The following is a 124,648-nucleotide window of genomic DNA, read 5'->3' on the forward strand; positions in this document are numbered from 1 at the left end:
AATCAATATATAATCCTCTTGTTTGAGTAAAATATTACTTGAAAACATGATTTTTATGAAATATAGCATTTCTTCTGCCATGTAGGTGATAAATACTTGACATAAAATAGCCTCTATACAAGCCCTAACTAAACTATATATATATATATATAGGGAATCTAACTTTCACAAGAGTGAGAATCATAAAATGCATGTTACTGTGATGTATGAGAAAAACTATTGTCTTAAACATGATATCTAATTAAATACATCACATATTGGAAATGAAGGTGCGTGGGCCTAATAGATGCTGTACTTTGAATTTCAAAGTGGCTGCCATTAGCTAAAAAAGTATTATGTACATTGTAACTAGGGACATATAAATACAGAATTTGGCTTTGCTTTACTATAAATATTGCATATAATTTTGATGTAAGAGTGAAATATTGTATAAAACCATGGTTTCTAACAAGATATATTATATCTTGTGTAATTAAGGTGATAAATGCTGTATTTTGAAACTGAAAATGGCTGCCATAGACCCTTATCGTATTATGGACAATTTGAATGGGGATAAGTTTCACAAAAGGGCATATGGCGGCCATTTTGAAATATAGCATTTATCTCCTAAATTACATAAGATATGATATATTTAGTTAGAAATAATGTTTTTAGACAATATTTCACTCATACAACACCATTTAGTCAGGCAAAGCCAAAATCTGTTAAAATCCTTTCCTCATTCACGTTGTACATAATAAGCAGGTAAGGGTTTGTAGCGGCCATTTTGACTTTCAAAATATAGTATTCATCACCTATAGAAGAAACGATATATCTTGTTAGAAATTATGCTATCAGACAATATTTTACTCACAGATCACAATTACGTGCATTTATGGTGCTCACTCCTGTGAAAATTGGTTTCCCAGTCCGCATTGTACATAATACAGTCAATGTCTATGGCGGCCATTTTGAATGTCAAAATACAGTATTTAACACAAACTTGAAACCTGAAAGATATATTTCGTTACAAATTATGTGGGTTTCTTTTTTTTAAACAGGATCCCATTTATTTATCACAAGTACATGTACATGCATTTTAGTGCTCACTCTTTTCTTTGGTCCTCTTTCTCATTGTATATAATACTGTTTGGGTCTTTGGTGACCATTTTGAATATTCAAATTCAGCATTTATCACAAAAATCGCATATTAGATAATATATTTTGTTAACAATTATGTTTGAGTCAGTATTCCACTCGTTTATCTTAATAATATGCATTTTAGTGCTCACTCTTGTGATTTTTTTTGCCCCCATTGCCATTGTACATCATACTGTTTGGGCCAATGGCGGCTATTTTGAATATCAAAATACAGCAATTTTCCCATACATGACATAATAAATTATATACGTTTGTAATGATGATTTTCATACTTTACTTCATTTATAGATCACAATTACTTGTAATTAAGTGCTCATAATTTTTTTGTGAAAAATCAGTTTTCCCTTTTGACATTGTACATAATAGAGTATACAGTGGTCTATGGCGGCCATTTTGAATATCAAGAAAATAAATATTTTGTCAAAAATCATTTTTTTTTCAGAGAGTATTTCAGTCCTGCCACACAATTTCATGCATTTTATATAGCCAATGTGATGGAAATCTGACATGTATGCTGAATATCATAAATTTAACCAAGATCACTTCCATTTTGTAGCGAAACCTTTTTTTTTTGCTTGTCAAATTTTATCCAGCACCTCCTGTGAAAGAAAAATCGTTTCCATGGCCCTCCATGGTACTGGCACTCTGTAACTCCTTTATATGTATTTTACTTTTTTGAATGTGTATTTAATTGCATGCATTTTATTTATAAAGTTACGACCTATTTTTTTTAAATATGAATATGGAAAATAAATGAAAAGAAACGAAACGTATTTCTTCGATGATGACCTCGGTAGCCGCATCCATACTTCTACATTAAAGCACCATTCAGCTCCGCCTATCCAATCTATACATATTTATTTTTACACTTCATAAACGTGACACCGATTTTTCTCTCTCCATGACTGCATCCAATCGAGCCCGAATCAAATTCTAATTTCGAAGCCGTGATGAATTTTGATTGCATGATGAGGACTAACCATTGGGAATTGGAAAGTAAAATGTAAGCAGAAGCAGTGATAACGACCGCGCCAAGAAGAAAAGGTTAAGTGGGGAGAAATTCGTCACCGAATTGAACTTCTAAGGTTTCATAGGCCGGAGATGGCACGTCTTGTTTTGAAACTTTGCAGGTGACAGTTTTCACAAAAAAATGTATTCATCCGGCGTGTCCAGTATAAACTTTATTTAATCTGTGATTATATCTGGAGGGCACCATAACACATAATGGACAATAACTAAAGGACAATTCAGTTGATCAAAACACCAATATGATCAGATTGTAATTCATAGGATGAAATCATCACGCGTAACATTCAAAATTCACTAAAATTCAATGAAAAATAAGAAAGAAACGGGCATTGATGATTGCCTATTTTAACAACATGGTGACACACCACTGGCGTAAATCTAGTCCGAGCAGTTGGGGGATGATAGCAAACCCGACAATTCCAAATTTTCGGGACACCCCCACACCAAGGGTTATGTATAAAGGGGTTTATAGTCGTGTACATAATACTACCATCTTACGGTTAAGGCCGATAACGATTTTTTAAATGGCAATATTGTAATGGATTTGTTGTGATATAAAGTATAATGAATTACAATTCACTTAAAATGCGAGCGAGCAAATTTCCAATAGTTGGAAGAAAGAATGATGACCAATATCTTCTTTCGATGGGTGTGTAATTATTGCAGAAATGCAGCGAGTGAGCCTTGAAAATGTTGCTTCAGTCGTTTAAATGATATGCATATATTACAGAGGATGAAAACGGTAAATTATCGGCAATTTAAACTATAAAAGATAAGGAAAATAAACGTAAAGAGCAAATAACCTGTTAAATGAAAACTCATTTTCTCACTGGTTAAAGATGAGATGAGAATATAAAAAATGAGATCATGGTTATCGGAATTAAGGGTGCTTTAGAAAATGATCATAGGCCATCACAGGGAACAATATAAACTTCCAAAAACGTGGAAATCACATATTGCAAAAAGGGAATATGTTGAATAATTTTCACATTATATTGGGAGATGATGCAAAATTGCAACATTTAAATTCTGAGCAAAATTTTTGTTGTTGAAATATTTATTAGATTGTTATCGAATAAATGTGATTTAAAATCTGCTGCAAACATATAAAATTGTAAAGTGTGTGGGAAATATTGCTATCCTCACTTGCCTATGTGTTTCATTAATGGCATTGATTTGGTCTATGTCATCAAATTCATCATACACTTAATTTGAACTACTTGTATGTTTTGTACAAAATTCCCCGCTTCCACAAAGATGCTAGGATATGACACCCCCCCCCCTTCACGCCAGTGTATTCAAAGGATGCTTTGATTGGTTCATGATCAAAGTTATAACAATTTTTTAAAGTTATTGGTATCATACAGTTCATAAATGGATGTATTATAAGCAGGCTCTAATGATGCAGCGGATATAAGCTTAACTTTCGGATTTCCCATGGACAGTTAAAATCTTGTGAGATAAAATTCAGCGCGGGAGCGGAGCGACCACGATAAATTTTGCATATTAAGAATGCAAAATTTGGTCAATTCAAGCACAGGAGTAGTAATCATTTGATAGTTAGAAAGGCATATCGGTTTTGTCATGAAAAGTGTGGGGGGGGGGGTGGATGATTGTACATGCCATCCCCCTCTCCAAAAAATGAAGGGGGGATAATATCCCCTCATCCCCCGGTATTGACGCCCGTGTAACACAATGACAAAGTGGTCGATATTAAAATGACAAAGCTTGCGATTTCACACATTAAACATTCTTCATCTATTTTTATGTCTTATTTCAAACGTTTTATTCTTTTATAATTTGAATAAAGAAGAAACTCTCAATTAAATCGCAATAAATCCCAATAATTATCACTTTCGTATCCCTTAAGGAGTATATACACCGTTTTGTCACATTATTGGAGCTAGAATTCGAATTATTTGAGCGTCTATGATAATTATAAAAATAAAAAATTAATAGTCATTAATCGGATAGATGGATAAATATAGACATGAAACAATAAACTGTTAAAAAGGAAGATTTTCTAACTAGAAATGTTGAGTCAGCATCTTTCCCTGAAAAAGCTTAATTTCAGTGAACATGTTTACAGGCCTGTACATTAATTTACTTCGGCAATACTTTGTTGATCCTTTGTAAGCATAATTATATTGGAGTTCATACATGAATATCCTAATGATAAGCTGAAGCAAGGCATGGTATTTATCCAAAATAAAATCCCTGACAAAAAAAATCCTTTTAAAACTGAATAGCCTCCAACAAAATCATGTATGATTTATGGTGGAAAGTGTGTCATCTTCCAGACCGTCGAGTTTGTGTGGTCGGTGTGCGTGACTCAAGCACACAATCGAAACCGACCGATGATATATATATATATATTTTTTTTTTTTGTTATAACAATTTCACACCTTGTTACCAATAATGCATATAGCATTTCCATTTATTTGAAAGCAGGATAAAAGAGCATTGTAGATGAAATGCCTTGCTCACGGGCATAGTTGCCGCGGCCGGGGATCGAACCCCGGACTTTTTCATGTATAGCCAGGCGCCTTTGACCACTCGGCCACGGCACCTCCACTATATGATAGCGTTGATGATATGATAGCGTTGATCGATTTAAAGCTGGTTTAGTCGGTGTGACTGTACCTGAGCTTGGGGAAGTCTTAATTCATGGGGGACCATCCCTACACGATGCTCTCTGTATGTCTATAATTCATATCTTGGGTAGTATGGAATAAATAAAATCAAATACGACGCTATAAATGTCACGCTGCTGTAAACAACTAGACAGTTGAGAGTCAGACCGTTTTACAGCGATTTTTTTTTTTTTTTAAACTGTATGCTGGTGTGTGTGCCCATAATACATCGTAAAGTTGTATATAACTTCCACAATAAGCCAACAAACCGTTTTGACAAGACAGTAACTTCATAAACTATAATTATGGCCAATGGCGTAGCCATTCCCTTTTTCGTAAAAAAATGGGAGGGGCGCATCTAACAGCTTAAGACCCCGTTTAAGACAGGGCGGAAAACTAAACGAATGAGGTATACTAGTGTCTTCTTTTTAGCCAATCCCTGCCAGCTTTTTCTGTTTTGGTATCAACCCATATCATTATATTTAGTAATTTGATGGGAGACGGCAGGCGTGCGTGTGAGAGGGTGAGGGTGGGTGTGGGTGTGTGTGCGAGGGGGGTGTGTCCGTGTGAAGGGGTAGTTATGCACTCCAAATACACTCTCAATTTGGTATCTTCCCCCAAATATTTGAGGCTCCGTCGTTGTTGTTATGGATTGATAACCTCGTAACTCTTGTTTTATGTTGTTGCCATAAATTAAAAATCTTTTGTCATCATAAAGTTTTGTCATCACGAGTTTCTGTGGAATCATTGGACATTTGACATGGTTTGTTGAGAAAAGCATATCCCCGCTATTCATGATAGTAATATCCCCTTTGGACGAATCATTTTTTTGTTGTTGCTATGTGAACTTAATTCCACATCACTCATTTACTAATTTATATGGAAATCCAAAAATTACATTAAGATGAATGGAATAATGTACATTTTATTTGCCTCCCTATACATTAAGTACAGGGCCCTGAGAACATTTTTAACAGGGGGTGCTGATTTGAATGTGACAGTAAAGAAAAGCTTCCACTGCAAAATGAAGGCCAGTTTGGTCAGAAGAAATTAGACAGCAAAAGAAAAGAGGGTTTCACTATATGAAATGAAGCTGATTTGTTAAAATTTCTGCATTTTAGAAAACCTACCAGATTTCCAGGGGGTGTTGCTTATATGTGAACTAATATACGCAGCACACTACAGCTAAATTGCACCCCAAGCACCTCCGCTTCCAAGAGCCATGATTAAACAGAGTTTATATGAATATCACTTCACACTTGGTATAAATAAGGAACGAGACCACTGTCAGATCAGTTCCCGATTTCTGCCTAGCCAAGTCTAATAAAAAAACAAAACAATTGTATGGCTAACAACAAATCCCAATGTTTTCAATGGCAAAATTACGGTTTTCTGAGGTTGGTATGGAAGGAAATCTAAAATTCTCTTGGCATCTTAATTGTCTCATTAGACAATACTCTCAAGTCATATAAATATAAATAAATGAATAAATAAATATATATATATATATATATACATATATATATATATACATATAATATATTTATATTCATATATTTATTTATATGAATTGAGAACATTAAAGATAGAGGGGGAGATAGGGCACCAGGCGCCCCTGCCTTAGGGTACAGCATGAACCTGATACAGCAACTGATATCGATGTGCTCTCTTCTCAAGCGAGGCAAATGGCGTCACAAGGCTAACAATTTTCCGCCCTTTGAGTTTTCGATGAATCCATTTCCCCATATTCGCGTTAGCCGGTATTTCATGCCACAGTACGCCAATTTTTGAATCCACCTACGTCTTGTACATGGGGCCCTTCTCAGAGCGAGATAAAAACAAAACTAATAAACTATTTCACGAGATAATTTAGATGCGATATTCGTTTTGTGTGCTCAGTCAATTGTGCTTGGACTAATTATGGGATAGGGAAAGGTATGTCTGGCACCACAGGAAAATAATTATTTCTGTCGCAACGTATTGGTGATCTCAATATGAAATGAATTTTGTCAAGACACATTATCTTAATTTATTTTCACCTTTTTTTTTAAAAGAAATATGTTAATATTCTTCACGCTTGTTATTATTTTAGGGTAGAAAAATACTAATGAAAAAACAAATGGATTTTAATCCCGCATGGTAGGCGTAATTAGTTTATAAATAGCTATTAATACGGTCGCACGAGAGGCCGATTATATTTTCGACTTTTTATGTTCTACTTAACATCAATAAGGACATGACAATTATATTAAAAGTAACAGAAAAAAGAGCACCGCCGTCTTTAACCTCTGCCGGAGTTGTATCATCACCGGATTTGGTGAATAAAACGTTATTCAAACTGGTTTTTCTAACAGCCTCTCATTTTTTCCCATGTTCCTGTTGAAATGTAAACAGTTGGGACTACCTCATCTTACACATTCATCTGAAGACTCCCAAGGATCGTATGAAGGGAATGTTTTTACAGCGTGGTCGATCTCGGCCAACCTTTTTACTTTCCCCTTCATTTCCCCGACGTACCGCATACATGCATTGCTCTAATTCTCCATCCCTTCCGCTGTATATCTTCTTCTACGTGAAAAGAAAGCTTGCCAAAAGCAATGTTTTCGGTCGTAGAGAAACACACTGTTTAAAGGTCACTTCGTTTTCCGACTGCATTATCATCATTTTAATTTCAAGAAAATAAAGATAATGTTTTACATCTATCGCAAATATTTGGACTGGTGCAAGTCGAGGGGTAGTATATCATCCATCAAACTGTTTAATGTAACAAGTGGAAATGGTAGATATGTGAAACTATAGATATACTGCTCTGTATAGCTCTTGGTCCTTGAAGTCATATTTCGCAGAATCGGTCTATTTCCTCACATAACTACCACCTAGAAAAATTATATCTAAAACTCTGTCAGGTATTTTGAATGAAAAAAAAATGGATTGGGAAATGGGTTTTAATTTACGAATTCTACATTAGCAAAAACCTTGTCCCCCCCCCCAAAAAAAAAAAAAAAAATGCAAAAAGTCAATTTTTTATCAATTCAACTCAGTTCAATTAAATTTTTCATTTCCTTTCTATTCAAACATAGTACAAAGTAATCTAAATAAGATACAAATTAATGGATTAATATTTCAATCCTTATTTAACTGGGGGTCAATTTGACCCCTCCCCCTCCTCGACAAATTTCGTCACTACGCCGTCGCGCGAAATATTTTGACCCCGCCCCTAGCCGACTGTTTACTTTCAAGTCTTGCGCAATTTGCGACGCCCAGGTACGCGGTTCCGAAATAACGCAACATTTTTTAAGTGCATGTCAGACCCCAAAGAGCTCAAAAACGTGATTCTTTGTACAAAGTCAATGCAAATTGTGTTTTTCAACCAAAAATCATAAGTGTATGATTATTTTTACTTTCGTTGTTTAAATGGATTTATTTTATGCTATTTATGATCGCAGAAGGGTCCCCAACAAAGTTCATCGAAAAAAAAAACAATAAAAAACAAAGGCTTGAAAATTATATTTTGGCAATTTTATTGAGATATTTGTTAGATATGTAAAAATTGATACTCTCACCAAAAAAGACATTCTACTAGCTATATAAAGTGAGTTAAAGGCAAAAAATACCCACACAAAATTAGGGCAAATTTCATACGCTCATTTGCATAATTAACAAATTATAAACAATTTTTTTAAAGTTTACTATATTCTTGTATAGTTTACATCCGGCTTTATACGCGCGTGCAAATTTTCGCGGCGATCGCGCAATCAGCGGCCGAGATCTGAAGGGGGGTGGGGGGGGGGGGGTCAAATTGACCCCCCGTATATCCTGGTCTGAAATAGCCCAGTCAAAATAGGGTTAAAGAAAAAAAGTTAAAAATAGAGCAATGCTTGTAAAGTATGGATCCCACTTTACAATGTAAGAATAAACAATTGGGTACTGTAATATTAAACACGCGTATATGTTTTTTAAAAAGACAAAAAGAAAAAAAAGAGGAAGAAACGACAAAGGTGGAAATTAACAGTATTTTGAATTACAGATTAGAATTATGTAAGTATGGCATCGTTGCATTGATACAATGTTACAATTTTATGAAATAACGTCATTTAATCGAATTTTCGAAAAACGGAGCGGACTCTTTCTAAGACTATATAGTAAATTGAAGTGGCGTGCAAGGAGAATACGTGATTCGCATTCAACAAAAATGACTATCGTAAAAACCATGACAGTAACACTCTGAAGTAAGAGAAACCATGTACTTCTGAAAACTTCACCTCGTGCTCTTCTTAAAAAAATCGAAACAACTGTCAAATAAGGGCATTCTTTGCCGGATATCTTGGTATTTTTGTATATATTATTATGGCGTCTAACCAAAGAAAGTACGATTTCGTATAGGAATTGTGATGCTTGTCTTTTTATTTCATTTTTAGCTGCTGGTTCATTATATATATCTATAGACATTTTAAGTTGGCACGATTGCCGTTCCAAACTTAAGACATATTCAAAACTATTGTGTAGCCGTCTAAATACGTCTGACGGAAAGCGTTCGACTGTTTTTGCAAAAAAATATATATATCATTTTGTTACGTTTGAATACCGGTATATGCAATAAGATATAAACGTTAAATGACTATCAAAAGATCAGTAATTATAAAACTGATCTTTAATATTATCCTGCTATGGCAATTTTAAAATGAAACATATCAATAAAATGAAATGATACATTCCATATATAGAATGAAATACTGAGTAGATTATGTTCTGTACACTGCAAAAACTCCGGTGTTGATTTAACACCAGCCCGGAACCTATGTCCACACCAGAGAAGTGTTAAACAACACCAGTTTCGTTTTGGTCTAACACCAGAGAGGTGTTTGTACAACACCAATTAGTATCAAAACAGCATCGATTTGATTCCAAACTGGTGTTCAATACTTCTCTGGTGTGGACATAATAGATTCCGAGCTGGTGTTAAATCAACACCGGAGTTTTTGCAGTGTAGTTTCCTAACTAATAATCCTGAGCATGCTGAGTGGTGTCATCTAACTTTTGATGTTATAATGTTTTCAGATGGGATGAATTCAATTAAGGATAATTGAAGAAGTAAATAAAAATGACCTTAAGTCTTCGATCAGGCATGCTAGCTAGACCCGATAGTAAAACGTATAAACGATACAGGTATTGGCCATGAGGCTGTGACCCCACCCCCGTAAATAAACTCTTCAAGTCGCATGATCTGATGATGTTGCATTAGCTGCAATCAATTCGGAAGACATTTTCCACCTGTGTAATCAGGTAAAACAAGCATATGATTGAAGGGTGCCTTACATAAATTTACATAAGATTTGAGACGTTAATCATGTGATTTATTTATTTATTTATTGGATATATGCACATAAAAATTGACCAAGTGATCGAGTGATTGGTTTCAATGAGTGATATTTTCGCAACAATTACTATCCTCCACCAGCCAGTAGAAACAGAAGAATTATATACTTAAATGTGATTTGTGTGTGTGTGTGTGGGGGGGGGGGAGGGTGTGTGTGTCAGGGCGTGTGTTACATATATTAACGAATGTGTGTCGATGACGTTGGGAGAGAGGAGAGGAGAATGAGAAGGAAGCACATGGAGATCAATTATTATCGAGACGATGTCAAACGTCTGTGGCTTTAAAAAATAAAACGTATAATTTTGTCACATTATATGTCAGAAAACACTTTAATTGTGAAGTACTTCCTATAAGGGTGCTCGCTCATTTTACAGGGAGTATTCAATATATGGGATTCATGTAAGAAGGTATTCAATCTGCTAGCCATATTATTCGATAAGAAGGAGAGCGATTTATACATGTAAGCAATCGTAACCTTTACTAATAAATTTACGAGTAATTAAGGTTATAAAAATTCGTATTAGAAAAATCGGACATGTAATGGTGAAACATTCAGGAGACCTCAACTGGCCACTATCCTCATGTGTAAAACATCTTACAGGAATTATGAACTTGTGAAGTAATATATTTAGTTTCTTATACTTTGTTACAATAATAAAATTTGAATTGACAGGTGCAATTACGAGAAATCAACGATTTGTTACGACTTATTGAACCAAAACTGTAAAACAAAGACACGATACCTTGACCAATCGACTGGGTATTTCTGGACTTGCTATCGAAAAGTATCCTTTTTCTTACGCGCGTGCACCTTTCTTGAGGGATTCCCAATAGATAACGTGTTCAAACAAGTTCACACCGTTTTCTCTATTTCCTCAAGGGTCATTTGCAAATCAATGCCTGCTTTCTCTGAAGATTGTAGTGACTCATCCAAACGCCTGACAAAAAATATATTCCCTCTTTTCCTTTCACTATCTTTTGAATGAAATAGAGGAATTTAATGGTGACAAGTCTGCTTTAATACATTACGTATTTGTTGCGATTTGTATGCAAGTATAGTAGGATGCCGGATGCTGCATCGGGCAATGTGGTAGGCTGCATCCTCGCGGGACGCGGGAGAGAACATCGGTAAGAGTATTTCTCCCTTCAAACCAGTCTCACCGTATAATGTTAGACTTGAGCAGCAGGGAATTGATACTTCTACTAGGTTAATGCAGTTTGATTCATCTCCATATGGAAGATAGCACGGAGGGGAAGAAAATCGCCCAGGACTGTTTAAAGTTGAGTGGATGTGTGGTCGTGCCTCTGTGATTCATCACATCACGGATATGATGACCAGGTAGAGAAAGAGAGAGAGAGGGGGGGGGGGGGTAGAGATAGAGAGAGAAAGAGGGGAACTAGATGAAGATATAGGTATGTTCAAATACTACAGGAAAGTTTATATAAATTGTATGGACAGAAATCACTTGAAAAAGAATGCAGGATCATGTATGATAAAAAGATATTTTGAGATTAAGAAAAAGGAATAAAACATATCTATACGATGCAATGTGAGAGTAATAAATAATAGAGTTGGTTTGAGTTTCAAAAATTGATTATTATATTTATCATGAGGGAAAGAATCCCTGTTTGGCATCATCAATAATTACCTATGGTAATATGTGCCATCGTTCTTCAGGGTGTCTATATTTCTATATTTTAGTTATATTAAAACTATATGGGAACAGTGCTAATTTCACCCCAACAAAAAATAATATAATGAAGGTAAAAAAAGGCCGAATGCATTATGTCACCCGCATGTAATGATTTTTCAATCTTTGCCTGGTAAGGCGTAATGAATTGGCTTGAAGGTGAGGGTAACATTTTTATTTTGATTTTCTTTCCCTTTCTCACTATATATACGCCAGTGAAAGTCGTTGATGAGACTCATCACCATTTACACAACAGCAAAGACAAATTACCAAATTATACTATCAATATAAAAGGCCCTGCAAATACGGAGATTAGGGAAATATCAACCGTTTTGGAACTTAAAAACATTTTTAAGATTTTGCTTGTTAATTCTAGGGAAGACAAATATACATGTAGATCGTTCTATCTCTTTGGTCGGCCGTTTTGTCGACAAGATCCATTTTTTTCAGAAAGCGATCTCCCATCGCACTTTAAAAAAGTTAATGCGGGAGTGCAATTTTACCGAGGTACGACCAATCACTTTTGTAAGGTGGTAAATTCTGATGGGTTCACTGTCTCTCTCAGCTCTCTTTAGGTTCATTACTTTTTGTCACTATCGAGAATTCTTAAAATGATAGGGTGTTGAAGGTGATACCAGGCTATTCATCTTTGTTTGTGACTCCCAAACAGCGAGTGATGTCAATAATTGATGCCTAAATCTCACTCAAAGAAGGACACCCTGAAGAACGATGGCACATATTACCTTAGGTGATGCCAAACAGGGATTCTTTCCCTCATGATAAATATAATACTTCTTGTGGTTGCACTGTGCTATGATTTTTTTTTTTTGAATAATATGATTTTCTTGCTATAATTACAACTATACACACACACACACACACACAAAATATTGCACCCTTCCACCAGTACCAACCTTTTTGGGTGTAATCTTGCACCCTAAGTGGAAAAGGAGCAAAAAATGTTTATACTTTTATTTCTGTTAAGTTTATCTCGTAAAAGGTGCAATTTTCACTTTTTAAGGTATATAACACTTGACGTTAAAAGGGTTCAATTATTATATGTACCCTTAATTACATGGTTCATCTCTGCACCATATAGATTGCCTAAAATAGCTGTAACTGCACCAAATGTGCACAGATGCGCATAATTTCACTCATTAGCACCACTTTGGGTGCTGCTATACCAACCCCTAGGGTTTAACCCCTATTTTTTTAGTGTGTACAATTTTTAAATTTCAAGATGCAAAAAGGTGCTGAATAACTGGCTATATCCTCATTTTTGAAAGTTTGTTCTTTACAACAAAAACGGATCCCGGTACCATTCCATGAGCAATCTCCTTGCCAGTAAGTTGCAATAGCTTTGAGTAGCTTAAAAACAATTTTCAGTGAGAATAAATGACATCTAGGGTTGTTTTACGAACCGATTCCATGAAATTAAATTGACAGTAATAAGCGGAAATCAAGTCCAGTGGTATCAGAATTAATTCGTAAGTGACATTTGCATGTGTTTTGGGGCCCGTGTTATATTAATTGAACTTAAACTATTATGAATACATCGATACATCTGTAATTGTGATTAAATTAGTACCTTTACTGTTTTGGATTCAATCGTTGTGATATGAATCACTCCGATTCTATTTATCACACGAATTGAATAGCATGAGACAATTAAGAAAAAAAAAAGATCCCCTAGTAAAATACATCAAATTAAAAATCGTGTATATTGTAAACATGTTCACTTCGGCACATTCACGAAATTTATGTAAATGCATTACAACCACACAAATCAAAAGAAATGAAAATTAAAACTCTTTAAATTCACAGAAGTACAGCAACCAGTAATAAAGAAAATATACGACCCCCCCCCCTTATCTACAACCTTTTGCGCGTGAGGGTGTGTGTGTGCGTGTGTGGTTGTGTGATTGCGGTTTTGAAATCGAGCCCACATGTCTCCTCATACATTATTAAATGATATTGCTATTTAGAAACTTTGGAGCATGCTTTTCATGTCCCCCCCCCCCAAACAAATATTGAAATAGAGCCAAATATTCATCAACGAATGCAATTTCTAGGATAACTGCTAGATAATGCGAAATAATTATTGAGGCAGGCATTTTGATGAACCTATTCAAGTATATAGACTTCATTTCCCACGCATAGTGTTCTCCACACAAAAGCATGGCAGCGGTGGGATCTATTCAAATCCTTGCTTGGAATCCTATAATAATATGATTTTTATGTAATGGAGATATTTTCAACCCGACTGCACAGGCTCCAAAACCCAGATGGGGACAAAATAGATGCCAGTAGAAGCCCTGTAGTTCTATCATACAATTATTATGTACCAAAGGAAATATGCCGCCCGAGCGAGCGTGAAATTCGTCTATGAGTCGAGGAAATAGAAGTGCAAGCTACCTCCAAAAAGCGATCGCTGCTCGCCAAACAATTCACTTGTTGGCTCGTCAAAATTGACCAGACGTATTTAATCCATTTTACATCTACTCTATTTTGAAAATGGGAAGCGAGGGGCAGCATGGCAACGGGATTGGGTATATACTGCTTTTTGCTTGTTTTTTGGTGTCTGAGAAATGAGAATGACTCATCTTATCACCATCCATTGTGACGTGATAGAACCATAATCACATCCATACTAGTCATTTCTTCATAATCATTACTATCATGGTGCAAGAGAGCAGAAGTATCATCATGATCATTAAAACAAGTTTAGTCATTTACGTTTGAAAAATCTAAACGTAATAATAATAATAATATTTATTTTTATTTACCCAGGGTAGCCACTTCAGTTATAGGAAACTGCTCTACCAGCGGGCCCTGCATAACATAATGTTATTATTACCCTTCTCCAATCTAAATGCTGAGCGCCTAGCAAGAAGGCAGAAGGTCCCATTTTTATAAGTCTTTGGTATGACTCGGCCGAGGATCGAACTCACGACCTCCCGTTCATGAGGCGGACGCTCTACCACTGAGCCACCATGCCCGGTATAACATGTAAATTCTAAATGTTTTCCATGACGATCAGATAGTTTATAGCATTAAAGCCAATGTAATTGTTGAAGCACATTCATTTTAGATGTGTATCGCTAAATCTTTATTTTCACAAGGGGTTTCTCTGAAACGAAAGAACCATGATGAGAGGAGGAGGGACATGAGAAGTGATAGAGGGAGGAGACATAACGAGAGAGAAGTAGGGAAAGAGAGGGGGACGTGGGTGGGTGGGGCGAAACATAACTCAACTGAAAAACAAAACAAAATTGGGAAAAAGGGATAAGGATGCAACCAATGATTATCATTTTCCCTTTATACGCTATGACATGATGACCATCATAAATTAAGAAAAACGTGACTTGGCATCATGGTGAAAAACAGGTATAACGCATGAAGAGCTCACATCTTATAGACTTCTTCAATTTCTCCATGGCATCATTAAGAGGTAAAAATATATAGAGTGAAACGGGTAGGGTGATGAAAAGTACTGGCAGGGGCAAGAAAATGGGTAAGACAGGGATAAGTGGATTTGAGATGGACAAGGAAATTGGTCTTCGGTAGGATTCCACCACCTGCTAATAGGTGCTAAGAAAGTGCATTCAAGCTTTCAACCTAAAGCTCTTCCTATTGAAAAGCCGAGTGTGATGACATACATGACATAAGGGAGCGTGATAAGTATATAGATTCATCACCACTTAAGTTATCATTTCATCGGATGCGAAATTTTCGATGAGTACTTTGTTTGACAGACAACATCATGTTTTAAATTGATATGTGAAGAAGATCGACGACTGACGAAAGTGGGGTAGAATGAACAGAAAAACAGAATGCCAACTTGAAAACTTTAACCGATCCCGCAGCTAGATAGCAGGAGTTTGAATTATTCTGACACATTTCCCTATATTTGTCTTTGAAGTTATTTATTACCCCCTTATACATCAAAGCTTCATCACGAAAGGAACATTTGAATGTAATAAAACTAAACAAGGGAGACGGTACTGAATTAGAAGTGGTACGCAAACAACAAACGTGCAAAAAACAATATGATTCATTTGTGTATTTAAAAAAAAACGGGTTCGTAGAAATTATTTAGTTGCATACAATGATCTTTTTCAGGATAACAAACATCGCCCAGAATGTTCAAATTTTAGGACAAAATACATAAAATAAAATAAAAATTAGCTCGCGCTTCGCATTATACAAATAAGGATTATGATATTAAATACTTATGTTGATTTAAAAGCTAGGAAGTGACTATTAGGACTACCCCTTCAAAGAAACAAACACGAATCATCTTCGAGCAGCCGATCGGCGAAACTATGGCTGAAAAAATTTCTGCCCCCCCCCCCTATTGGCGAAGGCTGGATCCGCCCCTGTTGGTCTATTTTTTTATAGTTATATCAGGTATACCAACCCATCCATGTAACTAGACAAAACACCAAATTGATTGTGTAATAATTCTTACTCTTGTATACATGTATTTTGAAAAATTGACTATATAAAAATCCTTTGGAGGACAAAAAGAAAAATCATACATCAAATGGTATATGTGTAACGTTTGATCTTACCTTTACAATGTTAGGGTGGCGAAGTTGGTGAAGAAGTGCAGTCTCTTTCAGGAGTTTGTAGTTGGCCAGTTGGATGCAGTCTCGTTTCGCCATCCCCCTATCCAAGCAAGCCGTAACATCATTGCCTTCCGTCCATACCGACTTAACGGCCACCCATCTACCATCCCTCAGCTCCACCCTCTCAACCCGTTTGGTGTAGCCTGATCCTACCAGCTCTCGGCTATTTATATGGGCTAAGTCCTCGCATCCGAGGTACGGCTCGTCCAAGTTCAAAGCCGCATTGGTCTCCGCCTCGATGGACGGCTGGTTGAGGGTGGTGGCCGCAGCAACAGGGTTGGTAGAAATTAAATCGGATACTGATAATCTTTTTTGTGAATTATCCCAAGATTGATCATGTTGATAACCTAGAACATTTTTCAAGTCACTCGATTTTTCAAAGTGTTTGTCTAGGCTTCCTTTGGTCTCATTTTTAGCTTTTTTAGACTTGTGGTGATGGCCTGGTGCTAAATGTTTTCTCATTGATAGGGTTGAAGCAGACTGATGAAAAATTATTTCTTTATTATCATCATCATGATACGACCTTTTCTTGTTTTCGTTGTGTGGTGTTCTAAGCAACGCCATGGCATCTGGCATATCTGCCCTTTTCATTGATCTACTTTTTGGTGTATTTCTTGAAATCGCTCTCGTCTTATTACTTTTACTGGCCTTGACATCAGGTATAGTTTGATCGTCTCGAGTTATAGCACCGCTGCTGCCGCTCTTGCTGTGTCCATGGTGTCTACCAGGTCCATGGCTGGTCCGAGCATCCATCAAACGGCGCTTGAGGCGGTGCTCATTGCCCTCCACTCTTCCCTCGTCAAGCAGATGCTGGTGGTGGTGGTGATGATGCCGAGAGTCCAGCTCACGTCCACCATCCATGCCCTTCTTTCTTGCATTCATTGTTTCTAATCTTACTTTAATTCGCTCCTGATGGTGTAAAAGTTCCATTTCCAGCTTCGCTGCCATTTCCAATAACTCTTCCTCTCGTGATCTCAATCCTTGTTTTTCCTCAAGGATTTCTCGATTTTGAATGACTGTAATATCGCGTCTATCATCGTCATCGTCGTCGTAAACCGCCACAATCATAAGAAAAAGGAATGTAAATATTAAAGGCATCCATAAATAATTAGGCATCGAGATGACAAAGCGATTCCGTTTCCTACGAATAAAGCAAAAATTCCTCATTTTGGAGCTTCTTTGTTGTACTCAATACTCGTAATGGATTCAGGCAATTTCAATTCTTTCCAAGCACCATTTGAAAATAAAATCAGTTATTTCATCCTCTGCAACAAACTATCGAATCCTTGTCAGTAACTCAATTATATCAATTCAAATTTCCTTTTCAGTTGAGAGGTTTTGAAGACTTATATATGATCCATTGGGCTGAAAAATATTTCCCGTCGACCCCACATCATTTAAGAGCGAAAAATTAAATCAGCGAGATTCGTGTCCGACATGATGCTTGGTGTGATTATTATTGAAATAAACTGTTCATCTTGAAATCACTCACTACACAGATCAAAGCCAATGCATGCAATTCAACATTCAAGCGAGGAAATATGATCTGATTTACCAACTTGAATGGGGATAAAGATTTGCGCAAATCCGAGCAGTTTTTCAGTTCTCACGTAGAGGTCATGTCGACAATTTAGAGTTAAGCAATATTTCTTTTTATAAAAACGCTTTTTGTTAATAAACAGGCCAGCCTAGGCTGTTGACCACGTAAAACCCAGGGTAATAAAACTGGTGTATGATGAGTTCCTTTGTCAAAATAGTGCTGATTAACTTTGACGACCTGGTATCCATCATTTAAAAAAATGCTACATCAGAGAAAAAAAATCAACATCCATTTAATTTTGTCTGTTCAATGAGGAAGACATTTATTACAATAGTCCTATTTCCACAAATTCGTCATGAATGTACAACGGAAAAACACCAACAGTTAAGATCAATTTTTGTTGTATTGCAATGACGAAATAATCGCCAAATTCCAAGCACTGCCACCAAAGTATCCTTTCCAAATTAATAATCACCAACTGTCCAGTTTAGTCGTTGCATTATGACAGAACATGAGAGGCGAGTCAACTAAATCATCCCTTCCATCTCAAGTTTAGAGAGCTGACAGTTTGGTGTAACATTATTTCCCCCACGGCATGAAAACGACTCCATCAAGTTGAGAAGACCAAACTATACGCTGTGTTCGCCGCCAGCTCAAGAAGTTAAATGAATTGTAAGAAAAATCGCACTCCTGACCCGACCGCCCAGACAAATGCTCGCATTTTGAGGTGAGCTCACTTTGCATCAGTGAGCGCATAAAAAAGAGTCGCATATTCAAAGAGAAGGATTTGAGAAAGCACTTATCATGTAGTGTGAATTCGCAGTTTTATTGCTTATTTTGTGTAATATTGATAATGTTCAAGCAGCAAAGCCGACCCTGTCACGTAATCAAATAATTTCTCATCAATATCCGTGATCTGTGCTTTCATGTTGTCACGATCTCCCTCCACTTCTAAATTATATTGTTGAAATATACCCACATTGAAGGCTTCGTTCGAAAGAAGAACACTGGAGCTGCCGAATATGAATTAAGCGCCTGATATAAATGGCGTTCCAATATCTTTTTTGGAGTTACACATACACGATTATGTTAATGATGATGTCGATCAGATGTTGACTCAATGAGGCCTGTAACAAATTTATTCCCATGTCTAAAAGGGAGCTTTACAGGGGTCTGGGAACGATTTTTTTTTTTGTGGGGGGTGCTGATGTAAGTTTGAAAAGCAAAAAATTAAGGTAATTTCTGTTGCACTGTTCCATTTTTTAATACAATTTCCAAAATACTGGAGGGTGCTGCCTATAGAGAATAATACACGCAGCACCCCCAAGGTAAATTTGGGGGGTGTTAGCAACACCCCCAGCACCCCCGCTTCCCAGCTGCCATGGAGCTTTATTCATCCTAATGATTGTTCATGTCTTTTTAGAAGTAAGAAAAACGATGAAATTGTAATTATCATAATAGTCATAACAAGAGCCAATCATGCAAAACTGGAAACGTTAGGCCTACTTTATGTCAAACAGATATTCAATCAAATTTTCATTTCCTATCTCACTACAAGTAACATAATTAATGGAAACCTGATGTTTGCCTACATTATTGGGCACTTTGTTGATAAATAGATAGAAGGGATTGCAATGAATATTGGTTCTGATAGTCAAAGACGAATTGCAGAACGTGACTCATCCCTGTAGGCTACACAGTCAGTAGGTTGGTATTGATAAGTCACGATATCACAGAAGTCTAAGTTTCGAGATCAAGGGATGCTGAACGGGAGAAATCCTACCTGTACGCATCACGTGACTTAACTTTGTGTACCGACATGGCGAGATGAAAAGGTAAAAGCAACTCTTCTACTTTCTACTCCTGACAGATAAGACGGCTAATTGATCCACCGACAATGGAAGGGGAACTGCTTGTGAAAAATCTGGGTGAGAGCTGCGAGCGGACAAACTGAACTCATTAGGGCCTGTTATATCGCTCTTTTGTGTATTCACTTGAGTTTAGCGCAAACAATTAAAGAATAGATAGACTAAACCTCCACCTTTCAAGGATTGACAGTGATTGAAAGCAAAGTATCTTTCTCAAAGAATTAAATAGAGGGATGGAAGAAAAGTGGTTACGACGGAAAACATTCACTTGAAAGCAAAGTATCTTTCTGAAGAAAATAAACAGGGAGTTGGAAGAAAAGTGGTTTTGATTGAGAAACATTCGCTTCGCTGATTTTCATTGCAAATGATAGGTATTTCGTTTCTATAATCACTCTTCAATAAGGCTATACATTCAAGATAAGACATTGCATGCTAAGCAGGAAGGGGGAGGGGGTAAACAGTGGCGGTTCCAGCCTTCGCCAATTGGTCTATTTTTCATAAATTTTATTGTTTTTCAGTCTCAAAACCTCTAAATTTTTAGTCGCTCGGATGATACCAAAGAAAATTTGAAATTCAAATGAAAACGTGAATAAAAGTGGCAAAGAAAATTACCTTTTTTAATCAAAAGAGATTGGATTCATTTTAGTTTGCTTGTAAAAGGGAATAAGTCCACAATGATAATTAAAAAAAAATATATAGAAAAAACTTGAAAATAGGTAGATTTCTTTATACCCAATGTTATGTGCACCTGATAGGGTAGTACATCATGACAATTTAGTTTCTCATAAGAATATTGCAATAAGTGAGAATAAAAAATATGTTTTTTCTCGGAATGGTCCAAAATGGACCTAACCCCTTCTGCAACCAAACTCTTCACTGATTATCCAAGCGTGGAGACATATACCACATACATTAAAATATGGTATCAAATTAATTTGGAGAAAATACTATTTCCAGCCATATATAATTATTATGCGTTCATTACATATTTTTTCCTAAAATTTGTTTTTTTGAGGTGTCAGTTTTTTTTTCTCACACGGTATTTTGTATCTGGATTTGATCAATTGAATTTATTATTAAAAAAACCCACTATATATTATACGCATGAAATAAGCTATGTCGATCATTAATAAAGTTTCCAGACTGACCTTGCCGTAAGCTATGAATAAGAGTGTTTATCTTAGCTAAAAATTAATCTTTACATTGAAAAAGGAAATCAAGCTGGGTCACATTATTCTTTTATAGTAAAAGATGTTGTGCTCATTTTAGATAATTTTGTTAGCAATATTCCTTAATAAAATATGTGTCCACAAAAATATACAGCTCCGATACCACAATAAATACTTAGCGATATTTACAATCGCAATAAACTTGCAAGCTATCCAATTCAGTATTGAATGAAATTTGAGTACTTTTGAGAGCAAGTTTCAACATTTTGTAAAGAATGACATATTTGTTACACAGTCTATTATTCAGATCGTACCGAGGAATCATATCAGAAAATTGAATCTCACCGCGAACTTTAACACGCTGAAAGGAAATGGGGCGGTGAATGATTATCATGATTATTGTTAATACCAAAAGTACAAAACGATAACATACCCTGATTATGAAAGGTGAATAATGTAGGTGGACATTGTGGAGGCAGTGAAGAGAATTTTATGATTATTAATATTTGGTAGTGACATATGTGAATCACCCGGGTGAATGATCAGTTTCAAGAGCAACTCTACTCTATTAAAGGGAAATCCAACCCAAATAAAAACTTGTTTATAGAGGAAAAAGAAAAATCAGATAAGTTGATAGGTGATGGTTTGAACAATATCGGACAAACTTGCTGGTAAACGCCAAGCTGGTATATAACCAATTACCTATAGGAATGACGTCTAAGTTAATCAGTCAGGCTGACCTTATAAACCACATAAACCACAGATATTAGTATTACTCTTGGGAGACAATGGCAGAGTGGGGATTCGAACTCACAACCTTGCGGTTATGAGTCCAATGTCGGACCACACGACCCTGACATCTGCTTTCTGTTCACTCCATTCTTTATAGAGGCTTCAAAGTAGAAAATGAATGGCAATTGTGTCGTCATTATCATCATCATCATTGTTATTATAATTTTTAGTTTATCATATTTTCATCATCATTATCATCTGTACTATTATTATGGTTATTTCATCAGTATATTAAGGATTGATTTTCATTATTATCATCGGAAAAACAAATATCATGTTGTTCATCAAATATCTTGATTTTAATTTTAAAATATTCTATCAGAATATGAAAAAAAATTGACTGATTGATTGATTAATTGATAACAAATTTATTTCATTTCAATTTTTTTTTACAAATTTACAAAGTAAAGCGAACAATAATACAACATAATGAAATGAATTGAATTGGGAACCTTCTGGCGCACAAACATAGCTTGTTAATGAAGGTTTCATTAAATAAATTAGTATAAGAATACAGTATCGATACAAAATTCAAAATATTTACAATATACAAATCATCATATCTTCCATAAATGCCTGTAAAATATTAATAAGGCTTTTTATCATATTCTCCCAAATAAAAGACAAACAAGGCTGCATAATATTAAGATATGACAAGAAAAGTGAAAGGGACACACCGGAAACAAAACTTTACAAGAACAGGACATAATTCTTAGCTTTATTCTAATTCTTATAAGGCCTTAATAAATAATGCGACCGTGAAGCGCGAACACGTTTTTTTTTCTTAATTTCATGTATAAACCCGGGCGCCGTTTCATAAAGCTGTTCGTAAGAGCGACTTTAAGGACGAACGGTGAACCTTTCTTGCGCGCTAAACCATCGCCAATGAATCTACCATTTACCACAAGAAAGGATCCCCAGTCGTTCTTAAAGTAGGGTGGTATTATCTGAGCAGTATCATGAACGAGATGCGTAGGCCTATACTTGTAATGCCAGCGAGAAGCACGAGCCGAAATTCTTAATATCACAGAAAAGTATTGTTTAGTCAAGAAGATAATTTTTGGAAATGTCATATGAAAAACACCAGACACTTTGAAAATGTTCTGAAACATATATTGTGCTTTCGATGATACCGTGAACAAATAAGAGTCGAGCAAAGTTATATATCTCGCTGAATTTCATAAGGAGTCCTGAACACAATAATTACATTCTTCCATTCATAAATTCATTTAATTTAATTCAATTTCATCCATCCATCCATCCATCCATTCATTCATTCATTCATTCATTCATTCATTCATTCATTCATTCATTCATTCATTCATCCATTCATTCATCCATTCATCCTTTCAATTCATCCCGGCATTCATCGGGGCATTCATCCATTATCTCTATGATATGACTTACAGCAGTATCTTTGCTTATTTTTACAGTACTCATGCCACTTGTGCGTCTTTCAAAGAGTTGCGATCCGAGTTTATTCAAAAAATTTTCTAGAAACGATGTATTCACACATTCTTTATTTCCTTTAAATAAATTTAGTGTGCTTCTTATTGTTCACAAAGTAAATTGTGCAAATTTCCTGTGGAAAAATTACCGAAAAATTATGACATTGATCAATCCATGGAGGTAGAAAAAACGGGGCACTGGATTTCCACTTAATACTTGTTCGCGTGCGCATGCGCCGCGCGGGTGTTTTGCATTGCATTTGAAGTCGAGTGTTGTCGACGGTTTACAGCGAGCCAGCAAGTGACTAGGGACAATTCCGTAAGTTGAAGAATGGATTATTAAGACAAAATCTTGAATTATTGAAGATGAATTGATAGTATGAATTCGTATTTCGTGCTAATTGAGCCGATATAACTCCTCAAAAAAAAGAAGAAGAAGAGATAACGTCAGCCTTACTCAGTAGTAGCCGTTTGTTTAGGGACCGGCGATTCCCATCCATTGCGTTTTGTGTGTGTGTGATGGTGTGGATGGATTGAACATAGTGATACTAGAGTCTAGAGAGAAGCGATGCCGATCACTCTAGGCGACACCCCAATACTTACCCGTGCTAATAAACTGGGACTCCACTCACGCGCATTTGGGCCGCCCTAGCTTAGAACTAAGCAATATTATCTAGAAATTGTTACATTTGTAGTCATTAAATATGTTCTATTAAATAAATTGATAATGTTTAATCGGTACTCACCGGTTCTTTTGTTGCATTTTCAGACCATTTCTCACAATTCTTCGTAAATATTTGCGGCAAATTTTGTCGCCATAGACAGCTTAGCATCCATCTTTATTGATAAATGGAGCGCCCTTTACGATAGTTGTTAATGCCGCGGAGAAATCGTTAGGCATTTTGGCCTGTGTTCAAGGCGTTCTTTCTGTTTTATTTTTTATATTGAAGATTGTGCATTTGTTGAATAGCGCCGTCTACGTCAGGTATGAGATCGAGTGTATAAATACACTCTTCCAAAATAATTATGATTCCGACCTGGCGCTGTTTAACTTCAATCTCTTTCACCTAAATTAGCGATGAATGCTAGCATTATAAAATATATATTATTAACGTCTGACGAAAAGAATAACCAACCGATCAGCTGACGAGAACGCGAATCACGTGATCTTCATATCAGCTTCGATCGCGAGTCAGAAGAGAAGAGCAGCTGCCCAGAAAATCAGGAAAAAGCCGTGAAAATGTAAGTTCCCCTTCATTTCTTTCATTTTTTTGTTGTTGCTAACGATGCATTTACACTATAAAATTATAATTTAAATAAGAGAAAGGAATATAGCTTGTACTTGTGATATAATATATAAATATCCTGTTCTCAGAGATTTCTAACCAAAAATACTACTGATGTCGCCTATGAGGTCCATACATGTAATGTTGGACCTCATTGGTACTAGGAGTGATGCCGATGCGGGCGCGGTCGGCCCTAACGTAACGACTCTAAAGTTTGACTTTCTTTAAATATGTTTTATTCATTTTCAAAGGGTTACAAACATCAAATCAGTATACATGTAGCAAAAGAAAAATAAGCAGCGAAAATAAATAACAATAGACTAGTAGTAGTAGTAATACTATAGAATTTAAAAGTGCCAAAGTGTCAGCCATGTCAGCCGTCTGTTTCGTCTTTCGAGGAGTTTTTTAAAATAACATTTTTATTTTTTTTTTATTTCTCGTCGTATTGTAGGGTCCTAAAGCTATGCACCACTCCATTGCGCATGCAATTCCATGGCAATGGCAAATTAAATGCGCACTCTAGCTTTTTTGTGGGTGTGTGAAGCTGTGACTGCACTGCAGACATGGCAGAGAGTGATGAACAATCCCTATTCAATTTTTCTAGAGAGGCTGCAATAAATCCTTGGATGCAGAGAAAACCAACAAATGATTGGAATTTTAGAGTTATATTCACTTTAATGTCATATTTTCCTATACTAATACGAACATATTTTAGAAATTGAGGCACAGAAATTACTAATTCATTTGCATGATAAATCGAGTGCGTATCTTTAGTTTAGGACCCCTTCTAATTCTATATCAGACGGCAAAATCAAGAGGCATTTGGAAAACACGGCGGGATTTTCGTATTAGTGAGTTTTGTGATATTTTCTTCTTGGTTAAGGATCTTAAAAATATTCATTACAAAATAGTGAAAGATAATTTCTTCAAATATTAAAATTTGCATAGTTTTTAACTTTGTTTCGTTTGAAAACAAAGTGCGTACATGTAGCTTTAGGTCCCCCCATCATACACAGACGGCTCGCTATCCTGCAGCCACCATTAGGGGGTTAACAATGCAAAATCCCCCTGACGGGGCTCATCGATTTTTTCTTTATTTCATAAAAATATTTAAAAAGATAAAGATTATTATTTCGTTTAGGCCTGAAATGCACCAAAACAGGAAAAAATAAACTTAAAAGGACAAAAAATAGTGACTTACTTCGGCTGGCGCATAATTCCACTTCCCTGGTTTTAATGTCATGTCATGTACATCCATATTGTAAACACTGCAATACAATAGGCTTGACCCTTGAACCCGCTTCGATATGACGTACACGTACGTAGCTTCGATGAGCTGTATTGCGAAGTGCTGTTTTGAAGAAAAAATCATGGATTAAAATTTTTTTATGAAATAAAATTTAAATATTGATTGTACATAATTATTACAATAATAATTATTATTAAAATTTGACAAGTTAAAAAAAAGATGGTCACTAAAAATGAAAGTCATTTTGGTCGTGTAACATTTGGCAAGCCCCCCCCCCCCAAAAAAAAAGGTTATCACTAAAAAAAATGAAGGTCATTTTGTCCCATGTAAAATTTGGCAACCCCCCAAAAAAAAAATGAAAATAGGTCTAACTATTAATGATCAACGGTTATTTTGTCTCGCGTAAAATTTGACAAATAATAATAAAGAAAGGTTGCAAGCCACTAAAAAAGAAGGTAATTTTGTCCTGCGTAATATTTGGCAAGCCCCCGACCCCCCCAAATAAAAAGGTTGTCACTAAAAATGATCGAAAGTCATTTTGTCCCCCGTAAAATTTGACAAGCAAAAAAAGGCCAAAAAGAGAAAAGAATATACATACTATGTGAGCAAAATATCCCCAAGTCCGAACAAAAAATACACATTTTCACCAAGTCCAAATGACATAGTATTTATGCAATTTTGGTGATATCTCTCTATTATTGGTTGGTTTTCTTCGATAAGTTGTTACAGCCGAAACAATTCTCTACAAATAACTTGGAATATTTTTCAATTTTGACAACAACATAGCGAAAATCCCACTGCTGTGAAAGTTATGGTGCCTTGCATTGTGCAATTTCCAGCCAATCATTTTGGGTAAAATTGTCTTCTTTTTCTGGAAATTTTCACAGTGTAGTATGTGCCTCATGTAAACATATTCATCATCATAATCATAATGATTATTAAATCACCATTTTAATGATCAGTTTTGTCAGGATCAAAATTTATTCCCATGATTTCTATGATAAATACGATCAAGATCATACAAAATCCATTTTATATTACATCCATCAACATTGAATGAAAAATTACGACAGACCAACTTATTCGTCCTCATCACAAATTAAAATTATTAATATCAAATTATCATTCAAATTATTGAATTTTAGTAATTCAGTGACATTGTCACTGTATACAGAAAAGGTGGTAATAATTTTCCTGAATGTAACACTGCCATCATGACTTCAGTCATGGCAAACAGATGTTAGGAAGATCGGTCTACATGACAATTGAATTTGAAACCATGCAGTGTTTTACATTTAGCATGTACTGCCACCGAGCGAGTCTTTGGAAATATTCAAAATTTTAGCACGCCTCAAATTTCTTGTTTTAACATGTTAGTCTGATTTTGACATTTTCAATATTAATGCTTTCTTATCAATATTTTTATTCACAGCACAATGGCTAGTAGGAAAAGGAAATCTCTGTCTTCTGTAAGTATCTATTGCCTTCCTTTTTAACAATAAATTTGGCCAATCATTTTTCTTAGAAAGTGTTTGGAAATGGATCTACTGGGGGGTGTTTCACAAAGATATAACTACATGTATGACTTAGAGTCACACTTAAATGTCTATTTGCATCCGTTTTATAAGTTAAAAAATAGCCATGGCCGCAATTGGTTAGATCATGCCAAGAGGATGCATACAGCTGCATATTTATCGATAAGATTTCTTGTTGCATATCATATATGCATCGGCATTTAAGAGTGATTTGAGTCGTACTTAAATCTTTGTGAAACACCCCCCTGTATGTCTACTTAGGTCAGATATAGTTTGTATAACCATGAACCAGCAAGGAATAGTGTTTACTTTCCACAAAGTGATCTTGAACAACATGGATCTGCTATTCTACTCTTATTAGGGTATGTAGATAGTAAAATATACTTGAGTTATGGTAAGTAATAATTTGTGTTGATATTTTTCCAACTTTTGCATGCAATAGAAAGTGATTACTCTCATTTTATTCTCTTTCCAAGTTTCCACACTTGATATTCAGGGCTTTTGAATAATCCAAGGCCACAGCTATGAATACCCTTTTGATTGGCCATGGAGACTTGCTGTGCCCCCTTTATTTCCCCCCAATTTTACTGAATGTGCCCAATAGAAAAGTGGCCATGCCCTAAATATAGAAAGTTGAGAAATGAAAATTTCTCATTAAAGTGATTAGACGATCCAGCTCCTTTTAGATAATCATCTACATGTCTCTCTGTTAACCCTTATGTAACTGGAGGGGGGGGGGCTCAATTTGCACAGAGTGCCAATTTTTTACTGTACCACTTGCTGACTTTTTACTTTCAAAATATTGTGCATTGTTTGAGACAAAATTGTGTGGCAATTTGTAAGTTCACGTCGGACCAGTAATTGCTAATAACTTGATTTTGTGTACAAAATCAATTTATATTGTGTTTTTAACCAAAAATCCTAAATATATGATTATATTTACTTTTGTTTGTTTAAATGGAGATATTTCATCAGGGTGTTACATTACTTTCTAGATGCACTTGCCCTGTTGGGCAAGTAAATTTTTAAATAGTTGGAATATACTTGCCCGAAAATATATTTCACTTGCCCGAAAAAATCCTTGAAAAAAAGTTGTACTTCTTTAAAAGAAAATATTATGGTTTTAGAAACCATTGACCTTTTTTCTCTCTTTTGACATGAACTGATGTACCTTGTTCTTGCATTTCTTTTACAAAGTGATTTTATCTTGCCCGCCATGACCAAATTTAGGGTGGGTATATCATATCGACCCTAATTTTCGAATTCTACTGTGAGAATTTTGCTTGCCCAATTCGGGCAAGTAGTTTTGGTCTTTACTTCAAAACACTTGCCCGACTATAACTTTTGCTTGCTCCGGGCAATCGGGCAAGTGCTTATGTAGCACCCTGATTTCATGCTGTTTATGATGCAAAAGAGTCCCCGACAAAGTTCAAAGGAAAAGCAATACAAATCAAAACGTTGAAAAAACAAAGATTCATACAATGAACAAAACAGCAACATACATAGGAAACTAATTATGAAGGGAGGTCAATTTCACCCCCCCCCCCAAGAAAAAAACCTGGTCTGAAATAGCCCAGTTAAATTAGGGTTAAGAGAGCAAATGGTAATCTGTGCATGTAGTTGTGAAGAACAAGCTTGTACCAGTTATGAAAGTTTTGTCATGAAATGTAGTCCTTTCATTTTTGTTTACCCTTCTGCTTCTTTCATATAGATACTGAAGACCGTGTCACCATCAAGGACTGCATTGTCTGATTTGAACCCAAACGTGAATGAACTACCGACTGATGAAACAGTCCATCTAGATCTGTAAGTTTATAGCAGAATACATATACAATGACTATGCTATGACCATAATATTTTCAATATTTTCTTGTAAAATGACTAAAGAGAATTTGAGACCGCCATAGGACACTAGGCAACCCACTCTCGATGGCAGTCTCCTGTATTAACAATTTTCATGATTTAATTGTTTGGTAAAAAATTCCAATTTTGTTTGTGTTTTATATTACAAATCATTTCAGCTTTGTATACATCTAAATAGCAAATAGTCGACCGATACCTGTTGGCTGTTGTGTTATGAAATGAAAATGTTAGTTTTAATTAAGTGCTCTTGAATTGAGAAAGGGTCGAAATATTTCTTATTACCAAGGACAGAGTAATCCTCAAAATTTACCACTTTGATTGCAAACGTAACAAGTGTAAGGGGTAAGAGGGGGGGGGGGGCTTGAGATAGGCATATATGTGAACAAAACTTACATTCAGTCACATGACTATGTTGTAATCAACGTTATGAATTCTCATCAGGATAGAGAAAAAGAAGCGGAGGTCCTCTAGGAGAGTGAGTTTTGCAGAGACCTACCAAGTCAAGTAAGTCATCATTTTTAGTTTAAATAGAGTCATTGTGTATTCCAAGATTATATCATTATCATCATCATATCAGCCATATTCAGCCCACTACAAGTCGAAGGCCTCCTCAAGTTGGTGCCAAAGGTGCTTGCCTTGTGCTGATGCAATCCACTTTGTGCCAATGATCTTTTTTCATATTTTCTGTTTTATTGAAAAAGTTGAAGAAAATCACAATATTTACAAGAATTATTGCACAAAATCAAGGAAATGAGAAGAAAAGAAAAATAATGAAACATTGCAGGACAAAGACTAAAAAAAATCTCTCATTCAAGGGTGAATTCCATATTGGATTTAAGCCCTTTGTGCCAATGAACTTTGTGAGCTTGTCACTCCATCTCAATTTTGTCTCCCCCGATTTTGTGATCCGAGCCATGGTTTCCATTCTGCGATGCGTTTGGTCCATCTATTGTCATGTGATCTGGCAAGGTGGCCCGCCCATTTCCATTATATAATTGTACTCAATTTAATTCTTAGCACTTGGGCCTGATTGGAAAATCACAGTATAAGTAATAGTAACAATGATGATAAGTTTGGAAAGCATAGTGTCATATTATATGCAGTGCATCCCAGAAAAAAACAAATTCAATGTATTTTTTTGCTATCAGTATCATGATCATAAAGATATGCTTCTCTTCTTTCATTTGAAACCCATCTCAACGTTCAATATGCATGCATGACTGAGTTAGAACATGGAAACTGTTGCTACCAAATTATCATTTTCACAAGCAAATTATGATTTGGAGTGAATTCTCTTTTGTTTTTTACCGCTATCTATTAAAGAAAACAATGTTCATAACTTATATATCCATCTTTTCCTCTTTCATATGAGGTCTTATACGTAAAATGTGAATTAACATGGTCAAGAAAAAGTTGCGTGAAAACATGCTCAATTTCTACCTATTTGACTGATTGTTGAAAAACACGCAAGGAAAGCCCTTTACTGTTGGCATTTTTGGAATAAGCTGGTGTCTGACTATGGGAATTCAATGTTACTCAGTCATGTGTGCTTTGTGAACGTTTGGCACCGAATCTGTTTTGGATTGTTACACAGATGCAATGATGCAGAGTATACACAAAGTTTGATCACAATTTGTTTTAAATGACATACTGTATTGTACTGTTACGTTCCCAGAGAATTTCTGAAAGATTCTGACAGAAAAGAATTAGGCCCATGGAATGATTCTCAAGATGATACGACACATCAGGAATTACCAGCCAATGAACAGTAAGTATATATCACTTTATACATTATATCTAAAGGCTTTTTGTTTGGCATGGTCCAATTCCTGAAATTGGACCTTGCAAAAATATGAAAAAACATTGATTTCATAGCCCCAACTAAAATGGAAATTGTTTTCATCTTTTATTTCTTCTCTGAATTAGATGGGGTAATTCAGTATGAACATTATGTGATTTGAACAGATAAAGTAAAATTAGACAAACATTAAAAACAGTGACAATTTTAAGTAGGGTAGCCACCCAAAGAAAATTCACACTAAGTGATAATTATAGACAAGTTATGTATGGATGGAAAGGTCTTATCTTGTTATACACAAATATGTACCTAAAAAGTCTTATAGATGTCATGGAAAAGCAAGAAATTCAATTATTAGAGACCTTTCTCAGTCCCCTGAATACAGACAATAAGCGATTGCTAAGTCTCAATGATGACGTCACACAATACACAATGGACCTACTCCATGCGCATGCATTCCCCTTGCCGATTTGTTTTACCTTCAGATTTTTTCAATTTCTTTTCCTATGAAATTGGATATTCGATTCCCCATTTTGACATCTTCAAACACTATAGTGAACAGTTATTGCGGGCCTGTACTCTGTACATATATGCTGACAGATGCGGTGGCACTGCAAGGGAGCCAATGCTGCATTATTTGATCTCGTCCCTTTTCATCAACGGGTCCTTTGTCTTGTTCTTAGCTCTCCTTGAAGCTCCCCTATATTTCCCCATCATCATCAATGTCATCATCACTGTCATTATGATCACTTTCTTCACTGATGTCAGCATCCATATCCAAAAACTCATTTCCTCTGCAACAGCCATCGATCATTTTTTATTGCAACCTTATGGCATTTTTTCAAAATTTACATGTGTCCATACTGTGCAGACTGTCATTATCTAAAAAAAAATAATTCAATATCTTTAACCCTTTGAACCCCAAAAAGCCAGAATACCGGCTTCACAATGAATGCGCATATACCTGACAAGCCGGAATACCGACATCAAGTCATGTGATTCAAAATGCAAGGGTTTTAGATATCAGGTGAACTGTAGAAATGACATCATTTTAGAGATATTCAGTCAATATCTTCAGTTTATGATTTTATTGACGATTGGCTTTCATTTATTAGATTTTAGCATAAAAAATGACAAAAATATACTACCCTACCAAGTAGGTTTGTGCGATAATACACAGCGAGTCGTATGTGGACTATGCATAAGCAATTGTTGAATTTTACATCCGTCAAAGCATTGATTTTGAGACAAAATTTGAGATTATTGTTAGTAAGGGAAGCTAGATAATATCAGCCGGGTCAGGCCGGGTACAAGCGTAGTAAAGTGCCGCTGACATGGCTGGGCTCTAATCATGAGAATAGGAGATCGTTTATTTCAAATGTCATGGACACCTTCATTTTGCTGATAGTTTGATATCTGCAAATGATTCAGGATGAGGGTCATGATTAATTCAGGGTTCAAAGGGATAAAATCTGACATCACCATCATAAAAGCAATCTTAGAACACATACATTTCTTTAAGGTGAGACCAGTGAGATCTATGAACATCAAAGTATAGACATCATACATGTAACTTCAATCAAAATTTTGACAAACTTTACAAAACTTTCCCTTTTTATATGCATTGTATTGCCCACCTTTATTATATAAAATACTTGTTTTTTCGGGTGTCTACTAGTAGACTCTACTTAATTAAAATGGGACAAGGAATAGCAAAGTTATGACACTTTTGATGACACAGTTTTGTGCATGTCCTCATGAATATGCAATGACAAGCTGATGAAGTGATCATATCCAGGGTTGGCGATTTTTTTTTATTAAAAAAAAAAATCGGATTTGATTTAGATCAGATTTTTAAAATTTGAATCGGATTTTTTTATATTTTTTAAACAATATTTTCTAAAACAAAGTGGAATCACCAAAAATATAACCTTACACTGAAATCATTTTGAAAATCATACATTTCACAACTAAAATTATTATTAACTTTTATTGTATTTCATAATTAAATCCAGTCAAAATAGAATTTATATAGAATATGTAAGTCATGACGAAGATGCTGTTTCTGCATCCTCTCGTGTAGGGTATTTAGCTCCTACTGGCTGGTTTGGTCCAAGTTGAGGAACTGCCTTGGTACAGCAAAGTTAGTGTTCCTATTCAAATGAGGATCAGTTTCTTTGGAAGAATTCCATGACTCAGAGACTCACATTCTCGAAAGAGAAACATTCTTGATTTTCAAGCCAAGGACTGAAAATCATGTGATTGATAAAAAAAACTACATTTCTTTTTGTTTGTTTAAACCTCCTTAGGTATTTGAGCCATGGTTGGAGGTTTTTGATTGTTTAAAGCATTGATTTACAAAGCTGTGACTTATTGGGAAAAAGTTGCAAGTTTATTTGAATTATTTCTTTTAGTACAATAAACCTGGAGTTGTACATTGTACATGTACATGTTTCAATGGAAGTGATTTAAATCAATGTTTAAAAAAAAAATCATAGTGAAAGTGGAGTAGGGGGCTAAGTGTTAACAGCTTATGAAGGATTTATTCATGTTTTGATGACATAAAGTTGATAAATCTTTCTATTTTGAGTAAAATAAAAATAAAACTGCCACAAATAAAAATATTGTCAATCAATTGTACATGTTTCAATGGAAGTGATTAAAATCAATGATTAAAAAAAAATTAAAAAAGTGAAAGTGGAGTAGGGGCCTAAATGTTAAACCGTTTATAGGCTACATTGCAATAAGATTGATAAAATCATTATATTTTGAGTAAAAAAAAAAAAATGCCACAAATGAAAAAAACTTTTAATCAGTTGTACACATTTCAATGAATGTGACTTAAATCAATGATTAAAAAAAATCATAGTGATTTCAATGGCGATTTAAATCATGATTTAAATCAACGTGATTTAAATCAACCAACCCTTATTATTCTGTATTTTATTATGTGAAGTTATTTTTTTACTGATTTAGTGTGTAAGATAATCATTGTTGAAACTTATGTTACAAGGGAGACATGTTTTTGCACACACGTGTAAAAATTATGAAGTAATTTTCATATGAAGTAATAAACTAAGAAAAAGAAAAGTGGGGACATGACAGCATCAGTTTACTATTGCATGATATTAGTAAATATTTTCCAAATATTGCTGAACTTTTCAATAAATTATTTTTCATCAGGTTTGATGAAATTTACAGTGTTTTGCTCATTTAATTTGGTATAATTTTTCAGGTATTAATTTTAGTGTACTGGATTTTTTTTAATCGAAAAATTATAAAAAATTCAATTAATGCGCATATGTATTTTGGCTTTTAACTCTATAAAGACTTGGCTATGTTGACGCTGAAGAAGAGGGGGGGAGGGGTTGTTACGATCTTGGTTGTCTACCACACGACCCGTGACGCGAATCGGCATGCATTTTAGTATTACCCATGGCATAATCTACAAAAATGTTGGATCAACTTCTTCAGAAAAAACCTTTTTCCTATTTGTGCTAATTTATGCATAAAATAAGAAAAAGTTCGAATTCATTTAATAAGGCCCCCTAACTGTAATTGAATATCACAATTTTGTCTTTAATATGTATTTTATTGTTTCAAAAATTTCCTATGTATTCTGTATTTATCAACTTTCTGTTTATTATTTTTTCATGGCAAATCTATTTTGACCATAAACAAGATGAAGTCAGTTGAGTTTAATCAAATTTAGAAATGATAATACATAAATTTGGCTAAAACTCAAAATGCATTTGATTTGTACACAAATTCACCTTTTTGAGCAAGTTTGGTTGATTGGTTCTGACATTCACTTACAAATGTGTTTTCAAAAGTTGCAAAACTTGAAAGAAAAAAGTCATGGCACATTGCACTGTCAGCTTTTGTGTTACATATTTATTGCAAAAAATGATTTTAAAAATGTCTCTAGGTTTATTCACATTAAAGGAGAATGAAACTCTTGGAGCAAATTAGCTTTTGTGAAAGCAGAAAAATCAAAGAATAAGATCAACAAAACTTTGAGAAAAATAGGACTAGCAATAAAAGAGTTATGAGCATTTGAATGTCGAGATCACTAATGCTATGGAGATCCTCCCATTGGCAATGCGACCAAGATCTGTGATGTCACACACGTACAACTCTCCCATTTGGACACTGAAAATATACCCCAAAACATCTCTTTTTGCTCATTCTAATCATATGACAAACGATTCATCAATGATATAATGTTGTGAAACCTCTGTACTTGTCATCTCATAAAGAGAACACCTCATCCACCTTGTGATAGACTCTATAAAAGTGAGAATATAAGTGAAATAAGTACTAAAGTAATGAGGGAGTTGTACGTGTGTGATATCACAGATCTTGGTCGCATTGCCGTTGGGAGGATCTACATGGCACTAGTGATCTCAATATTCGAATGCTCATAACTTTCTTATTATTCATTCAATCTTCCTCAAACTTTCAACAATATGTTTCTTTGATTTTTCTCTTTGATATGGATTCAGCTGGTTTCAAGGGTTTCATTCTCCTTTAAGCATAATATCTCATACATACATTTTTATTGTAAAGTAAAGCTGCTACTGCATCATCACAATACTTATTTTGCAAAATGTCTTAATCTTCATTATTTTACATAATTTTATTTTAATAGTAAAATCAATGATGCAGTTTGTTGAGGTCCAAGCATGTTTAGTTTCCAATTATATCACCTATTTCATAGTTTGTTCACTAGTTTGAAGTTGACCTTGTCACTTTGATTTTTTTACGAACATAACACAACATGCTTTTGTTTTTTAATGATTTGTTTCTTTAGAGCAAATGTTCAATCTGACCATGCTGGACCGAGTGGGAGTCATCATGATCAAGCCCATCGTATTACAGGTATAGTATTTCAATTGGTATTACTCATTTTTGTCTCGCCTGCATAGCAGAGCTAGACTATAGGCGCCGCTTTTCCGACGGTGGCGGCTTCAACATCAAATCTTAACCTAAGTTTAAGTTTTTGAAATGACATCATAACTTAGAAAGTATATGGACATAAGGGTAATCAAGTATTACTGAACATCCTGTGTGAGTTTCAGGTCACATGATCAAGGTAAATGGTCATTTAGGGTCAACGAACTTGACCATGTTCGATCAATATTGAAATCTTAACCTAAGGTTAAGTTTTTTGAAATGTCGTCATAACTATGTGGACCTAGCTCATGAAACTTACACATAAGGATAATGAAGTATTGCTGAACATCCTCTATGAGTTTCAGGTCACATGACCAAGGTCAAAGGTCATTTAGGGTAAAAGAACTTTGGGCATCTTAGAGGTATTTGTTGCATTTCCATCGTAACTTTAAATTGTATGGAGCTAGTTCATAAAACTTGAACATAAGTGTAATCAAGTATCACTGAACATCCGGTGCGAGTTTCAGGTCACATGACCAAGGTCAAAGGTCATTAAGTTCAATGTACTTTGGCCAAGTTGGGGGTATTTGTTGAATTACCATTATAACTTTGAATGTTTATGGATCTAGTTTTTAATACTTAGACATACATGTAAGAGTGATCAAGTATCACTGAACATTCTGTGTGAGTTTCAGGTCACATGACCAAGGTCAAAGGTCATTTAGGGTCACTGAACTTTGGTCATGTTGGGGGTATTTGTTGAATTGGCATCATAACTTAGAAAGTTTATGGATCTAGTTCATGAAGCAGAGACATACGGGTAATCAAGTATAAATGATTGTTTTGCACACATCTTAGATCACATGAACATGGTCAAACATACCTGCAAAGATGCTCAAATAGTGAACAACCTATGACTTCTCTATTGTACCAATACCTAGTATCTATGTTGGGATTAATGAATACTTTGGCCTCGTTGACTTTTTAAATGACTGCATAGATCTGCTTTTATTATCTGACATCTTACTCTCTATTTTGTTTTGTGTGTAATAAAGGTTTGGAAACCCTGCTGTCTGGACCCATTAAACAGGAAGCGCATTCCATGACCTCGGTAGAGCAAGATCCGTACGGATCCCCTTTTAAAAGGTAACTTTTACATGTACCTCATCAGGGTGCTACATAACTTTTTAGAAGCGCCTGCCTCGTCGGGCAAGTAAATATTTAAATAGTTGGAATATACTTGCCCAAAAATCTATTTGACTTGCCCGAAAAAATCCTTGAAAAAAAAGTTTTACCTCTCCAAAAGAAAGCTTTGCAAATTTATAAATCATTGACCTTTTTCTCTCTTTTGACATGAACTGATCTACCTTGTTATTGCATTTCTTTTTCCAAAGTGATTTTATCTTGCCTACCATGACCAAAATTAGGGTCAATATCATATCATATTGACCCTAATTTTGGTCATTCTACTTTGAGAATTTTGCTTTCTACTGTGTGAATTTTGCTTGCCCAATTCGGGCAAGTAGTTTTGGTCTTTACTTCAAAACGCTTGCCCGACTCTAACTTTTACTTGCCCCGGGCCATCGGGCAAGTGCTTATGTAGCATCCTGACCCCATGTTTTTACGATTAGTGAGTGATGTGAATGTTTACTGCCCCGCTGCAACTGTGAAAATTAAATGCAACTTCATTTACAACTAGGGCTGAGTCGAAACGTTTAAACGCTGTTCAAACGACCGGTAAAAGTATGAAGGTTTTCCTGTTTTGACATGTTGATTAAATTTCTCATTTCACATTTTACAGCTGAGAAATGTTTATCTTTTTCCCATATTTCCTTGAAATAATTTTAATTTAGTTGGAAACTATCAAGAAAATGAATAATATTCCCTTCTTTCTTGACTCTGAAAGATCATACTTTTAGTTGATGTCACCCTAGATCAACTATCATGAAAGACTGCGTGTGAGACCACAATAAAAAATATGCCAAATTTTGGCTATACAAATCACAAGATTCTGATTTATAGACCTAAGCTTACATTTTATACCAATGGATAAGCCAAGAATAAGTCTTTGAACCATTGATATTGAATCTATTTATGTATTTTGGCTCATTTCCTCGACTTGAAAAAAAATTGTATCACTCTGAAACAGTCAAGAATGAAGTTTTGCTTTACCCATAATGCACTACAAATCAATCATGAAGTTCAATATCAATGATTCAATGACTTTTTATTGGCTTATCCACTGGCACAAAATGTAAGTTTAGTTCTTTAGATTCTCTATTTAATAGATTCTTGTAATTTGTTTTTCCTGAATTTGGCATGTTTTTATTGTGATCCCACATGTAGACATGTAAGTTGATCTAGTGTGACATCAACTGCCAAGTACGATCTTTCAGAGTCAAGAAGGAAATATTCTTCATTTTCATGATAGTTTCCAACTAATTCAAATTATTTCCAGGGAAATCTTGAAAATTGAAGGGCATTTCATGGATGTAAAGATATGAAATGTGACATTTCAGTAACTGTTGGGGAAGTTGTTAATGTTTTTTTTGCGTTTGAACGTTTTTCAAATAAATGTAATGACTCAGTCCTATAAAAAGCATGCATTAGGGAGTTGCACTTGATTTTTTTGAGCTGCATTTAAAGTTATGCATTTCTTCCAGCAAGGGGCCCATGGTCTCATAATCAGATAAAAAGTGTTCAAATATGTATATCGATGTTAGAGTGGATAAGGCATTAATCATTAACGTGATGTCCCCCTTAGATGTCTCAATGTCTGAGTAATGTTCCTTACAGTCTAATGAGATGGGCAATTTACTTATTGGCCTGTATCATTATAATCCCGGTGCATGTGCTCCACCATTTTGTTCTGTTTGCGACTAATGAATATAGAGGGCATCAACACTTTGCAGCATTTGCGATCCAAACAGAGCAAAAAAAAAACGATACTGACCAATAATATCAAGCCAGAAAATTGAAAAATCCCGCTTTGTGCTATTATATAGCATCGTGAAAGTCTCAGATCTAGATAAGGAAATGAAGGTCTTAAATTGGTTAATATTATCAGTCTTTGGTGATTTTCTTAATTTCTTTGGTCGGTGCACTGGTCTGTACAGATTTGCACAGTGACCACCTGGTTCAACTCAGGCTTAATTAGGACAATTTGAGTACGCTTGACTTTGTACCTTCAATTTTTTGTTTAACTGTTACAGGGCTGCTCAGCAACTTAACCAGTGTCCTCAAAATTACAACATGGAACAAAGGAAGAATGATATCAATGAAATTAGTGTGAAAAGCAGTTTCCTCAAGTCTGTAATTGCAGCAGATTCATCTTTTGCAGCGCCTGCATTTCGGTCTAATGCATCAACATCCAGACAACAGGCAGAAGATCAGGAAGACAGACCTAGAGGATCCAGCTTCAAGAACACCTTCTTGCAAGCAATTGTGGCTGCAGAACCATCCCCGTCTGATGCACTTGGTTCAATGAAACATCAAAGCCAGCCGCGGAATGTGGATCCTGGTATGGAGTTCACAAATTGTTACGACCCCAGTGACATTACAAATAGATATGAAGGAAACAAAGAAAAGGTTGGAGACATCACAAGAATATTTGGAGGACAGGGAGATGGGTTTGAGAATGATAATGGGATGGATATGACCACATGCATGGGAGGTTTTGAGACAATGCAGAAGAAGCTTGAAAGGCCAGCAGCAGAATCGACAAGAATTTTCGATGCTGAGAACACAAACAAAATGGAACTGACAGAGTGCCTCAAGGGATTTGGAGGAATTTCATGTAGCACTAACAAATCCCTTGGAAGGACTTTGAATCAAACAGGAAACAATTTGAATTTTACTCAGGTGTTTGGTAAAATGTCAGAAAGTGATTATGCCGACATGCCCCATGAATCCACCGCAAGACTCCTCCAGAGAATTGACGATGCTATTGCTGGAAGCGATTGTAGTGGGGCCGAAACAACAGGGGTAGATAATAGCAAAACTGGCCACATGAATGTTTTGCACAGCACAAGAAATAATACTCAAAAGTCCATAGCCCTGGACACAATTCAAGAGGTTTCTTCATCCACAGTATCGATGTTAAATTCAACCTGTAGGGATAAATCAGCAGTGTCTGCATCCTCTGTACTTGAAGCCTGCACGGAAGATGATGAAATGGATATAACCACTTGCAGTAATTACACAAAAGACATCAGGATCAGGTCAGCTCAAGAAGAGATGTACAGGTCACTTGATAAAAATGAAGTGATGTGTGGCGTTGGCAATTCAGTATCTGCTGTAAAACCAAAGGTGGTGGTTTCATCTTCTGTTGTGGCAAAAGGAAGCGGTGGAGACCATACCAGAGTGCTTGACCAAGCCGCAGATGATTCAGCTGAAATGGAAATGACCTGCGCCATTACCCAGCCCCTAATCAAAGGTAATGAGGTAAAAGAAGAGCTTCCAAGGGCTCCAGCATTGTCAGATGAAGACAGAACTAGAGTTTTTACCTCAGAGGATACTGCCATGATGGAAATGACATGTGTGGTGAGTGGAGCAAGTAGGTCAGCATTAAATATTGAGAGTGTCCATCAACAAAAAATGATACCTTCGTCAGTCGCAAGCAAAGTAGTGTCCCACACTCATTATGCAAAAGATGCCAATGACTCAGATGATATGGAAATGACCTGTGCCATAAATCAAACACTGATGACAGGTAGTCAGGCCAAGGGACAACTCCCACAATTAACAGTCGTAGATGATAAAGACACAACCAGAGTATTTAACTCTGATGACACTGCAGCGATGGAGATGACTTGTGCCATGAATCAACCTGTTATCATAGGCAGTCAGTCAAGAGGGAAACCTCAAACCCTACAAGCAACTTCTAATGAAGACAAGACCAGAGTATTTAACTCTGATGACACTGCAGCAATGGAGATGACTTGTGCCATGAATCAACCTGTTATCATAGGCAGTCAGTCAAGAGGGAAACCTCAAACCCTACAAGCAACTTCTAATGTAGACAAGACCAGAGTATTTAACTCGGATGACACTGCAGCAATGGAGATGACTTGTGCCATGAACCAACCTGTTATCATAGGCAGTCAGTCAAGAGGAAAACCTCAAACCCTACAAGCAACTTCTAATGAAGACAAGACCAGAGTATTTAACTCTGATGACACTGCAGCAATGGAGATGACTTGTGTCATGAATCAACCTGTAATCATAGGCAGTCAGTCAAGAGGGAAACCTCAAATCCTACAAGCAACTTCTAATGAAGACAAGACCAGAGTATTTAACTCTGATGACACTGCAGCAATGGAGATGACTTGTGCCATGAATCAACCTGTTATCATAGGCAGTCAGTCAAGAGGAAAACCTCAAACCCTACAAGCAACTTCTAATGTAGACAAGACCAGAGTATTTAACTCTGATGACACTGCAGCAATGGAGATGACTTGTGCCATGAATCAACCTGTTATCATAGGCAGTCAGTCGAGAGGGAAACCTCAAATCCTACAAGCAACTTCTAATGAAGACAAGACCAGAGTATTTAACTCCGATGACACCGCAGCAATGGAGATGACTTGTGCCATGAATCAACCTGTTATCATAGGCAGTCAATCAAGAGGGAAACCTCAAATCCTACAAGCAACTTCCAATGAAGACAAGACCAGAGTATTTAACTCTGATGACACTGCAGCAATGGAGATGACTTGTGCCATGAGTGGAGTGAACACCTCAGCATTTTCCTTTAGGAATAAGCACCAAAGCAAAATACTGTCCTCAGCAGGGCTCTCTTCTTCAGGAAGAGAGCATGCTTCATCTTTTGCATCAGGTTTGACTCACCTTGTGGACAATGATACAAATAAGGCCACTGAAGACACTACAACATGCTTTGAAAACACTACTTACTTGAGAAAACTACCAGAAGGACTGGCTTATCAGATGAGGACAAGGAAGGGAAAGCAAGGCATGGACATCTTGCAGAATGATGACACTGCGTGCATGGAAATGACTGAATGTGTAAGTGCACCTCCAAGTATTTTCTCTTCAGAAAACGCAGATCTTCCTACAAATAAAGAACATGGAACGTCTCAACCAAAGATGATGAGGCAGCAGGACTATGAGAATACAAAGATATATGATGACGAGAACACTGGACACATGGAGATGACAACATGTATAGATGCACTTCCGTCAACGAAGATTAAGGGTAAGGCGTGTAGAGATGATCAAACGCATGTTTTCAATAATGAGGATACTGCAAACATGGAAATGACATGTGTTGGGGTTGTCTTACCCCCGCTGTCAAAAGCAAAAAAGATTCCTAAAAATATTTCTGAGGAGCCAACACATATTTCTCAGTCTGAAGATCCTTCTACAAACATGGAATCGACAGCATGTGTGCTTTCCGGGAATTCAACATTAACCGTAAATGCACATGCAGGCAGACCTGTAAACTCTGATGTACTGGGTAAAACACTTCTTTTCAGCCAATCAACATGTGATGACACAGGAAAGAATCAGACCCAGTCTGAGACTTCGGATGTTGCATTCCCAAGAATGAAAGTTGAGCAAATGATTCTACCGCAATTTTCTACCGAATCAGAAATGAAGAAAACCCAACAAACCACACAGGTTATTGATGTCAGCGCCGTGATCAATACTGAACAGTCTTTGAGAGATACAGATGATTTCAAGATTCAAGAAAAGAATGCTGCTGGAGAGGAAATCCATCAGAAAGATGGTGAGATAAATATCAGTGGTGACATCCCTCATGACAAGACATCAGATACGTATACTCTAACTCACCCCGCTCTCCAACAGGATGAGGACAATCAGCTAGGAGAAGAACTAGCTGCACAGGAAAAGCTCCAACAGGGTCGCAACTTGGACACTTTCACCATCAATAACTCCTCTGTGACAGGGTCTGGGAAAAGGAAACTGAGTTCACTTACAGAGGGAATGTCACAAAGATCTACATCTGCTTCCAGTGAGGAAGGCAAGTCCAAGGCTAATGAAGAGGGGTCTTCTAGTTCACCTGACTCAGAATCACACGCATCATTTGTTTTGAAGGACAGTATCATCTTGCCAGACTGGATTGATGCAGAAGATGAGAAAGGAATTTTGGATGAACTGCCCATTGATAATGACAACACTGAAGATTTGTGCATGACTTCAAACAAGAGGCAGAGAATTGATGATGGTAAGCTGGCTTTCTTGAATAGATAGGTTTTTAATGAATAATTTTTGTCTCGCATGAATGAACTTAGATTATGTTGGGGGAATCAAAACAAAATATTAACTGAGGTTATTTTTTTTAATGTCAAAACTTGAAAGTATATGGATCTAGTTCATGAGACTTGGACATAAGTGTAATGTTATATAAATCAAGTATCAGTGAATATCCTGCATGAGTTTCAGGTCACATGACCAAGGTAAAAAGTCATTTAAGGTCAATGAACTTGGCCATCATTATTTGAAAGTATATGGATATAGTTTTTGAAATGTGGACATAGTCGTAATCAAGTATCACTGATCATCTTGCACAAGTCTTAGGTCACATGATCAAGGTCAAATGTCATTTAGGGTCAATGAATGTAGTATTTATTATCATGTGAATGTGGTTTTCTTTTTGGAATAATCATTTTATAGTATTTTTCAAGGTCGGTACTGCTGCTACATGTATATTGAATTGCGTAATGCAATGATACGAAATATGGCTAATTTCACATCCTAAGCAAATTTGATTTTTTTTTTCTCATGATTAAGGATTGATCAAAAATTTAATTTTGGAACACTTTCAGTCATAAAAATAAAATGTACAGAATGGAATACTGTACATAAGAAATTTACAAAACATTGAATAGCAAAAGAAAGTTTGACCCTTTTTCATAAAATTTTCACCAAATCTGTGCAAAAGATTTGATGATAATACACCTAGTTTTAGTGAAGTAATAATTATATCAACAGATATACATGCATCTATTCATTGTTTTATTTTATAGAATAAATGTACAAAGAATTGCCTTACCCATGATTCTACATAGTGATATTTTGTTACAAGTATCCTGTCAAATTAAACCTATCAATTAAAATAAAAATCTATTTGGAATAGGGTCAGCACATAAACAAGTGACTACTATACTAATTCACTATTGGTTACATCTCTGAACCTGTTGTATAAAAATGCAATATATCCTGCCTCAGAAGTTACTTTTCATTTTCAAGTATAAATTTGTTTTGATTTAGCAGCCGAATAATATCAGCTTTTGATTTAAATTCATTTATTGACAGCTGTCTTCACATCGTCTTACATGGATGCATCCCATTTGACCTCTAACCTATCCCATCTGCCCTTGTCATCGGAGAGGGGTTCAACATCAGTGGAAGACTTCCTCCAAATGTTATTCAAGTTCAACGACCTTCCTATGGGCAAACGTAGTGTGATGTGTCCCACCAAGGCAAGTACCGAATAATGAAAGACGTTACTTGGCAAACTGTGTACGATTTCAAAAGTATAATTTATTTCATACTGATTATACGCACATGCAACCCAAATGAATTAAAAAGAATGATTCATTGAAGGATGTATAGTAATAATAAATAATTTAGGATTTGTACAGCGCACGTATCCACCTTGCTAGGTGCTCAAGGCACTCCAATGTTACCCCGGCTAAGCTAGTCTACTGATTCCGGTGCGCACAGCTTTTTTGAGGAATTACTTGCTGCCAGTACCCAGCACAATAATAATAATACATATGATTTATATAACATCTTTTCCATTTTGATTTAATGCTCGAGGCGCTTAGAAGAGAGCAAAATATAAAAGTAAAGAGAACTTAGAGAAGTACAAGAAAGGGTAAATAACAAATGAGGAAAATTTTCTGTCTTCAAACCTAGTACCTGCTGGTGAACAAATGCAATTTTAGGTTACCCTAATAGGGATAAATTTCTTGCTGAAGGAAAACACGCCATGGCTTGGAATCGAACCCACGTCCTTCAGATTGAAAGACAAGTATCTTGACCATGAAACCACGACGCCCCCACATTTATACTAGTATAAAGATGAAAAAATATATACAAGAAAATGTCATAACTTTATTATTCTACATCTGATTTTGAAGAAATCGTAAGTGTTATGCTTGTTGGATTTTTTTCCCTTTTTATTCAAATCAACTTTTTGATGGGGTGGACTTGTCCTTTAAGATCATAAGGGGGAGCTGAATTAGCCCCCTGTCTACTTGGGCGTCAAAGTAGCCCAGTCTTTTTAGGGTTAACTCATTCTTGTTGGGGTGGACTAGGTCTTTGATGTTTGTAGTTGACTCCAAATTTATAAAGGTCTCCTTTTTTTTTTGTCCATTCAGATTACTGAGCCTTCTACACTAAGCAACCAATTGGAAGATACCTGCGTCATTAAACCTAAAGCTGATATGTATGAATGGGCCATCAAATTCCTCACACCAACGGTTCAAGAGTAAGTTTTTTTATTGCAATAATGACAATTTATTTTCAATTCCAATACATATGTAGTCATAAAAGTTTTTGAAAAATATTGTTTTAAATTAAAAGTACTATGTGATTGCCTGTTTCGAAATTATGCAACATTTTGTAAGTGCATGTTCAAAAACGTGATTTCATGTACAAAGTCAATGCAAATTGTGTTTTCAACCAAAAATAATAGATGTTTGATTAGTTTTGGTTTTGCTGGTCTAAATAGGTTTATTTCATGCTATTTATGATTTCAAAAGAGTCGCTGACAAATTTCATCGAAAAAACAATGAAAAAAAGGTCTAAAAAACACATAAATACATGAGAAATTTATCTGATATCGTAATTTTTTTCACTTTCATTTGCTAAGAACACCACAAAGAGTTTCTACACCAAAAATTAAAACATTTGGAGCTTTATTTAGAGTGTTTGAGGACAAAGTATGATTTTGCATACTAATTATGTATAAATTTGCATGAAGTAAATTAATAAATAATTTTGTAGATTATGTCCCAGACAACCTGTGTGCCTTTTTTCGGCGTGATTGATGGCCCAGGGCACCGTAACACAAAGATTAGCGATCAATCGCTAAATGAACTGACCAATCAATATCAATGTTACATGCGCATTAAGTTTAAAATACTGACCAGGGACCAATCAGGGGTGTTCTCTTATATTTGCAATTCATCGCAAACCTTTGTGTTACGGGGCCCAGATCTCAAGGGGGGCCTGTCGCATAGTGTGTGCCGGGCTTTAGGCATCAAAATAGCTCAATTTTTTCAGGGTTAAAAGAAAAATGATCCCTCATTTTGTTTCGCCCGAGTAGCAGAGCGAGACTATAGGCGCATTTCTTTCTGACGGCGGCGTCAACATTGAAATCTTAACCTAAGGTTAAGTTTTTTAAATGACATAACTTAGAAAGTATATGGACCTATGAATAGACTTAAGGGTAATCAAGTATTCTGAAATTTCTACCTGGGTTTCAGGTCACATGACCAAGGTCAAAGGTCATATACATGTAGGGTCAATGAATGTAGACCCATGTTGAGGAATCAACATCAAAATCTTTACCTAAGGTTTAGTTTTTGAAATGTCATCATTACTTACAAAGTATATGAACCTAGTTCATGAAACTTGGACACAAGGTTAATCAAATATTACTGAACATTTAATCGAGTTTCAGGTCACATGACCAAGGTCAAAGGTCATTTAGAATCAATGAACTTTGGCCATGTCGGGGGTATTTGTTGAATTACCATCATAGCTTTGATTGTTTATGGATCTAGTTTATAAAACTTGGACATGAGAGTAATCAAGTTTCACTGAACATCCCATGCGAGTTTTACGTCACATGACCACGGTTAAATATCATTTAGGGTCAATGAACGTATAATTATATTTTATGAATGGTGTTTTTTAAGAATGATTATTTTATAGTAGTTTTTAAAGTCAGCACTGCTGCTACATGTATATTGAATAACGTAATGCAGTCAAGACTGCTAGAGGCGCTCCACTTGTTAGCTGATGAAACCGATAATACTAAGTTGCACAAAACTCAATAAAGTGCATAGTTATCGCACTGACTCATAAATTGATGTGAAGTCTACTTTCGTAAAAGCAATTGACATGATAGAATGGTATCTATTTTTTGTGTATGTTACTGTATATTATACACTGCAAAATTAGTATTTTGTTTGTATTCTTGTAATTAAAGTTCAGTACTACTGAATGATCTGAGGATGTTATATACGTGTAGTGATGGAGCCTTTTGTAACAATTCACTTTATGATTGCAGGGGCCGTGGAACAGTTTTCAAAGTGGGGGGGGGGGGGCTGACCATGCAAAAAATCACAATTGTATGGTAAATTTTGTACATGTTTTTTTTTTCGCGGCTCCTGGATTGTACTAACACAATGCTATGATTTTCTCTTTGTAGGCTGAGGAAATCAGTGGCATCCCAAGATCCCAAACACTTTGAAGAGAATGTTCCCATTGTCAAGGAATTACAATCTGCTGGTCCTGAAAGAGTATGTTTTTTCATTGATAGAAGGGTCAGATATTGTCAAGGGGTACACTATTTCAGGGGAAACAAGTTTTGAACGTGCCCATATGAGCATTGCAAGTAACTTACAATCAATAGGAAATGTTAGAACTCAAAATGATCTGGCAATTGATGGCAAATTTACAATCAATGCAGATTCTGTTTTTTACAACAGAAATTTTAAATTCAGTTTGGTTTGCTAGAGATATAGACAGTCGATTGGAAAGAATGCCAAAGAAGTTTCTTGCATCGCTCCCCAAGTTATGAGGTTAACAAGTGATATTTACAATCAATTACAAAGAACTTTCTAGCATCACTCGTCGAGTTTGCGTGTATGAGTCTATCCGTACTTTGATTTCTTTCCTCCAGCTGGTGTGCTGTGATCCGTAAAGGACAAGTCCACCCCTTCAGAAAGATTATTTGAATGAAAAGGAGAAAAATCCATTAATCATCACACTGAAGATTTAATCAAAATCGGGTTTAAATTAAGAAAGTATAACATTCTAAAGTTTCGCTTAATTCTCGCTACCCCAAATAGCGATTTCGCCGAGATCCGGGAAAATCCCTGTAACGCGCATTGCATTATGGGATAGCTTTTCGGTATTACAACTTCCTGATCGGAAGTCCAATGCACTGTTTTGCCATTCAGATCAACCGTGCCGTCATGCACAACAACACAACGTCGCTTTCGCTCGGAAAGTTCGTGATCACAACCCTCTCTTTCACATTTTCACGTGAAATGTATTTTTTATTTCTATTTATAATTCAAATGGAATCAAAACTGACCAAATTAGATAAAAAGTATTATAATCTGTACATATTATGCTGATTGGCATCGATTTCAGCGTGGTGGAAAACTCAGTATCGCGAACCTCGCGCGAGCATGACTCTGAACCGGAAGTGGTGATGACGACCCGACGGAGTGAAAATTATCTCGTCTCGCGCATTATGAGATTTTTGTTCCTATTTGGGGTAGCGAGAATTAAGAAGAAACAGTTTTATGCTCATCATGGGGCCCGTTGCAGAAAGAGATGCAATCAATTGCAACTCTAAAAATCATGCGCAACGTGATTTTCAACCAATCAACAGCGCGCATTTGGGACTTGCGATCGATTTTTTGACTTGCGTTTAAACGCAACTCTTTCTGCAACGGGCCCCTGTTCAGTTTGCCAATGAGGGTACTGATAACGTCACCCACTCACTATTTCTTTTGTATAATGTCATTACATGAAATATAAAATATTTTAGTTTGCTCATTGTCATGTGAAACAGATTTATTCCTCCCTGAACATATGGAATTACCATTGTGTTAAATTTGTTGTGTTTCTGTCAAGTTGGTCATCATTGTCGAATCTGTAAGAAATAAGCGAAACTTTCCTTCACTGCTATAAATGGTAGTTACTTTTATTTCTCTCCCCCAGTGTTCTGAGATACTTGAGAAAGGAAAGAATCTGGAGAAGTATTGTAAAGCGTCTTCGAAAACTAAGATGAAGGGTTGGAGGCTGCAAATGATCAAGAATACCAGGACAGCCATGCAGGTAGGAATATCATGTTTTAGATCAACAAAATAAAGTAGGACAGGTAATTTGCATACATTGACTCGCCAACAGTCCAATATCTCCCTAGCCTGAGCAGCTTTTCAGATAATGCAAAAAATATATACCTCAAATTTCTCGTAACTTGAAAATCATTATGTGGTCCCAAAAGGTTTGATTTTGACCAAGTTTCCTGCATACAAATATCAGACTTAAATGGTCTTTTGTTTATATTCAGCCATTACATTTGAAAAGTATTGCATATATTCTCCGTGACCCACTCTGTATCCATGTGCAAGCTTCTGTGATTATATTTACTAGCGTTGTTTATTTGGAGTGCTAAGATTGAGGATATGTTCAGTTTGAAGTTTGGACAGCAAGAGACTAGTAACAGTTTAGTATAGTTGATTTCATATCCATGATTCGTTACTTAAAATAATAATAATAGTTAATACATGTATTCATAGTGCTTATTACACTTTGTTTCTAAGCGCTTTACATTGTAATTATTATTACACCGGTCATCGGATCCTGACATGCCCGCACATTTTATATATGCACTTTCTCCACTCCCTGGGAGCATACCAACAGGAGTTCCAGGACTCAATTGCTAGGCATCCTTCCGGGTACCCATTTAATACCTGAGTGGAGTGTTGCAAATTGTGGATTGATGCCTTGCCAAAGGACGCTAGGCTTTGGTGGGATTGGAACACACGACTTGCAAGGCGAGAGTCCAAACTGCTACACCACAACTCTTCCATAGTAAAAGCAGTATGAAAATGAAAGAATGCTTATAGCTATATCAACTGCAATGTACGAGGGATATGAATAATAATGCCGTTTATAATATGGTGGCAGCAGCAGTGCTTTCAACATTGAAATCTTAAACCAAGGTTAAGTCTTTTAAATGTTGTCACAACTTAGAAGAAAGTATATGGAGCTAGTTCATGAAACTGGGACATAGTTGTGATGAAGTATCACTGATCATCTTTCATAAGTTTCTTTCAGGTCACATGACCAAGTTCAAAGGTCATTTAGGGACTTGGATCTATGAACTTTGATCATGTTTTGCTTATCAACATTGAAATCTTAACCAAGCCAAGGACAAGTCCATCCCAACAAAAAGTTGATTTGAATAAATAGAGAAAAATCCAACAAGCATAACACTGAAAATTTCATCAAAATTTGATGTAAAATAAGAAAGTTATGACATTTTAAATATTCGCTTAATTTCACAAAACAGGTATATGCACATCCTGGTCAGTATGCAAATGAGACTGATGACATCATCCACTCACTATTTTTTTGTGTTTTATTATATGAAATATTATAATTATCTCATTGTCAAGTGAAGCAAAAATTGATCCTCCCTATATGCTTCAGTCTAGTTGGTCCTTATTGTCAAATCTGTAAAAATTGAAATATTGTATAATTCAAACAATAAAAAACAAAAGAAATAGTGAGTGAGGAACATCATCGACTGTTTCATTTGTATGTCACTGATTTGTGCATATAACTGTTTTGTGAAAAATAAGCAAAACTTTAAAATCTCATAAGTTCATAACTTTCTTATTTTACTTTCAATTTTGATGAAATTTTCAGCGTTAAGGCTTGGTCACACTGCACTTAGGGATACAGAGAGGATATAAAATGGATAAGAATCTTGCCATCCGTTTGAAAATGTTATGTATCCATTGTGTACTATTTGCATACGTGTTTCATACGCTCTATATCCATTGAGCATCCATCCACTCTGATTTCATTGTTCGCCCATTTTGTCCATTGTCTGGAGCAGATAAAAACGGATGGAGCCACCCCAAAATTTTGCTTGTCCGCTGTATCCGTTATGAGTACGTTTGTGTCTGTCGGTCAGTGGAACCAGGCCTTTTATCTCTATTTATTCAAATCAACATTTTTCTTGGGTGAACTTGACCTTTGGGTTTTTGAGATGTCATAACTTATCAGTATATTGATCTTTTGCTTGAAACTTGGACATAAGAGTAACCAAGTATCACCGATCATCGTGCATGAGTTTCTGGTCACATGATTATTAAGGTCAAAGGTCATTTAGGATTAAAAACATTGACCATGTTGCAGTTATTTTTTGAAGGGTTATCATAACTTTGAAATTTTATGGATCTGGTTCATGAAACTTGGATATAAGGGTAATCAAGTATCATTGATCATTTCGTATGAGTTTTAGTTCACATGATCAAGGTCAAATGTCATTTAGGGTCATATCATATGAATGTTTTTTTTATAATTATTAATCATCTTCGTTGTTTTCAAAGTTACCACTGCTGCCATATTGTATCATGTAATGCAGGTGAGACTGCCAGAGGCATTTGTTTACATATTAATTACCTTGGTCATATGCCTGTCTTGCCTGTATACAATGTACTTTTTCCACTCCCTGGGGAGCATTCCAGCTAGAATTTCAACTCAATTGCATAGCATACTGCATTAAATGAAGAGTGGTAGATTTAGCCATCTTGGATAAAATGAAATTTCATGGGCTGCTCTTTTTTTGCACATTATTTGGCCCCTAAAAACTATTGTGTTTATTGGCTGGAGCTGTGCCTGAATGAAGGCCATTTTGGTGTATTTCTTTGGCAGGATTCAAGCCAGCACTTTGGAAACAAGCTAGCCAAGGTGACAAGTTCAATATCTACAATTGAGGAACTGTTACAGCAATTAAACTCTGGTAAGTCTTATATAGTCATAGAGGTAGGCTATAAATTAATGATGTTTCAGTTTGCTTAGTGCACCAGCATAAACAAAGAAGGGCATTTCCTGAGCTTTTGATACCTCATTTATCAAATTGGTCCAAAATTGAGATGGTGCCACCCAAAGTATTAGTTTGGTACCATGGGACCATTCCCCATTGAAGATGTGTATATTATGTATTTTTTGACATATTTTGTCACTTTTTGGGGGGCAATAAATCTACCGCACAAAGTATTTTGAAAGCCTCTCGCTGACTTTTTACTTTCAAGACTCCTGCAACTTTTGAGACCAAATTCGCGACACCTGGGTGTGCGGTTCTGAAGTTACGCACCATAAGGTAAATAAATGTCAGTCCCAACATTGCTCAAAAATGTGATTTTATGTACACTGTACAAATCCAACACTAATTCTATTGTCTAGCCAAATTGGAAAATGTTTCATTGTTATTTGCTTTTACTGACTAAAAGCAATTGATTTCATGTTATTAATGACTGAAATAGTATCGCTGATGATTTTCATAACAAACAAAGAAATACATATTGTAGGTCGAAGGAATGGCTGTCTGCTGATCTCTCCCAGCTACACGTATGACTCCCGGGGGGGGGGGGGTCTCTAATTGACCTGGGCCCTACTTGAGTTATCAATTATTCAATTTTTTTTTTCAATATTGAATAATTTCAATAGAGCGTGTAGAGCTGGATGTAAGCTACAAGACTGTAAAGTAAAAGTTTAATATTTTGAAAATTTTACTTTACAGCATCCAAGATAGACCTGTATGAAATGTTTTAGCCTTCATGTCAATGTTTTTGCCTTTAATTCCCTTTAAGTAGCTCTTAAAAAGCTTATTTTCTGTGAAAATATTAATTTTGACTTTTCTATCAAATATCTACAAAAAATTTGCCAAAACAATTAATTTCGTATTTATTTTTTTAAACTCTTTTTATTGTTTTTCTTTTTTATTTGATGAAATAAGTCTGAGACACTTTTGCAATCATAAAAAGCATAAAATACATCCATTTTAACCAGCAAAATTAAAACTAATATTTATGTCTTACACTGTAAAGTGCATAGAGAGAGTTGTTTTTATTATGCACTTAATAAATCAATTTTTTTAATTATTATTGTTATAATCATACAGTTATGATTTTGTTGGGAAACACAATTTGCATTGACTTTCTACACAAAATCATGTTATTGAGCAATTTTGAGTCTGACATGCTCTTATAAAATGTTGCGTAATTTCAGAACCGCGTACCCGGGCATCGCAAATAAGGTCTCAAAAGATGTGCAAGTGAAAAGGCAGTGAGCAGCACAGTCGTAAAATTTTGCCTGGCAGTGTGGTCATGAGATTTGTCGACCCCCCCCCCCCCCCCCCCCCCCCCGTTAACTTATTGCAGTGATGATATTTGGAAAATAATTTGTTTTTTTAACTTGATACATGTATTATGATATAGATTCATTGTTATTGTTTTTTTAGTTGAGAGTTCATTGGATGATGCAATCAAGAGCATAGAAGAAATGAAATTGCCGTCTGAAGGAGAGAAATCAGAATGGATTGCAAATCAACAACGATTGGAATTAATGGAAACAAATCTCAAAGAACAAGAACGGGCAGTACAAGAGACTGAATGGTTTGTTGATATCTTCATTCGAAATGATTATCTTACAAGCTAACAAGTACTGTAAGAGCTGTTATTTTTGCATATATAATTTTTCACGAATCGCTGGGGTCCCAACATTTTTCGCGGGTTGCTAGACATGTATACCAAACACTTCCACAGCATTTCAGAGCACTAATAACAGTGCAAAACATGCAAAAATATGCTTCTCAAAGTCCTCATGCTGACATGTATTTTGTACATAAATATGTCCATGTAAAAGAACAGTTGGTGGGAAAATAGTGGCTTAAATTTCACTTTTTGTCTCGCCCACCAGAGGTGAAGGCGAGACTAAGGGATCCAAATGTCTTCCGTTGTCCGTCCGTCACAAACATTATGACACAACTCTGCAACCGTATATCACTTTTCAACCAAACTTGGATGGTAGATGTACTTAGGGGACCTGCATGTTATGCTGCAGTCAGAGGTCACATGTAAAGGTCAAATGTCATTTTCAGGTCAACGTTACAGTTTACATGCAAGACTCTTATGACACATAACTTTGCAACCGTAAGTTGTTATATGTTATTTCAACCAAACTTATGGATCTAGTTCATGAAACATAAGAGCAATTAAGTATCCTTGAACATCCTGTGCGAGTTTCAGGTCACATGAAGCATCGACGTAAGGGTAATCAAGTATGAATGGTTGTTTTGCACATGTCTTAGGTCACATGATCATGGTCAAAGGTCATTTTGGGTCAATGGACATAATATTTTATTTTCATATTAGTGTTTTCTTCTAAGAATAATTATTAATTAGCTGTTCTCAAAGGCAGCACTGCTGCTATATCGAACTGCGTAATGCAATTATTTTCATAACAAGTTATTTGTTCTTCTTTAAAAAGATATTTATTGACTTCCATTTTGTCTAAAGTTATGCCTTTTGAATGGGTGATGGTATTGGTATATGTTATATCCCAGACTGATCGATACATAGAAACTCACACACACTTTCTGATTTTGTTGATTATTCAGGAGGAAAAGATTTGGTGTGCTTAATAAGAATATTATCTTTTTCATTACTGGAGAAATATTTGAAAAATCTAGTTTCTATTCAATATTAGCTCCTTGTTGAAAGTTTGAGAGTTTTAACATGATTTCTCCTTATGATTTTTACATTCAAAAAGTAGATTATAAACTGCTCAAAATGTCTTAAAATTATATTCCACTTTGACTACTTCATTTTGGAATAAAATTTGGTTTTATGTGTTGATTGTTGTAAAGCTCCCACTTTTAACATGATGGAACTGAAATGAAATGATTTTGACTTATGTTTGCAGCAAGAGGAGAAGGTTAGAAGGAGAGGTAAAGAGTTTAGAGGATAGTACGATGAAGCTGGAGGCAGAACAAGAAATACTGAGCAGATCTGGAAAAGTAACCAACCAATCAGAGACAGATATAGAGAATATGAAGTCAGAGATCCTCCTCCTCCAAAGGTAATAATATTTATCATTTCATTAATATTCAATAAAAATACATCAATGTCAAGTAACCTATCGCTTGCATATGAGCTTGTCATTTCTCTAAATTTGTTAATGTGACTCATTGGCATATGCAAGATATGTTATCTCTAATTATTATTTAGATGTAGGGTTTTAGAGGCGCAGATATTTTTTGACGTCTTGCGAGGTTGTTTCAAAGAGACAAAATATTAAAAGTGATTTTTAACGTGCATGCCTATGAAACCATCCGACGAAATGATTATTTTGCCGCGCCCACAAGATTATCATTGGTTAATAAATGATTGTGCGCATGAAGCTATTGTTACGTCATTTCGTTGCGTATTAGTTGCCAGGAGGTGTGGTAAAGGAGCGTCAATTTATTGAATTCAAATGTGCTTGCACTATACGCTTGCGCATCTTTACTTCATTACAGAGATTTCTTTTTTTTAAATGACAATACTCAGGCGCCATGCTCATGATTTACAGGATTGCCATTGATGATGGTTACTGACATTTTTGGGGGGTTCATTACTTTATTTTTAGCTTTGTGGGGGTATCTAAATAATAATATTGGATGACCAGTTTTCGTGAGATGCGTAGAAATATTGTTACTCGCTGAAGAACAATATTTTTTCGCATCCCACATAAGGCCATCCAATATTCCCTAAGTATTTTGGTTGGTCTGGGGAGCATTTCATGAAATAGTGATTTTGCTGACAACTGTTATAAACTACTGAAATCCTTGCATCTGATTTGCTCAGAACAATTAGTCAGTGAAAAGCCACTTGCTCCTTGCTACATGGAACAATATCTAGCTGCAGTTAGCACTCCCCAAATCAATGATAGCATAATTTCTTTGTTTTTGTGTATATAAATTTAGTGGAATGCAATGGAACATTTACACATATTTGTACATGATTCTCATGGCAGGATCTTATTGTTTAAGTTGCGTAACAAGCTGCTGTTTTTCCCCATACCTCTTCTACAGCCTTCAAGAATGGAGACTGCAAGCTTTCCAAGAAAATAATTACAAGTTTTCATCCCTTGGCAAATCAATATTACTCCACATAAAGTATGGTGAGTGGAATTAGTTTTTCAATCATTTATTTCACTCCGTTACTTGAAATATGGTTTGAGGATGCCCTATTATTTGTTCATTGTATTCCTGGCACTTATTTTTCCTAGATTTATATTGTCAAAAAAAGAAGTGAAGGAAGCAAAGCTTAATTTTTGTGTAGAAGGTAATTTGTCCCAAATTTACAAATAAAGTTTTTTAACCTTGGGATTATTTAAAAATCCCTCCTCGTATTGTTGGTTTTATGAAAACGACATGGTAAGAACATTTGGCATTGTAAAATTATCACAAAAATTTAAACGGTGGCTAGATCAGCCACCCCCCCCCACATTTTTTGTCTCGCCTGCATAGCAGAGCGAGACTATAATACGCCCCGCTTTTCCAACGGCGGCGGTGTAAACATTGAAATCTGAACCTAAGGTTAAGTTTTTGAAATGTCATCATATCTAGTATGAAGTATATTGACCTAGTTTGTGAAATCTGGACATAAGGGTAATCAAGTATTACTGAAAATCCTGCCTGCGTTTTAGGTTGCATTACCAAGGTCAAAGGTCATTAAGGGTCAATGAACTTAGATTATGTTGAGGGAATCAAACAAAATCTTAACTGAGGTTAATTCTTTTTAAATGTCAAAACTTTGAAAGTTTATAGATCTAGTTCATGAAATTTGGACATTAGTGTAATCAAGTATCACTGATCATCTTGCACAAGTCTTAGATCACATTATCAAGGTCAAATGTCAATTGGGGGTCAATGAGCATGGTCTTTTATTGTCATATATGAAAGATGTTTTTTGTGAATAATTATTCTATAGTCATTCTTTAAGGATGATGCTATATTGAATCACATATTGCAGGCGAGACTGCCAGAGGCACTCCACTCGGTTTTTTTTTTAGGGTTCTATATTTTTATGTAATGTTGGCCATTGAGTCTGAATATTGTTTTGCATTCAGATTTCTTCGGCAAGCAAGGATTCATGTATTCATGTGTAAATTCTAAATTGAATTTTTTTTTTTTTTGGGGGGGGGCAATTCCATGAAATAACTGACATTTTTGTATGTCAGACCCCCATTTTTGTCCATTCATCCTTCGCTTCATGAAGTGCTCAAGCAAGAAAATATTGAGAGGTTTTCAACATTCATGTAAACTAAAAATTAGAGACATATCAGGAAGACCCCGGTCAGATGTACACAATCACATGTACGTTTATTCATATTTTTCTTCCACATGTTCTATAGGTGACAAAGAAAGAGGTAACAAGTTGATTGATGTCACATTACATAGTGTGCTTGCACGTAAGTATCTTGAGTGATTCTTTCCAATATAATAATGAGAAGTCATTAATGGGTTTTATTAATTCAATATTGTATTGGAAAAAACCTGAAAGCTTTGTTTATATATAACTTTTCCAGAGGATACAAAGCGAAACTATTATTACCCCAGCTGTAGGTTGAGCTGCCTCTTAACCTTATCTAGGCCGGGGTATTTTGGGAGATCATATGGCCAGGTGGGGGGGGGGGGGGGCTGCCAGGGCCCCCCCCCCCTTGGCCGTCGATCGTGCTGAAAATTGACAGGCAGGTTGTCTGGGATGTAGTCTACAAAATTCTATATTAATGTATTTAATGCAAATTGCTATTAATTGATTATGCTAATTTATGCATAATTAGTATGCAAAATCGTACTTTTTCCTCTAACTCCCTAAATAAAGCTTCAAATGTTCTAATTTCTGGTGTAGAAACTCTTTGTGGTGTTCTTAGCAAATGTACAGGAAAAAAATTGTGATATCAGATCAATTTCGTATGTATTATATTATTTTTCAATTTCTTATGTATTTCTTTGTTTTTCGGACCTTTTGTGTTTCATTGGTTTTTTATGATGAACTTTGTTGGGGACACTTTGAGATCATAAAAAGCATAACATAAATCCATTTAGACTAGCAAAACTAAAAATTATCATACATTTATTATTTTTGGTTGAAAACACAATTTGCATTGACTTTGTACACAAAATCACGTTTTTGAGCAATTTTTTATCTGACATGCACTTACAAAATGTTGCGTAATTTCGAACTGGCGTACCCAGGTGTCACAAATTTGGTCTCAAAAGATGCGCAAGACTTGAAAGTAAAAAGTCAGCATGGTAAAAAAAAATTCAAGTGGCCAGGCCCCCCCCCCCCCCCCCCCCCGCCTAGATAGGGTTAATTTTTGTGCATATAGTCAATGGATTCAATGAGTTAATCCTGTCAGGTACCAATTCACCTCACTTGGGTTGAGAGCAGCAAGATGTGGGTAAATTTCTTGCTGAAGGAAAACATGCAAATGCTGGTATTCAAACCCAGAGCCCTTTGTTTGAAAGATGAGAGTTAGAACCAAGCTAGGTTCATTGATTTCTGTTTTGCTTTTATTTTTATTTTTTAGATGATGCCTGTAGCTCAGCTAAACTTGCCCATTCACTATTCTTCAGCAGTGTAAATACAGACCAGTTAAAAACTCTCTATCCAACTTATAATGACCTTCCACAGGTAAATCTTGCTTGTTATTTCCCCTATCTCCTTGTGTCTCTATGTCTGTCTATTAGAAGTTTCGCTCTGACTTAGCCTTTTTGTTATTTTGTGGTGAATATTTCTGACTGGTTACAGAAATATGCTCAGAAATATGTACAGTATGTGAATCATTAACCTTTATGCATTTTGTCGATACATTCCGTTTTTTAATCACACACAAAAAGTGCTTCTTTACTTTTCCGTGGGTGGTTGTACTGGTGTGTTTTTTCCCTCTCTCTGGTCTCATAGTACTAAGTGAGTAAGGCTTCAACAGAATTTCAAACCTTGCCTATTTATAAGCAAATGGATGCAAATTTTACATTTGAAAATTCGTTTGCACCAAATCTGCCATCCACACACTGAGGAAAATGTAAATGAATTTCAGGATATTATTGTTTCATGACCATCATAAATGTATGTTGATATGGTTGCATCAATTTTTGCTTTCTAGATGATGCAACATATGTCAGAGTTGGTTGGTCAGGTCAGGTTGCTCGAGGCCGAGGTTAGTAGAATAGACTTCTGGCATCCAGTTACTACAACACACAACAGGTATGACTACTTTCATTTGTTTTCCCTCGTCATCATAGCTTGCATGTAATGAACAGTCCTGGGTTCTTATTGATAACAATAAACAAAGATCCGTTGAGAGATCAATGTCAAGTGCAAGTGTAGAAGTGATGGTAATCTCATTACTTTGGGTATGTTAAAGTTCACAAGGTCATAGAGAGCATTATATATCCCCACAAATATTTTGTTCTCTGACCTTTTGATGTCTAAAGAACTGTTTGAGGATTCAACATAAAACTCGGCTATAATGTGTTCAAACTGATCTGATTAGATTATTTGTTCAAATGTTGCAGGTCATTACATGTACATACTTGGTAATACCTCACTTTTGCGATAATTGAACGGTTGAAAACCTTTGGATCCGCGCCTGTTCACTGAGGGTCGTTACTTGAAAATTGTAGAAGTTAGGGGTGTTGTGTATTCTTGATTTGGCAATGGCACAGGCATAAATTTTTAACTAAGTTCAGTTGAGAATCGATCTAGTTTTATTGTATTGCCTGCATAGCAGAGTTAGACTGTAGACACTGCTTTCCAACAACATCGCTTTCTACATTGATTGATGAACGTAGTATTTGATTATCATATGAATGGTGTTTTTTGTGAATGATTTAGTGAATAATTGTTCAATAGGTTGTTGTTTTCAAAGTCAGCACTGCTGGTATTATGAATCACGTAATGCAGACGAGACTGCCAGAGGTGTTCCATTTGTTTCCTGTTATAACTGATTTTTCTTTTCTTTTTGACCGCTACCCTCTTGTATAATGTGTTTTTTCAATTTTATTATATTCATATGTATCAAGATTGTGCTGAGAAAGATATATGATACTATTGTTCATTCAAATCAACTTGTAGGCCTTGATACACCCTTTAAGCCCTCGGCTAAGATGGGTCCAATAACCCAGCCCTATTAGGGTTAGCATACTTTATAACATTTTGGAAATTGCAACTCTCATCATTGATGGTATAGAGACAGTTGAGTGATTTCTATGGAGGAAATACAAGGTAGTCATTAAAGGACAAGCCCCCCCCCCCCCCAAAAAAAAAAAGTTGGTTTGAATAAGAGAAAAATCCAACAAGCATTACACTGAAAAATTCATCAAAATCGGATGTAAAGTAAGAAAGTTATGACATTTTAAAGACTGATGACGTCATCCTCTCACTATTTCTATTGTATTTTATTATATCAAATATGAAATATTCTTCTTTTCTCCTCATTGTCATGTGAAACAAGGTTTTATTTCTCCTAAACATGTGGAATTACCAATGTTTCAACATTTTATGGTTCAGTGAATTGGTCCGTAATCTCAAATCTATAAAAAATTAAATATTGTATAATTCAAACAATAAAAAACAAAAGAAATAGTGAGGGACATCATCGACTGTCTCATTTGCATGTCACTGAGTTGTGCATATTACTGTTTGTGAAAAATAAGCAAAACTTTAAAGTGTCATAACTTTTTTATTTTACATCCGATTTTGATGAAATTTTCAGCGTTATGCTTGTTTGATTTTTCTCCATTTATTCAAATCAACATTGTTCTTGGGTGGACTTGACCTTTAACAAAATTCTATTTCTTCTTGCTCTAGATTATCAATTGAGTTTTCAAGCATTGAAACCCACTGTATGTTGTGCATTCATCTGGATCTACTACCGGGCCAATATCCATTCACAAGAATTCCACACAGCTCTATCATCAAGATAGGAAAAATAAGGTAAGAATTTCACTATTAACATCCATGAAGTGATGAACGACATTTTTTAATATAGGCTACTGTATGTACAGGGGCCTATTATAGAAAGAGTTGCTCTGAAACACAACTAATACACTTGGCACAATCCCTTATATGCATTTCATTGGTAAAAGTCAAGTTTGAACCCAATTCTTTCTGCATGTGCCCACTGATAGATTTTCATTTATTACATTGCTTTTGTGACAAAACGTTACACATTTCAGCCATGTTGATTAGGCATTTTTAGTTAAGTGTGGGGTTTGATAAAAAGAAGACATTGTTGCTGAGCAAATGTTTTACTTGTAGTTTAGAAATATCCTTTTGATGGTGATTACAAAGGTTTGTATCCATTTCGTCTACTAGCAAATAATTCTAATTCTCAGATCGTCTATCATGGCTTTCCCACTTGGTCTGTTATCAATTTGGTCTATCATTTTAGTCTAATAGAACAGATGGTCTAATCAAATTACTGATTTCATTAATTAACAAATCAATTTTTTCCCCTCTCCATAGGGATTTTATTAATTTTTCAACATACAAGGGTGTGAGAGTTCAGATTTTTATCTGATATCAGATTTTTTTGTTTTGATTTTCAGCTTAATTTCTGCTTATTTTGGCCTTCCTCTGTACAAAAAGTATGGGAGCTCTTTCTATTTCAGACTTTTTCAACACTCTTCAGCTTTTTTCAGATCTTTTTATTTGTGACCACTCACACCCCTGAACATAATACTTTTGTATTTTAATATAATATTTCAAAATGACTTATTTTATCAAAGGACTACATTTTTAAATTGACTCATTTTGTGAAATTAGTCATTTCATTCTAGTTTTTCAAATGACCAATTTGAAATGACTAGTTTCATCACAATCAAATTATTACTTGGTTTTGTCAGTGAAATGACTAATTTCATCTATCATAAATACTATCATAATTTTTCAGTGAGAAGGCCATCAGTGACACCATTGATGCAGTTCAACCAGGATGGGGGTACATCTCAAGAATCACCAAAGGCATCGAACAGCTTCTTCTCAAGCATTCAACATGAGAGATTGTATAGCTATTGTTATTATTCATATAATTATAGTGTAAAAAAATGTGTAAATTAGAGGAAATGACCATTGTGAGATTAACCCTGGTTATTACAGCTTTATGTGCTGTCAAGTGTCAAGTGACATTGCACTGTTTTGTTTTTATTTTGCATGTGTTTTGTGGTGTGAGGATACAAGCGGTTACATTTGTACTTATAACATATAGAGTATCCTATGAATTACCAGCATATGGAGATGATTAATGTGAATATTAAAATCATATTACAATGCAAATAGATGTATAGCTTTAGCACAGTGAAAGTAAATGGTAATAATGCTTGTAATAATAGAGACATTTGAAAATTCACTATTGGAATGTAAACTTTTAAAAGTAATACTTGCAGATGGTAATTCATGTAATTACAATGTAATGCTATATTGTGGATTCGTATGGATTTTGGTGTATTGGGACTCAATGCTAATGTGTTTAATCATCTACATACATGTAGTCTTTTGCCCTATCCCAATGAATCTGAAAATATTGTATTTCTTTTAATGCTAAATTAAAGATGATATTAGTTTTGCATGCCCAAATTCTGATATTATGCACACCCTAGATACCTGAAGTCCATTAAACTTGATCACTAGACAACTGGGATTATGTTTTTATACATATATGATAATCTAGATTATCTAAATCAATTTCTTATACAGTGCTTAATTAAAACTACATGAAAAGTGAATTATTTGTACAGACAATATGGTTTTAATTACTAAAAGTCCCCCTCCCCTATCAGTGCATTTTGTTAATAGTTGCATTGGTAAATAGATCTATCACAGATGGTTCACAGGTCTACAACTATTTGTGAATCATGATACTATAATCACGATTTGTTCTTTACTATTCTCTTTTTTTTTAACAGGATTTTTGTCTCACCTGCATAGCAGAGTGAGACTATAGGCACCGCTTTTCCCACGGCGTCGGCGTCAACACCAAATCTTAACCGAAGGTTAAGCTTTTGAAATGTCATCCTAACTTACAAAATATATGTACCTAGTTCATGAAACTTGGCCATAAGGGTAATCAAATATTACTGAACATCCTGCCTGAGTTTCAAGTCACATGACCAAGGTCAAAGGTCATTTAAGGTCAATGAACTTTGGCCATGTTGGGGGTATTTGTTGAATTACCATCATAACTCTATAACTGTATTGGTCTAGTTCATAAAACTTGGACAAAAGAGTAATCAAGTATCACTGAACATCCTGTGCGAATTTCAGGTCACATGACCAAGGTCAAAGGTCAATGAACTTTGGCCATGTTGGGGGTATTTGTTGAATAACCATCATAACTCTGAAAGTGTATGGATCTAGTTCATAAAACTTGGACATAAGAGTAGTCAAGTATCACTGAACATCTCATGCAAGTTTCAGGTCACATGACCAAAGTCAAATGTCATTTAAGGTCAATGAACTTTGGCCATTTTTTGAGGTAATTATTAGATTGCTGTCATAGCTTTCAAAGTTTATAGATATAGTTTATAAAATGTGGATATAGGGGTAATCAAGTTACTGACAGGTCCTAGGTGTCGCATGATCAAGGTCAAATGTCATTTATTGTCAATGAACATAGTATTGTATCATTTGAATTGTGTTTTTGTGAATAATTATTTTATAGTAGTTTTCAAAGTCAGCACTGCTGCTATATTGAATTGCGTGATGCAGGTGAGAAGAATTGTTATTCATAGGATGTAATTATTTGGATAGGTGTGTGTTAATAGAGCTTATATTTTTAACCTCTGATTAAAAGAGTCTAAACTTTGATTTAATTTATTATCAGTTGGAAATCTATGGATTTACTGATTATTTGGCCTACATATCTGGATTAAGTATATCAGTTCCTTTAAAATGAAATGAACACAGAGAAAAAGTGAGCTCCCTTTTAACAACATTTTAATGAAACAAATATTTTAGCAGGAGTGTTCTAAACTTGGTGAATAACTTGTATCTAAAATCTACATAGACAATGAGACTCGGGCAGCATGAGTTAGGAGCACGTTTAGATACCTTTTTCCGAAATAACGATAGAATATAATTTCTTCCTTTAGTGTTCTTATTCAATCATGGCTAGGCCATGTTTTGAGAAAAATCTGATTTCAAAAGTGCAAAAATACAATTTTTTTTTGTAGATTTGAAGTCACTGAACTACAAAAATTTGAATTGTCCATATATGGGAATCAGCATGCGGGTGGTCCGTTGCAACTACTTGCTCAATTTTAAACCAATTCTCATAAAATTTGGCTCACACAGAGGTCTTGAGTGAAAAATGTGCAAGGCCCTTTTTTTTGTTCATAATTTGTCAGAAATTGTGATGGCATGCAAGATTCATTTTTTCAATGTTGTGGAAACTGCATTGGGCCTACCATGGCATAGGCGGGTTATCAATCAGCTTCAGTGATATATCTACGTGCCTCTGGCTTTGACATGTGCTCATAAATGACTTGGCTTGAAAGTGAATGTACTATTCACACAGAATGTATTGAATGAGTTATTAATACTTCTGCCAAATTATTTACTAAAGAATATTTCATTAAAAAGGGCTGGTAGTTTGAAAAAGGAGGGAGTAACTCTTTGGCCGTGTTTAATTAACCTCTAAATTGAAATTTGTGTATATTTTTTGATGGGATCCATTTCCTGTAAATAAAAATAAAAAGATAATGAAATGTATGAAATGACTTCAGTTGCATGCTATTGTGTTGTGTAGTTTGTACCCGTCATTTTTCTAAATTTTTTCTTTACCTCATGAACTACTCGGGCTATGCCAATTTGAGATAATGCCACATTTTCATGTGAAAAAAGGGAGACCAAAGACCAGTTAATGCTACTATATCTTGCATAACAGGGATCAGATATATTTAATGTATAAAAATGTCAAGTTAAATTGTAATAGATTTTTTTTTTGCCAAGATGTATACATGTACATTTATATTTACAAGACTTTTAAACTCCCATGGACTGTGAAGAATGATCTTTTTGTATCTTTGTTTATTTCATTTGTCGCTTCTCTTGAACTGAATTATCTGAGTATTCTTGTAAATGGGCAATTCCATGAAAAATGATACCCAAGGGCGCGTTGTTTTTTCCTGTAAAGTATTCAGAAAAGGTTATATCAACAAGATTTAATTAAATAAAAGGTTGCCCTAGTCAGAAAAATATTTTTTTACCTCATGAAAAAAGGTGTTTCTTCAAAGACATTGCCATGAAATTCAGTGCATTTTGCATGTATTTCTTCTGAAGTAAAATTTGTCACCTTAAAATGACGCTCAGGTGAAATTTCTTATAATATGATAAAGCCGAGGACCTATTTTGACATATCATCCAACAGGATTTAGGAAGGGTATAAATATTTTCAGAACGATGGCCATTTCAAACTTTTTGATTTCCACCGTGCCTGAAGTGTAAATGTCTGAAACGTTTTAGATACATAAGTTATTATAGCATGCTGTGTTTTTGTGTCATTTTGTTGCAAATTCCAACGCAAAGCTAAAATGATGATGATCCACAGCATGTTTCTGTTAAAGACATATGTGCAGGCTCATCCAATTTAGCTAATTATTACAGATCTGCTGAAAGAAGTGAGTTTTGAGAGATGATTTGAAGAGTTTAATGTTGTCAATTTCACGTAGTGAAGAAGGGAGGGAGTACTTCCAGAGGCATGGAGCAATAGATGAAAAGGCACGGTCTCCATATCCCTTTAGGTGTGTGATGGGTATATGAAGAGTGACACCAGTACCAGAAGCCAGGACATAGACGGCATTGTTCTACTATTAGGGAATTCACATAACCTGGAGCTAAACCATGGACAGCCTTGAAAGTCGGGAGAAAGATTTTGAATTAGATCCTGTACTTATTTGGTAGTCAGTGCAACTCCATGAGAACAGGGGTGATGTGGTCATATTTCTTGGTACCAGTTAGCAGGCAAGCAGCAGCATTCTGTAAGTTCTGGAGTCTGTTCAGCATAATGGAAGGAAGACCAGCCAGCAAACTGTTACAGAAGTCAATCGTAGAGGTGATCAAGAAATGAATTAGGCTTTCTGCTGCAGAACAAGTGAGAAGCGTAAAATGTGATATCGCACAACATATCAACAAATTCTTCTAAGAAATTTTCAAAAATTCATCAATAAAATGGGTTACGGACATTACACCACCACTGCGTTACGGAAATTACGCATTTATAGCAGAGATGAAACTGCGTACCAGTAAAGGATTAAGTTTTGTTTCTTTACTGCATTGAAATGTAGCATAAATGGACGCTTTTGTCTTTAAAGGAGAAAGAAACCTTTGGAACATGTGGACTTGTTTTGAAACAGAAAAATCAAAGATTAAGAACAAAGAAATTTTGAGAAAAATCGGACAAATAATGAGAAAGTTATGTGTTTTGTATATTGCGATCACTAATGCTATGGAGATCCTCCCATTGGCAATGTGACAAAGATGTGTGATGTCACATGTGAACAACTTTCCCTTTGGTGGACTATTGAATACCCCAAAATGTCTCTTTTTTGCTCTTTCTTATGGTGATCAATACAAACTCTTTATCCATGTTTTCTTTGAAATTTGTATTACATGCCCTCCTATAGAAAGAATACATGATCTACTGATAGATGTGATAAAAGAGGCAGTTTACATGTAAGTGAAGTATGTACATAAGTACTGGGAGAGTTGTTCACAAGTGACATCACACATCTTCTTCGCATTGCCAATGGATCTCCACAGCATTAGTGATCACAATATTCAAATGCTCATTACTTTCTCATCATTTGTCTGATTATTTTTTTCAAACTTTCATTGATCTCTATTTCTTTGATTTGTCTGTTTTCACACAAGCTATCTAGTTCCCTTTTATTTTCCTTTAATATGAACATTAATTTGGACATTAAAGGGGTTATCCAGTACTGGAATGATAAAATATAAATGAATGTATACAGTAACGTTTAACGAGCAAACCTTGAGACTTGCTTCAAATTCTCATAAAAGATGATCGAGACTTATTAGTATTTTTTTTTGGATTGGATTATTTTTGAAAACGGGTAATTGCATTCCCATCATGAATATATGGTACATTTAGGGTGATGATGCCTCAACTTTCTTATATTTACATAAAAATAATCATTCAATATTTTCATATAACATCAATTTTATGGCATTAGGTAAGGGTAGGATACCTAAAATAACTTGCAGCAATTATTAGTTCCTTCATGTTATATTTTGTTTTTGTTATTGTTAGAATTGAATCATTTTTACTGTCTTTTAAAATTGTAAAGCGCATAGAGAGCTATACTATATTATGCGCTTAATAAATATCCTCTATTATTATTAAAATCTTATACATTTTCAGTAGACTGTCCTGTTTTTTAATTATCAGAGCAAATAATATAATTCATATAATAAAACACAAAAGAATTAGTACATGTAAAGTCAACATCAGCTCACTCACTTCATATTAGTGAGTGATTCCATGATATCAAGTCAGAATAAAAAGGTTGTGGTATCTTAATGGCCTTTTTGAAGTTGCAAAAATTGTCTGAAATGTAATGTCTGTATTGAATCTCCGAAAAGTTACTGGCTCATAATCCATAATTCATTTACCTTTGTGCACAGATCATTTTACCTCAATGTCATCTTATTTTTTGGTATTTAATCCTTTTAAGATAATCCATGATTCCGTTTCTTGCAACTATTATCACTATCAACACAATTTTTCTTTAGAATAGTATACAAATAATGAAAGTTTATGAGTGCAATAGACAAAATACTTCATGAGGTGAAAGATGAAATGATCCATCATTCATTTCATCTTTCACCGAATGAAGTAATGAATGAAGTAATTTGTCCATTGCACGAATGATAAGAACATTCATTATTTGGTTTATATGACACCTAAAAATAGATTCTATTTCATATGAAATGTATGAATTTCGATGCAAAATAATTATGTGAATGCAGTGCGAGCTCGGTCTGTTGATTGTCACGTACAATCAACATGCGCGCGTGCAGTGGACAAAATCGTATGGATCCAAAATTGCACGGTTGATGACGTCATTGTAAAATGGTCTGAATGATCGATATCAAACAACCAATCAAATGGCAAGGATCTGTCTAGGTGTCATATAAATATCATTATCAAGCATACCGATAACAATCCCAACCTGTATTACTGTTAAAAATCTTTTGTACTGAATACACCTTTCCCTCTTTCAATTCACCCCTTTTTTAATAGCTTTCACTTGTTTTTTCTGTTTGTTTTCTTTAAAAAAAAAGTATTTCATACAATCCACTCTTTAGAAAGTGAGAAACTACACAGATGTCATTGTTTTATTCTTTTAATATTGCTCAACTATACATGTATATTTATGTAAAAAAAAATCATTATGTTGAAATGCTATATATAACTTTAATCTACTCCTAATCTCTTCCCATTCTTCTTCCTGACATTACTTCTTTTGTATACATTGCTCTCTTCATCCCCCTTCCCTTTATATATTTTAATATACATGTACATTTTTTTATCATTATTTATCTGTTTGTATTTAGAAATTTTATTCTGTACAAATTCATGTAATTCAGCCCTTGGCTGCAGATTTAATTTTATCATAAATAAATACCATTTATCCATCTATCTATCTATCTATCTTTCCTGATGAAGCCCTATGGGCGAAAATTTGATCAACTTTTCTATCTACGGTTGTTTTATTCACCTTGTATTTTGCTTTATATTACCACAACCGACGCAGGACCTTCATTTATATTCTTATCTATCTATCTACAGTATCTATAAATATATCAATCATCAAAAGTGAATTTATCATGTACTGCTGAAAGTGTCTGAAATTGATAGTCTGGCTGTAAAGATTCTTTGTATATGCTCCGATATCTAAGAACATGATTCATAGTGGTGTTTGCATAGCCTACATTACATTGATAATGAACTGCTATGAAAGTCCAAAGGGAATCTCAAATTAAATTGCAAAATCTGCTGTTTACTAAAACTAACTAATATACCATTAACATATTTTCCTATACAGCTAAACGGCAGGCATAGATTTAGACAGGTGTTAATTTTCAACCAAGTTAAAGCTACATTACAACAAGTGAAACACCTCTGGTAATCTCGCCTGCATTGTGCGATTCGTATAGCACCATTGCTGACTTTGAAAACGACTACGATGAATAACTATTCAAAAAACACCATTCATACTAAGTTAATTTACCATAAATGACTTTTGACATTGATGATGCAAAATTATCAGTGTTACTCGATTATTGCAATTCCAAGTTTCATGCAATAGATCCATTTACATTCAGAATTATGATGACATTTTAAAAAAAATACCCCCAAATAGTCAGTTCATTGACCTTTGACCTTGGTCATGTGACTTGAAACTCAGGCAGGATATTCAGTAATATTTGATTACCCTTATGGCCAAGTTTCATGAACTAGGTCCATACACTTTCTAACTTAAACTGTCATTTCAAAAACTTCGGAAAAACCGGTGCCTATTGTCTCGCTCTGCTATGCAGGCGAGGCAAAAACCAGAAGAAAAATGTCGTCAAAGTTTCTTAGATGCTGACTTTCTTACAGTACTACATGTATGTCTTCCTATTCCTCCAAGACCAAGGGAAATGAATGTTTTTTACCTTTTTATAAAGCCTGCTTAATCTTTGTGCCCCTTGCCTGGGTGAATGACCACAATAAAAAAACGTGGCTTGATAAGTGATGTAATAATTAGCATAGTCAATCGTGCACACTCAGAACAGTAGGATTACTGGATAGCCATTTTACGTACTGGAGTACATGGAAGATAAGTCTATGACATCACATATGAGGCCAATTGGAAGTCTCCACGGGTAGAGTGATTACCAATATTTACAACTTTTAAAAATTCATAACCGTCTGATTGTTTGTCCGATATTGTTCAAACTTTCACCTAAAAACTTTTCTGATTTTTCATTTTCCTCTAAAAACAAGTTTTTATTTGGATTGAATTCCCCTCATAAGAGATTATACATAATAATCATAGATACGAGTGTAGGCATACACATCATACAAAAAAATATGTCGAGTGCTTCAAATGTAAAATATGATGACCACTGACTATCGGTATATAATTTCAAAGAATGCTACAAACATGGTCATTGTACATAGTCAAAACTATAGAAATAAATACAAACTCGATTTGTCGAAAATAAAAAGAACCACGTCATCAGGAAACTTAACATAAAGTGTCCATGTGATGAAAGATAAGTTCATATTGCTATCCAATTGTGCAAATGTCTCTATTTTGTTGATATATCATTGATAGTCATGTCCTGGTACCGGTACACTGTCCTTGCGAAACATAAGACTGCTCTGGTACTTAGACTGAGCCGTGTGGAACTCTGGCCTAAGAGCATCGTAACGTTCCAAGACTGGATGCTTGGACTCCACCCTTGCTCTTGGCTCGACTTCGTTCATGCGTTCCCGTTTGTCCAGGAAAAGACTTTCATCGTGTGGGCCTTTAGGAATGATGCCACTCATTTCGCAGTTCTGTTGAATCAAATGCAGAAAAAATATTCTTCATGACATGAATCAGAAAAATATACAGCTAAAGTAATGTACAATATTGGAATAATGTGAGAGTCTGGAGGTGTAGAAAATAGATCTCGTGAAAATAAAGCCAGTAACGAACTCAAAATATGAAAATAGAAAGTATTGGATGATGAAATGAATCGTTGATTGCACTGTTTGTCTGGTTTTCCTTCCCCTTTCCTTTCGAGGCCTGTTTCAATTTCAAGCTCTAAGCTTAAGATGGAGGTCTCCCACATTCCAAAATGTATTATGTTGATATGTATATTTTTTTCTGCTATTTGTTTTAATAATATAGAAAAAAAGAGAAATTCATTAGGTATAGATATATTTCAAGTAGATTGTTAGAATGTACGTATGCATATGTTATTCTTTATGTCATTTGCTTCTAGGTTATATGCTGAGAAAAGATGATTGTTATTAGAATGTGGAAATAAATAAATCAAATCAAATTTACAGAATCACATATCATTCTATATGTAAATGATTTGGTTTCATTAGTAAGTTACATGTAAACACAAAAGTTGTATGATTCACTTACCATAACAAGCAATTCTCTGTTTTTCATATCATTCTTCCACTCTGGTACATATCTTCTTGGGATTACAGGATGTAACTTTGAAAATCTAGGAATGCTGGTAGAAAATGAAAATGGAAAGAAAATATTTAATACAATTTCAGTTTGCGTAGTATTTGAAATAAAAAATATAAGTCAATATCAACTTAGCTGGTTCTCACTGCTCTTCCTCAGCATGTCCATGAAAGCAGAATTGTCTTGTACTGTATTGTCAGAGCTTTGAGCTTTCTGAAAGTAACAAACTGCACCTTAACAATAACAGCTCGTTATTTATTACTTAGTCAATCCTGCCTGGTTCTACTGTTTATCAGTTTACTCAAGTCAAGGACCATCATCACTCATATGGAACATTTAATTACCATGCATAGGAATCTCTTGTATAGTTGGACTCAAATTTAGCCCTTGGTTTATGAAGATTGAAGATGTAATTAAACCTTAAATTGTTTAGCTTAAAACTGCGATAAGTACAACTGCAGTCTCAAACTTGCAAAACCATTCAATAGAACATTTTAAAATGTTTAAAAGGTCCTAACAGATGGAATTCATCTGTCTAATTAACAGTTAGTGTACTGTTTCATGCAGCCCACTCACTGACTGAATATCACCCAAGTTAGCTTTTTTTTTAATTTGACATTTTATTATAATTTCTATTGTCAATTTATAATAGCTGTAGAATTTGTGTGCGCTACCTGTATTACGTTAGAATTATAATTTCTATATCATGCACCTAGCCTATAATCTAGGCGGAGACTGCAGCTGTCTTTGCTGTTATACTGAACGCAAGCGATACGTCTGATGTGGCAGACTACAATCTGCGAAGCAGTCACCACCTATACACTCCCGTTTTGCTTTGGATGTTTTTTATTATCGACAATGAAATGACGCCAGTTTTTCGTACGTTGGAAAGAAGAAGGTAAGTCATGAGACATGACATCACTTTTCATCCAAAATGGAGAGTATGAAAACACGCAACTTGTGTGACGCAAGAAACTTTGGATTATGCTGCCGATAAACTCGGCATTCCTAAAAATATAATTTACAATTCCAAGACCTTCAAGAATCTGCCATTTGTAGCTTTATTGACGACGGGAGGGATATATTTGTTGATGTTGCTTTTTTACACTAACAGTAACAATATGGAAAAGCCCAATCTAAATACCAGCCAATCGATATCAATTATCATTTCAAAGACAAAGACAAAGTTGTTGCAGACAAAATTGCCTTAGCTTTGTTCGTGAAATGGAAATTGCTGATTTGTCACCAATCTTCCTATCTCGGAAGAATGGTCCTAGGGACGTTCCTACGTAAAACTAAAAAAGTAACTATCGCTCATCTCGATGGTCATGAATTTTGAAACAGGCCCCTGGTCCATTGAGCGCCTGTCCGCGCCAAGCGCCAGCCCGCGCCCGGGATCCGCCGGCCAGCAATGGCATGGCATGGCGGCATAGCCAGACTCCAGAGCAGAGCCAGAGGCTTTTGGCACATCTGGACGTCCAGATCCAGCGCGCAACGCCAAATTTCAAAATAAATAATACGGTACCTCTGATAGCTTGTTCCATCCTGCTTCTTTTCTGCCATGACAATGTGATTTCTAAAATTTATTTTAACCCCGACGGCTGTGTTAATTTCAAAGACTGTTTTGGGTCGTGCAGCGTGGCTGGCATGAACGTTACGATTGTAAACAAACTAAACGCGGCGCCCGCGACGTACGTTGTCATGGATGAGGTCAAAGTTCATCGATAGGTGCGTGCGCGTACGTCTCCTCAAAGATACTACAAGGGGAAGATCGGACACTTCGGCAATTTTTTGAAACGCTCGATTTTCTTCATGAGGAAGGGCGCCAAAGCCCTGTGTACGAGAGGCTTAGGGTTAGTTTTTTTAGATAACCGTTACAGAGTGGACAAAAGCATACTTTTGGGTACACAGTTTCCTTATGAACCAACTTTCTATTTCAGAAGGTGAGCCACCCCAACCAGCTGTACCAGGTTCGTCCTCACCTGTTGCCATGGCAACGGATTATAACTTATCTTCCCCTGTATATGGTAAAATAAACATGGTATTGATTACCTAACTTATTGATTTAAAGTTTCAATTCTAGATGCAAATGAAATTTACAAATATTTAAGCTCATCAAAATAGTTATAATAATTATGTCCGTTGCCATATGGTAACGGCTTATTTTCAACCCAGAAAAAAAATGCGAATTTTTCATTTAAAAAACATGTAGAATCTGACTTTTCTTTCATTTATCAAAACTTTAGGGTGTTTAACATAAAGTTTTTGTTGCAAAATGCGTAAATACCATATTAAGCCGTCGCTATGCAACAAAATAACATCTGCAAAAAATGACGTAATCTGCAGGTTAATGGCCCTTATATTTAATTTGGAAAACATAATTATTACAGTAACTGTTTATTAGAATTACATTGGTGTTGCCTTGGTACTATAGAATTCAATAACAAAATGTTGCATATGTCCTGTTCAGTGGCGTAGCTAAGATTTTTTCCGGGGGGGGGGGGCACTGGGGGGTCCTTGCTTTTTTCGATCAGTGTGTGTATGTGTCAAAAGGGCGGATCCGACTTTCGCCAATAGGGGACAGGGCCCGAAATTATCTTCACCTATATTTTCCCTGATCAGTCACTTCTTAACTTAATTATTATATAAAACAACATAAATATTAAAAAATATAATGAAAGCTCGATGTCCGAGCTGAATTGTATATTGACTTCAAAACTTGATATTTTAAGCTCCTTATCAGCCTATTGAGCAAGATATAAATATCATCGAACAGATTATTCTGGCGCGAAGCGTAAGCGAAAATCTTATGAAAGATTTGGGTTTTTTTTGCTAGTCTTCCCCTCACATTATTTTATTCACTCGTCTTCCTCCTCTTCTTTTTTTCCTTCTGTCTTTCTCCTTCTTTTCCTTTTTTTTGGCTCCGCCATTTTTATCAGGAGGGGGGCAAACCAAATCTCAGGGGGCACGTGCCCCCAGGCCCCCACCCCACTGGTCCTGTTGCCTAGTAACTGCTAATTATCCGCAGAAAAGTACAAACTTTGATTTAAAAAAAAAACATGTAGTATCACATTTTTCTTTAATTTCCCCTATATTTTAGGGTGCACATGCAGTTACGGTTGCTAAATGTATAAATACCAATTAGGCTTAGGCTTTGTCATGGCAACCAAATAACATGGTAAACAAGATAATGGTGGAAAATACCATAAAATGACCTTGAATACATGTATATATTATGCATAAGGTTTGACCCAGTCATTTCATTTTGAAAACAAATTACAGTAAAAATTAGTTAAGTAAAATGGTAAATATTGATGTTGTCTTGGTGACGCTGATAAATGATAATGTTGCAAATGAACCGTTGCCATGACAAAGGCATTTCCCCCAGAAACTGAATGCAAATTTTGACAAAAGTATGTAGAATATTATTTTTTTTTCATTTCCTTTTATTTGAGGGTGACGAACATGAATATGCTTGTTGCTATTGCCATGGCAACCAGATATGACCCGTTTGCTCAAACCCTTGGGTGTTTTTTTTATGTTTGTAGGTAAAAAAGTGGAGGATCGAGGATCGTCCAAAGGGCCGGGGGTGGACACAAAGCAACCAACCTTTGTTAAATATGTTATGCCAAGCCAAAACCATTTAAAACACCCACACTGCCCACTTTCTTATACATCTATTCACCCAGTGACGACTTTAAAAAATACATATTGCTATTGTATCTTTTAATGAAAAAGCCCCCCCCCCCCTCACCCGCTCCATTTTTTTTTGGGGGGGTCACATTTTTATCCAGGCGCCCCCTCCACCATGGATCTGCCAGGGTAAAGATGTGAGTATATAGACATGATGTGACTACAATAATATGACTAGCTCGTCGACAGCTTTTGAAAAATAACTAGAAATAGGCGCTAACTGGGCCCCTGGCCGGGGGCAAAATAATGAAGTTAATTGAGCTTGTTAGGGACCGCCCCCCCCCCCTCAGCTGCCATGATAGATTATCCTTCAACTATGGGCTGTGTATTTAATTGTATATGAGCGAAAGACTACCCATGGGGATGGGAAAGGGTTGGGGGCGATGCCCGATCGTTGCATTAATATTGTGCAAATATTTATGTCCATCAGTTCCATAAAGCATGTAATGTAAATTGATTCAAATTTGATAAGTTTGTAACGCCCCCCCCCCCAAAAAAAAAAAAAAATCCTTATAAAATCATAAATGAATATATTTCAGATGTTTCTTGGAAATGAAAAAATTGAATTATCCCCTTTTGCCGCCCCTTTACCCCCTCCATCATTTCCCCATATGTCTTGTACACAGCAGCGTGCCGACTTGCGCAAGTTTACTTACTCAACGCTGTAGGACGCCCTTCCCCATGAACGAAATTCGGCGTTTCATTACGAGCCATTGAGTGTCCGATCTTCCCATGATACGTCTTTAGCTAGCTCTGCCGCGCGCTCCTTGTACCCACTGAACTGGAAATACGTATCTTTGGCAATATGGGGCCGATTGCACGAAGCGTCTTCGCAAGGACCGTCTTTCGTGTCGCCAATTTCTTATGATGCGCCATGTGAAACGCATTTCAAATAAATTATCTGCAAACATATTTTATTCTTCATTTATAATAATAAAAATATTTGTTTATAAAATGATGTGATATCTCATGAAATTGTATGAAATTTGATTTAAAAGCAAGCTAACGAATTTTATTTTTTAAATCATAAATTTCAGAAACACCCCGCTTATACTAAGTTATACTAGCGCATCATAAAAGATGGGCGACACGAAGGACGGTCCTTTGAAAGACCCTTTCGTGCAATCGGCCCATGGCTGCTGAGCTAGCTATATCTAAATTGCTGCACGATCGAGCTTACTTCAGAAAAGAAGACGGAGGTAAACAATTTTTCGTTCTTTTCCTTTATAATTTGGCGAGACTTAACGTACATAATCTGTCTGTTTTAGATTTAAGTTAAACTTAAAGATTTACAACTACCCCGGTATATTTTGAGAGAATTTTACTGAAAATATGCCGTACCGGTATGTTCTTAATATAAATAACGATTAACATAACGGTAACCTAACCCACGCTGCCCCGACCCGGGCCCGTTCGTATAACATACCTCGCAATACGTGTGAGTGGCCCCGGGCCAGGCCAGGCAGGGAGCTAGAGCTCCGGCCGGCGAAGCGGTCCGGAACCCAGGACTCGTCCGTGTAATTAGGCAGCGGGTACTCTCCAAAATGGGGTAGCACCCCAAAGGCCCAAATAAAAGGGGAAGAAATACATTATGCACTTACAGGTACTGGTACCGTACCTCGATTACGTACTGTACTACTGTCTGTACCGGTATATCATGGTCTTAATGAAGGTGTATCGTGACAGAATCCTGACATCTATGGAAGCAGGAGACCGTCAAAAACACGGATATACGTCGTGTCGTAATGCAATTTACTACACGACGTAAATAATTACGTCGTGTAGCAATTCGAATTACTACACAACGTAAATAATTACGTAGCCGTAGTGTAGTAGCCTAATTCGAATTACTACACGACGCAATTCCGTATTACTGTCCAACGAATTAATGTCATGACGTTAAATGAATTAGTGTCGCTACATCAAATAATTAAGGTCGTGTAGTTATTCAAATTACTACACGACGTAAATAATTACGTCGTGTAGTAATTCCAATTACTACACTACCTAAAGTAAAGAATTACGTTGTGTAGTAAATAATTACTACACGACGTAATTCCGAATTACTGCTCAACGATTTAATGTCATGACGTTAAATGAATTAGTGTAGTGACGTTAAATCAACCAATGAGATCGTTCGTTATATGAGCGCAATGCTAAGAGCTGAGACTACAGAGTATTGTACCGGAACGTACCGGCAGGAAGTTAGTTGGATATTCAATATTCAAACTGTGAAGTTGGTTTGATATTTAGGTTCGATATTCAAACGCCTGTGAAACCGGACCAATATTCGTTATTCAAATATTATGGGTTTTGAAAGCTAAGGGGTTTAACAGGTGCAGCACCTCTCGGGCAACCATAACAACTCTGGCTTGCCAAAGTACGAGGACATTTAGGGGACAAACGTCAGTGAATAAAAGGGCATGAAATTTTTATTTTTTGATTTTATTTTCGAGGGGCCCCCTGGGATATCCCGACGGCCTAGCCGGGGTAACCACGTATCCTAACTTGTAGAACTCGACTCGGGCAACCATATAAACACTAGCTTGACCCGGTGCATGCACATTTAGGGGGCTCAAATTAACAAAATTAAAGGAATAAAGGGCTATTTATCGCATTTTGTTTATTTAAAAAAAATGTCAATGGCCCCCCAGGAATATCCCGACGGCCTAGCCGGGGTAACCACGTATCTTAGCTTGTAGAACTTGAATCGATTACCCGGCGCATGCACATTAATAGGGGGCTAAAATTAACAGAATTAACGGCATATTTCAAGCATGGTGAACCACGGTTCTGATATTCCTTGGTGCCGCCAGTGGGTAGAGTAAAAAAACAAGGAAAGAGAGAATACATAATAGGAGAGAGAGAAGCGAAAGGGAGAGATTGGAAAGAAAAAGGAGGGGGAACGGGAGAGAAAGAGAAGGGAGAACGGAGGGGTCATATCATTGTATGAACAGGATGTTTTATGATTGTGCCCCGAGCATTAGGGCGAAGCTCAATGCGTGATAAGAACAAAAAGAGGGGACACACAATGGCGCATGCAGCAAAAATTTGCTTAATAATAAGTCTCGAGCCAACGAGAAAAAAAATCACCTTTAACTTAGTGACCAAAATTGTTAGGAGCTAAATGCCAACGGTGAATGGATGAGAAAATTTTCAAAATTTAAAGAACAAAAAACAGTTTTGGAGAATTATGACAACGTTTACTATACTTTTTTTTTCTCAAAATTTTGGGGGCGGGGGGCAACTCACTGGGGCCTCCTCCTTTGGTGCCGCCACTGGTCTGGGGCGGAGCCCCCGGAACCTCTTGACATTTTTAAACATTGCAGATGACAATTTTTCTATCGCACGGGTAAATACACCTCATATTATTTTAAGTTCAACGCAGTTGCGGATCGATAATAAACGAAATATGTTGCATGAGGCAGCACAACATAGCAAATGCAGAAAAATTTGTAAAGGTCGCCAGCGAGCGAAGCGAGCCAGAAAATTTCGGCCTTTTAAAATGATTTTGAAATTGAATTCTAATTACGTTATAGTCGCTTTGGAAATTTAGCCAATCAATCAATAGCTTTGAAATTACTGACGCGATATCGTCTAAAAGAGACATTTTAGTTCATGAAACGTTTATTTTTTAGGGGTATAACTCCTTGTTGATTAATTGAATTGAAGGCTACACATGCAAAAGAAAATGTCTCCTGAGAATCATTCGAAGATTAGAGGAGCTTTATACTCATATTTTATATTTTGACAATACGTTTTCTATCAATATACGCCCCCATCTTTTTTCCAAGAAATGACGATCTACAATAACAGACGGCTAAGGATATTCATTCGACCCAACCCATTCTCATTTTTTTGTGTAAGCTGATTACAAATAGAGTATGTATATTAATGATAAGATTGATTTTAGAAACAAAGAATGGGCAACCACTGAACATATTTTGTGCGAATAAAAGAAAAATACATGTATCACTCAGCTTTCGGAACTAATTTAGTGGCGGACAAATTAGGACTGAGTATAATAGATGAATAAGATCTGCTCATGAGATGCTTTACCGAGTTGCCCCCTAAATGTGCATGCGCCGGGTCAAGCTAGTGTTTATCTGGTTGCCCGAGTCGAGTTCCGGGGTCGAGTTCTACAAGTTAGGATACGTGGTTACCCCGGCTATGCCGTCGGGATATTCCTGGGAGCCCCTTGACATTTTTTTTAAAATAAACAAAATGCGATAAATAGCCCTTTATTCCTTTAATTTTGTTAATTTGAGCCCCCTAAATGTGCATGCACCGGGTCAAGCTAGTGTTTATATGGTTGCCCGAGTCGAGTTCTACAAGTTAGGATACGTGGTTACCCCGGCTAGGCCGTCGGGATATCCCAGGGGGCCCCTCGAAAATAAAATCAAAAAATAAAAATTTCATGCCCTTTTATTCACTGACGTTTGTCCCCTAAATGTCCTCGTACTTGGGCAAGCCAGTGTTGTTATGGTTGCCCGAGAGGTGCTGCACCTGTTAAACCCCTTAGCTTTCAAAACCCATAATATTTGAATAACGAATATTGGTCCGGTTTCACAGGCGTTTGAATATCGAACCTAAATATCAAACCAACTTCACAGTTTGAATATCGAACATCCAACTAACTTCCTGCTGGTACGTTCCGGTACAATACTCTGTAGTCTCAGCTCTTCGCATTGCGCTCATATAACGAACGATCTCATTGGTTGATTTAACGTCACTACACTAATTCATTTAACGTCATGACGTTAAATCGTTGAGCAGTAATCCGGAATTACGTCATGTAGTAATTATTTACTACACGACGTAATTCTTTAGGTAGTGTAGTAATTGGAATTACTACACGACGTAATTATTTACGTCGTGTAGTTATTCGAATTGCTACACGACCTCAATTATTTAATGTAGCGACACTAATTCATTTAACGTCATGACATTAAATCGTTGGGCAGAAATTCGGAATTGCGTCGTGTAGTAATTCGAATTACTACACAACGTAAATGATTATGTTGTGTGGTATTTCGAATTACCACACGACGTAATTATTTACGTCGTGTAGTAAATTGAATTACGACACGACGTATATCCGTGTTTTTGACGGTCTCCTGCTTCCATAGACATCGAGGCACAAACTGGACCATCATTTATAAAATTAAAAAGGAAAAGTTCTGTCAGTGACTGACAGTGTCCTTGTCAGTCCATTCGTTCTACTTCTTTGTCTTTCAAAAGGGAAAAAAAAAAGTCAAAATGGCTAATCACTACCGAGAACAAACGCGACATGGAGGTCTAACTTTTTTTTTTGAGGGTCCAGTTTGTGCCTCAATCAGGGAAATCAGGGAAAATTATTTTACTTTTTTTTTATAAGTCGAAAGCACGGTACCGTATGGCGTTAGGCACTAAGGGCACTAGTATTCAACCCGTATGGAGAGCTCGAGAGTTTCCTCAAATATATAATATGGAATTTACCTTAATTTCAGACCTGTCTTAACTCTTATTTCCAAGAGCAAATGCTTGTTATTCTTTTTGCGTTAATTTTTTCTTCAACCCGTCAACTGTGTGCGCGGGCGATCGAATTATACGGCGATGGTTTTGGCACTAATATTCAACCTGTTGGCACTAGTATTCAACCTAGCGATGAAAGATGGCCCTGTCTCTCAATCTGCCCTTGTCCCATCCGACTATGGACTAGACCATTTGAGATGAGACCAAACAAGGAATTCGTCAAAGCCAGAGACTTACATAGATCTAGATCTAGTTTAGCAATCTAAACCATTTTGAGATTCGCTATCTATCATCACTAGGTTGAATACTAGTGCAATTCAGTGCAAAAGGTCATCGCCACATAATTCGATTCTCCGCGCATACCGTCGACAGATTGATAAAGAAAATACTGACAACAGATTACCCTGGAAATAAAAAAAGTTATGAAATTAAGATAAATTCCCTATTTCTAGATATTTGGGGAAATTTGTCCAAATCTTTGAATTATGCCGGGTTGAATACTAGTGCCCATACGGTAGTCAGTCAGACTCTGTCTCTGTTATATTTTGTTGCATATCAAAACAACATCCATTGAATGACTGGTTATGATGGTACTAATTAAAATAGTGTTACATTATTGTAATGTAACCAATTTTTATTCCAATCCCCAATCCGATTTTCCCCTTTTTTCTACATTTTTCCGAACTCCGATTTTTGACGAGTGGGAAAAAAATCGGATTAGAAAAACAAAACCTATGTTTGCCGTCAAAATGCGCTGATGATTTGTTTTGATCTCGGACAAAAGCGGTGGAAGGAAAAGAAGATAAAGGAGAAGAAAAGTATGATTTGTTTGATCTCCGATATTAGCGGAAAGGGAGGAGGAGGAGAAGATGATGATTTGTTTTCATCTCCGACGTAAGTGGAGGAAGAAGATGATGATGATTTGTTTTGTTCTCTGACATAATCGGGTAAGAAGAAAAACAACAAGAAGATGATGATATGTTTTGATCTTAAGTGGAGGCAAATAGAATTTAGTTGTCGCTGACTATGCGTCCTCTAAGAGTTTAGGATTACCTCCGCCATCACCACGATGTTGTAGAGAAGGTGAATATCATCATAAACAACTTCGGATGCATCATCATTATCTTCTTTTCCTTCCTCCGATTATGTCGGAGATCAAAACAAATCATCTTCTTCCTCCGCTTTTGTCGGAGATCAAAACAAAGTCTGTCATCAGTATAGCTTGCAGCATTTGTCCACGTGCCGGCCACCCACAGATATTAATGTATTTTTTTGTTTTTGAATATCTGTCGATCCGATATCCGAACCGATTTTGATTCAAGGAGCCAAACTTCCGAACCGAACTCCGATCCCGTTAGTGCTCTAACTTACAATATTACCTCAGGTGATGGATCGTGTAAGCTCCACTTCACCTCATTACCACTACACGTTACACAAACTGTCAGGATCAATCCATCAATTGACACATCGATTCACAAAGGTTGGATTATTTGAACACTGTTTCACTCCATGTCCATGCTTCTAGTATCTGTATAAAAATCAGTGATTTGAAGCCCTTTATAAATTTACAGCCAATTCGAAAAGTTCGCTTCCGCTATCCCAAGTATCGCCGTAGCCGCCGGCCACGCATTTTTGCGATTGTGATGTTTTTTAATCAGCAGTGAGTTTATAACATGTGAAGATATGGGCTTCAAATCACTGATTTTATACTGATATAGTAGCATGGACATGGAACAAAAAAAGGGCTGGTTTCTCAAAATGTTTTTTTCAAGGTACCATCTTTCATATTGCCAATTTATTGTAATATGCTGTATGAGATGACTTGTAATTCATTATTGCCCTAAACTATTCATAAAAAGAACACTTTATGACATTTTGTAGATCTATAGATCTGTTGAAAATACATAATCTCAAAAGGGGTTTAAGAAAATCATGAATGACATGTAAAAAGGTTGATAAGATTTATACAAACTGATGTGTCCTACAGTGCCGCATTATATTAGCATAATGAAAGAGGGTGTTTGCCAAGGCTTTCTTTTGAAACTCGGTTCAGATTTCTATGTGAAAAGAAAAGGCTTCTAGGTTCAAGGAAACTAATTTAGCTATAGATCAGAGGCCATAGTTACTTTTTATTGTTCATTCTGCCATGCACTTATTAATTTTTTACTGAATCATCTTTGTTTGTTATCAATGTTTTGCATTTTTCATTTTGTTTTAATAGATCAGTCTTCACAATCATGTTTGAGATTTTGACCAAAATGAGACCACTTCTTTCATCTGCTTGCCGGTTGTGTCACCACCATTCTCCAGTCCAAGGTAAGTTAGTTTGACCCGTCTTCAACAGAGATTTTAAAAATCCTGGATGAGATAAATTTTCTTGAATTTTATTTATCTCATCCAGAGATAAAACTTTTGGATCTAGCTCATGAAACATCGACATAAGGGTAATCAATTATGAATGATTGTTTTGCACATGTCTTAGGTCACATAATCATGGTCAAAGGTCATTTTTGGTGAATGGTTTGTGTTTTCTTCTGTGAATGATTATTCATTAGCTGTTTTCAGAGGCAGCACTGCTGCTATATCGAATTGTGTAATGCAGGCGAGACTGCCAGAGGCGTTCCACTTGTTACAGATTTGACAATAAGGACCCTCTTGTTAGAACACAAAATGTTGAAACAATGATAATTAAACTGGTTCAGGGAGGAATAAAACTTTGTTTCACCTGATAACAAGGAGAAAATTTGAATATTCCATTTGATAAATACAAAAGAAATAGTAAGTGGATGATGTCATCAGGCCACTCATTGCATACCGACCAGGATGTGAATATAACTTTTACGTGAAATTCAGCAAAACTTTGAAATGTCATAACTTTCTTATTTTACATCAGATTTTGATGAAATTTTCAGTGTTATGCTTGTTGGATTTTTCTATTTTGATTCAAACCAACTTTTTGCTGGGGTGGTCTTGTCCTTTAAAATTATCAGAGAGTTTGTTCCATAGTTGAGGGTCTGCATATTGAAATGCTCTTTGCCCATAGGATAGTGTGGATAGTTTAAGAGGGACAAAAACTTTCTGTAACTTGAATGTACCTGCCTTTTGGGGTCAAACTCATTGAAAGGCTGTATGTGTTGTAAGTGAGGGGCCAATTTTTGCTGACATTCAAGTGCCACTACAAGAAGTTTGAATATCAAAGCGCAAGTCAGGATTTGTAAGCGCCTCCTATGTTGACAGGTTGGAATTATGCTCCCCAGGATGTGGAGAATGTGCACACATTTGGTGTGGTTAAGACTGACTGAATGCAGTCACTAGGGTGTAAGTGCCATCTAAATATCAATGTAGTTGCATAATTTATATCCAGTTGTGATTATTCTTCCCACAACTAGTAAGATTAATTAGAATAAATGAATAAGATTCGTATACACATTATTTCATGTTATTTCTTCCCCCAAACTACAGGAACATCTTTCTTTGGATCAATAGCCAGCTCAATACAGGGCTCTATATTCCAGCCCACCCTTCAAACAGTGCGAAGCATCACCATCAATCAGCTCCATAGAAGAGGACCGCTGCGCAAGAAACCCAACCCCAATAAGACATTTGCAATGGACATGCGTCCCCAAATGAAGGGGGTGGTACTGAAGACCTTGATTCGTAAGCCTAAGAAACCCAATTCAGCCAACAGGAAGTGCGCCAAGGTGAGGCTAAGCAATGGTCGAGAGGTAGTGGCCTTTATCCCGGGAGAAGGCCATAATCTTCAAGAACATAACATTGTCTTGGTGGAAGGTGGCAGGACGCAAGACTTGCCTGGTGTCAAACATACCGTCATCAGGGGGAAATATGACTGTGGACATGTCGTCAAGAGGAAATGAACTCTGGATTCATTGTAAAACAATGTTTCGCACCATGTGTTGAATGTTGGATCAAGTTTTAGCTTCAGCAGAAAGATCAGCAGTAATATATCGGGTACATCTTGACAGTTCCTAGGCCTGCAGTGAAGGTTATTTCATACATTGTGTTCTTATTATCCTTAACATCGAATGCAGTGTGTATTGGGTCTTCCAACCTTGAAAATGGAAACATCAATTTATTCAAGATGAGACTCAATTTAGAATTATTAATGTATGAGAAGTTATGTGAGGGGTTTATGTTGATTTCTCATAAATTGCAATGTCATCTGTCACATGTTTTTATTGATCTATCAATTAAAAACCTGAAATATCTATAATAATGATAATAAAAGAATAAAGGTGTTATTTTATAAAGCGCGCACACTGTCGAAGACGCTCGTGGTGCTAGCCCAGCAACACCTCCTTCAGGTGCCCGAAACATTTTTATTACTGATTTTTTTTTTTTTTTTTTTTCCTTAGCTAGTTTCATGTGTGAAACTCTTTTTTTAATAAGAGGGCGGGGGGGGGGGGGGGTCGAAACATACATAATTAAAACAATTGTCTGCTTGCTGCCATTTATCGTATAGCTACCAGCCTACCAATACTACATGAAAGTTAAAATCTGAAAGTGGTTGTATTAAAAAAAAAAAATTCACTAATACGTAAAAAAATGAATCAGCTTCAACTCAGAATACATTTAATAAAAATAGGGAAAGATGACCTGTTCTTGAATAATCTGAAGAAAAGAACCATTTACAGTTAATACATATACAAATACATGACTTACGAATCTTTGCAAGTTCAGGACCCTTCCCCACTTTCAAAGGCATTATGCAATTACAGACCTGGATTCATATTCCATCAATCTGGTATGGACCATTTGACTCTAAAAAGCGGGGCGGCCTTAGTACCCCCTGCTCTGTGGCCCCCATTACAGAAGGCATCGTGAACCTTTTTTTTTTCTTAATCAATGGCGATTTGATGAACGTTCATACATGTAGAGGTCATTACGTGCTCAGGATGATATCTTATTCTGTCTGTTATTTTTTTCTTTTGTTTGTCTAGAAGTGTTTTACACAAAATAATTTCTTGAAATGGTGATGACCTCTAATTGTCAGGCACTTCACTGTACAGTGAAGGAAAGCAAGGATTCATACAAGTCTCAATCTGTCTCAATCAGTGTTGATATTGTACAAGGTTTGTAATAATTAGTTTTACCCAAGCTTATCTGAGATTATGCTGAACCACAAAATAGCATGAAAATATTCTTGGGCATCAGTGCAGAGGGTTAATTTCGTTTTTTTTTTTTTGGGGGGGGGGGTGGTGGCATCTATTGTTGCATCCCACCCCCCGCCAAGGAAAATACATGGTCTCAAACTGCTTTGTAATAATCTGTAAATTTATGTTTAAAAATTCCTATATTTCATTGTAAACAAGTGAAAAGGAACAAAATATAAATACAAATATACCACACATTGTTGTTTGTATTGTTATGATAGTAGTGTGATAATTGAAACCAAAAGAGCATTGATCAAAGAAAGAGAGGGAAAGAGAGAGAGGAGATAGTGAGAGGGGGACACCCATTTGAATTTAAAAATTCAAAACCATATCTTGTTACAGTACAAATGTGGTTTATATATATATGTATATATATATTTCTATATATATTTATGTATCTTTCTTTCTATATCTTTATATATATATACAGTGCGTCCCACAAAAAACGAAACCGAGATTTATCGATGATTTATCATAACTTAATCGCAAATACAATAGACAAATGACCTACCATTTTAAAGCTTAAAATCTCTTCTTTCATCTGATATTACTTAGATTATTTCTCATTCACGCATGAGTGAGCAAAAACAATTTGAAAAGGGGATACCAAAAGTCACTTGGCGGGCCGTATCTGGGTTTTAAAAAGAAAACCACATTTCTAAAAAGTTCAATATCTGCTCTTTAATTTGATACCTCAATTACAGAAAATGGTCAAGAAATAACAAAGTTCTCGTTATTTGAAATAAGGCTTGAATTTCAATAATTTCATGAAATGAAGAGGTTTTAGAGGCTAGCGTTCAAACTCACTCGACACTCCGTTTTGTTGACGATCAGCCATGCATTAATTCTTTTGTTACCGTGCGATAGCTTCAGTGGGAAACCGGTGAAAACACGTTTATTTAATGAAATTATGGAAATACAAGCATTGTTTCGAGGGATCATAACTTTTTTACTACTTGACCATTTTCTGTGATTTAGGTATCAAAGAAAAGAGAAGATATCGAACTTTTTAGTCATGTGATTTTCTTTTTGAAATTCAGATACCCCCCGCCAAATGAGTTTTTGGCATCCTTTCTTCGAATTGTTTTTGCTCAATCATGCGTGAATGAGGAATAATCTAAGTAATACCAGATAAAAGAGGAGATTCCAAGCTTTACATTGGTAGGTCATTTGTCTATTTTATTTATGATTAAGTTATGATAAATCATCGCTAAATCTCGGTTTCGTTTTTTCTGGGACGCACTGTATATTTATGTATGTATATACACTGTTGGTCATAATGGTGGAATAATTATTTTTACCCCAGTTTAGGGAAGGATTTAAAAAAATTATTTATTTCTAATAGATCTAGATAATGGCATACATTCTCAGATTTTATTGAATATTGATTTGCGAGTGTTTCTTTTGCGTGACTGCTAAATCATATGTGTGCTACTATGCTAATCAGCTAGGGAACCTACGTCCTTAAATCATAATTGACAGTAATGAGGATTAATGCCTCACAAAAGGGCACTTATATAGCTAATCGACACGATTTTTATCCTGGGGCCTCACAGTAACGAGGCCATTACTTAGCCCCTGAATCATGACTGTACGCAGTGTTTGCTAGGGTACGCGGCCGCCCCCACAAATCCCCCAAAACGAAGAAAATGCAATAAATTGTCAAAAATTCATTGCAATTTCCCCCCGCCCCCAACAGGAAAAATTTCTCTGTGTGGCCATGCCTTGAACCATAATGCATGGCCCTACAGAGGAATTTTTCCTGTTGGGGGCCGGGGGAAAATGCAATAAATTTTTGACAATTTATTGCATTTTCTTCGTTTTGGGGGATTTGTGGAAGGGGCCGCGTACCCTAGCAAACACTGCGTACAGTCATGATTCAGGGGCTAAGCAATGGCCTCGTTACTGTGAGGCCCCAGGATAAAAATCGTGTCGATCAGCTATATATCAGTGCCCTTTTGTGAGGCATTAATCCTCATTACTGTCAATCATGACTTAAGGACGTAGGTCCCTTAGCTGATTAGCATAGTAACACACATATGATGAAGCAGTCACGCAAAACAAATACTCGCAAATTAGTATTCAATAAAATCTGAGAATGTATGCCATTATCTAGATCTATTAGAAATAAATAATTTTTAAAAATCCTTCCCTAAACTGGGGTAAAAATAAATATTCCACCTTTATGACCAACAGTGTATATATATATATAGGTAGGTAAGTATATAGGGATATACTGCAATATCTAATAGTGCTCGACTGTGTAGGAGCTGAGTATAAATATCGCTGATGAGCCTTAGGGTGAAACAGTCTGTACGACTAGCTTAGTTAAGCAATCCAACCAATAAATTATATATATATATATATATATATATATCTTTCATATATACATACCTGTACAGTATATTAATCCACTAACATTACTTACATGGAAATAAAGGAAAATCAATAACAAACTAATGGATACATACATTTATAAAAAAAAATCATGCGTAAAGCTTTGATAAAGATTCAGTAATCCCACAAAGGTGTAGTGACCATTTTTTTATACTTCCGTTGGAACTTTACCTTTGGGAATATCTAGCGCCCTTCCTTTTAAATGTTGGTATTTTATTTTTAAAAGTCACTTCGAACACATTCAATGTTTTAGTGAATGTGTATATAGGGCAGCGCGAGTGTTTTTTGATTGGGGGTCTTATTTACTGCAGCGTTAATAGAAATTCTTGTTACTATGAGCATAGGTGGATCGAGCCCCCCCCCCCCCCTATTGGCGGAGCATAAAAGAAGGGGGAAGAAAAAAAAAGAAGGGGAAAAATATGAGGAAAAAGACGAGTGAATAAAATAAGATGTGGGGGAAGACTTGGAAAATGATTTTTAAAAATCATGTCACTGAAAAAAAAATTTCGCTCTCGCTCCCATTATTTAGCTTAAAATATCAAATTTTGAAGTCAATGTACAAAACATATTTTAGCTCAGAAATCGAACTTTCATTATTTTGTTTGATTTACAAATTGATTTTTTCAAAGTGCTCTGTAAATTTTTTTAATGGTATGAATACGAACATTTTCTGCTCTCGCTGCGCGCTCGCAAAATATGATTTGTCAGGTACCTTAACCTGTATTCCATAGAGTTCTCAAATTATCCCTATTCGGGTCAGATTGTCAAAACGAATCTAGCTCTGCACGCTCGCCCTTTTGTGAGTTATGTATACCTCAATATTAATTCTATAACAAACTAATTAAAATCCCCATTTCATGACAGTTTATCAACAATTTCGGCTCGCGATTTGCGCTCTCATTGACTGTTGCTTTAAATGTCCAGTTTTCAGGCCATATAATATTAACAGATTTCGCGCTCTCATTAGGCTTATTAGATTAATAAAAACGATATTAATTTAATGATCAAATTGTTCCATTTTCAGAATGGAATATCGACAAGTTTAATCTCGTGCTTAGGAAAAGAAATAGGAAGATAGTCATCATTTTCATATGATGACATAATGTTCTTAGAATGTCCCGGTCTCATGTCAAATCTCAAAGTAATAATAATCTTTTTTAACTATGATCCATATCCACCTCACAATTTTCCTACATATGGCTTGAAATACAGAGCTTGAATTGACCCTTTTTAGATCGGAATATCGAATATTTTAAACTCGCGCTTCGCGCTCGCTTTATTGATTTTCATGATAAAAAAGGTATTTAGAATGCCCAGATTCAAGGTCGAACTCTGAAACACGCGCGTGCATATTTATTCAGATACGCAGCTTGTTCTATACATTTAAATCAGGGGCGGATCCAGGATTTTCCAAAAGGGGGGGTAAATTTTTCGGAGGATATTTCGTACCCGAAAAAAATTGACAAGCAAAAAAAAAAGGTTTTCAACCACAAATAAAGGATATTTCGTACCTGAAAAAATTTGACAAGCCAAAACAGGGGGGGGGTCTTTAGTTTATAAAGAGGGGGCACATCTCAGTTTGAATGGCATTTTTACATTACAAATTTTAATTTTGCTTCTCAAAGGGGGGGGCACGTAGGGGGGGGGGCACGTGCCCCCCCCCCCCTGGATCCGCGCCTGATTTAAATCATCCAGTTTCAGATCACAATATCAAACAATTTCTGTTCGCGCCTTGCGCTCGTTCGTTTCGTTCGCATCATTCGTTTGGTGAGATGTGCTTGCATTGTCTATTGAGTCTACACATTTTGTTCTTTATGGAAAAACGTTTCACAACGTATAGTTTTGATCAAGTCGGAATATCAAAATTTGTTAAGCATGATACCCTTCGTTTTCATTATTACAAGAAGTGCAAAATTGTCGCATTTTTAAGTCTCGATAAAAGTCTCGATTAACAGAAAGAAAATCAAGCCTAAGCCATTTCATTTGGATCACTGCTTTGTGTAATCACGGTGTGTGCGGATGGGGGTGCATTGACGTTCGATGAAGTGTTTTGGGCAAGGAAATAAGTTAAAAAGGTAAAAGATACCTTCAATTCATTCTTCTCAGCCAAAGTCCATGTGCTCTTCATGATTAACGTTTACTTTTATCCAAATAATTATTTCCGATTTCTGCGCAAATCATTTTTCACAAACTTTTTAAAAGTGAGTGGTGCTCAAAGATTTTTCAACAGTTGTATCGTCCTTCGATTAAAGAGACCTCTATCAATGTATAAATGTGGAAAAAGCTTGAAGATATTACAAATGTATTATTTTATAGGATTATTTCTTAGTGTAAACTTTAACTAATATGTCAACACTCCACACCAACAAGTCAAGCTAACATATAACCTAAACTTTAAGTTCTAAAATTTAACCTTTAACTATCAATAAATTTGTCAAATATTACATATTCTAAATAATGACACTACAATGCCTAACCACCTGTGCAACCGCCATGTTCCTCTTCAATTTTCCTTTGCCAACTTTTTTCTCTAATTTTATAATTACTATTTTAAATTTATCATTATTTTTGTTATCATTGTAATTGTTATTGAAATTACTTTCACTTATTTTTGTAGTCGCTTATTCGCTTTATTTCCGGCTTTATTTTCATATATTGTAGATTTCTTGTTTTAAGCTCGTCTCAGTCCGTCTTCAGTATTGTACATAGTTTTGTTAATTAGCATTGAAACTTAAGTTTAGGGACTTGCCTTTTATACAAGCATTGCTTTTCCTGTCAAGTCGGTTAATTATTTATCCTCAATATTTGTTACGAAATGTCAGTGGATTGTCTGTATTATTTTGAATATGTACTGTTACTCCGATTGATTTTTCTTGAACGAAAATAAATCTAAATCTAACAAAATAAAGTTTAGAATTTAGACTATACATAATTCACTAAAAACAGAGAGAGAGAGAGAGAGAAGGAGTCGTTGTATTTGGGTCGGGTTTATTGCGGTTTACATACCCGTTGTCCTCGTGTTGTGACCCTGACCTCAACAATTGCTCCTCCCCCCCCCCCCCCCCTGTAATGCTCTCTCTCGTTTTCTGCTAGCCACTCACTGGAGTAGACCATGGACCTATAATACAGTAGACTGACCGAATAAAAATTTATGATCTTCCATTTGGAGTGGGATATTCATTTATGATGGCGAATTGGCGATGCAAAATACAAATATGTATAGCAATCATGACGGCTCGGTGACGGCTAGGCCTATACAATGATTCGAAATGATTTTTACTTGATATTTTTTGTATTATGAGAGAAAAGTTAGCACAGGTGCCCGTAACGTGCTTAACGTGTTTTGGGGCTCACTATACGTCTTCAACCACGTGTGTGTGTGTGTGGGGGGGGGGGGGGGGGGGCTTGGGGCACAGGAACCTCTCCCAGCCCCCCCCCCCTCCCCACCCAATAAAAGGGGGTAGGAAATATTTCCAAGGGAACGAATAAAAGAGCACTATATATACAAATAATAATTTTCACTTACAAAGTAGATAAATTGTATGCGGATTTTTTATTTGATTTGTTTTGAATGCAAGTTTTTCTTTAAGTATTGAAGGTAAGCATGGCAATCTTCCCGGTTCCATGACATTTGCTCCGGCGACAATTATTGCTCCGATGTGAAATCTGCATGTTAAGGAAAACCTAAAACCTAGCCTCCAAAACTATATAAACCTTAATCCTAATCTTTACATTACTCTGACCCCAAAACTCTATACTATCGTAACTCTAACCCTATTCCATCCGAGATATTCAGACCGGAGCAAATTTCGCAGGAGCATCTTCACCATCTTCCCTCTATACTGTGATCTACTTCCCTGAACTACTTTTGATTTTATGGTCTGCAGGACGTCATTTGAAACCATCGGCTGACCTAAACCTGACCTGATTACAATTAATAGTCTTGAATATCAGTCCTGAACTTGAAGAGTATATAGCAGCAAACTTGCAAGTCAGCGCGTTACAATAGGCTGCAGCAACCAAGTACAAAAAAAAGAAAGTTCAAAGTTCTAATATTTTTCTCTTTCTTTCCTCTTAACATGCACAAAATAATATACAAAACTTTGAAATTAATAACATTAAAAAACAGAGAAATTAAAAAAATAGAAAATAAATGAAGGTATGTATGCATGTAAATGAATGGCAAATAAGAACATAACAATGACTGAGAAAGACGAGAAGACCTCAAGGAATCATAGCTTGTAAAAAAAATGTCATAAAAAGAATCATGCACATCTATTACATCCATGACAGTGCTTCCACTCTTTCTGGAATCCAGGAAATTCCACGAAGTTATCATTTTCGGGAATGATATAATTTTCTGAATATTATGTCAAAATTTATTACAAAATTTGATCTTTTTAATCATAAACTTTGGCCGTTTCGTCATGTTTCGCCCCCTCAATTTTTTTGGCTCAATTACGGCACAAAAATTTCATTTTTGTGTGTGAATAGAAGAGAATTATAACTTATGGAAGACTGGAGAACATTCGGAAAGTTCCAGGAACTTTCAGAGTAAATTCCAAGAAGTTCCGTTTTGAAAAGTGGAAGCACTGATCCATGATTACAATTTCTTTGAGTTAGCCGATATAACATGTAATGTATTTAGGCCTCCCCTTTGTGTAGCCTCGATAAGATCTAATGTTTGGAATTAAGCCACAGTATACGGTACCAAAATAAGCCAAAATTCGGCAGATAACTATTGATAAAAAACGATGTAGGCCTACTTTTTTTTCAGTCTTTGTATACTTTGATACTGATAGTGATAAAACTCTTCTACCCCCCCCCAAAAAAAAAAATTGTCACAATGCAGGATGGTTAACGAATAAGCGAATTTATGAAACATAAATATTCCTACATCATAATGGCAAATAATGTTAATTATCAGTTTCTGTACATGTAGGTGGTGTGATTTTTTTTTCAATTTGACATCAACTGGTACTTTATAGAATTTCTGCATCAATTATGTTTACGATTGTTGGGTAATACCACATGGTGTATTGTTGAGGACGATGGGGTCAATCGTCATCTAAGAGTCAAAAGATTTTGAAGGAATTCGTACTCTTTCGGTGATTTTTTTTTCAATGAAAAAATAGGTTTTCGGCACCTGCCTTTTGTGACCCAATGCTGCGTACGCAGGATTTTTGAAAGGGGTTCGTGCTGAATGAACAGTTGACAAGAAAAGAAAAAAAAATGGTCTTCAACAAAAAGTTGAGGTCGTTTCGTACTCCCCCCCCCAAAAAAAAATTGTCAAGCCAACAAAAAAATCGACTGTCTCATTTTGCATGCCACTGAGTTGTGCATATCACTGTTAAGTTGAAAATAAGCGAAACTTAAAAATGTCATAACTTTCTTATTTTACTTCCGATTTGATGAAATTTTCAGCGTTATGCTTGTTTGACTTTTCTCTTTTGACTCAAATCAACATTTTCTGGGTTGGACTTGTCCTTTAAAAGATGAAAGTTGCTGCTGTGTGACGTTCGGCGATTAAAGGGATAGAGCCTCGTCGATCTGGCGCTGCACAGCGGCTGCCGGGCCCACGATTTATTAGGCAAAACAAATTTTTCGGAGTATATCATTTCTTATGTCTATTTTAAGGACGTTCCACAGTTAAAGTGAAATCCATGTCATTTTCACCAAACTTTGCACATAGATACTTTAGAACCTTAATATTCGAAATATGCAAAAATTAACATAGGTCCATGTGCTTGATTCTTTGCTATAGTGCTTCAAAGTTCACCCAAATTGATGTTCTTAAAAATTGCGCATTCAAAAGAATTTGGCATTTTTAGACCGCCCAAGATTACTACAATGAGTTTAAACCTCTATTACTCAGTCAAAATACATGAAAAAGTCATCAAGTTTCGCAAGAGAGTTAAAAATTGTATCGTTAGAATGGAGAATCTATTTATAGTGCTATTTGTTTGCAATTTTAAGTTTAACAGCTCTGTCAGTTCTTAAAAAAGGCGTAAACGATAACAAAATCCCAATCTGAAAAATGTAAAATTTCAGTAACAAACTACAAACGTACAATAAATGCTGCACTTTATTCAAAATCCATGTCATTTTCACCAAAATTTGCAGAGTTGTAGAGGAAGGTATACCTAAGAGGTACAAACATTGAAAATAGGGGTTCATGTGCTTGTTTTTAAACTATCAGCATTTTTATTAGAGCAAATGTGCTTTTTAAAACACCAAAAATGCGCCGAATGCTTTGTATCTATGTGAAGAAAAAATCAAAATCACTCTACCATTTATTCAAACTCGGGGTAATATCCGTGATTCTTGGCAGCAATGCAGAGTAAAGTATTTTGAAATTGTAGAATTTTTTTTTGAATGGTCCATGGAATAATTCAATTTTTTAGCTTCATGAAATAACGCATCGGATCTGCAGTTAAAGTGCAGAAGATGAGAAAAATCAGCTCATACCCGCAGCTAATTAATCACTTGTTCATCCATTGTGACGTCAGCGCGCAGAGTGTAAACTATGCGCAGATCATAATGCGCACAAACATAACTGTGGAACGTCCTTAAACAATAAAATGTGGATGTTCATTTTTCATTTTTTAATAACAAGACAATGAGTTTCTACAAGAAATAGGACATTTGGACTTCATTATTTAGGGAGTTAGGGCAAATAGTATGATTTTGCATACTGCGTATAAATTAGCATAATTAATAATTTTAATAGAAATTTTTCATTAAATAAATAACTATATAATTTTGAAGGTTATATGTAAAGGCAACGTGCGTGCCAGTCAACGGCCGAGATCTCAAGGGGTGGGGGACCCCCCATAATTATGTTGTCCCAAAATACCCGGGCCTCGATAAGGTTAATTCCTTTCAATAATTTTCATTTCATTTCGTTTATTTTCCATTTCCAACAATCATTTACAATAAGTTTTGTTACATCTTGAAATGATTATTATCAATAAAACAAGGAAACTTATTATGTATAATAATCAAGATAACCATGTATCAGGTCAGAAACGGAGGAAGCTGCTAAAAAGCGAAGCTTGTATAATGCAGCCTCCTATTACTCGTATGAACAATGTAAACAAAACACAAATACAACATGGTAGAAATTTGAGCATGAATCCATTTGAATGTACAGTTTAAAAAAGAAAGAAAGAAATAGAATAATGATACTAGCCAGAAGCGGATCTAGAGGGGGGTTGGGGGGGTTGCAACCCCCCCAAAAAAAAAAAATCCGGGGACCATTTTTTTTAATCTTATCTTTTTTTTTAAACTTGTAATTTTATTTTCCCTACTGTGGGAGGGGGGACACCCCCCTCCCACACCCTCCCCCCTCGCTCGCTCCGCTCGCTTGGACTCGGTCGCTACGCTCCCTCGCATACCACCCCAACCCCCCCCCCTTTATAAAAAGCTGGATCCGCCCCTGCTAGCTGTTATCATTTTTGTATCAATACACTTATTTCCCCTATTATCGGGGGGGGGGGGGGGGATGTTAGTTTACTTGTTCTTAAGTGCAATATTATTTCTTGGACGGTAGCATGAACCTATTAATATGGTGCGAGCTAAACAGCTCGCATACTCTACCTATATTATGGTGCCTAAATTATGGTATCATATCAATTCACATACCATTATTTTACCGAATCACCGATGAATGACAAAGACCATGACTCGTATGAGTAGAGAATAATGCAGTATATATATACTACCAAGGCAAGGGTATACACCATAGACTTTGCGTAATACACACCAGTACAGTATACCCAGTCTGTATATATTACGTGTGATTACAGAGCTAGCTTGAGCACAATCCAATCTGGCTCCCATATTCTAGACGTTCCGTGTCCTTAGGTCACCCCAGATCGTTGTCCTGAAATACATTACGCAATCACTCTGGTATGCCCAATCATACACCTCCTTACAAACCATCGCCAGACGCGACTGTTTAGTACGATGTTGACGATTGGCTATACGTCAAGCTCAAGGCCCCCACAACGTAGTCCTTGTATACAGCCTAGTTCACGTTCAGGTCATCGAATAGGAAAAAGACTCGTTGTTCGCTCGACGGTGTCAAGGGCTAAACAGCTCGCATGCTCTCTACCAGACATTCTTCACTACAAAGTGTGTCAAACAGGGAGTACACACCGCTATCGTTTTATGTGATCATCAGGAAATTATATTAGGAATTATCGGATTTTCTGCGGATTATTTTCTGCCATATACACATTTCAAAGGGATTCCCGCGACTTTGTTGCTTTGGCGGGCTGGGAGACTTCTTCAGTGCGAGGTAAGAATCATATATACACACAACGGATTTTGTGTATGTGTCTGTGCATGGACATGTATATACACAGGAATAATATTTTAACCCATATAGTTACGTAAGGGTGTGTCGATTTTAGCCCTTTCTCATGCCGAAATCATAGCCACCCGAAAAAAACTTTCCGCGCTAACTTGTCTGCAAGAAACTTTGCTTCAGTCTTATTGGTTGTCAAATGATCAAGGAGCATTATTACGGGTTACGTAACATTGTGTAATATCTTGGTACCGTTATTTGCGATTCGCTGCAGCCATGTCTTGGTGCGGTGACGGACGCATCGCACATACGCGGCGACCATCCATATAGCTGCCTAATTTGCATACATAATGTGCTGCGAATTACTCACTCGCTATTCGTCCATTTTGTTGAGAATAGCTCCCCGAGTCCCCGGGTGTCGTGGGTTTTCTTCTCTTTGTTGGAAAAATATTATCACAGTCGTTTTGGCGGGGAAGTTCTGACAGTGATCTCTCTAGCGTAGTACTATATTGACAATACAGAAATTTGTACATATAAAAAAAAATAGAATAGTATTATGATATTTAATAACAATACGAGACTGGAACTTTCTGGATTTCTGGTCTGGTTACTCGTATATTTTTATTTATAGGAGAATCCTCTAGATCGTCAAGCTAAACCCATATTATTGACCCAAAGTTTTTTTTTTTCTTCCAATTTTTTACCCCACTCTTTATAGGAGAGTTATACATAGATCTTGACCCATTCGTATATTTCAGGATATTATGCCCCGTTGATTTAACGATTTAACGCAAGCAGACAAACAATTTATATTTTCTCTTATTTCGTTTTGGAATACGAAGATGGAAGATAGAAATGATTCAGGTTCGATATCGACAATCAAACAACTAGCAAACCTATATACATTTATTTCACTTTGATTTCATGAAATTTTCCTGTCAGTATTAAAGTAGTACAACTTCGATGTATATATCTTTTACTTTTCATTTTATGCCTTTTGCACTTTTTGGTTGGGAGTTTACAAAATAAAGAGTTAAAAAAAAGTTTCCTTCATTGTTTTTTTTTTAATCTTTGAAATGTATATATAATTGTCACTGCCAAAATATTTTCATTATTTTACGTCATTCATTATCTTCATCTGCAGTGAAGGGCAATAAACTAAAGTTACTAAACATTTATGATGAGGGTTACAACGTGGAATGTGCTGCCTATGTTATACACCATTCACTGTTGGAAAATTTATCCTTAAAATAAAAATAAGCTCCCGCAGCAGAGTCTCGAGAACACCTGTAATCTTACCAGATTGCGTAATCTTACAGGAAATTGGTATTTGGTGTATGGAATCTTACAGATTTCCTTAAATAAAACACGCTTTTCCCCTTTTTAAACAGACCTGTTCTGTTAAATTGCAGGAAAATTCCTGTTTTATGAATTTACAGAATGATTCTGTTATTGCTTTCTGCAAAATCTTCTTTTTTTATCTGTAAAATTAGTTTTTTTAACAGTGTAGGCAGCACCCAGTCCCTAGAATTAGAAATCAGGTTGGTTGGTAAGTGCAGAAATTTGACCCGAATCACTTTTTGGTGTTATTTTTTCAATAGCTGTACCCCAGACCTTTGTTATTCTTAGTATACATTAATGATATACATAATTCATCTCCCATTCTGTCTTTTATCTTATTGGCCGATGATACGAACAATAAAAATATCTCACAAGAATTTACCAGAATTGATAAACAATGAATTTAGAATTAAAAAAAAAAGTATCCTCATGGTTTAAATGCAGTAAGTTATCCTCACTTAACATGAAAACTAATATTAAGTCGGATGTCAAAAGGTGGTCCAATTTCGCGAACATAGTAAAAATGGTTTAAAAAAATCAATTTTGATATGTCATAAGACATAGGTATTACCATTCTGTAAATAATAATATAAAAAAATTAAGTCCCAAAATGGCTAATTTCACATCCGATTTTGATGGAATTTTCAGTGTTATGGTTGTTTGATTTTTCTCTTTTTATTCCACTCAAATTTTGTTGGGGGTGTCCTTTAAGTATAAATATTTTATCATTCACCACATCCACTGGCTCCTCTACCCTTGTAACTTCAAACTTAATGTGCTGTAGTTTTTAATCCTGATTATTATATTCTTATAATTTATATTTAGCCTATATAGTTCTAGCTTCAAACTGAGATCTTAGTCAAAATATTTGGTCTTGATGCTGTGATGTAGCAACAATTTAAGTTGTTCATCCTCCACCTTTTTGCATACCGAACTTTAAAAAATGTGACCATTATGCATTTTCAAACTTCTCATAGAAATGACACTTTTACACAATACATTACAGTTGATAATGTGCCTTTAGATAAAAAGAAAAAAAAGGAATACGTAAAATTCCTTATAAGTTATATGTAAAATTCCTTGGTATTACAAAAAACGGGCGTTTATCATGTACTTCACACATAAGTGTCTTCCTCTGTAGCTAAATGAATTTGAAATCTTTTACAAATTGAAATATTTCTTACTAGACTTGTATCACTAGTGTAACCTCATTTTGGTAATAGCTGCAAGACCTGCCTTGATCAGAAAAGAAAGCGGTTAGAAGTTGTTCCAAATCTGCATATATTTCTCATCATGCTCATACAGACAATCTTTTGTATCCTCTGGACAGAAATAGACATAAATATGAATGACATTAATACCCTTCAAGTAGCACTTTTTATGCATAAATAAAATTATGACATACTTTGTCCAGTATTCACAGATTTTTTTTCATATAATAGCAATTAACCTTTACATCCAAGAACATGCAATAATTTTCACTTAAATAATTCTAGGACACTATTTGCACATAAAACACTATACTATCACGAACCTGATATTTGGAACGCTTTACCAGATTCACCCAAGCAGACAAGATCATTTGAAAGAATCGCAGTACCTAATGAATTTAATGTTTTTATTATTATTACTATCATTGTTATTTTAGTGAGACACTGACTTTTGACTATAACATGTATATATTTGAAAAGAAAACAACAACGAAACTTATCTAAAATTTCATTTTAAGGACCAACCATGTCCATAATTGCACCCCGGCTCCCAGTCCCTTCATGCACTTGCACGTTTAATGACAGTAGACATTAATTATTGCCTATTTTTTCTGATGACCCTTGCAACAATATTATTCATTATGTAACAGAAAATACCACTTAAATTTGTTTTTTTTATATTGTGATACATTAAGTTGATTTACATACAAAATTATTTGCTCATTATCTTGACGTCAAATTTTAGATATGTATTTTCTTGTGCAGATTTTTGTTTATGAAAAATGTTGCAAAACCCAATAAATAAAATGAAATGAAAAAAAAATCGTTCCCAGGCCCTTGCCCCCCCCCCCCTTCACACTTCTCTCGTAAACAAACTGTACTGTGTTTGTGCATTGCTGCATGTATTGTACTGTCTGTAGAATTTCAGGTTGCCCATAATACAGTGAGGTCACCCGTTCGCTTAACTTTTGTCAACATGACCTGATACCCATCCAAAATGAGGGCTTAAAGGGATCGTCCAGGCTTAATAAATAATAAATCTTAATAAATGGAGTAAAATCCACAGAGCAAAATGCTGAAAATTTTATCAATATCGGATAACAAATAACGAAGTTATAGAATTTCAAATTTATCAATATTTTGTGAAGATATGCACATCGTCATGAATATTCATTAGGTGGGCTGATGATGTCACATCCCCACTTTCCTTTTTCTTATGTTATTACATGAAATCATAGTTTTTTTTCTCATTTTTTTATACATCTGTAAATGATTTGTCTCCATTATGATGAAATAAGTTGCGGCAATGCACTTAATCCAATTGTTTTAGTTCTTGGTAGAAAAAAATTGAATAAACCTAATTTCATATAATAAAATACAAAAGAACAAGTGGAGACATCATCAGCCCATCTAATGAATATTCATGAAGGTATGCAAATCTTTAGAATTCAATAACTTTGTTATTTGTTATCTTATTTTGATAAAATTTCCAGCATTTTGCTTTGTGAATTTTACTCTATTTATTGAGATATAAATATCTCCAGCCTGGACCATCCCTTTAAAAAGAGAGCTAAATAATACCTACGGCGAAACGAAAACAGCAATTTAAACATTTTTGTACCAGATTCATAGGTGGTTTGAATAAAAATGAATAAAACGGCAAATGAATTAATAAAAGGGCAAATGTGACTGAGGTATCAGATTCCTTATTGCGTCATTCTGGTAATATCAATCTCGCACTCAAACACCAGAAAGATAAATTGTGACTACATGAGGTTAAAATAATAAATAAACCGAACTATCCTTAAAGGAGTATAGACCTACTCCAGGCTGAAAATCATAATTATCGAAGTTATTGAATATTAAACTTTGTTGCAATATTTTGTGAAACTGTTTTAGGTCCTATGTATTTTGTCATTCAGTATATGCTCAGAGGCTTATATTATGTTCCCACTTTCCATTTTCTTCTATTACATTAAAATAAACTAATGTTTTAATGTTCTTTTGTGAATCATAATTATATCCGTTTCAGAAATGATTCTTACATAATTGAAATAGTAGTGAATCCTATATGTTTTCATTCCCCTGCATGGTAGAGGGCAACATTAAATGATTATAATTTCATGCACAAAAAATAAGCGTTTAGGTTAGCTTTTGCATAATGAAGACATACGCGAGCTGGGAATATGATAATTTGAAGAAAAAAAAACCATGGAGTTAAAAGGTACACGGAAAAGGGTTATGATTACACTAAAATAAATTAGTTTACCGCAAAATATCCACCTTTGTACTACAGAAATGCAATATATCATTATTATCATCATCACCATCATCATCATGCCTTAAATTTAGATAGATAAGGCAAGATTGAAAGTTCTTTATGTTCTGTTTAATGTGAATTAACTTTAAAAAGAGTTAAGGGCATGCATAGGCCCTTATTGGTTTGAAATGGAGCACAAACTATATGATCACTGGCGAATGAATGGAAGTTAGGACTTATGCATGTGATTTCAACTGAAGTTGGACACTTCCACCCCAACAAAAAGTTGATTTGAATAAAAAGAAAAAAAATCAATAAGCCAAACACTAAAAATTTCATCAAAATCGGATATTAAATTAGAAAGTTTTGACATTCACAAGTTTCGCTTAATTTCACAAAGCAGTTATTCACATCCTGATTGGTATGCAAATGAGGGGACCAATGATGTCACTAACTATTTCTTTTGTATTTTATTATATGAAATATTCTAATATTCTGATAATTGTCTTGAGAAACCGTTTATTCCTCCCTGAACATGTGGTATTATGGTTCAGTCAATCTGATCCTTAATGTCAAATCTGTGTAAGTTGACATAATGTGTAATTCAAACAATTAAAAAAAAAGAAATAGTAAGTGAGGGACTTCGTCGACTCTTTCATTTGCATGTACTGAGTTGTGCATAACTGTTTTGTTAAAAGTAGCAAAGCTGAAAAATGTCATAACTTTCTTATTTCACATCCGATTTTAATGATTTTTCAGCGTTTTTTTAATGATTTTTCTCTATTGACACATATCAACCTTTTTCTTAGGTGGACTTTAAGTTTTCATTATGTCGAAACATTCCCCGTGAACAAATTGGTTTAAAGAAATAATATTCACATATTATACCGCATTTAGCTTAGTATCAATTTGCTACAATGTTAGTTTTAGGATTATGGATTATTATGGCCACGTGGTGATATTGGTCTTTTTATAATGCATCCGCGGGAATTCATTGCATGCATGACGCATTGGTTTATTCTTTTACACAAAGTTTTCAAATCAATGTTGTAAAATGAAAAAGACCAGTCAGTATGATTTGTATTCCAGCATCATGATAACAAATACTGTATAAAACTTTATTCATATTGTACATGATTGTATGCTGCTGTGTTGAAAACAATTTTTTTTTCGTTCCCCTCACTCTCCTCTTCCCCGCTCTCTCTCTTCCATTCTCTCCATTACTGAGCTCGCTGATTAAAAAAAGAAGAAGAAAGAAAGAAAAGGAAAACAAAAGAAGAAAAAAATGATCAAGAATTGTCTATTCACACAAGATAATCACATGTTAAACTTACTGTTTCCATTTTGGGCCTTACTGCAGGTAAATTGTGCATTCAGACCACTTATAAAGGGGTACTCAATGCTGAAAAAATATGATTAGAATAGATCAAGAGAAATCCGGCAAAGAAAATACTGAAAATTTGATCACAATCGGACAAGGAACAACAAAATCATGCCATTTTAAAGATTAGCATTATTTCGGTGAAACGGTTCTTCTTCCTGAATATCCAATGAGCAATTTGGAGTCATATGCCCTATTATGAAATTATACATATTACTTTTTTTTCCTCCAAGCATTAAATATATTAGATCGACAACTGATGTAATACATTAAATATTCATTTCTGCATCTTCTTTTACCATAAGGGAGACATAATCATAAACAATTGTATTAAAATATGAAATAATTACGATATCATGTAATGAATTAAGAAAAGGAAAGTGGGGACACAACATTTTTTACATAATATTGCGAAATTTTAACATTCAATGACTATGTTATTTTTTATCTGGTTTTGAAGAAATTGTTACCATCTTGAGTGAATTTTACTCTAATTATTGAGATATAATTATTTTGAGCCCGGAGTATCCCTTTAACTCAAGTGAAGGGTTTGCACAGCAGACTGCCGATGGAATAGACCAGTTCGTAGTTACTCATGGACAATTTTCGGTCAAATGACCTTTCATTTCTTTCATTATGATAGGCAGATTTCAAAGCAAAATATTACGTAAGCTTGCCTTACATAGCAGGATGAAGAAATTGAATAGACCAGGTGACTAGAATAGCACACCAATGAACACTTTATGAAGGTATTTGTTGCATTCCTACTTTGAATGCATACCATAGCATGTTGCACAATGTACTTGGCAAACTGTGAAAACCAGTCGTTCGTGGACGCGTTGTTGTTTTTTGTGGATGTAAATGAAAACCACAATTCAAAAGAATATATGAATAATCAAGACATCAAAGTTGGTGCTTATCTCATTAGATTTTAAACCACCATGTCACTTTAGTACAAATGACCTTCCTCTGATCATGCGTAGAATCTTTTGATATTGCGCAGAAAGGAACTACGAACTGGCTTATTGTGAACATTGGTTCAACCACGAGCGAGGTCATCGAAATAAAAAAAGTTCAATGCGTTCACTAAAATGTGTCAAACTTGTAGAGGGCGCTATTATAGCTCTGATAAATCTTGGTGCCGTGGCCGAGTGGCAAGTCCGGGGTTTGATCCCCGGCCGCGGCACCTATGCCCGTGAGCAAGGCATTTAATCGACAATGCTCTATCCTGCATTCAAATAAATGAACATGCTTTATATGTGCATTCTTGGTAACTAGGTGTGCAATTGTTTGTAAATAAAAAGATGAAGAACTTACGACACTGTAGCATGCCCATGCCAGTATCACTGTATTATTGCATATAGGTACCACGTACGTAAAACGTTTGAAGGGATACTCTGGGCTTAGGATATTTCTATCTAAGTAAATAGAGTAAAATTCACAGAGCGAAATGCTGAAAATTTCATCAAAATCGGATAACAAATAACGAAGTTATTGAATTTTAAAGAATGGCAATATTCAGGTGAAACAGTTCTAGGCATGTCTTCATGAATATTCATTAGGTGGGCTGATGATGTCACATCCCCACTTTCCTTTTTCTTATTATAAATGAAACAATTACGATTTCGTGTAATAAAGTTATTATTACACGAAATCATAATTGTTTCATATTTTCTTTAATGTGTAAATGATGTGTCTCCACTATGATGAAATAAGTTGCAACAAGAAATAACTAATGCACTTAATCAGTTGTCAATCCAATTGTTTTAGTTCTTGGTAGAAAATTTTTGAAGAAACCTAATTTCATATAATAAAATACAAAAGAACAAGTGGGGATATGACATCATCCCACCTAATGAATATTTATCTCAATATGGTTTAGTAGAGAACTCTGTTTTACCTTTTCAACAAATATTTAATGTTTACCCTTCCACAAATTTTATATCATTTTGAATATAACTTTATTTTGTTAGTGGTCGCATTTCATAAGTTGGGTATGCAAAAAGGGTGGCGGATGAACAATTTTCCACACGGTGCCATTTATGGATAAATTGTTGCTAATCACAATATATTGCTAATCTTTAAAATTCAATACCTTCGTTATTTGTTATCGGATTTTGATGAAATTTTCAGCATTTTGCTCGATGAATTTATGAATATTAATTCATTGTATGATTAAGATATAATTATTTTCAGCCCGGAGAACCGATTGAAACTGTTTCTCTTGAAACTGGCCGCTAAAAAGAATAGGATCCCAGCATGTTGCCAGAGTTGATGGATTCTTTGACTGACCGAGTATTATTTTGTTGTTCCTCTCCTTCTCAAATACAGGGATATTAAACACAAGGACACCACTGGTTGAGAGGAAAGTTCAGCCTGTAGGGAGACAGGCAGAAACCATACGGTCATTTACATACCCTCGGCCACCACACGGGTCAACATACCAGCATGCCGTCAAGGAGGAAATGTGCTCATACGACCAAAATTGAACGGGTTCCTAGCTATGCCGTCTACCATGGCGAGGAAGACCTGGATGATCGCCTTAGTAATGACGGTACACTCGACCTCAGCATCAAGAAAATCAAAAGGGAGCCTTCCGATGACAATATTGAGTTGTCTGGAGAAGGGATGTACCTCGGAGATGAGAACGATGTGGGGAATATTGATGCGGGAATTTCTGAAAAAGTAAGTGGAGGAAGTGGGGAAGAATTGTCAGAGGATATTGCGCCCCCTAGTGACCAGTGCGAGGCAAATGGGAAAACGGGAGCAGACGACGCAGATGCGAACAAGCCAGGAAGTCATTCAAGCAAACAAACCCCGGCCAGCGAAGGCAATGGTGAGGAGCAGATTGTCATAAACTGCAACGGACAGCCACTGAGCCCAGTCACAGGTCTACCACTCTTTCCTCAGTCTAAAGGAAAATCAACCCGACCATTTAAACTTTACACTTCAAATCGTGATCTTCTTTCTGGTATAACAACTCAAGGAGCCTCTTCTCTTGCAACGTACTCCGTACCCGTGGCTCTGACACCAGCTGTACCGGGAGCAGTCCCCATTACTTTCGCTTCCCTTCCCCTAGTATCAGGCGTACCAATGATCCCAACTACTACGTCTCCTTCAACCACTACCTCCGCTTCATCGTCCAATGCTTCGACGGGCGCTGGTTCGATATCATCCTCCACCTCGTCTACCTCCTCTACTACCACTACTGTGGGTGCAAAGACTACCTCGTCGACTACTGATGCTCACCTGATGACGCTAGCAACAGAAGCAGACAAGATCCTACGGGAGAGGCATGCCTCGGAGGAATCATCCATCGGTGCTACCTCGGACATGGAGGCGACTACCGGCGATACTTACAGCAGCAGCGGAGGGGAAGAAACCGCTTTACTTGCAGGGGAAGTTCTCAAAATTCCCTCATTGGCTGGTAAGTCAGGTAACATGAACTCACTAACTTTCATCCAGAAGCGAGCCGTTGAAGCCGCCCAGTCTGTCACGAACCCACCGAAAAACAAGAAAAAGCGATTAGCTCTCCCAGAGACGTTGAAAGACATTGCATACTGGGAGAGAAGGAGGAAGAACAACGAAGCTGCAAAACGATCCCGGGATGCTCGCCGGGCCAAGGAGGATCAAATCGCCATCAGGGCTGCCCTACTGGAACAAGAAAATATGCGCCTCAAAATCGAAGTGTCAGCACTCAAAGAAGAAACGGTTAAACTACGATCTATGCTCTACGCAAACAACAACAGTCATGATGACAGTTGAACAAATGTTATGATTTTGTTACGCTTATTCGCTGCATATTTACTGTTTTCCCCTTTTGTAAATGAACTTTGCCGACCTCCAGCTCTCAGATTAGTATGAAATCCAAATTTCACAATGAACGCTCCAAGTTCTTTATCGGGACATTTCATGATATTAATGCTGCATCCTTTTATCTTTATAAAATCAACCAGCTCTAAGTCTAAACAGTTATTGCTACATCTACACATTCTTGGAATTCGACGCATTTTTTCAAAGGGATGCGTGTTTTATCGCCATAGGTACTCCCAAGTCCCCAACCAAAGTGCAAACTTTTGAATGTGAGTTGCGCCATACATTTTGATAGCAACGATGAAAACGAAGCCACGCTGTGTTTTTTGTATTTTGTAAAATGTAAATATTACAAATCATTGCCTTAACTTGCTATCTTGTATCGTAGTACGTCGACGAGGACTAGTCAGACTCTTGTAGATTACTAGATAGAGTGTACGTACTGAGCTGAGTGAGCTACATTATGTTATATTGCTGCAAACATTGCTAACATGCAACGTTTTTATCATGTGTATGAATTTGTTGAATTAGTCATTATACGACTGAGCTCCTTTTTGTTTTTCATGTGGTATAGTGACGTCATTGTGTATATTGTGAATAAGGCCATTTCTCATCTTGATTCCATGATGTTCTCCAAGAACCTCTTCATATCTGTACTTGTTAATCTGTAAATATTTTATTTTAGTATACGCATTTTTTCTTAAAGTTCATGTAACCATACACATAACTCAATTAATGTTCATTTCTCTTGGCTTCCATGTCCGCCTTACTAGTACCACAGTCATATTATTTATTTCAGTCATTCATGCATTTCACTCTTATTTATTGGGAATAAGCATTCCATAAATGCTTTCCAGATGAATTATGTTGCATCGATGAAATGACTGTCTCAGAGATAATAATTATATTTCAAGGATGAAAAAGTAACTCCCATGATTTAACCATCTATGTACTTTGAAATGTCAGTTTTTAAAACAATTAACTGCAAAAAGAGTTTTTATCTTGGAAATATTCAGTTGTTAACAAAACCGTATTATAGTTACAATTAATGGTTCCGGTAAATTAAGATAAATAGAATGTATTCCTTTATTCGAATTATGAGAGAGAGAGAGCAGTGTTTCTATGATACATGAATCTATTTTTAAAAAACTGTTCAGCATTTACTGCTCTGAAGTATCGTATTTTACAACATTTTTTCTCAATTTTTACAATTATGATAGGTAAAATGAAAAAAATACTTAGATATGGTGTTTTATACAGTTCGTGGAAACAAATAATGAATACATGATATTTAGATGAAGGTTAAGTACTTCTGTGAACTGAACTAATCATAATTCTTTTTAAAATCCTACGATATTTGTTGCTGATGTACTAGTTCCTAAACGGGTTTTATTAATTATCTTGCACAAGGTTTACGGATATTGCCATTTAAATTTTCTGCTAATATTATCCACGATAAAGTAGGAATGATGGAATTCTCTATGGATACTTATCTTTCATTGTTGGGAGGTAAGTCGTAAAATAACTAAATACATGTTGCTTTACTAGCGTAACTTATCATTTATTTTATGGAAAATAGCTTTCTGAGTTCGCTTATGTTCGCTCATTTGCTTCGTTCATTGTAAATCCTTTATTTTCATAAATTATGGCGCCAAACAACATTTTGTAGATTAAAATGAATTCTTGTTGAAATTTGACTTAACGCACGTTACTATCCAAATTGTATATCGCATTCCAACAGTTATGGATGATGTTTTGGTGATTGTGGCGATTGTTTTGTTGATATGTTGTATTTGAACCAACATGTCGAGAGTTGACATTTCTCCATGGTGATATGATCATTTACTTTGTGGATTTTTCGTCATTGTGTGTTGTACCTTATGAAATAACATGACATCATGACAAATGAACTGTATCGTTGGAGGAAAATTCTAGAGAAACAATGGATTCCAGAGATGATGGCGATTACTCTCTTACATAAGACTGCGTCCCTCATCCACAAACCGCTGGTCGCGCATTGCGCAATATTATGTAAGTTGTAACGTTGCCTTGAATGGTATGTGCCCTCTCTCACATCGGCTGTGGCCAAAGAAGTAAAGAAACTATTACGTAACAAGGTTAGGGTACTTGGGGCGTCTTTTACCCGTGACACGGGATAATGTGGGTGCTTGATTGGGTGGGTGGGTGAGGTGAGAGGCCAACAGTCCAAGGTCAGCATATAAACTCAAAAGAAAAAAAAAGTATTTAATTTCTTCCCTTTCACCCTCCCCCCATACACACCCTCTCCCTCTCTATTCAAGGAGCTTCTAGCTCCATTTCTCTCCATCTCCCTATTGTTGGATTTGACTTGTAATAAAGGTGGCGTGCTCACTTCAAATTTAAATAGGCCTATATCATTTTTAACAAGTCAAACTGGACAATTAAGAGAAAATACAAACTGGATACAAAATAATAGTCCCAAAACTAGGAAATGTAATCCTGAATTATGAAGGCATTCTGTCGTGACTGAAAAGTTGAGACCTAAGCCCGGGAGGCGGGAGTGATACTGATGTAACCAGGGTAAATGATGATGATGATGATGATGGTGGTGATGATGATGATGGTGATGATGATGATGATGCTGCTGATGATGATGATGATGGTGGTGATGATCATGATGATCATCATCATCATTTGACCAAAATTGTCCATGAAAGTAACTACGAACTGGTCTAGCTATTTTCGACAGAGACTTCTAGGTTGCTATAGTGGTCCATGCTCATTTAGTTCCTTTCTTTTCAAGTCAGTATAAAAAAAAGATTTTGCGGCCTATCGGGGAAAATGTGGATGAAAATATTACCCCCCCCCCCATTGGCGAAAGCTGGATATGCCCCTGTTAGACATCATAAAGCAGTTATTTATCGAAAATAAGAGGAGGTATAGGGCTAAATAGTAGTACATTGGGGTGGGAATGATGCAGGAGAATGGCAGGCTTATTTACGATCAAAATTCAATGAAACCAGATGTAATGTCAAACAAAGCCTCGGTGTTTACGTTATATTACGTAATGTCACTTCTTTATCAAATAAACTCCGTTGCAATGCCATCAGCTGCATCCTCAATGAAGTGATAGTTATATTCAAACAATAATTGAAGTGGCCTGATTCTTCATTCGACATTATTTTCTATTCTCTATTCATGAAACAAGGGGCTAATTGATAAAATACTGAACGAAAATGATGTGGGATAATAATTACAATAGGGCCGTCTGCACCATCCCGAGTTTTCAAATTAGCGCGCTATTTCTGATCCGGCAAATTATCCCGATCTGAAAAATCTCGAGATAGTTGGCGGTGCAGACGCAATTATCGCGCTAGTTCGTAGGATTAATCTCGAGATTGCAATCCCAAGTCAACTCGGGTTTATTTGCAAAATAGCGCGCTATTTTACGAATTATCCCGCTAATTCGTCGGTGCAGACGCACTCGAGATTGGACTCGGGGTAATTTATTCATGACGTCAGTCCATAATGCAATTCGCGTTCCACTTCCGCCTTGGTCAAAACATAAACACGTGCGAAAGTCAACTTTATACATGCGAATAGCGTTCATAAGCAACGATGGTGTCCCACCAGTGAATGGATTTTGGGAGAGACCAGACCGAAGGGGGAGGCGCTCATCGACGATGGTCATATTCAATAACAACACTGACAGCAGTGTTGTCTTATTCCTTCGCAAAATGTGAGCAAATAGCATTTCTTTCCTCCTTCTCTCCCTCTCTCTCTCTCTGTCGTTGCCTCCTACTCCGCCATCATAATTAACGAAGAATACATCACTTCTTCACTCGCTGAGCTGAGAGGATTGTTGCATAACACCGGTTGAATTCGGCGAAAGTGCTAGTGAAAGGAGTACATTGCTTGCATATCGCGGGAAGTTATTCAAAAGCGCGGGCCGTTGAAACTCCAAGATCCGAAAGTGCGCATGCTCGTAATATCGGGCTTGTTGCCTCGCTCGAGCAGGAATCGCTCTTCGTGGGATGGTGCAGACGGGGTTTCTTGAATCTCGAGATTAATCGCGAAGAGGGCTGATCGGGCTAAAATCTCGAGATTGAGCAAACTCGGGATGGTGCAGCACCGCCTAATATGTCGTGTTCGGCGGGGGGGGGGGGGGGGGGGGGGGGTAAGCAAAGCAATCGATCGAGCCAAAGAAACAAAAACAAAATGTGGAAGGGTTTGAAGGTAGGAAGATTTTTCACAATTTTTGCATGAATAAGGACAGAGGTCATCCGTGATTGCATCCTTAAAATATGCAAAGAAGCGTAGCGACCGAGAGCGAAAAATTGTCTTAAACCAGTGGAACTTCTTATTGTTTTTTTCGAAAATAGATTTTTTTTCCCCCAGTAAAACATAGCATTTTGAAGTACCCACAAAATATACAGCACTGAAAAGCCATTTGTGATTTTTTTTTTCGTGTAAATAAAATAAGCATTTTGAATTATATATATCAAAAGACATTCCAATGAAAGGGCGTTTGTAAAAAAAAAAACAATACTAAAATAATAGTTGCCATTTTGAACCTACAACACGCATGGTATTGGGAGCTGAAGTGAAGGGGGGTGTTTGGGGGTACCCTGTTAAAGTAAAATCACCGAAATTGTATAAATTGAGGATCACCAGCCCTATACTATTCCAATCCATTTTTTGTACTTGTTTTAAATGATTTTTTTAATAGATCAGTTCATTTATTTGATACTTTCAACATAAACAACATTATGTTGTTTTATATGATAGTATAATTAAGACACGATACGGACATATGCCTATCAAAATATGCTGCAAATAACTGTGATAAAAGCAAAAGCAAGCAAACGAGTAAAAAACATGAGTGAAGAATATCATGTAGGTTACCACCGGCATGCGAGCAGGGGATGGGTGGACGGGAGGGGAAGGGGGAGAGGGACAGAGAAACGTGAGGTAAAAATATGTTATCCCCTTTCCTTTCTCTTTCTCCTTTTGTTCGTATTTTACTCTTCTTTCCTCTCCCCCCCCCCCACCCCTCTCTATCTCTTTCTCCCTATATTATGTATTATATAGCCCTTTTTTTGAAAGGAGAATTTCACCAAGACAAAGTATAATTATTATAAAAATACCAGAAAAGATAATGAAAGGTATTGGCGAAGGTTTGAGGAAGTTTATTAGAATTTATTAATTTGTGACGTCCTATGCGAGCAACTTCTCCATTTATCGTGTAGTAAAAATAAATGATAAAATGTTCTTTTCTCAAAAACTTGAAAATTATTTTATAGTACATTCAGAATATCAACGGGCCAATTATTTCACATCTGCTCCTAAAAGAAATACATTTTTAGTCATCATGGCCCGTTGAAAAAAATTAAATTCATGCATATTATATTAAAGGTCAAGTCCACCCCAGAAAGAACGTTGATTTGAATAAATAGAGAAAAATCAAACTAGCGTCACGCTGATAATTTCATCAAAATCGGATGTAAAATAAGAAAGTCAATTTTTCATAAAACGGTGATATGCACAACTCAGTGATAATATACAATATTTAATTTTTACCGATTTTACAATAAGGCCAACTTGACTGAACCATATAGTATTAAACAATGTTAATTCCACATGCTCAGGGAGGAATTAATCGTTGTTTCACTTGACAATTAGGAGACAATTAGAATATTTCATATTTAATATAATAAAATACAAAAGAAAAGTGAGTGACGTCATCAGTTCCCTCACTTGCATACCAACCGGGATGTGCATGTAACTACTAGTATTATTTGAAATTAAGCGAAACTTAAAAATGCCATAACTTTCTTATTTTACATCCGATTTTGATGAAATTTGCAGTGTTATGCTCGTTAGATTTTTCTCTTTTTATTCAAATCAACTTTTTGTTGGGGTGGACTTGTCCTTTAGATAACATAATATGCATTTTTTCACGATTACTGCAAGTTCTTAAAATGTCCCCATGTTAGGTCTGAATATAAAAAAAAACTTCAGCTCGCACTTTGCTCCTTTGTTTAATGATGAGTTAGGTATGCTCTCATGAATTAATTAAAAACAGTCCTTAAAATGTAAATTTTTAGGTCTGAATGTCGAATTATTTAACTAGCGAGATACCATGCTCGTCACGAATTTTTACAGACAGTGCTTTAAATGTGCACCCTTTTCAGTTCTGAACAGAGATGAAATATCATTATTAGCAGTCAAAAAGTTCTTCATAAATAATGTTATTTTAATCTGTTTTCATATCATAAATCTAGCTCGTGTATAATTTGCACGGTAGAGAATGATATAATCTCCGCCATTGCATAGTTTTAAATTGCACAAAATTCATATATATTTTATATAACTCATGAAATCATACTTTTTGCTCTAAATTCACTAAATAGAACTCCTATAAATTTAATTTTGGGTGTAAATGTTCCTTGTGGCATTCCTAACAACTACATATGAAAAGAAATCCGCTACCAAAATCAATGTCCTATGTATTTTATTGGTTTTTCTTTTGTTTTTCGTATGTATTTCTTTCATTTCTTATTGTCATTGTTTTTCGACAAAATTCATCGGGGACATTATTTCAGTAATAAAATAGCATCAAATCAAATGACTATTGTCAATAAAAGTAAGAATAAGCACTCATTTATGAATTTTATATGAAACAAACTTTGAATTGACTTTCTACATGAGATATACTAGTATACGTTTTTGAGCAATTTCGGGATGACATGCACTTACATAAGGTTGCGTAATTTCGTAACCGTGTGCCAGGGCATCGCAAATTTGGTCTCAAAATTTGTGCGAGACTTGAAGGTAAAAAGTCAGTAAACGATGCGGTCAAAAAATTCGCGCAGCGGATGATTCGCGAAAAATGTCGAGAGGGGGGGGGGGGCTGATAAGCCCCCTCTATTTGGGAGTCAATATACAAAAACAAAATCAGCTCGCGCTTTGCGCTCGTATTGCTTATTTAATGAAACACGTGGCATGATTGCAAAAAAAATATAGTACTTAGTTAGAATGTATATTATTTTCAGATCTCATAAATATTTTTTTTATTAGCTTGCGCTTCGTGCTCTCATTATTTGATTAGTGAGATATGTATGATCTTCCTGAAGTCCTGGAAATTGTCCTTAAAATGAATCTGTTTAGGTCAATGGCTATTGAGCGTGCTTCTCGCACTCACCAATGAAGTCCCCTCATGCCATGACACATGGTACGCCACTAATAGGGCATGAATCGCACCAAAAGTCACAAAGAAAAAATACTGACACATGACGGACCTTCTCATCGTCTGTAAAGGGTGTTGTTTTCTTACACAAAGAACAAGCATTTGAATATACAGATATTTATAGGTAGATCAGAAGGGAACTGAATGGTATTTGATATTCATCAAGTTAAAACTTTAGCAAGTAACACATTATAACACTGTTCTTACGTAATCAGACAATTATGTACAAGAGTATATATTACGTAATAATCGATAGAGTATTTTTCGTAAATTTAATTCCGTCATTGTTCTTCATCCAGTAAATAAATCTTTCTTGGGTGATGAAACTTGATAGTATTTGGCTAAATTGCCTCCCTATCATTTAGGCCTAAACTTGTGCATCTCATAAAAGTTTGCTAGGAGTAGTAATTTTATCGAAGACATGATTCTGGTGGCGATGGTCTGGCTGTTTCAGCCATAACACTCTCACTTATACTGATTTAATCTTGTATGATAACATATTAAAATAACATTATTTATGAAGAACTTTTTTGACTGCTAATAATGATATTTCATCTCTGTTCACATAAAAACCGAAATCATACCGAATTCATACCGGTTTGAATTCTGTATCAGGAGCACTTCTTCCTTCAAGGTGTGGGCTATGGCATCAGGGCCATCCCATTTATGATTATGATAATCAAAAAAATTATTCTAAAAATCGCAATTTGTGTTTATATGCAAAGGGAGAGGTGACTTGTAATCGAATCTGTCGGAATCTTCACATGAAAAGTTCCAGTTCGGCATATAGATCCATATGTGGAAAACTAAGGCATACATCTCCCTTTGGATGAATGAATGAATTAAATTATTGGGAGAGGGATAGGAAAAGATGAAGAGTTGCCTAATATTACGCAACAGTATTGATCAATGAACTATACATATGGGACGTGTTTCGAATCCTTGCTCATCGGCCGGACTTTTTTTCTTTTTTTTTACAGACGTTGTCTTTTTTATGCTCATCTCACCGGTTAAGACTGTCTGCAAGATTACGTAATCCTCTTGATCCACGTGATATCTTTGTTTGTATATCTTCGATGTTTCAGAAATAAGAGAGAGGACAGGGATGGTGATAGATAAACAATTAGATACGGAAAGATAGTACGACTGATATAAAGATATAGAAACTAAAAGACAGTGAAGGCAGATTGATCGATGAAGCTTGAAGCTAGGATAGACTGATGTACAACAGGAACTTGTTATGTATTTTTTTTTTCTGTTTTATGGTAACTCCCGTAGGAACTCGGCAGGACAGCATTTTGCTGGTAAACGCCAAGCTGGTATATAACCAATTACCTATAGGAAATATTTTACGTCTAGGTTAATCAGTCACAGTGGCTGACCTCACACGACAGATATTACTCTCTGGCCTTTTTATCAAAGTGGAGACAATGGCAAAGTTGGGATTCGAACTCACAACCTTGTGATTATGAGTCCAATGCTCTAACCACTGGACCACACGGTAGGAAATGAAACGACAAAATTATGACAGAAAAATAAAGAAAACGTCTTCTCATAAGGAGACGTTTCTGTTATCTTCATGTCATATAAAAATTGAACATTGTTGCTTACATTATAAACAGAACAACCCTAAATAAACAAGGTTGTATAATACACAGTTTGTTATTGTTTTTACTCTATATAATAATTTATTTCTATTTGGTGATTTTTTACCCGAGTGCTAAGAAAGCATGAATGCTTGTAAGCAAGCAACCTGAGGCAGGCGCGTAGCCAAGTGGGGGGCGGTGGAGGCGGTCGCCCCCCCCCCCAAAACATCCCCAAAAAGAAAAAAAAAGGGGGAAAGGGAGAAAAAGAAAGAGCGAAGGGAGAAAAGGGAAGAAGGGTATAGCTTTATTGTTGTTTCTTTCGTTTTTGTCAAACATGTCAAAAGAATAAAAACCTAAACGAGATGTCTTTCTCTCTCTTCATACAAAATTTTGCTTCCGCGCTCCACGCGGGAAAAAATATCAGAATTGCCTTTCCCCTTTGTTTCCCACACCTTTTTTCCGGGCTTTTTTTCTACTCCGTTTTTCCCCTTCCCGGCCATGGGAATCCCACTCTTGCCAGATATTACAAAGTATACATGGGTAGTATGAAAAACATTTTTTTTAATTGCACTGACACAAAATTTCGGCTCTTCTGTTCAGAGGGGGTGAACTTTTATACCGTCTCTCCCCGAGTCCCCTAATGCTACATGTATTTCTTCCATTTTTCAGCAAGCAATTTTTTGGCAAAGTATCTGCTAAAAGGAGGAAGCATTAAATTCGTGCCGTGCCATATGCAAAAGCAGGTACGATGAAACTTTATTATATATCGCTGCACGTCAATCTCCGGTCCTGTTTCGGTTTTGCGCCATTGATTTGACATTTAGAATATCACTTAAGTTTCTTAATATTCTATTGATATTATGAGAAAAATTACACAATTTTTTTTCTTCCAAAATAAGTCACAGAAGTTTCCGTGCTTCGCTTGCAAAGGAAAGGATAAATCCCGCTTCTAGCTAGCATCATCCCTTTCACATTCTGATCTATATTTTTCTTCGTATTATCTAAGAAATATCCAAATTAGACCAGGTTAAAGTTTCAGAGAAATTTCTAAAATTCAGAGCTTGAACGCCATTCGCAGGAAGAAATATTTCCTCCCTGCTTATACCCGCTTTCTACTCTGTTTTGCGAGTTAAAGAAATTTAATGTGGCTAAAGTTTTTACAACACAATCTGATGTGACTAAGGTAGGTATTTTATACCACTTCTGTTCTCTTTTTTTTTATAAAACGTCTTAGCTTACGCGCTTCGCGCGGTAAGAGGAATTATTTTGAATTCCTCAATCTTTCCCATTTTGTGGGCGCCCATCTTTTCTTTTGAAAACGGGTTTTGTTTTTAATCATAGCAAGTCAATTGAATTCGTGTTGATAAGTGTATTAGGGGTATATATAGGGTATATATATTAAACAGAATAAAAAAAAGTAGATGATATGAATCAAAGGCCTGGTCTAAGAGATTAGTACCATTTATTACATAACATATTTTATTTCTTTCTACATGGTGGATAGTTTTAACCCTGGAGCTAATATAGATGTTTTAACCAACACACCAGTGCAACCATCTCGTTTGAAGAAGATATCTTTTCCCCGTTGCCGATTGCACAGTCCGAGAACAGTATGTAGGCCTAATGATTAGATGACCGTATGTTCCCTGAACGGGAGCATTACATTACGTAACATTACATGACCGTTGTAAGGACATTCAGGGATAAGAATATAAATTAGAGCAAGGTTTAGTTTCAAAAAGAAATTATAAAAAACACGAAAAGCAGGGCATGAGGCATGAGGTCCTTCTTCAGGAGGCCTAGTTACATAAATATATACCACCCTATTCATACGGCCACACCAGTGATCTCCCTATACCGACGAAACCCCAGCGAAACCCATTGATTTTGTGTCATTATACTTGGTAATAACGTGATAACTTTTGTTTTGACCTGTTCCGCTGATGAGGATAAAGTTCAGTCTCTTCTCACTGATCGCCACACCGTTAGTCCAGTACAGTATAGGCGGTCCATGGTCCAGAGAAGGAAGTCTGATATATTGGGGGGGGGGGGGTGGTAGGGGTGTTAATTCGGTATCCGTTTGCTCCCTTTCTGGGAAATGTCCTGAAAGTGATGTAGGGGCCTATTTTGGAACTAATCTGAACCATAATTTATATATTAACAAATAAGATTATAAGCATATTTCACCGTCTCGAACCCTCATAAAATCATATTGGAATAAATAAGATTCATTGGACTTTTCCTCTACTCTTTCATACGGCCTTATTAGAGCGAATGTTATCGCAGACAGTCAGCCTAGTTTGTTGCTATTGACCCAGTGATTTATTTATTCCCTATCGAGCGAGGAGAACGATGCAGAATGTTTTAAAACCGAACACCACATGGTCATATTGTTACGTAATCCAACGCCGACGATCGAGCTGAGGGTTTTTTTTTATAACCGGACAAAATGTGGTTTGTATCCCAAGATTTTCCGAAAGGACAGGATCCGTCTGAGAGTTTGTCAAATTTTGTAACTACACCTTTCATTGGTATTTAGTATCTTGGTGGTTTTTCAGAAATGATTTAAGTGCTGGTTTAGGCTATAAAAGATACTGGAAATCACTGCGTCATCAATATGCAACAGTTTGTTTATGATATGTTTATTTCTTCAGAATTCTTTTGACAATAATTTGAAGTAGAATCAAAGCCACTTGTAGGCCTGTTTTGTTTGGCGTCACCCCGCGGCGTCACCTGAGCCTGGGAGGCGAAAAGCGACCCGCAGGTGGGCTACACCGGGCTTCTTGCAGTGGGTTCTTAAAGGGGTAATCCGGGCTGAAGATATTTATAGATATTTATATGTAAATAAAAATAGTAAAAATCACAGAGCAAAATTTCATCAAAATCGGATAACAAATAACAAAGTTATTGAATTTTAAACATTTGCATTATTTCTTTGAAACAGTTCTAGGCATGCATGACTTCATGAATATTCATTAGGTGGGCTGATGATGTCACATCCCCACTTTCCTTTTTCTTATGTTATAACATGAAATCATAATTGTTTCATGTTTTCATAAATGTGTAAATGATGTGTTTCCATTATGATTAAATATGTTGCAGCAAGAAATAACTAATGCACTTAGTCAGTTGTCAATATGCCTAGAACTGTTTGCGTTTATGACTTTTCCTGGGTGTATGTAAACTTCTGGCCTCAACTGTATATATATATATAATTATATCAACGTTGTATTCCGCACGAAATGCCGAAGGAATGAAGATGTCTTTTAGAGAAGGAAGATGTCGCGCTTCTTGAAATAAAACACACACAACTTTAATACCATGTGCAATGTTCACTTTATATTGTTTTGTTTTTTATCTGTTGACCACAGGAGGCCTGATTGGAATACCGAAAAACCATACATAAGTAAACCAATAAAGAAACATTATATTTTTGAATAGGCCTTGATTTTTCTCTTATTGAACTGTGAATGCAGATTTTCAATAGATTATAGTTCAGCCAGGGGTGTGTATTTGAAGATGAATAAAGCAGGGAAAATAACCCAATATTGGTTAATTCATGTTGGCTGCGGGGCATGTTTCTCATCTGAACCTAATAATTGTCAAATTATTTTGCCTTTTCTTGTGCTCTGTTTTATTCTACAGTCCCACTTTCCTTTTCTAAAGGAGAATTTCCTTTCTTTTATTTTCACAAGAATTACAATCAGCATTACTGCACGGCCGTTTATGTTTCCATATTACGTAACCTCGCAATTATGCGGTTACACGATACTGGTAGAAGGTTGCGTACGTTGTTTCCATCCTACCAAGCATCCTTGTTCACGATCAATCCGCGAAGATTGGAGAAGACGAACTCTGATGGAGAAGATGTAAAGCCAAATAAACAAATCCAGGGATGAAAACCATACAGTTCGTTCTAGGAAGAAAATTGGACGGATACGGGATGGGTTTCATGGGCGGAGGGGGGGGGGGGGTGTGTTAAAAATGAATGAAATAAAGAATGTGATACGGGAAGTATTGTCTGGAAACAAATAAGTAAGCAAATAAATTGGTCCAAACATGATTCCACGCAAAACGAGTGGATATTTTTCATAAACAAAAGTTGGTATGTTTATGAGTATATTAGACAGCCAAATATAGTTAAAGAGTGTCCGATTTAAAGGAAATTGACTTGAATATAAATATACCATGCTCAGAAACAATGAAATTATGCCTTCTCCAATGTATGGCTATATATCAGTAAGGTCATTTGGCGTTTAGGTGGAGGGGATACTTTGCCTATGTATGTTGCACCATACTAAAATGATTCATTTTCCCTTTTCATTTATTTAATTTAATTTCATTTATTCATATCCATTTTTCATTAACATCACCAAAATTATCATAAGTACGTCATATTGTTAACAAAATGTACATAAGTTTCATACAAAACAAATGTTTAATATCAAAATGATCTTGTGAATGAAATGTTGACTGAATGGTATATAAAAAAGAAATATTTGGAAAATTAAATCTTTGATTTTATGATCGAAAAAATAATAACCAAGATGATGAGAAGTAAGCCAGTTTATTTTTAGCCTAGATGTGTCAAGACAAACGATCATTGTAATGTCATGGGCCGATGCAGGGGCGGATCCATCTCCCGCCAATAGGGGGGCCGGGCCCCTCCCCCCCTGGATCCGCCTATGGGCCGATGACACGGATAAGAATTGAGCAAGGGAAAAATGAGAAAGAAAAAAAATGAGTCAGACGAATAAATGAATAAACGATGAGACAGAGAATAGGACAAACAGAGACATAGGCAAGAGTGATAGGTTTCGGGGAGGGGTGAGGGTGTCTTTACGAACGCCCCACGCCCCCTGGATCCGCCTATGGGCCGAGGAAACGGATAAAAATTGAGCAAGGGAAAAATGAGACAGAAAAAATGGGTCAGACGAATAAATGATTAAACGATGAGACAGAGAAAAGACAAACAGAGACATAGGCAAGAGTGATAGGTTTCGGGGAGGGGTGAGGGTGTCTTTACGAAGTTTTCTTTTTTTTCCATTGTTGGTTTTCATTATTTTTGTTTATGTCAAGTATCTTAATTGGATTTGTAATCATTTTTTGTCATGTGTAACAGCATCTTTTTATTATGTATGCCCTGAACCCCGATGAAGAACAGCGTTGTTGTATTAACAAAGCTGAATGGGCTTATCCAGCCATTATGTACATACATTAATACCTTGTATTGTTTTTAATGTTGTGACATAGAAAAGTAAATACCAATGCCAATACCAAAGACAAAGACAAATATATAGTAGGCTAGACAAGGATGTGAGAGAGACAAAGAAACAATCAATATTTTTTAGCATCATTGTTAAAAAAATGGGGGAATATCTGACAAAATTAAATGAAAGGGAATCGGAAATCGAAAGGAGTGGATTACGTAACATCGGTAGGTCGATGGCCGAGCGACGAAGGACATGTTGAAAGTTGGTAACATGAAAAACAACTTCTGCTCATGTACTCACTATCAAAACTTACACACTTCCTTTATGCCATGAAATATAATTGATGTATGAAACAGATTTTGAAATTGTAGGTCTAGAACAATGTCATTCGCTTCACATGGTATTTATATACAACTTATCAACTTATCCAACTTAGATTTGTCAAGATTTCAAGATTTTTTTTTTATTTCATTCTCATTTCCATTTTTCATTACTATATAATGAATATAATATTTCTATGCATTTCCTACGCTTTGTATTATCGTCTCAAAATTTATTTATACAAATACATTGTAAAGGCACCGGGAGCAATGAATTTCGATGACGATTCAGTTAATACCATCTGGTACGACCCTTTTCAGCAGCTATCAACTGCAACTAGATTGCGGGCACAATTAACGCCCATAACTGGGCGTTTTGGTGTGCGCCTGTAATCCAAGCTGCGAGGGGTAGTTACAAATTGATATAGAGGTTCGAGCCCTGGTCAAGTCTTTCGGATGGTGACGTTAAATGTCGGTCCAGACGTAAATCATATCTGATTGATACACGTCTGTAAAAACTCATCCCTCCATCCCCCAATCAATGGTAATAAGGATGATTTGTAGTCGAGCGCCATCTCCTGTCATCTGCGTTAGATGTATGTATTTCATTTCCTATAAAATAATTGAATTGTTAACAAAAGTTTTTTCAGACATCTCCAACATTTTTTTTACTAAGTTTTTATCATTTAAAGTGGGATTACATTTCATATTTCATTTAATATTTTGTTTATCAGCACTTTTTCCAAGCTTGACAATGATTAACAGAAGGAAACTCAGGCCTAAGCCATTTCATTATGAATCACAGCTCCGTGTAAAGCAAGTATCACTACGATGGCCTCGGTATATGGGAAGGGAGGGGGGCGCAATGGCGCTCTATGAAGTGTTTTGGGTAAGGAAACAAGTTAAAAAGGTAAACGATATCTTCAAATCCATCTTCATAGTAAAAGTCCATGTGTTCTTTATGATTCACGTTTACTTTTATTCACATAACTATTTCCAATTTCTGCGCACATCATTTTTCACAAAATTATCAAAAGTAAGGGTGCTCACTCACGCTGAAAGATATTTCGAAAGTTATATCGTCAAAAAAGCATCAGAATATTATAAATATATAAATTTTAAAGAATTATTTCTAAGTGAAAACTTTTTTGATAAACAATAAAGAGGCAATTTTGTGATTGTTTGTTTACCATTTAAAATTTTCATTTTCCCAAGGTTCTCCATAATATTCCAGATATACGTGTCACATAACGTGTATAGATCGTGTATGAAGTCCTTATTATGTATGAGCGGAAGTGAGCAGATCGAATAATATCACATAAATCGTCTGCTTCTCAAGTTTGCTGCTCCAAATATGAAGCATGTTTATTGAAAGGCATTATGTTGAAACAGGGCATCAGCTAACAAAAATCAAGACATGTTTTCTTCTGGGGCAAGACACGAGAACAATATTGAAAATAAAAAAAACTCAAAAGCAACAGAGCGAAGCGACCGAGTTAAGTGATTAGATACACCTTGGTAGTCATGGTAATTGCTATTGTCATGACACCTGAATGTTCTCATTAAGATGCACAAAGCAAGGTGACGATGACTATCATTGGATCAAAGAAATGCTCGCGTTAAAGGGATGGTCCGGGCTGAAAACATTTATATCTCAATAAATAGAGTAAAATTCACAGAGCAAATTGCTAAAAATTTCATCAAAATCGGATAACAAATGACGAAGTTATTGAATTTTAAAAGTTTATGAATATTTTGTGAAAACAGTTATATGCACATGTGAATGAATATTAATTATGTGGGCTGATGATGTCACATCCCCACTTTCCTTTTTCTTAGGTTATTACATGAAATCATAAATGTTTCATTTGTTCATACATGTGTAAATGATGTGTCTCCATTATGATAAAATAAGTTGCAGCAATGAATAACCAATGCACTTAATCAGTTGTCAATCCAAATGTTTTAGTTCTAGGAAGAAAAATTTTGTTTCATTTATATTATAAGAAAAAGGAAAGTGGGGATATGACATCATCAACCCACCTAACGAATATTCATAAAGACATGCCTAGAACTGTTTCACCGGAATAATGCAAATCTTTAAAATTCAATAACTTCGTTCTTTGTTACCCGATTTTGATGAAATTTTCAGTATTTTGCTCTGTGAATTTTACTATATTTATTAAGATATAAATATCTTCACCCTGGACCATCCCTTTAATCGTCCATCTCAGACAGAGCTCTCATTCATTCTGATTAGAATGACTATAGCGCCACCACGCTACCATGCTATCAATTTCATTTCATTTCGTTCGATATCATTTCCAAAAATACCCCCCCCCCATCTGATGCCCTTGAGTGCAGTGACCTTGTGTCACTTTCATTGGCTGATTAATCATGAAAAATTGAATAACCCACTTATTAGATTGTTTTCATCACTCTCTTTTGGTATTTTTTGTTTATTTTTCTAGATAACGGCCATTCAAAGATTCTTTACTGTATTGTATACGACGATTGACTGATGAAGCACATTATGTTTCTTAATCGGTCTACAATTGTTTGATATATATGCAAATGAACATATTACATAAAAGAGGAGGAGAGATAGAGGTGTGTGTGTGTGTGTGGGGGGGGGGTGAAGCCTTGCTAGGTCAGCTAATCCCAGCATCAGGTTTGTGTGGGGGTGGTGGTGAAGCCTTGCTAGGTCACTCACCAGCCGCGAGCTAACCCCTGCATCACGGGGGTGTGTGTGTGGGGGGGGGGCGGGGGTGAAGCCTTGCAAGGTAACTCACCAGCCCCTAGCTAACCCCATCATCACGGTGTGTGTGGGGGGGGGGGAGGGGTCAAGTCTTGCAAGGTCACTCACCAGCCCCTAGCTAACCCCCAGCATCACAGTGTGTGTGTGTGGGGGGTGAAGCCTTGCTAGGTCACTCACCAGCCTAGCTAACCCCAGCATCAGGGTGTGTGTGTGTGGGGGGGGGGTGAACCCTTGCAAGGTCACTCACCAGCCTAGCTAACCCCCAGCATCACAGTGTGTGTGTGTGGGGGGGGGGGGGTGAAGCCTTGCTAGGTCACTCACCAGCCTAGCTAACCCCAGCATCAGGGTGTGTGTGTGTGTTTCGTGTGGGGGGGGGGTGAAGCCTTGTAAGGTCACTCACCAGCCCCTAGCTAACCCCCAGCATCACAGTGTGTGTGTGTGTGTGGGGGGGGTTAACCCTTGCTAGGTCACTCACCAGCCTAGCTAACCCCAGCATCACGGTGTGTGTGTATGTGGGGGGGGGGGGGTGGTGAAGCCTTGCAAGGTCACTCACCAGCCCTTAGCTAACCCCAGCATCAGGGTGTGTGTGTGTGGGGGGGGGGGGGGTGAAGCCTTGCAAGGTCAATCACCAGCCTAGCTAACCCCAGCATCACAGTATGTGAGTGTGTGTGTGTTTGGGGGAAGGGGGTGGTGAAGCCTTGCAAGGTCACTCACCAGCCCCTAGCTAACCCCCAGCATCACAGTGTGTTTGTGTGTGTGGGGGGGGGGGGTGAAGTCTTTCTAGGTCACTCACCAGCCCCTAGCTAACCCCCAGCATCACAGTGTGTGTGTGTGTGGGGGGGGGGTGAACCCTTGCTAGGTCACTCACCAGCCTAGCTAACCCCAGCATCACGGTGTGTGTGTATGTGGGGGGGGGGGGGGTGGTGAAGTCTTGCAAGGTCACTCACCAGCCCTTAGCTAACTCCAGCATCACGGTATGTGTGTGTGTGGGGGGGGGGGGAGGGTGAAGCCTTGCAAGGTCACTCACCAGCCCCTAGCTAACTCCAGCATCATAGTATGTGTGTGTGTGTGGGGGGGGGGGGTGGTGAAGCCTTGCTAGGTCACTCACCAGCCCCTAGCTAACCCCGGCATCACTTGACACTATGGTAAATCCACATGGCCAATCCAGCATCGTGTTTTACAATTCACGGGAATCCTACAACCATCGTAATACTATCCACCAAAAATTCTGACCCAAATATTTATCATATTTATTGGAGTCGATTGAAGTTATTCAATCCGCTTGAAATAGAAGATGGCTATGAGAAGATGAGCTTAGGGGATTTTGGATGGACATGGAAGGATAGGGAGGATATTAAGAATTAACATATGACGAGCTTGATTCCAAAAGGAGCTAAATCCACTTTTGACCAAAATTGATTTTTGATACAAATATATGTATCTT

The 124,648-nt window shown here is 36.1% G+C and overlaps 5 protein-coding genes across 9 annotated transcripts; 3 read left to right on the forward strand and 2 right to left on the reverse strand.

The window, feature by feature from the left end:
• Window positions 1-16,405: 16,405 nt before the first annotated feature.
• On the reverse strand, window positions 16,406-18,687 carry LOC129265735 (uncharacterized). Its single transcript, XM_054903687.2, has one exon. The coding sequence runs from the start codon at window positions 17,666-17,668 to the stop codon at window positions 16,406-16,408; it is 1,263 nt and encodes a 420-aa protein (XP_054759662.2). The 5' UTR covers window positions 17,669-18,687.
• Window positions 18,688-23,549: 4,862 nt separating this feature from the next.
• LOC129264423 (uncharacterized) lies at window positions 23,550-64,524 on the forward strand. Of its 3 annotated transcripts, XR_010294221.1 has the most exons (22): window positions 23,550-23,637; window positions 27,286-27,322; window positions 29,100-29,194; window positions 29,693-29,755; window positions 30,927-31,019; window positions 35,863-35,930; window positions 37,001-37,091; window positions 39,158-43,152; window positions 44,244-44,410; window positions 45,314-45,423; window positions 47,374-47,464; window positions 48,900-49,016; window positions 51,630-51,717; window positions 53,218-53,371; window positions 54,681-54,836; window positions 55,831-55,919; window positions 57,156-57,212; window positions 58,335-58,438; window positions 58,911-59,011; window positions 60,617-60,742; window positions 61,701-64,167; window positions 64,245-64,524. XR_010294221.1 is itself a non-coding variant. In XM_064102675.1 (21 exons), exons 2-21 carry the CDS (start codon window positions 27,290-27,292, stop codon window positions 61,804-61,806), a joined length of 5,904 nt encoding a protein of 1,967 aa, XP_063958745.1. In that variant the 5' UTR covers window positions 23,550-23,637; window positions 27,286-27,289; the 3' UTR covers window positions 61,807-64,524. The 3 variants fall into 3 exon arrangements, 2 of the variants coding, with proteins under 2 accessions (XP_063958745.1, XP_063958747.1); XM_064102675.1 differs by having other exon boundaries at window positions 61,701-64,524; XM_064102677.1 differs by lacking the exon at window positions 23,550-23,637 and adding an exon at window positions 24,525-24,560 and having other exon boundaries at window positions 61,701-64,524.
• A 3,632-nt stretch (window positions 64,525-68,156) lies between these two features.
• LOC129264422 (sperm-associated microtubule inner protein 10-like) lies at window positions 68,157-72,863 on the reverse strand. 2 transcript variants are annotated; one of them, XR_010294222.1, is made up of 4 exons: window positions 72,533-72,863; window positions 70,957-71,050; window positions 69,330-70,376; window positions 68,780-68,926 (listed from the first exon to the last, which is right to left on the reverse strand). XR_010294222.1 is itself a non-coding variant. In XM_064102678.1 (3 exons), exons 1-3 carry the CDS (start codon window positions 72,568-72,570, stop codon window positions 70,143-70,145), a joined length of 366 nt encoding a protein of 121 aa, XP_063958748.1. In that variant the 5' UTR covers window positions 72,571-72,708; the 3' UTR covers window positions 68,157-70,142. The 2 variants fall into 2 exon arrangements, 1 of the variants encoding a protein (XP_063958748.1); XM_064102678.1 differs by having other exon boundaries at window positions 68,157-70,376; window positions 72,533-72,708.
• A 2,635-nt stretch (window positions 72,864-75,498) lies between these two features.
• LOC129264421 (small ribosomal subunit protein uS12m-like) lies at window positions 75,499-85,580 on the forward strand. Of its 2 annotated transcripts, XM_064102680.1 has the most exons (4): window positions 75,527-75,576; window positions 75,738-75,899; window positions 82,436-82,530; window positions 83,677-85,580. In XM_064102680.1, the coding sequence occupies exons 3-4, from the start codon at window positions 82,452-82,454 to the stop codon at window positions 84,087-84,089; spliced, it is 492 nt and encodes a 163-aa protein (XP_063958750.1). In that variant the 5' UTR covers window positions 75,527-75,576; window positions 75,738-75,899; window positions 82,436-82,451; the 3' UTR covers window positions 84,090-85,580. The 2 variants fall into 2 exon arrangements, with proteins under 2 accessions (XP_063958749.1, XP_063958750.1); XM_064102679.1 differs by having other exon boundaries at window positions 75,499-75,899.
• Window positions 85,581-95,522: 9,942 nt separating this feature from the next.
• Window positions 95,523-107,796, forward strand: LOC129264420 (protein giant-like). Its single transcript, XM_054902299.2, has 2 exons — window positions 95,523-96,084; window positions 104,618-107,796. Exon 2 carries the CDS (start codon window positions 104,735-104,737, stop codon window positions 106,049-106,051), a length of 1,317 nt encoding a protein of 438 aa, XP_054758274.2. The 5' UTR covers window positions 95,523-96,084; window positions 104,618-104,734; the 3' UTR covers window positions 106,052-107,796.
• The last annotated feature ends 16,852 nt before the right edge of the window (window positions 107,797-124,648 follow it).

The sequence above is a fragment of the Lytechinus pictus genome, chromosome 7 (genome assembly GCF_037042905.1).
Source record: "Lytechinus pictus isolate F3 Inbred chromosome 7, Lp3.0, whole genome shotgun sequence".
Classification (NCBI taxonomy): domain Eukaryota; kingdom Metazoa; phylum Echinodermata; class Echinoidea; order Temnopleuroida; family Toxopneustidae; genus Lytechinus; species Lytechinus pictus.

Bases quoted from the DNA above. Each gene is read 5' to 3' on its own strand.
- LOC129264420 (XM_054902299.2), top strand. From the start codon at position 104,735: ATGCCGTCAAGGAGGAAATGTGCTCATACGACCAAAATTGAACGGGTT.
- LOC129264421 (XM_064102679.1), top strand. From the start codon at position 82,452: ATGTTTGAGATTTTGACCAAAATGAGACCACTTCTTTCATCTGCTTGC. The intron at 82,531-83,676 runs GTAAGTTAGTTT...CCCAAACTACAG, and splicing joins CCACCATTCTCCAGTCCAAG to GAACATCTTTCTTTGGATCA.
- LOC129264423 (XM_064102675.1), top strand. From the start codon at position 27,290: ATGGCTAGTAGGAAAAGGAAATCTCTGTCTTCT. The intron at 37,092-39,157 runs GTAACTTTTACA...TAACTGTTACAG, and splicing joins TACGGATCCCCTTTTAAAAG to GGCTGCTCAGCAACTTAACC. The intron at 44,411-45,313 runs GCAAGTACCGAA...TTGTCCATTCAG, and splicing joins GTGTGATGTGTCCCACCAAG to ATTACTGAGCCTTCTACACT.
- LOC129265735 (XM_054903687.2), bottom strand. From the start codon at position 17,668: ATGAGGAATTTTTGCTTTATTCGTAGGAAACGGAATCGCTTTGTCATC.
- LOC129264422 (XM_064102678.1), bottom strand. From the start codon at position 72,570: ATGGCAGAAAAGAAGCAGGATGGAACAAGCTATCAGAG. The intron at 71,051-72,532 runs GTACCGTATTAT...ATTTTCTACCAG, and splicing joins GATGGAACAAGCTATCAGAG to CATTCCTAGATTTTCAAAGT. The intron at 70,377-70,956 runs GTAAGTGAATCA...TTGATTCAACAG, and splicing joins ACAGAGAATTGCTTGTTATG to AACTGCGAAATGAGTGGCAT.